Genomic DNA, 110,306 nt, shown 5'->3' with positions numbered 1-110,306 from the left:
GTCAGTGTCAGACTCAGCCCCCAGCGGCACCGGCACTGGCACCGCAGGCGTGGGGTTGATTCAGACATCGTGCGGGCTGGCTGTCACACGCCAGCAGCCTTGCTCTTGCTGGCTTCACACCGAATGCCGAGTGGGGATGGTGGAGTCAGCTGAGCTGACTTGTTGTGGAGCTCAGGTTGAGGGAAAGCTCCTCAGAAGCCTGGACACAGACACCTCAAGCTGTCTGCCTCTCTTTTGGGGCCACCCTACGTTGAGGCTGGTCCATAGCTTGGTAGTGGACATGGGCCAACCTCCCACTGCAGGCGAGCTTCACTCAGAGTTTCATCCAGTGTATGGAGGGGCTGCACTGTTTCTAGAGCTGGGTTTCAGCTCTGCCTGAGGGCAGCTGTGTCTCCTCCTTGGTGTCCAGGAGCCCCTTTGGTAATCCTGCATGTGCCATAGGTTACGTACTCTCTAAAAATCAATCTGTCATCGGTAAACAGGCAAACAGATTGTCTGCTGAAACACAGCCGTGAAATAATCCTAGGCCACCGATGCTGCACTGGCTTTCCCCAACAGCTGGCCTTTAATGATTGTTTCCAAAAGGTCAGGAAAGCCATCAGTAGCTCCAATTAGCTGTGATTGGCCTGGGGGACAGAGTGACACAGATGCTTTTTGAATAGGACAAAGGACTGAGCAAGGAGAAACCATTTCTCCCAGTCACTTCTCCTCTATTAATGCCACCTCACTGCCATTCGGCTTTGCCCTTCTCCTGAAGTCTGTCAGGCACCAAGAGCTGAGTTTCAGCTGGGTCACCATGCTGTGGAGAATCAGGCCTCTTCTCCTCCCCCTCAATAGTGGCCCACCATCACAGCACCTTCCTTTGGGGGCAGGGAACTTCGCAGAGAAAGGACTCACATCTGCCTATCACCCATCCCATCTCCTTCCATACCCACCCTTCTTCGGACCAGGCTCCATTTTTCTATAGCCTTTGCCTTTGTCATCCATACACCAGTGCCTCTCAGGAAATACAACTTCCCTGCCCTTGGTGCCCTTCGTCCTCCTGCTTTGTGCCAGAGGATGTCCTGCCACTGCCATCTCCACCCTTCCCTGACTTTCATTCTGAAACAGTTACTCTCTCCTCAGACCTGCTTCAAGTGCATTTGAAGAAGCCTTTGCTGACATATTTGCTGCAGTACAGCATGAAACATTTTGCCATCCATCCATCCGCCTCATGCTTCTTTTAGGTGTCCTGCAGTCTCTAACCACCCAGCCCTGTTATGTCCCATTACCCCCAGTAAGGATCAGCATGGGTCTGCATGCCCTGGGAAATGCTCACCAAGCCTGGGACCGCTTGTCGAACTCAGAACTCAAGGGGCAAACTCTTTCCTAGTGTCTTCTCTGCCTCTTTTAGACTGATGGGGCTGGGGAGGGAACGATTAGGACTCTCAGGCAATAACTATACACATGGGATCCTGATGGCTGAGAACACCGGTCTTGAGGTTGGGGCAGAAAACAGCAAATGGGAAACTTTTGTCTGGGAAAGCTCTGCAGAGCTAATAGGACTGGGCATCCTGCCTTCTGCTCCAGGCTGGTTCTTTTAGCTCATATCTGCTTAGTTTCAGTGTGGTCTGAATAGGTCTGATCCGTCTCATCAGTTAATGGATGTTTGGAAGGAGTTCATCAAGACAGTAATTGAGAAAAGCAGAAAAAAAAAAAAAACAAACAAATACACTTATTGTGTATTCATCTGTAAAGCATCTGCCTTTAAAGAGTCATAAAAACAGGCTTACTGGATCAAACCAGGGGATGGTCTGTCTGATGCTTGGAGAAGAGTAGAAAAAACAATGCTAATATGTGTGTTTCTTTCCTCCAGCACTCTCTCTGCCTCCAGCTGTGTTCAACTCGCACTGATCCAGATATGGTTTCTGTGCATTGAATCATTCTCAAGGGTTTTCTCTTCCATGGACTTGCCCTGGAACCTGCACAGACTCTCAGCATCCACAACATCCCATGGCAAGGAATTATCCAGTTCAACTGCAGACTGTATGAAGAACCATTGTCTTCCTTCACTTTAAACCCAGCTCCAGCCAGCTCCACCTATTTCTTTTATTGGAAAAGACAGCAAACAATCAATTCCTGTCCATCCTCTTCAACAGCACTCAGAATTAACACCACGTCATTATCTGTTTATCACTCGTGGCACCTAGAGACCTCTTTGTACGGGGCAGTGTATAAAAATAAGGCTGAGTAATAGTTGTTTTGCTGCAGTGCCTCCAGTCCAAGCAGAGGAGGAAAGCAAAGGGCAGGGGCCGAGTGCATTACACGAGAGCAGCATAAGCAGACCATTCTTGTCACTGGCCACTTTCTAAAGTTACCTTTTTCTTTTGCAGGCAGCCCAGGCAGAAAATATGGTGGTGACTCTCAAGCAATTTTCCTCTTGCTTCTCCTGAAGGAGAAGTGGGTCCGGAGCAGGATGCAGCAGCCAGCGGCTGGTGACAGGAGCCCAGCCATTCCCTTGCTGTACCCGCCCCAGGCCAGCCTTGCTGCTAACGCGTACCATCCGCACCGCATCATTGAGGATCCCGAGTGGTCCCTCGCCACTGTCCCCCACCTCACTGAGCTCTGCCTCCAGCACATCCTTCACAATTTCGAAAGTAAGTGGGAGCGCGTTTCGCCTGGGACACGTGGAGAGAGAGTGTCAGTCTCGGGGAGCAGAGGGTCAAGAAGGCAGGCAGATGCCTCTGAAAGGCAGAGTGTGGTACCCAGCCATGCCAAAAGAACAGATGGGGAGAAACATCTCCTCAGGCAGCTAGTTAAACAAACTGTTTAGTTGCTAGGTATGTACTTGCACACTGCGGGGATGGCTGTAGTCCTCTGGGCTGCTATCCAGGATGTGACTCTGCCCTAACCTTGTCCTGTAGTTTCTTCTTTCTGTGCTCTGCTGGACTCACTCACCTCAACCATGGCCGGGCTGTGGAGTCACCGTTTCCTTCTCTTGATTTACACACATGTTACAGTAGCAATCAAGCATGGAGCCCCGTTGTGCCATGCGGTATGAAGAGATGGAGAATCGCTCCCTGCTCAGAGAAGCTACCATCTCAGAATACATGTTGTACTCACAGTCTCAGGCCTTCTCCACGACTTTTGGTGGTGATGTGACAAGTTTTATCCTCAGGCAGGGAACGTGCTTTTGAAGCAGGTGGACTGATGAAACAGCAAAACAGAAAACACGTCTCACCTGGGAACTGACTGGGAAGGGAAAAGAAAGAGCCTCCATGTGTTTTTGGCTGACTCAGTGGAGTGGCAGCAAAGACCAAAGATAGGTCTAAGGCTATGTCCACACTGGGACTGTAAAATAGTACAGAGGACCTCAGTGCTGCCTTAGGCCAGGAGCTGATGGTACTTGGGAGTCTGAGCTGGGAGACCCTCACAGTCCTGTCAGGCTGGTCAGCTGGTCCGATGCCAAAGAGATTGGACCTACGTTGGGTGCACATAAAAGCAGTGTTCTTGGTGTCTTGGGGACCCTCGTGTCAATACCTGAGCTGTGCAGCTGCATCTTGCCCACTGGTGCTGCCTGAGTGAGCGGGAGTGAAGCTAGCCCAGTTCTGCCTATACACGTCCCACTGCTGGTTGTGCTGTGGGACTTTGCAGAGGTCACTGCAGCACCAGCTGCAGGACACTGGAGAAGAGACTCCAGAAAGAGGCTGTGGTAAAACTCTGGGTGTCCTTAGGAAGGAAATGCCACAGAGACAGAGGAAATATAAAGCTAACTCCGCTTTGTGTCTCAAAATCTGATTTCCCATGTGCAGATAGGCCTCCCCACTGACAATTTTTGTTACTCTTGTGCATGCGCCACCAAGCATTCACAGTGTAAGTACACATGGTTTTTCTCTGGCATCTTTTACCACAAAGAACTTCCACCAGACAGAAGCCAGCTGAGACTCAGGGCAAACATTGGAAAAGAGATGGAGGGGAGAAAGGTCCTGGGAAAAGAGAACTCTTATTTAAACAAGTGTGTCTTAGTGGAAAGGAACAGGAACCAGCTTGGTGTGAGAGAGCCACCTGAGTTAAGATAAAAAGGCACGAGGACTTCCATGAAGAGTACACAGACAGTTGTTCTCAAATATCATCTTTCAATATGCTTTGAAGCCAAAGGGAGAAAGTTCAGCAAATGACCAGCCAAGCTCTCTCATTGCTGTAAGGCTGAATTAGCTTTCCTGGGAGCAGAAGTCTTGCTCTGAATATAAACTGCATTCAAATGAGATTTAAACTGGGAGCTAAGTTTCTGATGTAGTTCCCAAATATTATGGGAGTAAACTCAATTACGCTGATGTTTTATTGTAAAAGTTAGAAATCCTACACAAACATGTAGGAGATGAATATTATGGGAGTAAACTCAATTACACTGATGTTTTATTGTGAAAGTTAGAAATCCTACACAAACATGTAGGAGATGAATCCTACACATTTTCTGCCAGCTTAGCTCCCTGCACCAGCCACTGGCAACTGAGAAGAGAGCTGGTATGAGCAGAGAGGGCTTGGACACACAGTTGGGGGTCCGAGCAGAACCACAGTGCCAGTCGTGATTCCTACAGCCCAGAACAACCTCTCTTTCTCTTCATCCCCTCCAGAGAATCCTATTTTGGACCGTCTTCTGCCTGAGCACCGAAGGAAAGTGCTGGACAGGCTCTCCACTGGCCTTCCGCTCTCTGTGACTGCCAACCTAATAAGCGATGAGGACTACTGGAAGAGGTGCTGCACTGAGCGCTGGCAAGTGTGTGACATCTCCAACTATGGAGACAGCTGGAAACGGATGTTCTTTGAACGTCACCTGGAGAACATCCTGAAATGTTTCATCCCTAACACCACAGACCCCAACCAGGTCCTAGAAGTCATCCCACTTTGCAAAGACTACGTGCGGAAACTGGAGGTTGATCAGTTCCTGCCACCAGTGCAGGTGGATCAAAAAGAGGAGAGGGATGACCTCTCTGATACAGGGAGTGATTTTGGATTCGGTGAGGTCTCCGTGCATCACTATGACCTGGGAGTCCTCATTACTGCTCTCCCTCACCTCGAAGAGCTTCATCTCACTTATGGTGTGAAGGATTGTGGCATGAACTTTGAGTGGAACCTCTTTAACTTCACCCACCAGGACTGCTGCAACCTGGCTGTCGCTGTGAAGATGTGCCACAGCTTGAAAGTAACGTATCCCAAATTGAACCTTCCTTCCTCAGCTGCATCTTCAAATTGCCTGGGGATGGAAACTCAGGGAGCAGTTTTGCTTGCTGGCAGCACTCTTCCTTTTGCAAGTTGCAGTCTGGCAGAGTGCAGAGATGTTAACTTGCTGGCCTAGCGCTGAGTATCTTGTTCTACATATGTTCCTGTTAGAACAGGTTGTCAGAGAGTCGGTGAGAAAACTACTTGCTCCCTCAAAACATATGCCCTGTAGCCCAAGAGAAAGCGTTTAACTCCTTACACAATTCTGGAAGGGAGGAGAGGAGAAGCCCAGGGAGTTTTTCATAAGCAGTGTTTAGTGGTTATGCTCAGTAAATACATCTCAACATGCCCCAGAGCAGCAGAGACCCCCAAGAAGAGCATGGGAAAATACTCACTTTTGCCTTAGAGTGATAATGCTTTTCTTTTCTGGCCAATGATGCAATCTTCAGTTCTGTGGCAACTGCAGTGCAGATGCTCAGCTCCTCCAAAACATCAGCGGGCATTGCTATCCAGAGCACAGCCAGAGCAAACTGGCTGAATGCTCTCCCCACAGATTGGCATGCTTTGGGAGATATTTGTCTGCTTGGCTTCCAGAAGATAAATTACCTCTCCTGTGGCAATTGAGGTGCCCTGGGCACATAGGTCATTGACCTTCACAGAGAGCACTGTGGTTACCACCGGTGTATATGCTCAGGCAGACAGTGTTCAACTGTGATCTGGGGTGAGTTCTGCTGTTACTCTGCAGAGTTTGGGGCAGCTTTATCTCTGTTTAATTTAGCCCTCTGTGTCAGAGATCCCATGGAGTCAGAGGAGAGGAACAGGGGTTTCCAGGAGATGAACCGTTTCTCCCTAGAATAGGCCAGGGACATTAGTGGCATGTCCTACCTGCTGGAAGTACCTACCCACTATAAAAGCAACTACTTCACCCTTCTGGCTAAAGGTGTCTGAAGTGAAAGGAGATGACTCCTGTCTGATGGGCCATGGGTTTAACTCACTGGAGGTCTTGCACAAAGCTCAATTCAAAGCACTGGCCACTTCAGTGTCTCTGTCCTTTATCCTCACAGGTTTTCAAGCTGACACGCAGCAACGTGGATGATGACAAGACCAGGCTGCTGGTCCGTAACTTGCTGGATCATCCCTGCTTGGTGGAGCTGAACTTGTCCCACAATCTCATCAGGGACAAGGGGGCACAAGCTGTTGGCAAATTGATCAACCGCAGCAAATTAGAAATCCTTGATCTCTGCAACAACCAGATCCATCACCTGGGGGCTCAGGCTCTTGCCCAAGCCCTGGCTGAGAGCTCCACTCTGACCTCCCTGAATCTGCGCCTCAACTGCGTGGAGGACAAAGGCGGGGAGGCGATCGGCCGTGCCCTGCTGACCAACACCACCCTGAAGTCCATCCATCTGGGAAGTAATAACCTATCAGAGCCAACCGCTACGCTTTTCTCACAGGTCCTGGCTCAGAACACCACCCTGACGAGTATCAACTTCTCATGCAACCACCTGGGGCTGGTAAGAGAAACCCCTTCTCCCTGCGGTTTGTGAGCCTGCGTGGTGGCCTTGCAAGGCAGATGCTGAGCCTGCCCTGTCTCGCAGCCGCAGAGGCAAATGCATCCCTCATTTTGCAGTCTTGCTGTGATAACCATCAGTTGCGGGTAGGGAAGAGAGTCCAGCAGGCAGCAGGAGGGAGAAGGACATCTTCTGTGCACGCACACATGTTTACCTCACTCATTATATCTAGCTTTGTTCACAGGGCTCTCGATCTGAAACTGGCTTCCAGGCTTTGGGCTTCTGGGCAGAGAGGGATTTTCCCCCCAGGAAACTGAAAACCAGAGAGTATATCTGGGAAAAAATGACAGCCGCTTCACACACGTGGGAGTAGATAATAATGATAGGCGGCATGAGACGAGGGCCTTGTGCATATCCTCTGTGCTTCAGATCTGCTGTGCCATCTGTCACTCAGCAGCACATAGATAGTGTCACCCTTCCCAGAACCTCTCCTGTCCATCAAGCCCTCCAAGGAGACTGTTAGAAAATTGGCTCAGTTGTTGAGGTCCTTTAACTCACCCTGCAGCTCTGGTGCGGTGCAGTAGGTCAAAAGTGTCACATCTGGTTGCTTACAAGTGGCTCCTAAACCACCAGCTTACGTCTTCTAGACAGAGGAGCATCCACAGATCTTACTACATCCCTAAGAGCTGCAGTACACAACATGGCCACAAACCGGATCGCTTCTCTTCTGCTGATTAAAAAGAGCTTTAGAAATCTGAAACTAGACAGCCAAATGCAATCATGCTGGTTTTTAAACTTTCTGCGCTGCCTCAATTTTTTTCACTGTTGCAATGAAGAGACAGCAAGACCAGCTGTCCCTGCTGGCAGGAATATTGACATCAATGTGTTTGACAATGGTTTTAAGAGGATCTGATGGCAGAAAACCTTTTGTGAGTTCTGAGGTTTATTATCCTAGATGTGGAAAACCATTTGAGTGTAATGATACAAGGGGGCAAAGGTTGGAAAGGAGAGAAAAGGATTTCTGCTTAGTAAATAATAATCTCTGTGCTCAGCATCTTCCTTCTAATGAGCTCTCCTGGTACCTGTTTGTGAAGCTCCACAGCAGCCCAACAAGGGGGCTGGGAGTAATATCTTTGGGGAAATGGAGGTCTTTGCTAGAGATGCATCAAATTCTGACCTCTGTACCCCATTAAAAAAGAGATTGAAGAGGCAGGGTGCTGGGATGAGGAGACCACCTGGATGGAGGAGATGGGGGCAGGAGGTGTATGTGGTACCTGAAAGAGAATAGCTGTTGGGGGGAAAAAAATCCAAATTGTCACATCTCTAAAGACAATACTTCAGGTAAGGGAGGGAAATGCCTTAAGTGAGTTGCATCCCTAAGGCTATCTACATTGAATTTTCTGTCCCATTCAGGCTGGATTTCAGTTGCCTGAGATGTTCCCCCCCACACCCCGCCAGGAAAGCCAACCCAGCCTGGGAAATGGCATCCAGGCAGAAGACTGCCAGCACTGGGGCTCTTGCCACTGCCGAGATGAGGAGCAGTGCACTGATCACACTGCCCCTGGTCCCCAGCCAGCAGTGAGCTGGGGACCTGGGGACAGGGGAGGGCAGAGACGCCACTCAGGTTATCATCGCCAGCCGTGTTATTAACGAGTCTGAGCTTGAGGACTCCTGACACGGTACCCAGAGGGAGTCATTAGCATGTGTCTTATCACTGAGTGCCGCATAAGGTTACTCTCCTTCCTTGTGTACTTCTGTGAGCAACATTTCGGGCTGGGGCGAAGGCCTTTGTCACTTTTGGCACCATCCCACGGGCTCCCCACCAGCATCAGCAGGGAAGTGCAGGAGAAGTGACCCTGGGGAGCAGGGAGCTGAGCAATACACTTCACTTCTGGATCTCCTCCTTTAACCCCTTCTTCTCACCCATTTGCAGGATGGTGGGAAGCAGCTGCTTGATGGGCTGGCGGATAACAAGGCTTTGACCGAGTTTGACCTCCGCCTGGCAGAGGTGGGCCAGGAGACCGAGTATCTCATTCACCAAATTGTGTGGGCCAACAGGGAAGCAGCAAGGCTGGGGGCTCGGCAGCACCCCCCTGCCAAACCCCTCTGAAGAAAACGCTCCAGAGAGCAATGAGCTTTGTAGGTACCATGTTGGAGATTCTTTACTTCAGAGGCTTGTTTTTATTTGTATTTTTAAGAAAAATCAACTTGTGGCTACCACTGCGGCCTCTCCCAGATTCCCATCACTCAACCTGTGACTTAATATGAGACAGCCATTAGACCTCATGGGACTGTAGTGGCATCACAGAAGCAATCTGCCTCTTGAGCCCTCTCTCCCACTGCACCTGGGACTAAATCCCTCGTCCTGTGGTGTTTCTTACGTGCTCTGGCAGCGAGCTTAGTTTAGGCAACTGGATGTTCCACCTGTAACGCAGCTGAGGTGAAATCTCCACCATCTAAATGGACTAGTACAGACCAGGACATCAGGGCTGGCAGTTCTTTTAGGCTTTTTGCTGAGGAGGACGTGAGATGCATAAAGGATAGAGGGAATGTTGTTTCTAGTTCCTTGGCAGCTTTTTCCAGCTATTGCTCTGCTCAAGGATTTATTTGGTTTTATAGCAAGATCTGTCTGGAGTCTCAGTTATGAGTGGTGAAAAGTAAAAAAAATAAATTCAATAGACAATAGGTCTCTCCACCATGGTTTCCTGCTTTGGGTTGCTGTGCCTTGGACTAGTGCTAGCCTGCTTTGCAAATAAGTAAATTCTTTACAACCAGACGCTTACCTTAACTAGTAACCCTACTCTGTGCAGACCTGTCAAAAAAAAAAATCTGTGTTTCACATAACTTCAAGCTAGAGGGGTCCCTGCAGGACCGCTGGCTCACAGCCTGCAGGGTTAAAAATGGAGCTGCTTCCTTGGGCTTGGAGGAAAATAGAGCAGCTTTCCTCTGTCTCACAGGTTGTGGCCACTTGAGGACAGGACAGGGCACGTATGCAATTGCCTCTGTCCTTTGACCACCCTGCTCAGGGCTGACCTCCATCCCCTCCTGTCCTCTGAGCAACGTGGGGGCTTCATGCATCTCCCAGCCCTCCCAGCACCAGTGCTCACAGACCCACCACTGGCAGCCACCTCAGTGAATCATCTGAAACTTTTATTACACCGATTTGGTTTACAATCTTTGTACTTTGATATTTCCAACAAAAAAGGCAACATTGTGATATACTGTTTGTACATATATAGAGAGACAGACAGAGCTAGATCATTATTGACAGAGTTGAGAAGTAAAAACCGTTTCCCAGTGTTCACAAAAGAATTTGTTTGTCACGTACCCGCTTCTGCCTTGCTCTGCCTGATGGATACAGGCGCCCACGGTGCCGCCGGCCCCCGGCCGACAGGACCTTTACCTGTGCCGTGTCACACCCTTACAGAGCAGAAAGGATGGAGTGCGAGGCTGTCCCCAGTAGCGGCGGCCACGCGAGGGGTGCCGACAGGGCTCAGCCCCAACCCTTCGCAGGTCTGTGTAGCTCCTTTCCCAACTATTCACGGATGCTCCAGAGGCTATGTCCACAAGAAATCCTAACCAGCGGCAGCAGCTGTGAAACCTCCCCACCCGGGCATCTCCCACTACTCGTTTCCCATCCTCGAGATCGAGGTATTGAATAGATTTATTTATTTTTATTTGCATTTACAAAATATTTCCACTGAATGACACACCTGAATGAGATGAGAACTCGTGTTCAGAAACAGCAGAAAAGACCCAGATCAGCATCAGGCTGATGAAGGAACAGCTCCAGCAGCAAGGGGGGGAGCAGGGAAGGCTTAATGGGGGTGGCCTGATTCTGGGCAAGCCTGCCTGTAGCTCCAAGTACAGGGCTGTGTCTGGTCAGCCAGTTGTGCAATGAAAGCTCGTGCTGGGAGAGCAGCGATGAGATCCCTCAGACATGCTAGCAGACACATGAGGAGAAATTGGCTGCCAGAGCCAGTGAGGAACAGGAAGGAAAAGGGCTTGGGAAAATGTATCATCACCAGGACAACTGTTGACTTGCTTCCAGGAGACTCATGGCTCCTCTTCCTGCAAATGGCTGGCACTGTTACCACCACCTGAGCACCCTCCAAACCCACACCTGCGCTGCCACATGCAGGAACGCCCAGACAGGTAGCTGCTGCGTGGAGAACCCTTTGCCTTCCCTCCCATCAATCTCTCGGCCAAAGAGCAAAGCCCAAACCAAGCAGTGTGCAACCGCTCGCCCACACCCAAGACCAACAATCTGTTGGTCAAATCTGTTGGTTTGCAAGGGTTGAAACCATTTCAAACGCCATGCACATTGGTAAAAATGAAAGCCCTGACAGCACGAGCAGATTGTCTGAGTGTGAACACTCCTGTTGCTGGTGGGTCACTTGTCAGCTTCAGGTCTGGTTACCACCGTATGAGACTGCCTTGTGGAGCGGTAACTAGCCGGTCAGTCTGTGCTGGAAAGGCGATATGCCAGCACAGGGCCAGCACAGACCCCCTGGCTCTCCAGTGAGATCCATCCTCAAGGAGTACTGCGGGGCTTTCAGGAGAGGGGGCTCAGCTGTGGATCTCCATCTGGAGGAGTGAACGACCTCCAGCACCTTGCCTGGGAGCTGGTCTTCCCTCCCATCACCATCCACAGACTCAGTGTGAATGTCACTCGGCAGCAGAGGGACCTCAGCCAAGCTGGGAGCATCCCCTCGCCCGAGAGATGGGGGGAGACGGGGCATGGCCGGGAAGTAAAAGAGGGGGAACGACACGAGGTCTTGCAGGTGGACTACGCCAGCGGGTGCCCCACGGGGCTGGAGCAGGGCCGCCCGGCTGGCTTCCTTCCGCAGCAGATGGCAAGCCCTGCTTCCACTGCTCTGAGCACAGCGCGTGCAGTGGCGGGAGCCGGTGGCCAGCTTCCCAAGCCTGGCGGCTTCTGCTCACAGCGACCCAGGCATCGATTTGCAAGGTGTCACACTGACATATGTCGTAAACAGGACAGCAGGTTGATTTCGAGCACTGACTGGGGGTAGAGGAGCAGGCTGCCGTGGGGACAGGCAGAGGCCGTGCATGGGTATGGCTGCTGCATTCAGCCTCTCTCTGCTCCCACGGAGCTGGATTTGTCCACACTGAGCTTCTGTCCCTGCCTGTCGGGTACCTGCTGGCCCTCTGCACAGGTGGGGTTCAAACAGCAGCAGGGAAAATGGAGGGGCCTGTGTGCTATCCCCAGGACAGCATAGTAGAGCTGTATCCAGACTGGGTGAGGGCTTGGCTGGGGCAAGCTTGGAGCGTTTCCAGGTCGCCTCTTATAGGGGCAAATTATGAAACCGAATCGAGGAGTAAATGGCACATTTGTAAAACACGGCGTCAAGCACTGCTGGCCTGAAACACGCACGGTGCGGGCCACGGCCCTGCACCCCACACAACTGATGCAAGCTCTCCTGATCACTGGGGACCCACCACACTACCCCATCATCACCTATGGCACCCGTGCCCCATGTGCAGCAGCATCCTCCCAAACTCCCTCACCAGCTAGCCCTGGCTGGGGGCAAAGCACCGCCCTGCTGACAGGGCACTTTTTGCTAACCTCAACCCTCTCCTGCTTCTTCCTTCGGTCGCAGCAAAGAGGGATGACTTCCTTCGGTCGCAGTGAAGAGGGATGAAGCCTGAGCTCATGTGGCTGGGAAGCCAGGGAGCAGCGCAGAGCCGAGTCCTGTGTCGGCTTCCCTAGGCGGAGGGGACAGCTCAGAAACAAAGCGTTCCTCCTCCCTACAGGCTATGCCTGAAATAGCCAAGCCTGTCAGATCCCCCATCCCCGGCCGTGATGGATTAGCCTCTCCAAGGCACAAGGCAATTTATTCATTAGTGACATTTACACCTTGTGGCTGCATTACCCGTTGCGGTTTGGTGACACGTGCTCGAGCTGTCAGTGCTGGGCTTGGAGGCAACATCGCTGCTCTGATGATGCAGCGAGGCTTGGCCCAGGCACCTCAGCTTGGAAATACCCTCTGCCTGCCTCCTCGGCTGGAGCATGCACAGCCTGCTCTGAAAGCCCGCTTTATTCCTTGGCTTCTCCATCAAACACCTCTGCTCCCTGTGTCCCTCCCACCGCTGCTCCAGCACGGCAGCCTCCTGCCCTGCCTCACCTCGCATCTCCCGCAAAACCCACCTCCTCTGCAAAGCTTCTTACAGCTGTTCCCATACAGCCTCTCCTCTCCACGTGTCTTGCTGAGCATTTACCCACTACTCTGCCCTCCTCAGCTGGCTTCTCCATCAGCTGCGCCTTGTTCAGCCCACAGCAAAGCTGCCTTCGGTCCCAGTGGAGAAGCACGGAGTCCACATTTGGAACACGCTGCTTTCACTGCGACACCGTCCCCTGGTCCCACACCAGCACAACAGCCAACCTGCCTCTCGTCCCTAAGGACAGCACTGGGACACTGGAGATCAGGACCACCAAAACGTCAAGGGCTTCTGTTTTCTGACTTTGGTCTGTCGAACGTACCCTGTCTGCAAAGCCTCAGAGAAAGGCTGTGAAATTCTGTGGGAAAGCATAAAGTGATGTAAAAGCGAGGGCAGGCTGTGCTGCAATGCTCTGCAGCTCTGCTGTCTCTCCACCAAGCGAGCACGAAGCGCGCCAGAACAGGGAGCGTAGCTGGAAGGCCAGGCACAGGCAAACCAGCAGGTTATGGTGAGATCTGGCCACCAGTGTGCCTGAGGTCATCACACGTTCACTGGTGTTTCGAAGTCGGCCCACAGCGCCTAGCAGAGAAAGGACCAAAGTGATGCAAATGCACAGCCTCGGAGGAGCTCACGGGAGGGAGGTGCTTTGGCTAGCTCAGAGAAATGACGGTTTGCATATCGGATTTGGGGAGGGTGAGGAGAGCTGGAGAGCGTTGGCCAAGGAGCAGATCCAGCAGCTCTCCCATTTCAGGCAGCAGCAAGGGATGAGCTTGTTCTCAAACTCAGCTTGCTCCATGCTTTTATCCCTGCTCCCTGCAGCAAATGTGACACTTCACACCATCTCCTCCCAAAAAACAGGTCAGGATTTTCCTCTTGGGAGAAACAAGAAACGCTCTGTCACCTTGCAAAGCCCTCACCGCAAGGACGAATGGGTGACACCAGACCAAAGCCACAAGCACACCGACCCTCTGCAGAGCCGTGGGTCCCAGTCATGCACACAAGCACACAGAAGCACACCCTGCCACTCACACACGCATGCTTGGGTGGGTGGCCAGGTCACACTTCCAGGTGCAGAGGAAGACTTTGAACTCCAGCCTCCGCTCCTGATCAGCCTTCCCCACTGCAAAGCCACAGGGACACCATCCCCATCCTCCTTGAGCACTTTTTTCCCACCAGCGCTGTGCATTTCTAACAGATTTGGCTGAAGTGGAGCATTTAAACCCACCTCATTGTCAAAAATACAAACTTTTTAAGGAAGGAACAGCGACCTGAAACACTCCTCACAACTTAAGGGCTTTTAGTCTCGTTTCAGTTCGAAAAAGCAGTTGGCATTTCCAAAGTGAAATCCTGTTATTTTGGGTCTACTTTTCACCGCTTTATTCCCAACCAGCTGAACAGTGCTGTGCACGCCGCTTCGTCAGACGCTCCGTTACTTTCCTTGACCTCCGCTCGGTCCCTGGGGACAGGCTCTGGCTGGGAGGGCAGGTACAGGACAAACAGAGCCCACCAGCTTCTGGCTGGGTTGAGCAGAAAGCAACGTCTGCTTTCGGCTGATCCTCTCTCCGCATCTGCTTCTGGAGACGTGTACAGAAGCTTGGGCTTGGGTTTTTCCCAACCTTTTCACCCTGACTGGTTTGTGGGCTGCCATCCAAAGTCCAAATTCATGGCACGGCAGCTGACAGTGCTGCTAATGGACATTGGGACCATGGGACTGATACAAAATACTAAGTCATCTCACCACATTCTAGCTAGGCTTTTTCTTTCACTAATGTGAGTAGCTAAGATTGCAGAAGCAGCTTGCGCTGATGGAGAGTGAAAAAACATCGTGTGTCTCTGTGTGAAGTTACTTTGCTCTACAAAGTCCACTAAATTATAATCACAGTAGGTGATCCATCCATTCCCGAAGTTTGAAGGACTGGGGAGGGTTCAGGATGGGCACCAGTTTCTCACAAGCTTAATTTCCCCAAATAAATTTTCCTGAAAACCAAACGAACAAACAAAAAGTCCCAACAAAAACAGTCTTCCTCGGGAGGAGGGGAGGAATAAAACCCACTTAGCTTTCCAGCAGCCGCTGTGCTTATTCTCAGTGCTGAATGGCCACGCCGCACACTGTACTGGGCTCCTGAAAACTCGGCAGCTTCTGGAAGTGTTGCATAGGTGGATGATGTACCTGTTAGTAGAGCCTGGCTATGAGCTGCAGGAAGAGGAGCTTGCTGAACTCCACAAAGAAACTGTCCCTCCCCCAAGACAGACAGACAAGGTGAGGAAGGAAGGAGAGGCCATGAAGCCATGGGTCTTGCAGGTTCACTTCTGTCCTTGAGATCTCTTTTCCCTCGTGTGCAGAAAGGCTACGGTCCTTTGGGAGAAGGCCCTTCTCCCAGTGCAGTGGAGGTCAATTTGCTTCTTAGCTTGCTTTTGAGGGAGTTGACAAGATTGCATCCATGAGCATCACGTTTCCATTGGCGGAGCAGCTGTGATGGAGGCAGTAGAGCAGAATAATTCAACCCACTGCTTCCAGAGACAGTAAATATTCAACACTCACTCATGTTGGCCAAGTCCCAACACGAACTCTATGCATCAAAGCAACACTGTGACAGATCAATTTGTCTGGACTCAAGGACAGACCACTCTGAGGAGTTGCTAAGCCAAGCTCGCATTTGTATAGTCCCACTGGCTTCAATAAAACTACACTTGAAATGAACATAGCCCATTAATTTCTACCTGAAATGTGACTAAGCCCCTTTCCCCTTTTTCCAGAATGCCCATGGGGAAAAGAGCCCTGGGTGGGCTCAGCCCCAAGTTCCCACTGGGATTCCCGTCCTATGAACCAGCCTTCGGTCTCCATGCGTACCTGGCTCAGTGGAGAACCTAAGCCCACGAGCATCACAGGAGGCAGCATTACCACATAGAGCTAATACTTAAACCATGTCCCGTTTCCGACATGATCTGGATGCAGATCATGTTCATACAGACCTTAGCCTAATCACCAAATATGAATGAAACATGATTAGAAGCACGTATCACAAATTGAGACTTAGAACTCTTTGGTAACACAACTTCTTGGTAGTGGTGTAGTATTGCAGACCCACGCCCTACAGCTACTGCAGCAGAGCAGGAGCACACTGCAGCAAGGTTGTACCCTGCTAAAAGTAAGGCAGCATCCTGGTGATATTAGACAGCAGTACCGAAGCCATGGTTGGTATCCTGGCTTCAGCTGGGACAACAGTTGGAACGACTGGAAGAACTTAAAAGGCATTATTCTTCCCACAGCCTAATCAGGAGGCACTGTTTTACCAACATCAGATGCCACCTAACTTTCTTAAACTTCAAATTAATAAACCACTTCCTGCAGTCCTGTCCCCATGGGCATCCATCAGAGTTACTAAATAGCTCTGCAGCCTCTTGAGCATGAGTGGAGAGACGAGAAAGAGGGCAGCGATGGGCTGGGTCTCTGACGTGCATATTATAGAGAGCAGAAATGGAGGGGAGTGTACTTGTTCGAAATCAGGAAAGCAGCAGCTTCCCCAGCACTAATCCTGAGTATTTGCCTGGTGTGTGACTCTGGACGGCTTGGCATTTGCCATAAACTGAGATTCCCTCTCCTTGTTCCAACAAATGCTGCTACAGTTGCTCAACCCAAAAGCCCTCTCTGAAGTCTCCCTCCTTGATGTGGTCTGCAAGACATGCAGTGGCTCAAGAAGTACCACCAGGCTGGCTGGTGTCACCGCCTGGCTCTGCACGAGCCAAGTGCTAGCGGAAGCACTTGGGAAGTGGGAAGCTTTCAGTGTGTGCTGAAAGATGGATAAATGGGTGGTGATGTGTCTTGAAGATCAGCTAATCCAGAGCTTCTCACACACTCATTCTCTCTCTTCTTCTAGTTCAGGAAAGCTGGAGAGCTTTTAAGTACCCGGCAAGTCTACTGGTAGCAATGGGAAACACCAAATAGCCCAAACTTATTGTCCCACCTTGCAGCAGTGAGGACTAGTCCTCTTCTAGGGATGCATTAGCACCAAGAAGGGCCAGGAAGAGGAGCTGGCAGCGTTCCCACTTCACTTGTCCCAGCATGCGAGGAAAGCCTGCTGCTCAGCCTGACTCGGCCCATGGAAAGTTGCCACAGGTGAACGATGTATGGAAAAAAACAAAGCCATGTGACTGCCGAGATCCTCTAGTTATTGCCCCCTCACACTGACAAGCACCTGCCTTTCACCTTCCCAGAGGGTGATGCCGGCTGTCCTGCTTTCCTCGCGTAAGGGGCCAGCAGCTCTGTGTCCTTTCATAGAATATCAGAATCATAGAATAGTTTAGGTTGGCAATGACCTTTAAAAGTCATCTAGTCCAATCCCTCTGCAGTGAGCAGGGGTATCTTCAACTAGATCAGGTTGCTTAGAGCCCCCTCCAACCTGACCTTGAACGTTTCCAGGGATGGGGCATCTACTACCTCTCTGGGCAACTTTGCTCACTTTGAAGAGATCTTCTGCACCAGAAACGAGGACGCAGCCATCCTGACAGACCAAGGCATTGCTTGTACCTGTGGCCCTCCCCTCTTGCCCAGGCTCACAGCAGGAAGGATATACTCACTACACGTGGAAAACTGCACCATCACACAAACTGGGGTTTACCCAGTGAGATCCTGCAGGAGAGCAGACCCTGGAAGGCTGCAGAGACCAGATAACACCTGCTTCTGTTGGGAAGGCCATGGGGAAAAGGAACAGAGCCAATCAGACTCACCAGTCAATGGAGGAGAAGTAATGGGATTAAGATTCAGCGGGAGAATTCAGGTTAAATACAAGGGAGCAGGCTATCATGAGAGGAGCAGACTGGGCCATCGAATAAGCTGCCAAAGGAATCGTCGTCACCGACACAGACATGGCAGAGAACAGACACAAGTCTGTGGGAAGAGCGGGTGCCTGATGGCTGCTCAGCCTGGAGCTGTGGTGGGTGGATGTCTGTGTGCCGGAGGGAGACGGGACCACTCCACCATGGAGAGGCTGTGCGCCAGGACAGGGACAGACCGTCTCTGGATGTCTGTGCTGATAACATGAGCCACTGGGAGAATTAAATCAGCTTCCCTTTAGGCCAGCGCGCTGGGGTCCCTCGCCAACGGTAAGGGGGAAATCTATACACACAGCCTTTCTGCTGGCTGCATCCCATGCTGGAGGTGGGAAAGGAGAGCCCCATTGTCTGCCATGAACTTCTCGCCTGGCTAGACATGCTGTCTTGCCATTGCAGACAAGCAGAAGGAGAAGGAACACAACGCCAGTTGCAGTCTGTCCTCTTCAGCTCCACCAAGCTGTTGGGCAGCTCCTGTCCCTCCTGCCCAGTCCTGCTCTCCTCCCATGCCCAAGTGTGCCATCCCCCTTCCTGAGCCTAAGACAGAGCAGGAATGTCTCCAGCCTGGTGAGAACGGAGTAGGCTGGACCAGGGGGGCAGCTCTAACAGGTGCATTGGGGTAGCAGGGCCAAGAATATAAGGAAGGGATCTCTAAGAAATCCTGGCGTGCAGTGGGCAGCACCAATTAGACAGGTCTCACTTCTCCTCAGGGTGCTGTGAGTCTGGCACAGCCACAGACTGTGGCACTGGGACCGCATCTGGGACCCGGCTGCAGCTGGCACTATCTGTGTGGGGAAGGGTGTTCAGCAGTGGGAAGACTCTGCATGGATCCTGCAGGCCAGAGGATCCAGCAGCTGTGCCCCAGAGAGACATGTCGACCTGGACAGACCACCTCCAGAATAAGATTTCATGGGTGAAAATGGGGCCAGAGGAACGAGTTGAAGCAATCCTATAAAAAGGCTCAGAAAGAGCCAAGGACAAGGTGCCTGAAAGCATAAGTCTGCTGCAGGTGCTAAGGACAGGGGGCATCGAGATCCTACTAACCTGTCCCTGTTCTGAGGACTGTCTTTGCCCCAAGGAGCTAAAAGGCCTGCCAAATCTTGGATAAATCCATCTGTCCAAGGCACCCTGGAGGCTGGAGATAGAAAGACGAGCCATCGAAACCTAATTTAAGCAATGTGTAGGAGATTTCAAAGAGAATCATAGATTCATAGAATGGTTAGAGTTGGAAGGGACCTCAAAGATCCAGACTTGAGGTCCAGAGGGACAAGCTGACTTGAAGGTCAAGTGACACTGACCAGGACACACAAGGCACAAAGATCGGAAGAACAGACCGCTCTGGGGGCAAAGCCAATCGGAGCCTTACAACACCTGCAGGCGCTGACCGCTCCAGGCTTGCCAGCAAGAGACAATTTTCAAAAGAGGACTGATGTGGTGGGAGGGTGCATTTGCAGCCTCCCCAAGACCTGGGAGGTGAAGCGGTATAGCAGCATAACTAGAGAAACAGAACCTTCATTAATAAGTTGGCAGAAGGAAGACCAGCTGGACTAAATACAATGCCTTACTGTCTGCTGTTACACCTTGCCCTTCTGAGATGGATGTGGAGGCAGACACCAGGCTCAAACGCCCAAGTGCTAATGGACTCACTCTTGTCACCCCAAGACCTTCAGCTCTCAGCTGTTGCTTGCCCCAGCAGATGAGGGAAGCATGATGAGGCTGAGGAGCAGTGCTACCTGGAGAAATCACTGGCTGATTTGGCCTGGGCTCCCCCAAAGAGCTGACTGAAGAGGAGACAGCTTTTCTGAGAACAGGGACACAAGAAATCCAGGGATATGCTGATGGAGAAGGAAAAGCTGGGTGTCTGCATTCTGCAGCCACAGATGCAGCTTCAGTGACATGAAGGCTCCTTGCCCATTGTCACCCAGATCCTTTCCAGCAGGACAGAAGGGGCAGCACAGAGCTCAGAGCCAGCCCACCTGCCCTGACAAGAGCAAGGCAGAGGAACCCAGGGGCTAATGGGCTCCAAAAACCTCCATAGTGCAAATCGCTCTGTTTTAAGCAGGTTCTCCTCCGACGTATCCCCAGCCTCTGTTCTGCAGAGCATCCCTCACAGCAGACGCCTCCCTGTCTCCCAGCTGCGGGTCCTGCATCCACGGCGGGGTCTCACAGAAAGGGAATCCCTTTGTTCCTTATTTCCCCAGTCCAGGTTTCTGATGCTCCAACATGCTTTTGCATTTCTCCCTCCCAGCCCCTCCAAGCTCTCTGCCAAAAACCTGGCTGCCAGGAGCCTGCAGCCAGAGCCCAGCCTGATCTCATGCAAAATTCACTCCTGCAGACATGCACCAACCCACTGCTCTATTATCAATAGGAGAACTGCAGCTGAACCTACCAGAGCCTTCCTTGATGCTTGCCTGAACCGATGAGGACACACTTCAAAGCCAAGAAGGGACCCCCGCCACTTGATGTGCTGCCGGTTACCACAATGCCTGTCCCAGTGCCATCCTCTCCCCCTTCCCAGGCCTCCCGTTTTCTCTTTCCAGCTGAGCCCTCCTCTGGCGAGCGGATCAGTAGCGCCGCAGATCTCTGCTCCATCTGGGATTGCGCATTCACCCCTTCCCTGGTGCTGCCTGCCTGCTGTCATCCCAAACCGACAGCCCTTTACCTAGGGGATGCTGGCTCTCAGAGCTGGCGTGCCGAAGCTTCCCAAGGAGCCGAGCCTGGGATCCTCTGGAGGTGGGCCATTCCCAGCAGTGAGAACAGAGTAACAGTCGAAGCATGGTCTAGAAAAAAATAGTGGGGAGAGTGGGGAATGGTCAGGGGGAAAGGGAAGAGCTGGGTTGGTAGCTTTTGGCCTTTGCTCTAACCTGCTGCTCAGCTCCACATGCCTGGATGCCCCAGACTTTTAGGCACAGGCAGTTACACGCTGCTTCCAAAGGGCTCGTTCCCCTCCACCCTGCGAGGAGTCTCGCTCCAGCATGGGCAGCCGGGTGGGCAGAGGTGCAGCAGGGCGCTTTCTGGTGGCTGCTGGTTCCTCGGAGCACAAGCCAGCCTGGAGCCAGGGCTGGGAGCCAAAGCACTCCCCTCCCTGCATCAGGCCTGTCTTTTTATTCCCCTCTTTGGATCTTGATGCCATGAATTACGGTTTTGGGGTTGGTTTAGTTGGGTGTTGGGTTTTTTTTGCATGTGGTGGTCGGTCTAGAGTTCTGTGCCATGTCAGGGGGAGCATCAGCACTCACCCCTCCGAGAGGTCAAAGCCACGGTGGGGGGAAGCTTTCACCAGCTGTCAGAGTGAGATGCCGTGTCCGCTCCATCCTAATGTCCTCCTGGGCCATCTCCCTCCCCTGCGCTCCTCTCCCCAAATCCTGCACTGGCTTGGGCCAGGCGATGGACGACGAGATCTCACCGCCCTCTGCTTTCACAGTGAGGTCTCCACACAGGACCCATTGCGGTGGAGGTGACGGTGGTCATGGTTCAGGCAGCCTTCATTGCGGTGCACGATGAGGATGGGGAAGTAGAGGGCATCCTGGTAAGGAGGGGGGTCTTCCTCCTCCACAGTCACTTGGCTGGAGAGGCGAGTCTGCTCGGTGGGGCAGCTCTGCTCGTTCAGGCTCCCGCTTCGGCTCTGCCAGAGGCAGCTGCGTCGTGAGCCATACAGGCGGCCCAGGGAGAAGCGGCTGCTGCTGAAGGGGATCCTGGGGCTGCCATTGCAGATGCTCAGGGCACTGCGGGAGAAGATGGAGGAGCTGCTTATAGTCCTGTGGCACCGCTCACAGTTCTGCCGGTAGCCCCCATATCGGCAAGCAGAGTAGCTGGTGCAGCTGGAGAGCCCCACCAAGTCCATCAGGACCGCTTCCGAGTAGCTGGGCACCAGCTGCTGGTTGGATCGGATGTGCCACTCCAGCTCGGTGCTGTCCACTGTGTTGACGCGGGGCATCCTCCGGCAGAAGGAGCGCTCCTCGGCCGGCGTCACCGCCACGTAGTCGAACCCAAAGAGTTTCTCCACGTGGTAATGGACGTAGGAAGTGCGGTACTCATTTAGCACCCGCAGGGGCCAGGATAGGGTCAGCAGAGCTGCCACCCAGAAGACATAGTGGGATACGTACCAAGGCAGGTTGTCTGGGTCAGAAAAGGCCACCATGTATTCCTTGAAGTCCACGTTTTTGAGGTGCATCCCCTCCCTGGCCTCCATGTAGTCATCTAGGCCCTCATTCTCTGTGAAGAAGCGGGCCCGCTGGGTCAGGTAGGAGTTCTCCGACTCCACGTTGGCAAAGCTGAAACACTTGGTGAAACGGAGCCGCGTGGCTGGGTAGCTCTCCAAGTCAATGAGGTCCTTGGAGATGTCCTTAACTCCACAGTTGGAATAATCAAACTCGGCCTCTGCCACATGGGTGTTGACCCGCTCGTGATACACTTGGGTGGTGGTGTAGGCATCCCCGTTGCGGTAGCGGGTAACCTGCCGGGTCCTGCGGACGTAGTGGTAGCTGATGGCCTTCCACCAGATGCAGGGGGTTGCCTGCTGCATCCGCTGGACGCGCTCGTGCACGCTCTCCACGTCCACTTTGTACTGCAGCTCGTTGCGGGTGTAGCAGTGCCAGCACTCCACCAGGTACACCACATAGAGCATCACCAGAAAGGCCAAGGGGATGTAGACATAGCCGTTGGAGCAGGGGCTGTCGTGGTACATCATGGACTTGCCCTTGTAAGCGCTGTCAAAGGTCAGCCGGGTCACCTTGGTGACGTGGCACCAGGTCATGGCCCCCACACAGCCGTACATGAGGAGAGACAGCAGCAGGCATTTCCAGTGGGACTCTCGGCACAGGGACTTGCTGAGAGACTGCTTCACCGGACGCTGCTGCTCCGGGGGAGTGGGGAGAAGGAGAGAGAAAACAAGAGAGGAGTCAGTAGGCTGTAGCGGCAGGGGGAAGGGCAGAGGGGCGCTGCGGTGGCACCTGTAGCTCCACCAAGGGGGACAAACAGCAGAAGCCACGGGGCTCCCAGCCTCAGCAGGCAGGCTGGAGGCTGGGATCTCTCCCAGGATGACAGTCCCACAGAGTGGACAACCGTCACCCCCCTTCCCTTCATGGTGCTCAGCTGGATGTGGAGGAAAGCAGCAGACGGCAACTCTGCCAGCCCGCACCCTGAGCATCCTCCTTCTTCAATGGGAAGTAACCCCCACCACTGCCACATCCCTGGGAGGGGTACTGAAGCACACCAAGATGGAGGCTGAGGGATCACCTCCACATACCTCAACTTCTGCATCCATCCCATCAGCACAGGTAGCTCTAACTGATGGGTCAGCCTACCCAAACATCTCACCGCAGCTCATCCCACCGCAGCTCTCACCAGTCTCTCCCCCTTTCCTGGTAACAAGACCAACAGCAACATTTGGATGTCTCCTAGCAGGGCAGCACAAGCAGCCTGAGGTGCCTGTAAGATGCAGAAATGGACCTTCTGCAGCTGGGAACGGTAATGGCGGTTCCCACCACAACACTTGGCAGCCCAACAGGCTCTGAAGTGCTTCTCGAGTGCTTTATAAACCACACAAACGGGAAAGTACTTTTCCATGACTGAAACGCAGCCACCTCTGGTGGGAGAGAAAGTGAATATGGAATAACGTCCTAGAAGGTGGTCAGGCTGGAAGAGAAGGGTACTCTACCAATCTGGAGTAGCAGAGAGGGTAAGCGGTGGGTCATGGCTGCCAGCAGACATCCCTGCCTGCACTGGAATTCAGCTGTGACAGCCCACACCTTTGGGAAGACCGCTCTCAGGTCTTCCATGGCGAGGGAAGGGCAGGACTTCAGCCACAGGACTTTGAAAAGAGATTGCACTAGTGCCTTCACCATAGGAACTGTGCACACTTTCACTCTTGCATGAAAAGGAAAACTAAAGCAAGAACCAGAGGTTGCAACGCCACTGGCAGGTCTAGAGACAGAGCTGAGTCTCCTCCTTCCTCTAAGAAATCCCCCTTGCTCTCTCTGAAGAGCTCTTCAGCCCTGCCTTGGTCCCCTAGATTCCCATGTGCTGACCTTTCCTCCATACACCTTGCCAAAGCCTGGCCCACCCCATGCCAGTGGGACTTTTGCCACTGCGATTAGTGGGCCTGGATCCAGCCCAAATCTCCAACAGAGGTTCTCTCCTGGAGGCGGAAAGAAGGAGAGAGAAGAGGGAGCTCCCTTTCCTGCCCGCCTGCCCAGCAGCCAGCCCACAATGAGCGGTGCACGGGACACATCCAGAGGGACGGCTGGCAGCGAGAGGAACAGTGGCACGTCCTGCTGGGGGTCCCAAGCATCAGTAGCGCTGAGCACTCAGCTTCAGGGCAACCAGCTAAGAGTGCGAGCCGGCGACAGAGACACAGAGCCCAGGGAAAGCAGGTGGGGTAGTGCTGGTCTGCAGGCAACAGCAAGGGGCACGAGGTGGCTCTGCCCAGCAGCTCCGGCACGGACACATGTGCACCCCAGTCTTCCCAGCTCGATGCTCCACTGCAGCAGCCTCACAATCATGAGGCAAGAAGGGAACCCCGGGTAAGAGAAAAGGGAGAGAGGGGAAGAAGAGGCGGCACCCAGTAGGCAGAGCCGCCTAAGCTGTGCCCTCCCTGCTCAGGTCCACACTGTGGTTACAAGAGCCTGTCCGGATCCTTCTGCCTTTGCCAGGCTGCAGCACGGCTCTCCCACGCTGGATGGCTGAAAGTTCCTCTCCCACAGCTGCCTTCTGTCTTCCAAACCCTCCCCAGCAGCAGCAGCCCTGGCTGTGAGGCTTTAAGGGGCCTGCTCGACCAAAAGAGGAGCACGGGAGTCTGAGTGGGGGCCTTGGGGAGATGCAAGGCACACGCTAACCGCGGGGTGTCTGTGGGATGAGAGGGCTTGCATAGAAACAGAGCCTTGTTTGAGGGGAGGCATCTGCAAATGGAGCACAAGGAATAATGCAAAGCATTCAGCTCTCTCATCTGCCAAGCTGGGGAAAGGGCACCAGGGAGACAGGTCTTCAGCCAAGTCCATCTCCAAAAAGCAAATTCCACCTTCCAGTGGCTCCCTGGCCCCTCTCACATCCCACACCGCCTGCGTTGTCCTGCTCAGAAGGGTGATGCTGGCTGTCGCCCTGCAGAGATGCGGACGAGCCCCACTGCGGTTACCCCCGCGGGGCAGGGACGCAGCCCCGGCTCAGTTCCAGGAACTGTGTTAGCAGGGCTCTAGTCCACGCATCAGTCTCCTCCTAGGACTACGCAGCATTTAGATACTGCAGCGCTTTTACAGGGTCACGCTAACCCCTGCTGTAAACTGTTTACAACCCAGTTTTGTCCTAGGCTTTTGAGGTAACACACATACACATCGGTCGCGTCGGTGGGGTTTCTGAAAGCTGATCAAGTGCCAATGACAGGGGATACAATCACAGCAGAGACGGAGGAGGAGCCAGCTGCAGAGTCTAATCCCAGTAGGAACTGCAGCATCTCTGCTTCTCTCCCGGGCTGCAAAGGGCTCACAGGAGCAAACAACTGGTTCCGTGGCTTCCTCCTGCAAAAGCAGCTGAATAAGGTAGCCTCCTCGAGCTCTCAACCAGCCTTGGAGAAGGCCAGCACAGCAAACGTGCAGATGAGAAAGCTGGGGAAAGGGAAATCCTCTCTGTCCCAGAACAGTGTCACTGGGAGGAGAGAAGGCTCTAATATAAATGCCATCGTCATCTGCCCGCTGCAGTCTGATGGAACGAGGTGAAAGGCTTGCCCTACTTCATTGCAAACAGGGTTTTCCTCCATCACTCAGAGCCTCCCCCATTGCTCAGGCTCAAGCACTGGTGGGTGGTGAGAAAATCTGCTATTGCAGGTGCACCTTAACGTCCCTGCAGTGCTAGAGGGCAAAAATGGTCCAGCCATGGCTCAGCCAACCCCTTTGTGGGACTCCACTCAACGCACTTCTCTGTGCTTCAGTTCACCAGATAGAACACATGAGACAACCCTTACCAGTCACCCGGGTGCTGTGACACACATTGAGAAGGGCAAGGGGTAGAGTGTTGCTACAGCCTCCCCTCCCTCATGCATAGCATTTGCCTCTGATGTTGCCCCTGAGGTGAAAGGAGATGGAGTCCCACACCTGCAGATGCTGCTCTGGGATGGACCAGAAGGGATGGAGGAGATGACTTACAGCAGCAGTGAAGCAAATGGAGATGCTCACAATGCACAGGGCAGAGGCAGTAGAAGAGAGGGCCCCCATCACTGCCCGCATTACACCCCTTTGAGATCTGGGGAATCCTCTTCTCAAAAAGCCTCAAGGGGACAATCCTGCCCAGCACCCCAGTGGCCAAGCACATGGGTCAAAATACCTTCATCACCCCTACAACCTTGACCCTGCAACTTTGAACACTAAACAACTCCTGAAGTTCTTCAAGCTCTACAAAGCTCCTCTCTGAAACAGCCTGTCCCTGGACCCATCTACCGTCCCTCCGTCTAACAAGTGTTCCCATGGTCTCACCTCCTGCACTTCTCACCTGCCTCTCCCTGCATAGACCAGCCTGAAATCTCCAATTCACTGCCAGAACGATAAGCTCTCACTTTATAAGATGCAGTGGCGTTCACAGGGCTAGGTGTCCTACAGACAGCCCTCTATGGGGCTGAAAAAACAATTCAAAAGTCCCCGAGCAGCAACGTGAAGGCCCAGGTAGCTCCTGAGTGCCAGGCTGTGGCAGCAGCTCACAGGGGACTCCAGTGGGACTTCTGAGCATCAGTTTCCATGGCTCTGCCCTGCCGATTTGCTTACATCATGCAACAGATGAATAAGCCCTGTCCCCATTGACCTCAAATCCCCAGAACAAGGCAGGTGGGGAGGATTCAGTAATTTCTAGGAACTGTCACTGTCTTCCAAGGCCCCAGACAGACATCGGCAACTCCCGGTCAGGATGGCCCCAGCAAATCCCCACATCACACCCCACATGCCCACAGCCCAAACTCAGGAACTACCTGCCTAGAAGAAAGAGCTGGCTCAGCCCCAGGCTGCCAGCATTGCCAACTGCAGACGAAAGGGGAAGGCTGAGCATCTAGGAGCCAGGGAACCCTGCCAGCAGCCAGCTTCTCCAACAGTACCAGGGTCTCCATTTTACACAGCAAACTGGGAGGAGGACTGGTTCTCTCCATCAGATCCCATCTGAGCGCAGGACAAGGAGATTTTTTAGCCTGTTCCCAGGCTGAAGAGCTTGTCCCTTGGCATTTCCTGCCCTCCAAGATGGAAATGGGTTGCTGAGTGAGATTCAGCTCACTGTCATTAAATGTAGGTGTGTGCATGTGATGTCAACAGAGAACAAGGGCTCAGGCAGCCATCTACAGCCAGCTCTGGCCAGCAGCTCTTGTTACTTGCCTTGCTGGGACAAACTGAGTAGCACCTGAAGCCCTGCATGACTCCCAGGTACGGTGATCTGAGACATGCCAAGATGAGGCACCTTGAAACAGGACAGACTTCATTTCCCAGGCCCCAGACATCTCCTCCGATTCCCTGCCAGCCCTAGCCAACGGGCCCTTACAGGTGGGATTCAGCCACACTCTCAGGATGCTCAGCAACGCTGGCACCAGCAGTTGGTCCTGATGGAAACGAGGACATCACGCAGCCAGTACAGCCTTACACAGACACTACAGGGGAGCAGGAACATCCCCCTCCTGATATTTCTGAAGACGAGAGGATTGCCCTAGGGCACTCCATAAATCCAAGCTCCCCACTAAGGTCCCTCCTCATTGCATCAGATAAGACATCAGCGAGCATGGCACTGTCAAGAGAGGCTGCAGCTTCCCTCTCCTCCACCAGCTGCTTCATGCAAGTCTGTGATAGCTTCTGGCCGCGGGAAGCACGCCCTTAGCCTAAACAGTGCAGGTCATGGACTGCAGCCCTTCTGCCTGCTCCCACGGGGTAAGATTATACTGACACCCTAGTTGGCACCCACCACGAAGCAATCAAAGCCCAGACGATCTTCTCGTAATCCCTGAGAGCCAGGGGACACCGTAGGCAAGGGAAACTCACCCGGGCACTGCCTCTGCTATGCTTCTTTCATCCAAACCGGCTCTCGCTCTGGCACCTCTCAAAAGCCACTGTGCTCTCTTGAACGTAGCACCAGCACTGCCAGAGCACTGGGGGCAAGAGATCACGTCCCAGCGTGGCACTGGCATGTCCTCATGCTAAAAAGGTGACTCACGGTTTAGCTACCCTGGTCACGATCTGTTTGGAGAGCCTGGGCTCAGGGCACCAGGGGTTGTTGAATGGAAGCAGGAAGAGAGGAACAGCCGCAGAGCAGAGTATACGGTATTTGTACAGCTTCCCAGTCCTTGAACTTCAGCATTCCTCTCCCGCAATTATTTATATCTAAATATAAGTCTTTATATATAGAATAACCGTGCATGGGCATGCATGTTCTTCCTAAGCCAAGGAGGCAGAGAACACCAGGATTATGCAGCACTTGCTAACCGCAGCTCCTCAACAGCAGAGGACGAGTGATGCACCAGCTTCTAAGCATCCTGCCCTTTGAGCTGTGGTCTCACCGGAGAGGACAACCCACAACACCAAGAGAATGTCGTCCTTCCTATGCTGCCTAGCTGCCCTCCGTGGGCCACCAGCCCCATGGCATAAGGCAGGTCTCGCTAGTCAGTGCGGTTGCTTCCTCTCCTCGTGGCAAGCCCAAGCTGCCAGCAGGATCTGTGGGGGCAGACAAAGGGGCTCGCACACCTGCCTCCCCGTGCTGCTCCCTATGCACGGAGAACCCTGCTCCTGACCCTTTTTGGCATCTGCTGCCTAGACTCCAGAAAAGTCATCAGCTGAGGAGGGGACTGCAGCATGCTTGGAGGCAGGGCTGTGCCAGTACCTGGCCTGCCCTAGTCAGCACCTTCTGCTCTCCCCAGCCAAACCTCAGCTGGGAGCAGGCACCAGCGACAACCCCAGGCTCCACCACATACCCAGACCCTCTCCCCTGCTGCCTGCCGCGTCTTCCCTCGCAGTGACCCAGGCACCTGTGCTACCGCCTGGCAGCCCCCCAAGCCAGAGCGCACGAAGCGGGGGGGGGGGGGGGGGGGTGTCTCCCTATCCCTTTCTCCCAGGCAGAACAACCTCTTCCCATTGCAGTAAGCTCAAGCTGCGCCCCGCGCTTCTCTTCGGTGATCTCCTCCCTTTCTCCTGCACCCCAGCCATCCCTGGCCCCGGCCCCATCTCCGGACGGCGCCGGCTGCTGCGCCCCTTCCAGCCCCGGAGGCACCGCGGCGAGCCCGAGGTGACAGCCGGGCGACGGAGACGGGCAGGCTGCCGGCAGCGGGCACCGACGGGCGGGTTTCCTCACCGCCCCCGCCGGCCCGCACCGCAGCCCCGGGGCCGAGGGAGGGGAGAGGGGCTCCCGGCGAGGGGGTCCGTACCTGTGCGGGGAAAGCCCGTCCCGGCCCGCGGCGGGGCGGTCAATGAGCGCGCCATGCAAAGCGGGCGGGGAGGGAGGGAGGGTGGTTGGGGGCAGCCCCGGGCGGGGGGGCGGCCGCTCTCCTCACCTCCTCTCGGGCCCCCTCCGCCTCCTCCTCCGGAGGCACCGGCGTGCTGCTGCCTCCCTCGCTGGCGGCGGCCGCCGAGGCTGGGGGGGACATGGCGGCGGCGGCGGCGGCGGGGGCGCCCCGCTGGCGGTGCCTGCGGGCTGGGCAGCCGCATTATCCCGCCCGCCGCCGGGCGCTGCCTCGCCGGTCGCCGGGCGGGCGGCGGGGCGGCGCGGCGGGCGGGCGGCTCGGCGGCATGGCCCCCAGCCGCGGCACGGCGGCACGGCGGCACGGCGGCAGCGCTCGCCGCCCCGCCGGCCCCCGGCCCCGCCGCAGCGCAGCGCTGCTCCCGCGCCCGCGCCCGGCGCGGCGGAGGGCGGGCAGAGCCGCGGTGGGAGGGCCGCGGCGGAGGCGGGGGGGACGGGATGGGGACGGGGTAGGATGGGGATGGGGATGGGGATGAGAGCGCGACGGGATCCGCGCCCGCCCCGAGTGGGGCGGCGGGTGACCTTGAAGCGCCGGCGGCCGGCAGGCAGGCGGGGAGCCCGGTGGGCACGGAGCCCGCTGCGGCCGCCCCTCGGGAGCCCCACCGGGAGCGGAGCTGCCGTCCGGGTGCTGCCGGGGAGGGATCCCACTCCCAGCCCCACCGAGCGGGTGTGAGGCTGCCCACGGCAGCCGGGCGGGCTTCGGGCCCGGCCGGGCTACTCGGTAGGGAGGCGAGGGGTCCCGTGGGTTTTCCTCTCCTCGCGATGAGGTGGGAGAGCTCAAAAGGCTCGGAGCGCTTTGCGTGAGCTCTGGCTATGTTTTCTAATCCGTGGGCAGCCCCAGTTAGTCTGGGGGTCAAGGCGGACCATCAGCCCTAATGCTGGCACTCAGGGGAAAACCTTAGGTCAGGCAGTGTCTTGGCTGCTGTGATCTCCACTAGGCCCAAAGATGCTCAGCTGGTTATCACAGAGCTGACTGCAGCATGTTTCATCCATAGACCTAACCTGCTTGGTTGCAGGGACAAGTGGGAAAGTCTCTTCGGACCCTCCATCTAAAGTCACAGTAGCATCATCAGGGGGCACACACAGAGAGCTCAGGAAGGGTCCAGACTCATCTAGGTCCAGATATTGCAGGTAGCACCCAGCTTCCTTGACAGTCTTGGGAAAGCAAGTGTCCCTGCAGGTACTTCCCCAGCTCCAAACTGGGGAAAAGCATAAGCTGCAGAATTTGCTGGAAGTTGCTTCAGTTTTTCTGAGCTCTGAGGCTCAACCTTGGGGCTGGGATGAGTGGTTTGCTCTTGCCCACTCTGTTGGCTGGGATGGGGAAGGAACAGTCCGTAGGCCTGGTGGTCTCAGTTAAGGAGACACATCCAGGGGTAAATGCCAGCCATCACTTCCTATGGGAATAGGTGTGGCAGTCAGGGGTGCTGCTGAAGGAGCTCATCTTCAAAAGAGGCTGGGGCTGCATTTCCTCTGCCTTTCCCCAGTTTCCATGGGAACAGCAGCAAGCAGGAGCAGCCTGCTCTGAATTTCGCTGCCTACCACTCAGGCAACCCCTGCCCAATCCTCTAGGCAGACTTTGGCTCTCAAGCGTTTCAGACCCATCCTCACGTGATGGATCCAATGCCTCCAAGGAGAGCTCACCAGTGTGCACATGTACCACAGCAGAGCAAGGCAAAGAGGCACAAGCCCAGAGCTGCCAGGATTTCTATAGCAGCACTGTATGCTATTGCATGCGCATTAGTAGACAGTTGCAAATAATTTGCATACATACACGCATTTCTGCTTTTTACAGTGCTAAGGTCCCCTGCAGGAAGTGACCTCAGCTAGACCAAAAGATGCTGGGATGATCACCCTCCAAGAACAGCTCTGGTGTTCTCTCAAAAGACGGGAACATCACCAAAAAACGAGCAAAGCAGAAGGGTGGAGGGGGAAAAAAGGTGATACGAGTTAATGTCTTGGCATTTAATAGCCCATGGTGGCTTTTTCTCCAGGGAATTTGTCCATTCACTTTTGAATTCATGTTAACTTTGGACTTGTAGATACTGTGTGCGTTCTGTGGCAAGGAGCCTCCACGGCACACCCGCAGACTCGAGGAGCAGCTTCCTTTGGTGTGCCCGTTTGGGGCTTATTATCCACTAGGACTAACCCTTGGGAAGTGGGCTGCTGCCACCCCTATGCAGCCACCCATGCAGAGCCCTGCGATGTGTCCTCCACCAGTGGATTCAGTAGCCTCTGGTGAGCCAGAAGTAGGGGGTTTTGTACCAGGCATCTTTGATACTGGTCCTAGCAGCATGTTTTCTGTCTCTTGGAGACAACACTGCCAAGGACATCACCAACTGTGCTATTTTTGAGCTGAGGTGTCGGAAGTCCTGAGCCATGCTCCATCTGAAATGAACTTGTACAATGGCTGAGAAGCCATTTTCTGTGAGAAGCAGGCTCGTGGCAGGTTGTGACCCAACCTCCTGGTTTTAGCTGGGACAGAGTCAGCTCTTCTTTTTAGCAGCTAGAAGAGCTCCATGTTTTGGTTTTACTCAGAGACTCGCTCTGAGAAGAACGCTGACAGCGCACTGATGTTTGTAGTTGGCACTGAGGTCTCAAGGACTTTTCAGCTGCCGTGTTCTTGCCAGTGTGCAGGAGCACAACAGGATAGGGGGGAACATGGCCGGGACGGGGAGTCCACAACTCTCCTTACGATTTGTACTTGGACTTAGGATTGAGGGCCAAACTGGCCAATTAGTATTCCATATCATGCAGTGTCATGCCCAGTATAAAAGCGAGGGTCAGCCGGAAAGAAGGGCTTTTTGACCTTCTGGGACTCTCACTTTCGGACTCTCAGAGTGCTTTCTCTCTCTCTCATTGTCTCTCTATTTCGGGCCTCTCGTTCATCCAGGATTGTGGTATCGGGATTTATGTGTTTCAGGATTGCAGCTTTGGGACAAGACGGGCCTCGGTCAATGGGTGGTGAGCAATTACACTGTACGTCACTTGTTTGTATATATTTATCCCTGTACATATCCATACATATATATATTGGTAGCGGTAGTAGTAAATTGTTCTTACCTCAACCCATGGGTCTCTTTTCTTTTTCTTCTTTGATTCTCTCCCTCATCCCTGGGGGTGGGGGAGGGTGAGTGAGCGACTGTGTAGGGTTTGGTTGCTGGAGCGGCCTGACCCACGACACCCAAGGATCGGATCCCGGGGCCATGGCTGACTATGTGTTACAAAGAGCACTGGACCCTCCTGAGAATGGGAGAAGTAAGGCTATAGGATGCATAGGTCTTTGGGAACCTGAAGCAAGACAGCCAATGTCCAAGACTGTGTTCTGTGTCACCATCAGAGGGAGAACCCAGCAGTCCTAATGATCACACACTGCCCTAACCACTCAACCCTCCTTCTTTTGAGGGCAAGAGACAAAACTATCTTTGCTTTAATATGTGAGAATCCCCCCAGTTATTCCTGTAGGTTTTGGGATGCTCTACTGGAAGATCAATTTGGAGAGTGAGACATTTCTGGTACGGGGGCACTTCTGATGTGACAAACCATCAGAACTTTCAACCATGAAAGAAGCAGGGAGACTTTTAAGAAGACGTGGCAACTGAAGTGGAGGTGGTGCCCTCACTGAGATATCAACAGGTTTGTTCTCCAGATACCCTGTGTCTGCCACCCTGCAGAGACATTCATATCTGTTCCAAGCAGAAATAAAGCACTAGGTCATATTGGCAGTATTTGTTCACTTTCAAACCAGAAAAGGTCTCACATGTCTGCCTCTGGTAGTTACAGAAAATAGCCTTTTCACTCCTGGTTAAATATGTTTTTAGTTGTTACCCATGCAGTAAATTTGCATTTAATTTCTGGGAAAATTTTTACAGAGGCTGCATTTTAAACTGGATGACCATAGATACCCATTCTTGTGCTTGTGTTTGTAGCCTAAATATAAAACTGGATTTTGCAACATCATATATATATATGTATATAAAAAACATTGAGGTTAGCTTTATCTTGTCCAATAGGCCAAGTGTGATCAAAACTTAGTCTTTTGTTCCAAAGTAATCAATGATTCCTAGCAGTCTGCTGGTTTTTGTCTCTTAAGAAGATGTGTAGCAGAGAATTCCCTCGTGTTAGGATACAGGATTTTCTAAACTCAGAAACTAATGCCTATTAAATTTAGAAATTTTAAGGATATTTTTTGCTAGCTGCCTGAGCCTTCCAGAATGCATCACTCCAATTAAATTACTCCTTATTAATGCAACAAGGAGAGTATGGGTGAAGGAACATGCCTCTTGCTCCAGTTAAACAACACTCTCTTGCCATTGTGGGTCAGTGGTGTTGACTGCGCGTGTGCCATCTACCTCTCGGATCATTGTCTTCAAGAAAATCTGTGCTATTAGTTATGTTTTTCTCTGCTACATTCAGACTTCATGTCTGCTGGGAGGAGATCCAGGTGTGCCCTTTTTTTTTATTGTGGGAAGGAAACCCATAGGGATGACTAATTTGTGACTGGGGAACTAGTTTCTGTTCAGCATCACTAGACAAGGGTCTGCCTCTCCACGGGCAAGATGCCAGCGATCCACAAATGCACAAAGTCTTAAACCTCGCGGAGTAAGTGGGTTTGTAGTTTCTGCTCTGGGGTATATTTCACAGATAGGAATTCCTGTCATTGGAATTTCTTTTATCCCTGCTCTGATCCTTCCCTTTCCAACAGGCTGCCTGTGTACAGTTTGCTTATTTTCTATCCAGCCCCATGACAGTCTATTTCTTCATCACCACAATTATTTGTGAGGCTCCGCAGAGGTTTCTGGCTCAGGTTAAATCACTTTCTCTCTGCAATAGCCCAGTAGGATACTCCGTCTCCTCCCTCACAGCCCCCCTCGAAATGAAAAGTGGATTCAGAGCTGCCCAGATGCTGTTTGACAGTCCTCAGGACATCTTGTCCGATATAACTCCAGAGCAGTGACAACCATCCCAAGTGCCTGGAAACTGAGCCACATCCTCCCCTGGCAAATGTTTTGTTCTGCTTGAGTTTTTTCGCTCATCCTCCCAGAAAGGAATAAGCCACAGAAAGTAATGGCTCAGAGAATTTAGCTTATCCCTGGTTATGGTCCTGGGAGTCATCTCCCAAAAAGCAGAAAATAAGTTTCTGTTGCAATTTGCCTTCCCCATGCTGAGCGGTTTGAGCTGACACATCCTAGTCTAGGGAGCATCCCTTCTCCACCCAGCTCTCCCTATGGACCTGGGCAGGTGGGGAAATGAGGCTGTTCTGGGGAAGAGGCTAAAAGCCCACTGTGTGACTGCATTACTTAGGGGCCATCACATGGGCTGGGGCCAGCAGCAAGGCCGACATCCCGGGGAACAGCTGCGATCCCACCTACGGTGTGCCAGGAGCGCCCATTACTTGGGCAACACAGACTTGTTCATCACTTATTCATGGAGCCGGAGTTCCTCCATCCCTGGGATGGCCACCTGCCCTCTGCGTGCCCTGTGCTCCTGCTCAGCACCTGAATATTTCAAACAGCTTGGTCACCTCCACCTCCCCTCCCTGCCACCCTGAGCCATCCGTCCTGCTAGCCCCTCTCTCCTAACCCCTGCCTGGGCTCCTTACTTGCTTACAGCAGTGTGGCTCCACCAGGCCTGTTCCCAAATCGCTCTGATGCAAGCGTGGAGAGACACAAGCTCTAATTCAGTCTGGCAGCTGGGACGTTTAACTCTCCTGCGAGCAGAGCTGAGCTTGCATGAGTAATACCTCTGGCAGCACTGCACAGCTTGGTAGGGACCAGCAGAGTAGCTTCTTGGAGCACTGTTAGGTGGCAAGAACTGGGCTAGTGGGGGGCTACAGGGCTGGGGTGAAGCGGGAAGCAACTCAAGCAGAAGCAACTCAAAAATGGGAGTTAACCCATCCTCCTTTCTAACAGCCATCAGGTCCAGCATGGTGATGCGGAAGCCCAGGATGTGGTGTCGGCAGCGTCCGTCCTGCGCTTTCTGGCAAGGTGAGCTGAGGGATGGTTGGGTGAACTGAGGTTTTTGTTCTATCTTGTATAGCCCCTGCCGGATAAACTGTGCTTAGAGAATCATGAATAAATTATAGCCCGGTGATGGAGCACTGCCTCCCACAGCTATTCCGTGGGGAGGGAAGAGCGTTAAAGCGGTGTGGCCAAACAGAGGTTATCAGAACCACTCTCTGGAATTGAGTCTGTTTCTCCACTAGCTATAAAGGGAGACCCAGGTGACGAGATTTCTCACCTAGGGCGCCGTTTCACCATCTATTTAAACATGGTTTTATTATCAGTCCTCCAAGACCATCTGCCACCCCCCCTCCCCATTCGTAACCACATCTGCCATCTCCTTTGGGAGAGCTCTGAGCACACACAGCTGCACACACACACACGCACATAAATGAATAAATACCGAGGCCTTACCAGCCATGGGTTTGCCCAGATGCGAGCAGAGAACATTGCTGCTGCAGCCACTGAGCTGACAGGAGCTACACAGAGAGGATCTAATTCGGAATGAAATTTTGTTAAAATATCTGAAGGTTTTGTTCATTCACTTTGTAAGCTCAAGGATTTTTAGTGCATCTTTACATTGATCGCATTCTGCTTGTGGAAGTGAATGCCGTGGCCGAGAGTGGGGTGAGTTAGGTGTGATCCCCATTCAAAGAATTGATTAATCCTCTTTGTCTGACTTCCTACACATCATACACACATATACACACAGCAAACAACAGAAGGAGCTCGAAACTGCCCTGTCCACCACGGGACTCTAGGCAACAATGGGAATTGTGTCTCTTTCTCAGAGAGGGCATTAACTGGGCAACTTGCCAACCACCTACCACACATAGACGAACCTGATCTACTCCAGGTTGCGTCACCGTATTGGCGTGATGGATCCCACAATGTTACAGGAGTGAACGGAGAAAGGACAAGAGGCATCCAACACGGTCTGCAAGAGGGAAAACTCCAACTGGAAATAATCCCTTACTGCAAAAGCAAGCAGGTGCCTGGAGCAGCATCCTTGAAGAGATTCAAAGTGACCCTGTGATTTCAGCCAGAATTATGGCAAGAGGGCAGCCAGCATTTTCTGGACTTATTACCCCAGAAAACAGGTACCTGAGGAGGATCTGCTTTGCAGTGGTCTGTTACAAAGCTTGGCTTCACTTCTGGGCATTCAATCTTTAAAAGTCATGTTCCAGCTCTACTCTGTTAGGCCAGGAAGTGAAGTGACCCAGTTTGGAGCCCTACAGAGCTGATTTACTGTCAGATATATGGAACAGCAGTGGGAGGAGAGAGCTTGCTGTCTGTCCCGTGGCTTTCCTCGCTCTCCTGGGCCCTCTGCTCCCAGTCAAGAGCCGGGCACACATGGCTTCTGGGCTGAGCAACCTGAATTGGAGCTCAGGGGTCCCAGGCAGAGGTCTGACTTACTGCTTGGGGCACCCAGAGACATTTCTGGTTTGGAAAATGCAGTGGGAGCTGTCTCAGATGAGGGTCTGACACCTTTCTGCTGGGTTCAGGACTCCTGCTGCTGGGGACGGAGCAGGAAGGGGCTGCATCCGCAAGGAACGGAGCAGCCCAGTGCTCGTGTGGGACCAAAGCTGTGCGGTGGACATGGGGGAACCCAGCACCAGTTACATTGCCTGGTGTGGATTACTATGGCAATAACTGCTTACAACAATTGCAGGTAACCTGTGTTGCCTGAACATGGTGGAGGACTGCAGCTGGCAATTGAAGTACCATTATTTTTTCCGCAGACTTAGGAAATCAGAGGGCTGTTCTCGGCGTCAGGACATTATCAGGGACAGTATGGGGGGTCACAGGTCGCCTGGGGAGACATTTCCATGCCCAGGCTCTGCCCTGATGCTCCTGTCAGCACAGTGTGGTGGCAGAGCCTTTCTGAGCCGTTTTTTGCCGAAGTTATTTTGAGTAGCTATAGTTGCCTTGAGTGGCGTGTGTTGACACTGACCTCTAGTGGGAATAGGTCCGTTTTCCCTGCGATTTTAACCGGTTGAAGTGACACATCTTAAAGGGGACTGGAGAGGGCCCAGAATTAGTTTCGGTTTTAAAATCCCCAAAAGCGAGTCAGAACATCAGGATTGACCTCCTATTATATTTAAACGTTTTTACTCCGTCCACTGCTACCTGCCTATACATTAAATATATATATAATATATATATGCATGTGCATGTGCACATGCATGTGCATATTACATATATATCTCTCTGTATTTAAAGCCTCTGAAAATAATCTAAGTCCAAAACCTGCATGGCCAGGCAGAAAAGCTCTCTGACAGGAAGACAGCACGAAACAGAGCCCAAGCCTTGCTTAAGGAGTGACAGAAGGCAAATAACGAGGCAGAGTGGCCAAGTTCATCTTTCAGACTTTCCACTCGAAGTGTCCAAAGGGATAGCAGAAGCACACCCAGCCAGAAGAGATATGGCAAGGAGATGGTGCCTGAGCTGGGTATTAGTGGGTGTATTCGGAAGCGCAGAGTGGCTGGACGTGGGTGGCAGAGCTGATTTTCATGGGGAGTGCCTGGTCTCTGCAGTTCGGCTGCAGCAGGACCACTGCAACACAGCTCTGGGAGAGCACTAGCCAGCTCAAGAAAGTCCAAGGGTCACCTCAAGGAAGCTGTAAGATCTCTAGCTCCAGCTAAGCGCACGTCAGCAGCAAAGGAAGGCCACCTCCAGGGACTGCTTGGCAGCCAGTGGTGTGGACAGCTTGCTGTGAACTGGACCGTAGAGTCTCGAGTGGTGGAGATCAAGTTGCCTCCCTGCAGAGAGAGTCCAAGGCTTATTAGCTCAGGCTCTGTGCTTTGGCTGAACCACTCCTGGACCTGTGCTAGCCCTGGAAGCAGACTCCACATCTATGCCATGACTGGAACAGGGAATCAACAGACAATCGAGGGTTGACTGACACTTGCTGCAAAGCCAAGCAGCAACTAGTTCACAGAAAAGTGAAGTCTTTGTGCGTCATCATACAGATTTGTGCTGATTTGACCAACATGGTCGCACTCAAAGAGTTACGGTCAACGGTTCAATGTCCAAGTGGAGATCAGTGATGAGTGGTGTTCCTCAGGGGTCAGTACTGGGGCCAGAGCTATTTAACACCTTTGTTCGCGACGTGGACAGTGGGATCGAGTGCACCCTCAGCAAGTTTGCTGAAAACGTCAAGCTGTGTGGTGTTGTGGACACACTGGAGGGAAGGGATACCATCCAGAGGGACCTTGACAGGCTGGAGAGGTGGGCCTGTGAGAACCTAATGAAGTTCAACAAGGCCAAGTGTAAGGTCCTGCAAGTGGATCAGGGCAATCCCAAGCACAAGTACAGGCTGGGCGGAGAATGAATTGAGAGCAGCCCAGAGGAAAAGGACTTGGGAGCTGGTGGATGAGAAGCTCAACATGAGCTGGCAATGTGTGCTTGCGGCCCACAAAGCCAACTGTATCCTGGGCTGTAGCAAAAGCAGCATGGCCAGCAGGTCAAGGGAGGTGATTCTGCCCCTCTACTCTGCTCTTGTGAGACCCCGCCTGGAATAGTGCGTTCAGCTCTGGAGTCCCCAACACAAGAAGGACACGGAGCTGCTGGAGCAAGTCCAGAGGAGGGCCATGAAGATGATCCGAGGGCTGGAGCACCTCTGCTATGAAGACAGGCTGAGAGAGTTGGGGCTGTTCAGCCTGGAGAAGAGAAGGCTCCGGGATGATCTTATTGCAGCCTTCCAGTACTGTTATAGGTAGGTTCAAGGATTCGGCAAGGAGACAGACGCATGTGGTAAAACTCAATACCATCACTATTTATTAGTCAACAAAATAACTCATTCACTCTTCTATTTCAATTGCTTTGTCTATCTCCGGCTGTTTCCCTCGCGGAAGAACAGAACCACAGATCAAGACTCCACACTCACTTCGTACTATAAGTATGTCTCAGTCACTCACACACAAACAGAACAGAATACGAGAGTTAAGAGGTATATTGATCACGTGTTTTATACATATATATATATGCTTACCTAAAAATCCTACAAGCAGTTTGCCTATATGCTGTTCTTACCCAAATCTACTTACAAACTTGCCAGCACTACCGCTCCTGATGGGATGACCATGGTCAGCCCTTGGATATTGTTGCGCTTCAGGGTGGAGGCTGACAGGCACTTCACGTAGCAGGCGGTCCCTATGGAGACTTCAATGACGGAGTGCATCTCAACCCACACCCCTGTGCAGGCTATGTTATACCCTTCATCCCTCCACGTAGGGCAGTACGTGGCAGGAGGAGCGGTACAACACTCCGCCTTTTTTGTTATATAAGATGCCCATTGTTGCGCCTGTGCACAGCAGTTGGGGAGTCACCCCAGTGGTCTGCCTTCCTCACTAAAGTCTTCCTCCTCTCATGTCTTGCACACTCACTTTCTCTTTGTCTGCCAAAAGTTCTGAGTTTCTGCTAACTCAGTTCTGAAAAGTTCCAGTCCTGCTCCATCAGTTCTGAAACATTGTATCCAGTTCATCTGCTGAGATATAGTCCCATCTTTGTTCTACCAGCTCTGAAACCCTGTGTCCCATCCAGCTACACAAAAGGTTTCCTCTCCTCACATTCAATATTGCAACTAGCAAATCACCAGTTGCATACTTGCTGAAAAAGCAAAACTCGAACAACCAGTCAGTACAGCATTACTTAATCAATGGAAAGTCATTCAAACAGTGGACCCAAATGACATTCGTGTGTCAACTTTTTTACGCTCCCCTACAAGTACTTAAAGGGGGCCTACAGGAAAGCTGGAGAGGGACTTTTTACAAGGGCATGTAGTGATAAGACAAGGGGCAATGGCTTTAAACTGAAAAAGGGTAGATTTAGACTAGATGTAAGGAAGAAATTCTTCACTCTGAGGGTGGTGAGGCACTGGAACAGGTTGCCCAGAGAAGTTGTGGATGCCCGATCCCTGGAAGTGTTCAAGGCCGGGTTGGATGAAGCTTTGAGCAACCTGATGTAGTGGAGGGTGTCCCTGACCATGGCAGGGGGTTGGAACGGGATGATCTTTGAGGTCCCTTCCAACCCTAACCATTCAATGATTCTACGATTCAATGATTCTCCCAATACTTGGTTTCATCCATGCAAATGTCTACAAGAAATCATTCCATGATGGAGCTGCATCTCTAGCAACATCTATTATGTTACTAGAGAAAATGGCAAAGGCCTTTTGGAAGGTATTTGATGGGTAACCTAGGAGCAGTTGGGTACAGAAAGCTGAAAGTGTAGAAATTCTGGGTGGGAGGTCAGGAACATCAGCTTGCAGTGCACATGGAGCTGGGATGCAGCCACCGCCAGGGTGCCAGAGGGAATGACATGAATATATGGCTTGGATCTCTGCCCTGTGTTGGACAGAGCTGATAAGATGTGGGAGAAGCTCCTTTCTCTTAGCAGTTGCAGCCTCGCAGCCAGACAGTGCCAGGGACACAACTGGAGATCCTGAAACAGATCCCAAGCATGGGAGAAAAACTTGTGACTGGAAGTTATTTATGCCAACAGAGACTTCCCCTGCCTGCCTCTTGCTGCCTCGCACCCCAAAACCTTTCTTCCTGCCTGGTGGGAAGAATTTTTCGTGGGTAGCTCACCTGTAGCAAGGCTGCGGTTAAAGGCCTGGTGGCCAGTGCTGAGGGAGCGAGGCAAACCCAAAGCTGCAGCTGCAGTGCAGGAGGGGGGAAGTCATTGACGCTTTGCATGTGGTTTGTGTGAACTTGGTCCTGTACCCTTCACCAAGCTCTTCCCAGCTCATTTGCAGGTGTGGCATGAGCGATCCTTCCCCTCCTGCTGGGCTGGAAAGATGGGCACCCTGCAGAGGCAGAGAGGCACGTCAAACAATACAAGCAACAAGCAAAACTGATTTTAATGTGTCACCTGCATCCAGAGCTATCCAGGATGTTTGCTGAGGAAAGCTCACTGCTTGGGACACTGAGGGATAACTAGATGAAGTCTACACAGATCCATGAGGAACACAACTGGGTAGTTTTGATGTTGGAAGGGAGAGCACTGGAACGCAGCCTGGTCAATCATTCACAGGCAGACAGCTTCTGTTTTCAGCTTTGATCTCTGTGTCCTGGCCGCTCTTGCGTGAGCCCCAGCAGCCACTCTGGGCTTTGGGCTTTTTATTTGCAGCACAGAAAGGCGCTGGACCAAGTGACTTGTCCAGCCAACTGTAGCGCCCGCCTGGCCTTTCCCATTGCCCGTGCAGGCAACACAAACAAGAAGGTGTCTCAGTGGGTGAAACCGTGTACATGGAAGAAGCAAACATCTCGTTCGCACCTATATCTGCCACCAGTAAGTGACATCCACCATATCGTTTCCCAAAGAGCCTGCGGCTTCAGTCAGCACCTGCGCATGCAGCAGCATCCTCACCCACACCCCGCCTGCTGTGACAAGGTCCCTCTCCCATCCCTGGCAAACCCGCATGCTGTTTAAAGAACCCAGACAAACAAACAGGGCAGGGGAGGAGGCAGGTCCAGGACACACCGGCACGTACTGGCCCGGTGTAGGGAAGCACAGGGTGGCCACCTGCCCTGCGCACCCCACGCTGCTGGCCCTCGCCCGCGAGTGCCGTGACCACGGGTGGGTTTTCTCCCTCCTAGTGCTCCTTCGGCTACCCGGACGAAGCGGGCGGGGAAAGGCAACTCCCCCCTTTAGGGGGTGCAGAGGGGTGCCGGGGCAGCTCGGCAGGGCGGCAGCGGCGGGGGAATCCCGGGCCAGGCGGCGCCGGGCGCGGCTGAGTCAGTGCGGGCAGGGGCAGGAGGAGGAGGAGGAAGAGGAGGAGGAGGAGGAGCCGCGGCGCCTTAGCCTCCGCGCCGGCCGCCGCTCGCTGGCTTTCCGGCCATGAGCCCCCCGACTCCGGGGCTGGGGTCCGGGCCGGGACTGGGGCTGGGGCGGGGGGGCGGCGGGCGCTGAGCGATGTCGCGGGCGGCGGGCGGCGAGTGCCGCAAGGAGGCGGCGGGCTGGGAGGGCGAGGACGGGCAGTGCGACTCGGGCATCGAGTCCCTCCGCTCGCTGCCGGGCGGGAGGGACATCCCCGCCGCCGCCGCCGAGATCCCTCCCGCCGCCGCCGAGAACCTCGCCGAGACCGCCGCCGCCATCGAGGAGCGACTCGACTCCAGCTACGGCTCCGGCGCCCTTCCCGAGCCTCTGCCCGAGCTACCGGCCGCCTGCCGCGCCGAGGAGCCGCCGCCGCCGCCCGAGGGGCTCAGCCGGCAGCAGCTGGAGGCCCTCACCTACCTTTCGGAGGACGGAGACACGTGAGTGACCGCGGACCCTCCCCGCCCTCCCCTCCTCCCCGGGGGCCGCTTGCGAGCGCCGCCACCCCCCCCAGCCCCGGGTCGGCCCCGCGCAGCCGGCCGGCGGCGGGAGCCGGTACCTAGAGATAAGTTGGGCTTTATCTGCAGTGGTCCCCAGCCCTCGCTCGAGGAGCACCCGGTCAGCCGGGCTGCGGAGGAGCCCCCGAGCCTCTGTCCTGGGAGCCTCCCGCCTTGCACTCAGTACGGATGCTTGGCACCCTGGCGTGGGTTTGGGTGGGGGACCAGTGGGCATCTGAGCCAAGCCCAGCGGGGCGAGCAGGGAGAGGCACTCCAGGCAACGTGGCACAGAACAGACCCGCTGTAGGAAGCCAACTTCCACTTGTTGTGGGGCTGCTACCAACTAGAAGGTGGTGTGAGGGCAAATCAAGCCCCCCTCCCCGCTGTCTCTTCCCCAGAGAATGCAGCATTTCCTCCGTGATGGGGAAGGCTTGGCTGCGTGAGGTGGCACGTAAGCAAGACCTGAAGCGAGATTGGCTATGCAGGGCAAGAACTTGAGATGGCTGTGTCAGCGCCACAGATGCTGCTCAACCGAGCAACCCAAGAACTATTTGTTCTCAGGTGGAAATTGCTTTGCTTTGCCAACCTGCCTGCACAGCCGCAGCTTTCAGCACAGTTGTGACGCATGCCCTGCTACGGGGCTGCCCTCCTGAGCCTCTGTGACGGAGATGAGTGTTTCTTTTAATGAGGGGGGGCTTCCCACATCCGTAATGCGCTCTCAAGGGCAGAGGCATCACGTTGGAGGTGTTTGGTTTGACTTCTGGTAACTGCCTTCAGCTAATCACGGCTCTTTCCTGTTGTACGTTCCCTCAATGGAAGGTTTTCATCATGAGTGCACACACAGAGCGTTAGCGAAGCGTGGTTGCAGCTGAGAAGGGCAAAGCTTTGCCCAAACCCAGGCTGGAGTTTAATACTGAGTAATGGAACAAGAGGAAGAGAAACTAAGAGACACTGACACGAGCAAGCGCGTTTCTTCAGTAGCGGGACCAGCAAGGAGGCTCTGGCCTGGCCTAGCAGAGCACATCTGGTTCTGAGGCTGAAGATGAGTCGGCAGCTAGCCCAAGTGTTTACTTCCTGGTTAGGAAGGAGCCTGTACATCTGCTAATTAGTTCATTAATGCTCACTGTGGGATCTGCTCAGAGGATTGGCTGGAAGACTTGCAGCAAGCAAGGTTAGACTAAACCCAGCCTCCCACGCTCTCCAGCCGGCACCTGAATGGCGCTTTCTAGTCCTGTCCTATCTACAAACTGGCTCTGGGGCTCCTTGGCATGGAGGAGCTTTACCACCTTTCTCAGCCATAACACTACAGCCGAGGTCCCCACGGAGAGAGCCAGGGATCTTTTAAACAGGACTGTGGAAGTAATGCTGCAGAAAAGCCCCCTGGGCTAGTCCGTCACCATATGCCCAGGGCTCCCTGCACGCTGTCCTTTAGTGAGCCTGGTAGATGCAGCTGCTTGGAGATGCTTCTGGTGCTCGGGGCTGTCTTGTGAGGTGGCTGAGCCCTTTGCTTGTCAGACTTGCTTGGCCAGAGCCTAACACAAGCGTCTCATTAACTAGGGAAACATTAATCGGTGGTGCCTTGGTTACTGCAGGCAGGAGAGGCTTTCGGAGAGCTCTCCACACGGTTGTAGTTGCTCTTCTGTTTTTTCTCACAGTGCAGTTCAGAACAGGAAATCTGTAAAGAGTGAGGGAGGGAGCAAAAAGTCTGCCGGCAGTGCAGCTTGTACAGCTTGGGGCCGGCCATGTCTGTGCAGGAGCCGGCTTTCCTGGGATCCACTCCCAGTGATGGAAAAAAAACACTATTCTTGTGGTTAGAGTGGTGAGGCTGTGGATTTCTGCCTCTGCTATTCCTGTCTCTCCTCCTGACCCTGCGGGAGAGGTAGGCGGCGTTTATATTTAGAAACGCTGAACGTAGACGACTCCGGTTGAGGCAAACGAGGATTGTGAGCGCACATCGACTCCCTGAACTGCCACGGGTTTGTATGCAAAAAACAAGTCAGGGCTGATAGTAATGCTAAAGTCTAAGGAGTAATTGCTCATCCTGGACAAAGGGTCCCCAGAGAAAAGGGATCAGATGGCCACAGGCTGCATCTCTTTCATCTAGCCAGAAAAATCCATCGACTTCTTTTCATCTCCTCAGTGGCGCATTTCCTTTTGTGCCTTGCTTGAATGTCTGCCACAAAACAGCTCCAGGCTGAGAATTAAAATCATACTATCATTACATTTCAGAAGACTTGGGCAACAATGCTTTCCTGTAATTGTAATTCTGAAAATACAAAAAAGTTCAGGGGTTTTGGCCAAGTAGTTCCTGTTTCCCCAGCTGCCCCGGCTGGTACCGAGCGGAGAGAAGCACCAGGCTCGGACAAAAGGGAGCTGGCAGAAATCTTGGCTGTCCCTCTGGAAGAAGTCTTGGCCGTCCATAGCTCCCCCAGGCTTGTCTACGGGTGCCACCTCGAGATGTGCCTGTGAGGCGGCTTGTGGAGGAAGTATAGGAGGTGGAGGCAGAGGCAAGGAGCATCTGCTTGGGCGGTTGGAGTGTCAGCAGGATCTTCCTTGGATACCTTCCTGCCCGCCTCCACCAGAGAGGAGCGTTAGCCCCATCAGAGTGAAGCAATGGGGCTAAAACTGGCTCATCCCGTGCTCAAAATTAGAAAGAGTCCCACTTCTGGAGGAAGGAAATGAGCCAAGAGCAGAGATGTGGGTATGATGGCCGGTGAAATGTGTGGGTGCCATCTTCCAAGAATCATTCGCAAAAGCCTCAGCCCCCCTCCCACACCTCCCCAGTGCTACTGGTGGTCCCCCTGCCTCAGGGAATTCGGAGCTGCAGTAGCTGGACTACAGCGCAAAGAGAGAGAGGCAGAGCTGGCGTGGTAGGAGAGGTCAAGGATGAAGAACAGGCAGAAGATGATGGGTGCACTTAGAGCAGTGATACGTATCTTGCTTATTCCGTGGCAGGGTATAGACTAAGCTCTCTACGCTCAAGCTCAAGCGGTCTCCTCCAAGCATTGGTCTTTTCCTTGAGAACCAAGCAGTCTCCTCCAGACATCCATCTCTTCCACGTGAACCGGCTCCTTTTCTGCTGAATTGAGTCCCGATGGGACTGCTCTGCGTGGAAGTGAAGAGAGGGGCTTTCCAGCTGCAGGCATGGCTAGTTCTGAGCAGGCTGCAGGCAGCTTTTATCGCTATGCCCCGGCCTCCGGACAAGCTCAACCTTTGTTAGAATTCACCGAGGAAACCCCCTCCTTCCCAGCCTCACCAGGAGTCCAGTGTCCTGGGAAAGGGGTGGGTGTGGGACCAGCTCCTTTGAGGTGGTATGGGGTGCGATGGGGTTGCCCGTTGCATTCCAGCGTAAGGGAAAACCTCCCCATTTGCTTGGGCTTACGGCAGCCTCTGCCAGCTTTGCGGAGGCAGAGTTGATTTATCACTGTGGGAAATTATGCCGAGCTTCCTCTCTCTAGGACTATATATTCTGTCTTAAACTTAAAAACATGTTTCTCTTTCTGTCCATGCTTGTCCTCGGGCCACACACCAGTTTATGCTGCTGGTACCTGAAGCCATGGTGATGGGCCTCTTGGGTAGCTGGGTACATCGGGTGCAGTCTTGCTCCAGGTCTCTGACCATGGCACGCTGTGCAAGGCTGGGGGCCACGCCTCCGCAGGAGCGTGGCTGTCTTCTGCACAGGGCTCCGTATGCAAAGCAGCGCAGCCCCTCTGCGGGGGCGAAGGTCGGGGGACCCCAGCTCAATCACAGGAGAGAGATCTCAGCCTCCTTCAGACGGAAAACGGGACCAAGCGGTTTTGGTTGGGTGCGTGTTTCGGGGAGAGAGGGGAGCGGAGGAAGCCTGACTTCCTCCTTCCACCAGAGACAAGTGCTGCCCCGTCTGCTGACAAGAAATCACGTGCCAGTGACTCGTGGGCTGAGGTGGTTCGACAAGGGCTCGGGGGACAGTTAATCGAGTAAAACTGGGGCCCCATGGGAGGTGATGTTCTGAGCTCTCCTCTGCGTGATGGTAGAGAAGGGGCCTTCCCTGCCGAGCCTTTGCCTGCCTGGGTCGAGCATGAAGGCTCATCTTGTGGGGCCAAGAGCCACTTATGACCATTAACCGGCGTGTGCTGGTCACAACCCTCCCATCTCGTGTGGCCCTGCTCTGGAGATCTTCCCCATGCCGGGAATAGAGGTTGTCCCCATTCAGGCTGCCTGCTCTTGTCCTGCCTAACCGGTGTTGCTGAACCCCCTGACTCCTGGTTCCCAGCGTGCATGCCTGGGGCAACGCTCGGCAAAGAGAAACTGCTGTGAAAGGAGAAAAGAAGCAGGGAGCTGCAGAGAGACAGTTTTAGAAGAAAGATTGAAAAAGCCTGATGCAGAGAGCAAACCCGGTCGCTGGTGGGGGTGGGAGTCCCCCTGCTTGACTGGGCTGGGCTGTTGCTGGCTGCCCGGCAGTGGGATGGCCATCATTACTGGGAAGCAGGGATGCTCTTGGTTTTTCCAGAGGGACTTTGGAAAGCTCCTTGCCTGATCGCCGGGGGAGTTTGAGTCCATCCCGAGTTGCTCATGACTGTTGTTGGGCAGAGAAGAAAATTAGTCCTAATGTGGGGCTGGCCAGAGGGAGAAGGGAACCTGCTGTGTCCAGGTCTTCGTGCCTGGACTCTCAGCTTTTCGTCTGTGCGTGCTCAGGAGTTTGGTGAGCAGGGGAGGGCTTGGTGCCCCTCCAAGCGAGGGTGGGCAGATCTGCACAGGCTCTTTTAGGATGCCCCAGAAGTTGCTGGCTGCCACAGGGGTCACCCCTCTACAGCCTTGGCACAAGGTGGGTAAGTCTTGGCAGCCCTCTGAGATCGTGCAGGCAAGAAGAGATTTTTTTTTTTTCCCCATTTTGGATGACTTCAGCCTGGCCTGGAGGAATTTTATTCAGACTTTCCGCCTGCATAGGTTTGCCTCAGAGCTGAGGAGAGGCACAGTGAAATTCAGTACAGAAGAAGAGAAAAAATGGCTGAAAATTTCCATGTTCTGGGATGCAGAAGCCTGATGTGTGGCTGTAACAGATTAGTCAAGGTGAGGAGGGCTTCAAGTCCTTGCACTCCGCAGGCGGGTTTGGCAGCTGCTGGGAAAGGTTCGAGCTCAGCTAAATTACAAAAGAAAGTTTTGATTTTTGTCGGTTTGGGTTTTTTTTTAATACAACGTGTATAAAAGAGGAGTCAGACGTGACTGCGTAGGAAGAGAGGCCGTGGGGTCTGAGCTGTGGGAGTGGTTACTGGGCGCCTCTCAGTGAGCTGCATGGGATGCTCTCAGCATCCCAGAGATGGGAAGCCCCTCTGTCTGGGGCACATGCGGGGCCGAAGGGGGGCCCTGAGACATCCCAGACCCACGGCTGGTGCCTTACTGAAAGAGGCAGCAAGGATATGTGTGCAGGGCTGTAAATGATTGTTAGGGTGTGTTGCACTGGCAAAGTCCAGGCACTGTCCTCTTGCACGAGGCTGTTCTGACCTAAAGATATCTGTGTACAGAAACTGTAGAATGTATTTTCCTCCTGATGAGCAAGAATGGGAATTTGCTGTATTTGAAATGGAGTTGCCATGGCCAAAGGACGTTTCAGGATGTTTGCTGCTTTTATTGCAATCATCATGTCTGTGAAACCATCTCCATCTTCCTGGGATGGGCTGACCTGCTTCCTGGCTTGGCTTATCCCTGCAGTGATGGTAGTGCAGGAGAGACCCCTCGTTTTGCAGGGGGCAGTCTGCACGCATGTGATGTTTAGTGCTTCTGCAATCCAGGACCCACCACCTGCTGAGAAACAGAGCAAAATGCTCAAACATGTGGGTGCAGAGACTAGAGGATGTAAGGACAGGGGTGCAGTATGAGGGTGAACAGGGGTACTTTCATCTCGCCCCCTCTTCCTCCCCCACCTCACTGAAAAATGAGGCACTCGCAGGTCTCTCACAACGCATCCCCTGCGAGTCACTCTCCAGCACCCCTCATCTGCCAGCACCCAGACCAGATCCTCTGCAGAGCACCACAGAAAGGCGGAGGCTGTCTCCTTTCCTCACCCATTGCTTCCCACTCCTCCCTTTGGTCCCAGGAGCAGCAGGCTGGGAAGCAGCTGTTGCCCAGGCTAGCGATCAAGGGGGCTGAACCCAATGGCTGAAAGGGCTTTGCCGGGCGAAGGGGAGAAGAAACTTGGAGAATAGAAGACCCACAGCTGGAGCAGAGGATGTAAAGATGAGCCTACAGCTGACTGGGATCTGCTGCTCCCCTGGAGCTGCCAGAGGGCAGCTAGCACAGTTCTATGGAGCCGGGCAGCATCATATTGGTATGCAGGAAGGAAGGGAGCCGAGCTGGGCTGGTGGAGGGCTGCAGGGCAGGACGGACCCGTGCTTGCTGAGCCTGCTGGCAGAGGTTCATGCTGATGGCTGAGGAAGCGGTTAGAAGCGCACGTTACAGGGCTGGAACAGGAGAGCAGAGTAAGTGTGGAATTCCCCTGCTGTTTTCCTCCTCCCTCGCTCTCCTCTATTGCTGCTGGGGCCATTTCCTCCCTTGAACAAGTTTCTCTTGTGTGAATTGTTTGCATGGTTTCCTACTGCTCCACTCAGCCAAAATAAGGAGCCAGGAGCAAACTACTCCCACTACAGATGGGACCTTATCTAGAGAGTGAGAAAAATTTGTGAAAGCAAATTCTACTGACTGCTGGAGCCCTTGTCCTAAGTGCTTCTGGGGTGAGATGGTGAAGGGAGAGGCTGCTTTGACAACAAGGTGTCTTGCTCCACAGATGGGGGGATCTGCATGGTCAGCCCTTTCTGTAGAGGGAGGGAAGAGGACAGCTGGAGAACTGGTGGGACTTCATCAGTTCTACTTGTGTGTCAGAGCAGGGTATCACCCTCACTCTTACTCCTTACCTCCAGTTGCAGGCATCCTCAGACATGGACACTTTTCCTACCAGGCGCTTGAGGTCACTCAGAAGCCGGGGAAATGGACAGCACTGTGGAAACAGGTGTTCTCCTGTTTCTAAACTAGGACCACCTTGGGCACAGCAGTGCTGTGTGTTCAGATCTGGGGACATCCCCAGGGACGGCCCTGACCCCTCTGCTCCAGGATAGTTATCTCTCTGGTAATAAGTAGATCACCTTGTGCCAGGGATGTCCTGTGCCCGTGGGATCTTTGTGATTCAGAGTGCTAACGAGTCCCCTTGTGCCAGGATGGAGCTTGTGAACAAGAGGAGAAGCTGAGAACAAGCTTGGCAGTCTGTCCTACTAGGTTGGGCACCTTTCCCCTACCCACAGCTCCTCCAGCCCCTGCCCTTTCCAAAATGCCCTGTTGCCCTTTCCAAAAGTCCCCGTGGCTGCAGGCAGGAGCATGGGGAGGGAAGGAGCAGGGAAGCAGCGGAAGGCAGGGGAGAGGCGTGCGGGCACCTAAGGGCAAGGGTCCAAGTGTGGTGGGGGTGGAGGGCTTCTTCTGGCAAAGGAATGGGGCTGTGGCTGGGTGGGGAGGGGTGTTCTGGCAGCAAGCAGCTATCTCTCCGTCGCCATGCCCCAGCTCTGCAGCTCAGCTGTGAGCGCTGAGTGCCAGCCTGCAGCAGCCCGTCAGCAGCTGGACCGCGTGGCTGCCATGGCAGAGGTGTGCTTGTGGCCTCAGCTGGAAGAAAGTGGAGGTTGGCACGATGCCTGCGCTGCAGGTCTCCTGGGTGTAGGAGGTTTTCTGGGTTAGCAGGAGAAGATCCCGATTCCCGGTTGGCATTGCTGCCCATGGCGCAGAGTGCCTCAGTGCACGTGTGCTTTCGGTGGGCTCATCCCAGCCCGGTGGCCTTGCTGCGATTCCCCCGAGTAGTTCATGGCTCTCACAGCCGTTTCAGGAAGTTGAGGGCTGGCAATGAGGAAAGGGGGGAAACAAATGCAGAAATGAAAGTGCAGGAGGAGACTGCACCCTGGGGTGGAGGAGGAAAAGGGAGAGGGGGAAAGCCATCCATCCTTCAAAGCAGGCGTGTCCCAGCTTCAAGGCGAAAGCCTGAGCTCTGGCTGGGTGGGGATGGTCACCCCTATCTCCTCCGTGGCACAGATGATGCCCAAACTTGTCATCAGCTGAGCCCTGAGCAGCTTCACTGCCTCGTTGAGCTGCAAAGCCACCCAAGCCAGGAAGAGCAAGGTGCCGGTGGTGGCGGAGGGCTGCCTGGGGTTTCCACCTCCCCTGGGTGACTGCCCCACTTGTTCCCACATGATGGCGCGGTGTGGCGTGGGTTGTGGCCGGGGGGATTCCTAGGGGCGCGGGGGCTGGCTGTGGGGGGTTGCGACCCCAGGCACTGCTCTCTCCCCCGGGAGCCCAGCACAGCTCCGGAAAGCGAAAGCAGCAGAGGTTTAAAGTTCAAGCCGAATTGCCTTGGAAAGTCCCCTGTCTGAGCGGTCTTATCTCTGCCATACCTGAAAAAGGCAGATCCCACGGCCTCCTCCTGCACGTGGTGCCTGGGAGCAGGTTTGGAGAAACAGGGGCTCTCCCTGCAAGCGGGCAAAGGACGCTTCGGTGCAGGTGCCATCACAGGGAGCAGGGGCCTGATGCAAAACCCAGCAGGGAATCTCCCTGCCCAGATCATACCCGGGCCGGGGCCAGTGAGAGCCCGCCAAAGGGAGGGGTATCCTTGCAGCTGGTCTCCCAGCTCTGCCCCTCGCTCCTGCCCTAGCCAGCCTGGCCTGGGCCCTTCAGCTGTATCCCTGTCCCGTGGCCTACTGAGGGCAGACAGGCCCTGCCTGTGCGGCTGCTCTGCCCTGGCTTGCAGCCCCTTCCCCTGCCCCAAAAAGTGCCGGCGGCGAGGGGGGCACCCCATGGTGGTATGGAGGCAAACGTGGGTGGCCTCTCCTTCCAGCGGGAAATTCCCTGCCACGGCGTGACCTGGGGCTTCCCCAGGGACGCAGTCTCTCCTGGCAGCCTCTCTCCTGGCAGCAGGGTGAAGAGGAACCGGCTGCCTTTTGCCACCAAAGATGGGGTTCAGCTGAGCGTGCCTGGGGTCTCAGGTGCTGCCTCGACCCTTGAGCAGCGCTTGGCAGGTGGTGGATAAAGGACCTTTTGGGGATTGGCCTCTGAGGTCCTCAGCGCATCCATGTCCCCCCTGCAGCTGACGAGAAGTCCGTCCCGGCCCCATTTCTTTGCTGCAACACTTTAGGGACAGATCTTGCATTCTTGCCTGCAGAGGGATGCTGTCCATCCCCCACGTTGCTGGTGGCATCCCAAAGCTGGACTGTCCAGTGAGTGGCTTGTCCTTCCAGAGCTGTCACAGCTCTCACCCTCCGTCCCTTGTCCTTGCCAGCCTCCGCCAAGCAGCGTGGGTGGCAGGAGGCCGCTTAGAGCTTGGCCTTTGGTTCGGAGCTGATCCCTGCTGGAGATAAAAGCCACCCAGGGGCTCCAGTGCAGGCAGAGAAGAGGGAGCAGGAGGCTCAGCTCATGCCTGCCATGCTCTTTGGAGTGGGAGCTGCTGCCCATTCCTCGCTGCTGCCCATTCCTCGCTGCTGCCCGCCATGGCCAGGGCTGACCCAGGGGAGCTGCCCTGCAGCAAGGGGCCAGTCCCTCTGCATAGGGAGGCCTGGGAGTGCAGCAGGTCGGTGAACGGGACTGGAAATTCCCTCTCGGCTCTGCCTCCGTCACGTTCTCACTTCTGTTCTGACTGTGCCAGGGGCCAGCATCAGACTCGTCTGGAAATAAAACCTCTCCTTGGGCTGGGGAACCGTGGGTTGCCTGGCCACCCCGTGGCTGTGGAGGCCATGGTCCTGAGGATGTGGGCTCCCCGCTGGCCACTGAGCTCTGATGGCCGCACCTCTAGTGTCCCTCTGTGCCATCGGGCTTTGTGCCAGCCCGCCCACGGCAGTGCCAAAAGGGAAGGATGTGGGGGAGAGAAGAGGAAATTGGGGTGGGCCAGCAGATTGGCTGGCATGGGGACTGTGCCAGGCAGGTGATCTTGGACCAGTGCCGGGCTCCTGCCCAGCTGTGGCTGCCTGCCTTTGCAGCGCGGAAAGCAGAAGTGCGGTGCGCAGCCGGCAGTGGGGAACTGGAATTCCCCGGGCAGCTGCCAGAACCCAGATCTCCTTCAACAGCGGCCAAACACGGTCCTTGGGCTCTGTGAAATGCATCCCAGGCTCTTCGGACCTGCCTCGGTTGGAGGCCTGGCTTTGGGCAGTGCTGGGTACAAGCCCTGTGCATGCCGTGAGGTCCAAGGGGGGACCCTGTGGTGCTTTGTGGGGGCAGGAGGGTCTGTTCTCTGTGGGGACTGGAGTGAAGGATTGCCCTGGGGAGCCTCAGGCCTTGCTCCTGCCTTGCCCTGCTGCTAAGCTTCCCCAGGGAGAGGGCAGGATGGAGGACCTCTGAGCTGGCAGGAAGCAAAAGGGACTGGAAGAGGCAGGGATGTTATTTCTCCATGCAGCAGTGGAGCATCTCTACTCCTCAGCATAGCTCTCAGGACTCATTTTTCCTTTTTTTTCCCTCTCCCATTCCCTTTATCCCCTCTGTAGGTTGGTTCACCTGGCCATTATTCACTGTGTCCCAGCTGTGGCACTCTGCTGCATTGCTCAGCTGCCCAGAGAGGTGCTGGAGATCCAAAATGATCTTTTCCAGGTATGTGGGTGTGATAGGCAGAAAATGGGAAGAAGGCAGGCGCCGCAGGCTGCTCCCTGGATAGACACCAAATCCATCTGCCTTTTCCCCTGGACCCTCACCCACTTCCTCCAGAGCATGGTGAAGGTGCCATGTGAGCAGCCCCTTTTCAGGGAGAGGAAGAAGGATTTGGGAGATACCCTGAAAGAGTTGCAACAGCTCCCAGCCCCGGAGGGTGGAGCAGGCATGGCTTGCATGTGGCAGGGAAGATAACCTGGGAGAGTGAGATCTACCCCCACAAGTGATCCTTGAGCTGAGGCCAAGCAGGGTGGCAGGCCGTTTGCACCCCCCTGGTGTCAGCCACACTTAACCCTGGGACAGGGATGGGCTCCCTCATGGCAGCCTGCCCATGCCACCAGGCTGGCTCCTGTAGGCTGGTGTGGCTCGTCACACTTGGTGTCCTGTGGGGCATCCCTCACTTTCCTAATTTCTGTCCCCACCTCCTCTCTAGACCCCTCTCCACCTCGCTGTGTACCTGGAGCAGCCCAGCGTGATCCAGGCACTGATCCACAAGGGAGTCAACCCCGGGCTGCAGGACCGCAATGGGAACACTCCGCTGCACCTGGCCTGTGAGCAGCAGCGGCTGCAGAGCGCCCAGCAGCTGCTGCGGGGCACAGCCCTGACGGAGGGCACGGCCCAGCCCCATGGGCACCACCAGGACCTGCAGCTCCAGAACTGGCAAGGTGAGACCTGGAGGTAGCCCGGTGCAGAATCTGCGACCGGGTTGGGGCAGAGACTGTGCATTCCGTATGCAGGGATGCGGGAGCACAGCAGAGCAGGCGCAGGGCTGGGGTTGGCGTGCCTCAGGGTGGTCCGGGCTGACTGTGGCTCTCCCTCCTGCCTCCCCATCCCAGGCTTGGCCTGTCTGCACATCAGCACCTTGAAGGGGAACATCCCAATGATGTCTCTGCTGCTGGAGAGCGGAGCCAACATTGATGTTCGGGTAAGGCTAGGGGCATGGTGACATGTTCGAGTGAGGTTGGGCACAGCACACGGCTCCCTTGGGAATTCCCTCCGGCCTCGAGGCAGGCACTACTAGGCTGTGGCAGGACTGCCGTGAGGCTTGGAGGCACAGAATTTTGAAGGAGCAGAAAGAAAAGGTCTTTGAGGGGCTGTTGGGTGCCATGACTGCAGTCAAGGTGGGGACCACCTCCTTTACACCTTGTCAAGGAGGTGTGGGTGGGTGCTGCGGGGCCCATCTGAGAGGACCCTGCACCCATGCCATGTGGTTTGTGGGTTGCAGGAGGGCACGAGTGGGAAGACCCCATTGCACCTGGCCGTGGAGTGCCACAACCGCAAGGCTGTCCAGTTCCTGCTGCACAACGGCGCATACGTGGATGCCCAGATGTACAACGGGTGCACCCCGCTCCACCTGGCTGTGGGCCGCAAGGATGCTGCCATTGCTGCCATCCTCTCACATTCCGGGGCTGACACCTTGCTGAGGAACATGGAGAATGAGACAGCCCAGGACCTGGCTGATGGCAACGACGATGTGAGTTTGCAAGGCGGGAGGCCTGTGGCTCTGCAAGCGTGTCAGGGGTGCAGGAGTTGGCTGGTTTGGGGGGAGCTTCCAGTAGGAGTTTCCAGCTGTGTCCATCCTCCCCCACAGGGCGCAGGTGTTGGCTCTGGGGGTGCATGTTGCCTTGAGCCCTAGGGAAAGCCCAGCCAGGGTTTCTTGGCACTTCCCCAGGGAGGTGGGTGGCTGCAGGACTTGGGGCGGGGGGGGGAAAGGTCTGGGCCCCTACCTCAGCCCGAGTGGTGACACAACCCTGGGTCCTTACACGTGCACACTCTTGGCCTTTGCAGCTCCTCGCCTTGCTGCCCTTTGATGACCTGAAGATCTCGGGAAAGCCTGTTGTGTGCTCTGAATGAGCGGCTGGACTCCTTTGGCCCGTTGGGCTGCCTCCTCACTCTGCGCTGCTGTCCTGCTGCCCTCTGGGACCTTGCCTGCCTGCAGTTCAGTGGGAGCGGAGCCACTTTGGGAGACTTATTCTCCCCCCCTCTTTGGAAAAGTTTTGTTGGCCTCAGGCTGCCTTCCCGGAGGGAAGAAGGTGGCACAATGAGCACTACACAGGGGAGGCTTTTCTTTTAGTGTTTTTGCCCCACAGCAGGACTGAGTTTCCCCTCCCTGCCATGGATCTGACTTGTGGGAGCCTCCACCTTACCCAGGGAAGGAGCAGGAGAGGACTCCTTTACACACTGTATGGTGGATGGAGCATCCTCTGGCCACGCCCAAACGACATCAGAATAAGTGTGGGGTGAGGAGAGTTGATGCTCACTCTAATAAATGTTTGTTCTTGCTGCGGGCGCCTGAGGTCTCATGTGATCCAACCCACCTCACTCCGCCGCTGCATCAGGAGGCCGAGCATTACCCGAGCGCCTGGGCACGTGAGGGCTGCAGGGGCTTCCCCAGCCTGCTCTCTCGCTCAGGTCTGTCGCACGGCAGAAGGTGAGTGGGAGCGCAGGGCCTTCCCCTGTTGCAGAGCCTTTCCAGTGCTCAAGGCTGACGCTGAGGGATCCCGGCCTGGCGCTCCATTCCCTTGCTGTCCTGCCAAGTGTCTAGCATCAGGGCTGGAGACAGAGCATAGGAGGTGCTGGAAGACCAGGCTGTGGATCCCTACTTCTGCTGTTGTGCCTGACATCTTGCTGCCTTACTGTGCCATGGGTTTCCTCTTCTACAAAGAAGATGGAAAGATCCTGCCCCATCTCCTGGCTTGCAAGAGTGTTTAAGAACTTAGGGCACGGGTCTTCCCTGAGTTTTAGATTTCCCCAGGCTGAAAGCAGAGGAGATGGCAGGGTGATCTCCGCATCCCTTCTGTTGTTCAGCTAACCACCCTTCCCTGTCCCCTCTCCAAGCCAGAGGAGCACGTGCGATGCATTAGGGAACCAGTAGCCAAAGATGCTGTGGGAATGGAGACACCGAGTGCGCCTGACCGCCCCCCCCCCCCGCCCGCCTCAGCCAGGGAAATTCCCCACTTGCTGCCTGGGAGCAGCTGCTATTGTTTGGGGCAAATCCTGGATTGCGCAATCACCCAAGATGCTCTGCAGTGAGCCATTATCTGCCTTCTCCCTTCTTGCAAAGAAAGACGGCAACGGAATGCTGCCAGGAAAGCAGCAGGGGCAGCCCCCAGACCTCTCTGGAGCTTACCTGGTCTCTTCAGCAGCTCTGGGCTGGATTTCTCCATTTCTTTGTGAATCTTTGCCTCTCACCTTTTGCCAGGGCCTCAACCCTGCTGCAAATAAGCCATATTCTGCTCATGGGCCCCGGCCAGCACCTGCCAGGAGCGGATGTCTCATGGGGCTGCTCCAGTGCCACCTTCACAGGGAACACTGGGTAGCCCAGAGCAGGAGCGACGGGTGCTGCAGGGCAGAGCAGCATGGTGGGGCCAGGGCTTCAGCTGGGTAGGAAGGGGAGGAAAAACGCAGAAGCAAGTGATCTGCACCATTTTTTCTTTTCTGTTTTTAAATAAATATTTTTTTTTTAAAGATGTCTTGTAAAATATTCCTGGGTGGCCACCTGGTGGCTGCAGCTGGCCCGGCAGCCTTGCCCGGGCCGGGATTGAGGTCCAGGGCTGCCGGGCCGGCGGAGCGTGGGACGGAGGAGGCCTCATCCTGCCCCGGAGCCCCCAGTCCTGGGAGCGGCTGTGGCGTGTGCCCGGGGGGAGGGCTGGGAGCTCGGCGGCAGCTGCCCCGAGCCCCGCGGCAGGGAGAGGGGGAGAGCAGGGACGAGTTTCAAGGGCTTCTGCACCGCAAGCGGGTTTTTTCCCTGCGTCAGGCTTGGCTGGAGCCAAGCGGCAAGCGCGGGCTCAGCGTGCCCGGGGCCGAGGCGGTGGGGGCGGCGAGGGACGGGCCTGGCTCTCGGGCCTGGAAACCTCTTCTGGTGCTCGGCCTGGAACCGGCGGGTCCGCGGCCCGCTGACTTCCCCTCCCCGACTCAGTATTTTCCACTCCGACGCGCGGGGGAAGCGGTACCGGTCCCTTCCCGGGGCAGGGGGCCGCGGGAGGCCGGCAGGGCCGCCCACCCTGGCAGCACAGCCCGCTCAGCCGCCCCGGCCCGCGCCCGCTCCCCGCCTCCGCCGCTGAGCCCGGCGTGCGCCCGGCGGGGCCCCTCCGGAGCGGCAGGGGGCGCTGTGGGGCTCAGCCGCGCGTCCGCCAGGCGGGGGTTCCGCCGCCGCTGCCGCCGGGAGCGCAGCCGAGGGGAGCCGGCCGGGAGCGGGACCGAGACCAGGGCCAGGGCCGGGGCCGGGGCCGGGCCGCAGGTGGGTAGTGAGGCCGGGGTGGGCGCGGAGGACGGGTCGGGCGGCTGGCGGCGGCCGCTCCGCTCGGTAAGGGTGGGCGAGGACCGACGCCGCGCTGCCGGCCCGCTCCCTGCGGACGTGGCCGTCGGGCGGGGCGGGGGAGGGAGGTGTCCCCAGGGCCCCGCACCCGGCCGGGCGCTGACTCTCGCCATGCTTGGGCTCGCGGGGCCGGTCCCCGGGCAGAGGCCGCTGGCGCTCGGAGCGTCGGGGCAGAGAAGCCCTCGAGCGGGACGCGGGCTCCGCGCACTCCTTTCCCCTTTCCCCAGCCCGGGGCCCTGCCGGCGGCGCGGTGGGTGCCGCTGTGGCCGGCCGGGGGGATGCAGGAGCCCGGCTGCCCCTGCTCGCAGCCCCTGGGCAGAGGTGGCGGCTGGCTGTAGGGGGACAATCGCAGGCTGTCCCTGCGATTTGAGCCGGCTGCGGGGCAGGGGCAGGGAGGAGACATGAGGTCCCGAGCTGTTAAGTGGGGGCCGATGGGCTTCCAAGCTCCAGGGTCGCGCTTGACCTCAGCCCTTCGAGGTGCTGGAGATGCGCTCGGGAGTAGCAGCGCTGCAGGCAGGATTTTTTTTTTTTTTTTTTTTTTTCACACCTCTGGCCCGGGACCCAAATTTTGCATCCGAGGCAGAGGACTGTGGCCCAGCCCGACTCCCGAGCGGTGCGTCTGAGAACTGCCCCTCCTGTGCCGAGGGGAACAGCAGCCGAGTCTGTCGTCTCGGCTCCCTGGCTGTCCTGCAGGCCCCGGACTGAGGCTCCTTTCATGGCTCGGCGTGCCGCCTGCCTGCCTCGCGCAGCCCCCCTCTTTCTACCTGTAACACTGGCGTCCCTGTTCCTCCCCAGCCTCGGCGGGGAGGGCAGGCCCGCTGCACTGAGTCAGCTCTCGGGGCCTGGGAATTGCTAGCATTGCAGGCATAGAGAGAGCCATTGTCCCTCCATAGCCTCCTCTTCACCGTCGCTGTGGGAGAGCGGAGCTGGTTCCCCGCCTGTGGCGGTGCTGACGGGGGCCGGCGAGGGTAACAGCAGGCGCAGTCACGCTGAACGGAGCCGGCTGGCTTTCGGTCTCTGTCAAGTTGAAAGGAGACGTGGCCCATGAGTGTAGCAACTGACCCTGCCGTTTATATCTTGCTTCTGCAAAAGCAAGCGGCCTTTCTGCACCCTCTCCCCAGCAAGAGGGCTGCTGCCATCAACCAGGGGTACTTAACAAACTGGGCAACTTAACTGGGCAAACCCAGATATGTAGGAGCAGCTTCAGCCCCAGGTACCTCCACCAAGCCATTCTTGCATCTTGCAGCACCCGTACAGCCTGCAATGGTGCCCTGCAGCAGGAGAGATGACAGGGGTGAAGGTGTCAAACTACCTTTTCTGTGGGGCAGAGCGGGGAGAGGGGGGAATGGAAATAGGAAGCAGGCACAGAAACCCACTCCCAGCTGTTTGCACTTCTCCCTGGGCTGGGAATTTCTGGGCCCTTTAAGTCACAGAAGGGAGATTTCAGGGTGAAGCGCAGCCTCGGCTTAGGTCAGGTTGTTGGACTCCAGGAGCCTGGCCACAGCAAGCAAGGATAAGAAAAGCCCCTCAGGCCTTTCCCAAGGGGACAGCAGGTTGGTGGGGAGGGCTTGTTCATGAAACGGCAGGGGACTTTCTTGCAAGTCTCCGAGTTTCATGTGAGGGCTATCAGAGGTCACAGCTGTATTATATTTGGACCAGGTGCATGCCTAAACAGGGCCTAAATTCCTTTGACTCTCTTGTTTTTTGGGGGAAGGGAGGATTAACATTTCTGTCCTTTTCAGTCACAGGACGCCAGAGCTGCTTCTGGTGTGTGTTTATGTAGCCAGCCACACAGCCTCCTCACCTAGCCTCCAAGGCAATTGGGAGGCCTTCTCTACCAAGGAAGGTGGGGCGGGGAATGGAGCATGGACCAAGGAAACCTCCTACTTTGATGCAGGAAGCTGCAGTTTGCTGTGCAAGGGGAGGATGCAGGTGGCCTTGGGTGTAGGAAGTCCTTGCCAGCTTGCTCATTCTGTTGTGTACCTGGTCCTCTTGTGCATTGCATGGCCTCTGAATATCGCAGGTTTGCCTCCATGAGGGAGGGGACAACGGAGGGAGGAAGAACTTCAGAGAGTATTAAAGCTGTTTTAAAGCTGGCTAGGTGACCACCTTAGGGCTATAGCTGAAGAACATCAGCCATACCTTATCGGATAGTCCTAGTAAAATCCCAACCAGCCAGCTGGTAGGAAAGTTTTTTCCCAGCCTTGCTCTCTGGCTGCATCTTGCCAAGCGGGTAAGCCCTGGTAATTTCCTGTGAGCTGTGGGGAATGCCTTGGTATGCTCCCTTCCAGGGCTGCATGGGGAGGTGGGGGGAGCTGGCAGCCTCGGCCCTCCCCAGCTCTCCTCCACTCAGCCGGTGCAGCCGGAGGGGGGAAGCTCCAAACCATTTGCTCTCAGAGGAGGGCCGCTCTGGCCACAGGCTTGAAACACAAGCTGCTACATAGGAGTCACTTTTTCCCATTCAATGACCTTTTCTTTTTCCTTGGAGCTGCATTAAAGTTTAACCTAGGAAGGTGAGGTGCGGGTGCTCCTTGTGTTTGAAGTAAGGGCGTTGTCAAAACTAGACACTTAAAACCATGTTCAAACGTTCTCTCCGACCCTGGAAATCCAAGTTTCGAAATCCACTTGTTCCTAAGCCAGAGCAAACACCCTTAACAGAAGCAAACATAAATGTCCGGCATGTGCTCTTGAACTCCAGAGGGCTTTTCCTACTATGCATGCTGCCACCATAACTGTCGTGGGACCTGGGTGCTGCCTGCCAGTGGGGAGCAGGCTGGGTGGCACAGGCAAGCGGAGCGGAGCTGGCTGTGTGCCAGCTGCCCACCGCCTGCCTCTTCATCTCTCCGCAGATTTTGCCTTTCCCCTTGTGCTGGCTTCCCTCCCTACCATGGCTACTGGTGAAGAGATCCCCCCTGCCCTGCAGGACTCGTGGGGAGACTTTTGGCTCTTCCGTTTCTTTGTTAATGCTGCTGGCTACGCAAGTATTGTGGTGCCGGGATTCCTCCTCATCCAGTACTTCAAGAGAAGGAATTACCTGGAGACAGGTAAGGGCAGGAGCTTCCCTTCCACATCCTGCCTCCCTGTGAGCTCTCTGCACCCCATTGGGCACTGACAGGTCGTTTCCCTGACCTGCTTTGTCAAACCGGGAGCGAGCTGCCCGCAGAGCTGCACCCCAAAACTGTCTAGGTGCTACCTCGAAACAAATTTATTTGAGGCCCCTGCGCAGATGCAGAAGCTAGTAAGGAGGGAGGCTTCTCCTCAAGCTGGTGCGGCTTGTGGTTCCGAGGCTGTAGTTAATTCTGTCTCTGTGTTCTCTGACCCCCTTCAGGCCGAGGCATTTGCTTCCCTGTCATTAAATCATGCGTGTTCGGCTCTGAGGTGAAGTCTGTACACCAGGACGATGGCTCCCTGCCACCCCGAGCGGAGCCCACAGAGTCCTCTACAGCCCGACAGGTCTTCAAGCTGCTCTTCTGCGCTGCTGGTCTACAGGTAGGGGCCCTGTGTGTGTGGCCATCCCACTCTGGGAGGAGGAGGAGGTGGGCAGCGGGTTTGTGGCCGTCAGTTCCTTGAAGACTAAGGATGCAGTGATGTCCTTGATCAGGGTTAGGGTTGGAGTCTGGGACACAGACTCTCAACCAGGATAGTCTACCAGAGCTGCTGTGTCACCTCTAAGGGCTGTGGAGGTCTGTTTAGCTGGTGTCATCTGGGTTGGGACCTCCTGTCCATCTGATCACAGTCCTCTGCAGCCATGGATAGGGAAAATTCTGTGATTCAGCAGATTGTTCGGGCTGTTCTTGTTCTGGCCCTTGTGTCAGAGCAGCAGATAGTTTGAGCCCTTTTATCTCCCAGGCCTTCCTCTGGGTCACTTTCTGGGGCTGATGCGTCCTGCCTTGATGGATTGGATTCAAATACTGGAGATAAATACTGAATTCAGCTGCAGATAAACAGGAATTTTTAATCTTAGTTTCCATTAAATCTCAGCTACAGCCTGAGCATTGTTAGGAAGGGCAGCTTTTCAGGCCTAAAAATAGGACTAAAGAGAACTAAAAATACAAATGTGGGCATTGTGATAGAAAAACCCGCACATCCTGCAGCCAGCAGAAGACACCCACTCTCTGGCCTACTATCCCAGCTCATTCAGACTTGCTGCAGGTCACCAACAAGTCCTTCCATCCCTCTGTGCCTCAGTTTCTCAGGAGGGGATGTGTGATAAGAGGAAGTCTGTTACTTCTGTGAGAGGCTTGGTACTGTTGCACCTGAAGTAGTGGAGGTGACAGCCAGATTATCCCTAGTGGACAATTTCATCTGCTGGGTTTGAAACTAGAACTGATTTGGATGGAAGAACCAGGCCTAGGGAGCTGGAAGTGAAAACCAATGCAGAGGCCCCTGGGAAAACTGCCAGGACCTGCCGCAGGGAGCTGGCACCAAAACCGCAGCTGTGCATCGGTAACGTTCCCTGATCCCATCGGTCTGGTCGAACAGGCAGCTTGAAGCATAACCGCTGGCTGTATGCCAGGATGGTTGCTTTGAGTGCTTCTCTCTCCTTGAAGAGGCTGTAAACCGCACAGGTTTTGTTTGGGACGGGATGTTCCTGGTTTTAACCACATGGGACAATGGGTTCCCTCAGGCGGGTGGCGTGGGGGGTGGCCTCATCTCCCAGCACCTCAGGGAAGCATTGCCGTGCAGAGGATGAGGCAACGCTGGGGCAAGCAAGGATCTTCTGCAGTCTGTTCTTCCCGTGGTTGCTTGCAGCTACCGTTGTGGGTCCTGATTTTCCCTGTGCTTCTCCCGCTTCGCAGGCCTCCTACCTTACGTGGGGCGTCCTCCAGGAGCGTGTGATGACGAGAACGTATGGTGCCACTGAAACGGACCCTGGTGAGAAGTTCAAGGACTCCCAGTTCCTGGTGTTCATGAACCGCATCCTGGCCTTCACAGTGGCTGGTCTGTACTGTGCCCTGACCAAGCAGCCACGTCACGGGGCTCCTATGTACAAATACTCCTTTGCCTCCCTCTCCAACATCCTCAGCAGCTGGTGTCAGTATGAGGCACTCAAATACATCAGCTTCCCCACTCAAGTGCTGGCCAAGGCCTCCAAAGTGATCCCAGTGATGATGATGGGCAAGCTGGTGTCACGTAAGAGTTATGAGTACTGGGAGTACCTGACTGCTGCCCTCATCTCCGTGGGAGTCAGCATGTTCCTGCTCTCCAGTGCTCCCAACAGGCATGTGTCCACCGTCACCACTTTCTCAGGTGTGGTCCTCCTGGCTGGCTACATAATCTTCGACAGTTTCACCTCCAACTGGCAGGATGCCCTCTTCACGTACAAGATGTCTCCCGTGCAGATGATGTTTGGCGTCAACGTCTTCTCCTGCCTTTTCACGGTGGGCTCGCTCTTGGAGCAGGGCGCCTTGCTGGAGTCGGTACGCTTTATGACCCGCCACTCAGAGTTCATGGCCCACGCTGTGCTGCTCTCGGTGTGCTCTGCCTGTGGCCAGCTCTTCATCTTCTACACCATCAACCAGTTCGGGGCAGCTGTCTTCACCATCATCATGACGCTCCGCCAGGCCTTTGCCATCCTTCTTTCCTGCCTCATCTACGGGCACACTGTCACTGTTGTGGGTGGGCTGGGCGTAGCTGTTGTCTTCATGGCCCTCTTCCTCCGTGTCTACGCCCGCAGCCGCATGAAGAAGCGCAGTAAGAAGCTCCCACCAGGCGAGACCCCTGTACAAAAGGTCTGAGGAGCCAGGGGCATGGCATTCAAGCTGTGGCTGCTGTCCTGCCTCTGCTTGGGGGCACTTGCTTGATTTCTCAGTACCCACTGAGGAGCAGGGTGAGGTATGGATAGGCTGGACCAGTGACTCACTTTTCCACCTGCTTTTCCTGAGGAAGGGGCTGTAACAAGCCCAGGGATGCTCTGGGCTGCCACAGCTCCACACCTTTCCACTTGCCTTAATTGGTCAAAGACTTCCAGCCAGGGCATGGGCCTGGGAGCTCGCATGCTGAGGGGAAAACCAGCATGGGGCTGCTGGTGCTCCTGACCCACCTCTGTCTTGTGACTTCTCTCCAAAGTCACTGATGAACAAGGGAGCTCTTTTCCCTGGCACTGTCTTGCCTCTGGATAATGCTCCTCCATTTCTGTCACTACTATAGAGCTCAGCAGGAGGAAAGGGCAAGCAAAACACTAGCTTTTTTTTTTTTGAAACACCTCCATGTGAGGCAAGTCCTAAGCTGAGCCTGCCCCCAAGGTGGGGGAGCTCTCAGCCCCACTCCCAGAAGGTGCTTCAGGTAGGACAGGCAAAGCTAAGGGAAGGACTTCCAGCCTGTCCTACCCCAGGCCTGGGAACTGCTCTAGGAGAGCATTCTGCAGTGAAAGCTGGGACCTCCCGGTTTGGTTTTATCAGTTCTTTGACCCTGCTCTGGGACACTTCTCTTCACTCCCCTGGGCCCAGGTTGATTTTTATGCAGAGACTGAGCCTGGTCAGTATGGTTCCCAAGGCTTGCTGAGTTGTTCTAGGTTGCTTTTTGGTTACATCCGCTGCTGTCACAGGCCAAAGGCTGTGCTGCCCAGGAGCCCCAGCGCAGCCTCGGGGTGTCTCAGTGCCATGGTTTCTGGGCTTTGTAGTTGCCATTCAGAGAAGCACAAATAGCCCCTCTTCTTCCTGCCAACTGGAAGCATCAGCCTTGGCTTTCTTGGGACTGAGCCAGAGCCCCACTGTGCCTGGAAGGCTGAGAGAGGCAGGGGCAGAGCCTGCTTTCCGTGCCTTGTTCCTGCTCCCCAGGCAGCAGGGGATGGAGCAAGCGGGCACCTGGTGCCCAGGAAAAAAGGGACAGAGCAGTGGAAGCTGCTCTTCCCCAGAAGCCTGGGGTTTACTGGTTAACTCTTTTCTCCTCAACACAACCTGACTGTCAAGCCAGCAGGTTTTGGTACTTTTGAAAGGCAACTTTTTTTTTATTTTATTAAATTAAAAATATGCTGCATATAGTGCCCTGAGGGTGAATGTTTTTGTTTTTTATCATGTACCTGGAAGGATAGAAGAGACTCCCCAACCTTTTCTGTGCCGCTGGTCTCTCTAGGATAGCAAAGCTATGTCTTTCCTTTCCAAACACAGGTGCTTCCACCTTTGCCCAGGCAGGTACCAGCCAGGGTTGGTCCCACAGCTACAAGGCATGACACAAGATCCGTACACACATGACTGGGCAGCATAGCTAGGTTTGGACCTCTGTGTGTGCTGTTGGGGAGGTGGGAGAGCTGCTAGCCTGCTTCTGGTTTGGCTCCTGGGTTCCCCTGCATGGTGCGGCTTGGGCAGCCCCAGTGGGTGTAGCTGCAGCCTGCATGGCTGGCTAGAGATGGCACAGAGGCCTGCTGAGCAGTCACCAGCCACGGCCACCAGTGCTGTAGCAAGGCCCTGAAGGAAGCCCATCCTTTATGGGGCATCTGCACACCAACACCAGCTCCGCAGGCCCCACACCAGAGCCAGAGGAGGCTTAGGGTGTGAATGGTAGATTCCACTGGTACATATGGGAGGCCTGGTGAAAAACCTTGGCTGTAGGCCTCTGCGATCTGGTCATGGTGAGGTCTGGGGTCAGAGACAGGACCATGGACTAACAGAGCTAGGAGAAAGCAGAGACTCAGGTGAAGGCTACAAGAGAAACAGAGGAGGAAACTAGGCACAGGAGCCACTTATCACAGTGCTGAGTTAGCTGAACCAGCAGGGATAACAGAGCTGCTGCTGAGCACAGCCCAGGCTTCATAGCACTTGGCTCTCCAGCAGTTTGACCTGTGCTCCTTTCCTAGCCCTGAGCTCTTGAAGGGCTGTGAGGCTGCACAGGCACTTTCCTCCTGCCCCTACAAATTCCCCCAAATATCTGGCCCCACCATCTGCTGACAGACTGAAAATGGAATGGATTTTTTTTTTTTCTTTACTCAAAAAATAGCTTGTCTGCCAGGTTGGGAATGGGATTCCTTTTCTAATTTAAATGTAGATTTAAAGAAAAAAAAGTGGAAAAAAAAACCCCAAAACATTCTAAGTTTAAAAGAAGAATTTACTTCACTGATTTGTTACCTGGCAAAAGCCTTCCTATCCAGAGAGACATCTTAAACTATTTTTTTCTCCCATCTCAGGGAAAGAAAACCACCCTGAAGGCATTTGCTAGCTCAGCTCCAGCAGTGCCCTAGCAGCCTGCACCCAAACAGCTGCCACACTGGCAGCACAGTGCCTCAGTGCCTTGTCGTGCAGCAAAGGGACTCCAGCAGACTCATGCCTCCTCCCTCCCTGTTGCAGATGGATGCTGGCTAAAGCCCAGGTTTTTTGCCTGTGCTTGCTGGCAAGCAGCCAGCTTGAGACAACTTGACATCAGTGTCACTTTCTCCTGCCAAACCCCAGGGGCCATTGTGGCCCAGCGTGACAAACCTCACTCATGGGGTGTGCACTAGGTGCAAGGGGCAGATGAATCAAGGGTGATGCCCCAGGCTTCTCCATCATCTGGGACACAGGCAAAAGCCAGGAGGTGGCCAGATACTGCCAAACCCTCCCAGGGCTGCAAGTGCCCAGAAAAGACAGGCTGGAGGTGTGAGGGAAGGTGGAGTCTACAGCACAGAGCAAGAGCACTTTGGCCAAAGAGAGGCAGCTCGAGTACAGTCCTGACCTGTCACTCTGTCCCCCAACGCTGCAAGGGAACAGGCAGATGGCTCCTGCCACATCTCCTACCCAGAGGGACGCTCAGATCAGACCAGCCAGCAGCAGTGCAGGCTCAGGTCCTGGCACAGCTTGCCCAGCTGACACAGGCAGATTGAGAAGGTTTGTTCTCAAGCTGTGGGGTATGCAGCACCCTGCGTGGAGAACTACAGCCCTGTTGGAGATGACTCCACCCGCACCAGCAGGTCCTGTGTTTCTCCTACCCACTTCATGGTGGCTGGGCAAGGAATGGGTAGAGATCAGCTACAGCAGAGCTCTGGAAACCAGTCAGGGCAGGGAAGAGACCAGCTGCCCAATACCCTCAGGCACAGACTGAGACCCCTTCCTCCGTATGGTATGCATAAAACACAAGGGACCTCTCCATGTAAACCACATTCTTTGATACTTTTAATTGCAGTAGAACAAAACAACAGAAAAATAATCAAACAAAAATAACCAAGCCAACCAAAATACAGTATCCTACCCTGGGAGTTTGGGGAGGCAGCAGCTCAGAGGAAGGGCTCTCCCACCCCAATGGAACAAGGACAGTGTTTGATGCCTACTGGGAATGTGGGAGATCCCATGGCAGGGGAGAGAGGGGAAGCCTGATGCCTCCTCACCTCCACTCCCCATCAGCTGTTCCTACACAAGTAGAAAGACACAAAACAAACAGGCCTCGGGCTGCCTGAATCACTCACTACTGACAAACAGGGAATCATGCCCTCCTGCACCCTGCTGAAAACAACCCCAACCAAATAAATCAAAAAACAATAAAAAGACACCACCAAGGAGTCAGTAGCAGCTAGTGAGAGCAGACCCCCTCCTAAGCAGACATGATGTGGGGCAGAGGCCTGGCAGGTGAGGGAAGAGGTTTCTTCCTACTTTAGTCTACCTCTTCCATGCGGGATGCATCTTCATCTCCCTCCAGAGGGGGGATTTCATCAGAGGCAGCTGCACTGGGCTCCTCTGCAGTCACCTCATCTTCATCAATGCCTGGGAGAGGGGAGAAAAGGAAAAGATGAGGCCTCCAAGTGACACCAAGTGGCGATCCCAGAGGTACAGCCTCTCCCAGAGCAAAGGCTGGCTCCTGCCCACAGCCTGAAGAACAAAGCTGTTGGCATCCAGTAGTTATGCCAAACCACAGCACCTCCCGATATACATTTTTAAAGAAAAAGTTGGGTGCAAGCACCAGCTTGTTTCAACAGCTGGGTCGCATCTCTCATGACAGGCTTCTGACACTCACTCTGAAGAAATGAAAAGCCTCAGCTTGTCATCTGAGCAGCCTGGCAGGGGCTCCCGGCCTCGTGGAGGACAGGACAGTCCACTCAGAGCACTGAGCCCTCCTAAAATACCTTGTTCCAGTTTTCCACTTGCCCCTAAGCCACCTTGTATACACATCACACCAGCAGGGCTTCCTTAACTGGCCTCCCCCCTGCCCCAAGGCAGTTACGCACCAGCCTGCCCAGCTAACCCCTGCTTCAGGACCTGCTCCAGGCCTGAGAAGGTGCATAGACACCTACCGAGCCCCAGTTTGATCATTCTGTAGATGCGGTTGGAGTGGGTCTGGGGATCTTCCAGGGAGAAACCAGACGACAGCAGAGCTGTCTCAAAGAGTAGCACCACCAGGTCTTTGACAGCTTTGTCATTCTTGTCAGCATCAGCCTTCTGGCGGAGGGTTTCCACAATCGGGTGGTCAGGGTTGATCTCCAGGTGCTTCTTGGCCATCATATAGCCCATGGTGGAGTTGTCCCGCAGCGCCTGAGCCTTCATGATGCGCTCCATGTTGGCCGTCCAACCATAGGTGCTGGTGACGATGCAGCAGGGAGATGAGACCAACCGGTTTGAGACAGTTACCTGCCAATGTAGCCAAAAGTTAGCTGAGCAAAATCCTCACATGCCCCGGACTGGGCCCAGCCATAGCACACATGATACCGCAGGTCTTTGCTCCAGGTTCACCTGGGGAACTACCCGAAGCAAGCAGAGATCCTCCAAGCAGCCCCAGGACTGCCGCACACACTAGTTTGGAGAGCTCAGCCAGCACCTTCAGTACCCACTGCATGTTTCCCACACTTACCCTCTTCCCATCAATGCACGTATTTGGGTCAGTGCCCCTCACCTGCAGCCTGGCTGCTTAGAGCAAGATGGCGCAGTGCATGCTGGGACCTCCAGTCTCCTTTAGCGGCTCCTCTGCAGGAGATGAGAGGCATGCATTGAGCTGGGGCCCTTGCCTGCATCACAGCGGGCCCAGCCCTCCTCCCTCCAGCCCAGGACACAGCCTGGGGCTGAGCTCCCTGCCCATCTCACCTTCTCCACTTTCTTGTCCAGGATCTCCTTCATGAGTTTGCAGAGGGTCTCAAACTTGGCCTTGCTCTCCTCCATCTTCTTTTTCTCCTCCTCATCCTCAGGCAGCTCCAGCCCCTCTTTGGTGACTGATACCAGGGTCTTGCCATCAAACTCCTTGAGCTGCTGCACGCAATACTCATCAATGGGCTCTGTCATGTACACCACCTCAAAGCCACGCTTCCTCACACGCTCCACAAAGGCTGAGTTAGCAACCTGCTCCTTACTCTCCCCTGGATGTAGAAATCAGAATGGTTTGGGTTGGAAAGGACCTCAGAGATCATCTAGTTCCAACCCTCCCGGCCATGGCCAGGCAAACCCACCACTAGAGGTCAGGTTGCTCAAAGCCTCATCCAACCTGGTCTTGAACACTTCCAGGGATGGGGCACATCCACAACTTCCCTGGGCAATCTGTTCCAGTGCCTCACCTCCCTCAGTAAAAAATTTCTTCCTTAGATCTAATGAAAATCTCCCCTCTTTCAGTTTAAAGCCATTGCCCCATGTCTTATCACTACATGCCCTTGTAAAAGGTCCCTCTCCAGCTTTCTTGTAGGCCCCCTTTAAGTACTGGAAGGCTGCAATAAGATCACCCCGGAGCCTTCTCTTCTCCAGGCTGAACAGCCCTAACCCTCTGAGCCTGTCTTCATAGCAGAGGTGCTCCAGCCCTCGGATCATCTTTGTGACCCTCCTCCAGACCCACTTCAGCAGCTCCATGTCCTTCTTGTGTTGGGGACTCCAGAGCTGAACATATTATTCCAGGTGGGGTCTCACCAAAATGTAGGAGTTGGTTACAGCATGACAAACTGTATGGATCACTTGGAGCCCCTAGCATAAAACTGGCTGCAGTCAGGGCTCCAGGCCTGGTGATCTTTCCCCAGCCCCCAGGGATGGGCTGTGATTCAGCAGAGAGCTTTAAGTTAGGGCTGGTAGGCAGGTAACATGCTTTCTATCTCACTGGGGCATGGAGAAGCTCTGGCTCACCTGTGATGTAGTAAATGCTCTTCTGGGTCTCCTTCATACGGGACACATACTCCGAAAGCGAAGTCACCTCATCGCCTGACTGGGATGTGTGGTAACGCAGGAGCTCTGAAAGGCGCTTTCGGTTGGTTGAGTCCTCATGGATGCCCAGCTGGGGGCAGAAGAGATGCATGAAGCCTCCAGGATGGGACTTGCATGCACTTGGCCACCCCCAAAGCACAGACATCTCTGCCCACCCCGACCATTGGAGTCCTGGGCCAAGGGCCACTGGAGGGGCCAGCTGCCCACAAAGACTCTCTGGGGCACCTGCGAGACCCTTCCTCTACACTAACACCTACACAGAGAAAACACGGCACAAGGACAAGATTGCTGCTCAGAGGCAGATGGGTCATGGGCCTCTCCCTCCTCCAAGTGCAGGGTGCCCAGATCTCACCTTCAGATTCTTGGAAAAGGCCTCATAAAATTTCTTGTAGTTCTCTTTGTCCTCTGCCAGCTCAGAGAACAGCTCCAAGCATTTCTTTACAATGTTTTTGCGGATCACCTTGAGGATCTTGCTCTGCTGGAGCATCTCACGAGAGATGTTCAGAGGCAGGTCCTCCGAGTCCACAACACCACGGATGAAGTCTGAGTAGGGGAAATGAAAACAGGAGTCAGGTTAAGAGCTCTGAGCTTCATCACGGGAGGAGAAGTGCTAAGACACTGACTGCTGTGCACCCACACCAGCTAGTGCCTCAGCCAGCTGCATTATACTGGGAGCAGTACCACAGGCTGTGGGGGTCCCACCTCCACACTGGGAGGCTGAGGAAGGGGGGTGCTCTTACTTAGGTACTCAGGGATGAGCTCATCACAGCTGTCCATGATGAAGACACGCCTCACATACAGCTTAATGTTATTCTTCTTCTTCTTGTTCTCAAAGAGATCAAAAGGGGCACGGCGTGGGATGAAGAGCAAGGCCCTGAATTCCAGCTGCCCTTCTACGGAGAAGTGCTGCAGAGTCAGGAAGAAAAAACAGCTGCCATGGTGTCTCCTTTCTACCCCTTCCCCCAGGATCCACAGCAGGCAGGCTGAACTGCTGCTCCTCAGCGCTGGGGCTAGCAAGGGGGCACAGCAGGGTCTCTAACATGCAAGCAGCCTACACTTCCACTCCTCAGGCCCACTGCCCCCTACATGCCAGGGTTCATGGGCATCCAGCAGGCCTAGATGGAGAAGTCATGCTTCTCTGAGGCTCAGTGTCCTCCTGTCCTGCTTCTAGACTGGAACTGACAACCCTTCCACCTGCACAGGAGTCGCAGTGCAGGCTGAGGGACCACTGAGTGGCCCGGGAACCCTCAGTCCCATACTGAGGCACAACCATGTGGTGGGGCTCTGAGTATGGGCTAGAAAGGAGAGCTCTATCTCTCCTAGAAGGCCAGGGTGGCCCAGCACCCACCTTGACAGCCAGGTGGTCCTCCCAGTCATTGGTAAGGCTTTTATAGAACTCGCCATACTCCTCCTGGGTGATGTCATCAGGGTTGCGGGTCCAAATAGGCTTGGTCTTGTTCAGCTCCTCTTGGTCAATATATTTCTCCTTGATTTTCTTGGTCTTTTTCTTCTTGCCTTTGTCTCCCTCCTCCTCCTCATCAGAGCCCACATCCTCGATCTTGGGTTTCTCCTCATCTTTGGGCACTGTCTCTTCCTCTTCCTTCTCGTCCTTCTCCTCTGCCTCATCATCACTGATCTCTTTCTCACGCTCCTTCTCCAGCTGTGGAGAAAGTGACAAGCAAGAGTCAGGGCCATGAGCTCAGGTTTAGCCCCAGGCAACCGTTACCAGGAATCCGTTTGCTCCAGATAAGAGAAAGGCATGTCCTCCTGATGTAGTACAAGGCTCAACAAATTCAACACCTGGAACCAGGGCTTCACCTGAAACCAGCCCTCAGAGTCCCTCCACAGCTCATACAACCAAAAGCTGTGTCTGAGAAGAGACAAGGGGCTCCTTTGTCCACAGCTTGTTTAGATAACCTTTAGCTGCATAGATCAAAGGCCAAAAGCCTGGCTGGACATCCACCACCTTTACCTCTCCAGTAAGCCCTCAGCCTCAAATCACCTCTGGCCACAGAAGCTGAGAGCACTGTTGCTCAGTATTCAGCAGCCAGGAGCCATGGAAGGGAACAGAAGAGACCATACTCTGCCCTCTTCTGGGCTCTTGGTCCCAACATCACCTAGCCCTGTCTCCAGCCTTCCAGTAAGTCCCCACAGTCCTTCCCTTACGTACATATAGCGTGATGGGGTAGCCAATAAACTGGGAGTGCTTCTTCACCACCTCTTTGACACGCCGCTCCTCCAAGTACTCTGTCTGGTCTTCCTTCAAATACAGGATCACTTTGGTGCCTCGTCCAATGGGCTCACCTACAGTGGGGTGAGAGAAATATTAGTGTTAAATGACATAGTATTAAAGGGCAGACGGCAAGTGGGACCAGCTCCTCAAACCTAAATGCTACTTGATACCTAACATTAACAGGCATGACTGACCATGCACCACAGCTCCAGGGAGCACCAGAAAAAGGGGTGCTTCTAGCAGAGAAAGACACTTGGTGTTTTGTACAACACATACCATGGTCAGTTCGGACAGTGAAGGAGCCCCCAGCTGACGACTCCCAAGCATACTGCTCGTCATCGTTGTGCTTAGTAATGACAACAACCTTCTCGGCCACTAGATAGGCAGAATAGAAACCCACACCAAACTGCCCGATCATGGAGATATCTGCACCAGCCTGTGGAAACAGAGAAAGACTAATAAGTAGCAAAGAGACAGGAGATGCAAGTGATTCGCAGCAACAAAGAACTAGGTCAGCATGCAGACAAAAAGGGGCAAGTGCCAACAGGCAGCCAGCCCTACCCTCAGCTCCTCCCTGCTGTTAGAGAAGTAGGGAAACACTCAGATAGGACAACAGCTGCTACTACAAAAAAGGCAGCAGGGCTGGGGTTATACACTAATGAAAGCCTGTGGCCCAGACCCTAGGGAACTCACACAGCCAAAGGCAACCCACCTGCAGGGCTTCCATGAAGGCTTTGGTACCAGATTTAGCAATAGTGCCCAGATTGTTGATGAGGTCTGCTTTTGTCATCCCAATGCCGCTGTCCACCAAGGTGAGCGTGCGGTCTCGGGGGTTGGGGATTATGTCGATCTTGAGGTCCTTACCACTGTCTAGCTTTGAGGGATCAGTCAGGCTCTCATAGCGGATCTTATCCAGCGCCTAGAGAAAAGGATAATGCTGACCACAACCTCCCTACCCAACAGCCACCTCCCTCCCCCAGCAAAAGCCTCGCGGGCTGCCCAGGCAACAGCCTCGCCCAGGGCACCCCTAGAAGGACATCAGCCTCCCCCCGACCCCCCAGCACAACAAGGAGGCCGCCCCACAAGGGCACAAGGAGCCCGAGCTCACATCGGAGGCGTTGGAGATGAGCTCCCGCAGGAAGATCTCCTTGTTGGAGTAGAAGGTGTTAATGATGAGCGACATGAGCTGGGCGATCTCCGCCTGGAAGGCGAAGGTCTCTGCATCCTCCTCCCCACATTGCACTTCCTCAGGCATCTACAAGGCAAGCGCGGGCCGTTAGCACCGGATGGAGCAAGGGGAGCACAAGGCCAGGCCAGACCCCGCCCGGCCCGGCTCAACCCAGCAGAAGACCCTCACCGTGTCTGGCGAGAGCGACCAGCAAAAGACCCACCACCCCTTCCGGCCGCCTTTTATATGCAAGGGAGGGGCGCAGCGCCCACCGTCTCCTTCCGCCTTAAAACGGCCTTGGTTCCTGCTCCAGCCTCCCGGCGCCCACTCCTCTCATAAACACGCTTCCCCGCTGGCCTCGCCCACCCCGCCCGTCTCTATCTATTCCATTAGACGCGGTAGAGGCTGGTCTTGCCGCCGCTCCCCGCCCCGGACGTAGCGGTAAAACGCTGCGTGGGGACCGCTCGAGTTGCCGTTTAGCGGCGGCGGCCATGGTGGAGGCGGGCGCGCAGCTCTCAGCCCCATGCCGCTGCCGGGCTGGATTCCTACCGGGACACCCCGCCGCCCGTCGCCGCGGCGCTCCGAGGGCCGCGGGTTCCCGCGGCCCTCGGAGCGCCGCGGCGACGGGCGGCGGGGAGTCCCGGCGGGGGACTATTTCCCGCTGGCGGCGGCGGAGGAGCACCGTCGCGGGTGGTTAGCGATGTAAGGGATTCTGGTTGAGGTTCCCATAGGGGTCACGGGCGGCGCCCCCGGTGGTGCTTCCTCGGTCGCAGGCTCCGGGTTTGGGCGCGGAACCGGCAGTTCTCGGAGCCCCTGGAGGGTGCCCGTTGTCCCAGCTCCATGTAGCTCTGCCGTCTTGAGGCTGGGTGTGACCGGGGCCCCTGGAGATGAGGAGGGGACAAGATGGAGGGGCTCTGGTCGGGGGAGGGCAGGTTGTAGCGATCGCGTCGGGGTCTGAGAGTAAAACAGGCCCGTTTTCCTCATTGGAAACCCGTGTTTGGATACGCTATTTTTAGTGTTTAAGGGCAATAAGATAGAATCATAGAATGGTTTGGGTTGGAAGGGACCTCAAAGATCATCTAGTTCCAACCCCCCACCATGGGCAGGGAAACCCTCCACTACACCAGGTTGCCCAAAGCCTCATCCAGCCTGGCCTTGAACACTTCCAGGGATGGGGTATCCACAACTTCTCTGGGCAACATGTTCCCAGTGCCTCACCACCTTTAGAGTGAAGAATTTCTTCCTTATATCCAATCTAAATCTGCCCTCTTTCAGTTTAAATCCATTGCCCCTTGTCCTATCACTACACGCTCTTGTAAAAAGTCCCTCTCCAGCTTTCCTGTAGGCCCCCTTTAAGTACTGGAAGGCTGCAATAAGATCACCCTGGAGCCTTCTCTTCTCTAGGCTGAACAGCCCCAACTCTCTGAGCCTGTCTTCATAGCAGAGGTGTTCCAGCCCTCGGATCAGCTTCGTGGCCCTCCTCTGGACCCACTCCAGCAGCCCCACGTCCTTCCTGTGTTGGGTACTCCAGAGCTGAACGCAGATAAACCTCATGCCTTATCCTCCCTGTTGGGGCTGTGGCCACGGGGGTCCGAACCCCTCGCAGTGCAGAGCTGGAGCGATGCCTGACTGGAAAAGGGATGAGAGGACCGGAGCCCTACAGCTTTTGGCAGGGGAGGCCGAGGAGGCCATGGCCCTGAAGGGTGTTTTGTGGGGTGGAGGCCCGCGGGCAGGGTGCTGCAGTTTCCCCCCAGGAGCAGCAGGTGGCACTCCCAGCTGTTCCCAGGCACTAGGAAAGCTCTCGGGTACGTGTGCCGCAGGTCACTGCACCCCAAATCGTGCAGGTGCATCCCCTCATCGGAGTGCCGAGGGCAGGACCGCCTTCCCATGCTGGCCCTGTCCGTGCAAGGAATGCGCACACTGTGTCATGGCTTCAGGGGATCCCAGTGATGCCCATTCAACACCAGTTCCAGCTCCCTTCAGCCCTTGCACCTCTGCAGCCCTCTCCCCTGTGGTGATGGAGACACACACACACACATACATACCCAAAGGGGCGTTTAAATCTTTTTATAGAAAATGGCAACTGTACAGACACTTTTACACAGACAAGGGATGGGAAAGCCAAGGAAGAGGTCAAGCCTTCCCCTGCAGCACAGGCAGGGAGGGAAGGCAGCCTGGGTGGGAATGGAGATGCCTCCTCTCCTCTTGCAGCCCACAGCCAGACCTCCTGTCACACAACCAGGAGGCAAAAAGAAAACTGGCAGAATCACTCGGAAAAAAAAGAAAAAAAAAAGTAGGGAACAAAAGCAAGGAGGAGAGAAGGTAAGGTGTGGAGACCTTCTCCTCCCTTAGGTGTTGACTCTTTCTGTGGGTAGGACACAGATGTCTATGTCCCTGGGATGTTGCTGGGCAGAGGGATGTGTGCCTAGCAGAGAGCTGGCTGGGACTCTACTCCCCATCTGCAAGTCTCACCAGCAGGAGAAGTGGTATGGGATGTTTCCAGGCCCCCTGGAAGGAGAGGAATTTCCTAGGTGCCTTGGGGACAAGGGCAAGAGCAGGAGTAACACTGGTTACCAGCCTTCAACTCTGTTGGAGAGAAGGAGGCTGAGAATGGCTTTTGGCCTTGAGCTGGGGCAATTATGCAGCGTGGGAGGCAGCTGGACCTCTGTGAGATCCTGGGGGTCTTAGACACACACAGCATGGGGAAGGAGAAGGCACGTAGGCCTGAAGGCATCACACAGCCGAGCGTGGCAGGAGCCAGGCCAACCCTGCAGGAGTGGAACCATCCCTGGGTGTAACATCTGCCATGGCAGTGCAATTTGGCAGGGGTAGGCGTGAGGTGTCGTCTCTCCACGGCACCCAGGTGTCCAGGGCCTTGGAGGATGCGGATCCGTCTCGGTGTCCCTGCACCCTCCAGGTGCCTTTGCTAGATGAGCATTCGGAACAGGAAGGAGATGGCAGCTCCTAGGGCCAAGCCCAGTGACAGGAAAAAGGTCATAACGGCTCCAGCTGTCTCTGCTTCGTGGGCAAGCACTTTCCTAGGGGAGAAATAGGTGTCAGATCTCTCCTTGGCGAGGCGTGCCCCGTGCTCTGCCATCAGTTCAATGGAGAGGTGGGAGGAGGCCACAGAGGAGCCAAAAGCTGTGCTCCTCTGCAGTAGAGGAATGGCAAGAGCAAATCCACCTTGGCTTCAAGAGTCTGGTTCCATGTTACGGGCTCGCAAAGAAAGTGCATCAGGCAGGCTGTTCTGAAGCTCCCGGTGCCAGAAACAACCCCCCTGACTCCTGCCCTGATGCACTGCAGCCCACCTGGCTGAGCCCCACCTGGGCTCCTCGTGCTGCCTGTGCTCTGGTGCTGGGCACAGCTGCCCACCCTGCTGTGGGTGCTGCACCACGCTTCACTCCCCTCCAAATCCCCACTGCATCCGGCCCCTTCCCCAGCATGGTGGGTGGGGGAAATGGAGAGCCCAAACGATAGCTTCCTCATCTATAGGACATGGAGGCACAAGGCTGGAGGCAGGACACTGGGGTTGTCTTCCCCGAGGTGGTGTGGCAATTCCCCTCTGTGCCTGCGTCCTCTTGGGGAGTCCAGACACCAGAGCTGGGCAGAGCCAGACCTCAAGTCGTGCTGGGGCTGGCCTCTGGGGGTGTAACCAACCTTTCCCCTGTTCCCAGCTCTTACTCACTTGGGCCCAAAGCACATGCAAAGGCTGGCCAGGTAGCCGTTGGAGAGAGAGAAGAAGATCATGAAGATGATGTACCAGGCGTCATGATAGAATACAACAGGCAGGTAGTCACGGGGCTGCACATTGCACAGCATGAAAAGAGGGATAAAGATGACACGGAGGGCCACCATCACTGGCAGGAGGCAGCTGTCCTTCCCCGGCTGGAAGAAAAACACAGGTCACTGAGCAGCTGAGAAGTGGACATTTGTCATCCCATGGCATGCTGGCAGAGGCTACAGAGGCTGTCCCTGCTGCACTGGGGCTGTGGAGTAGCCATGGAGAGGGCAAAGTTGCTGAGAGACTTTCTCTGCTGGAACAAATCTCAGCATCACCGCTCACTGTGGAAAGGAGGTCCTATGAGGTCTCACTACTGCCCTGTAAGTCCTATCCCAGCCAACTTAGAGTGCAGCAGCGCTGAAGCCAAAATACTGATCTGGGCTTGTGAGCGACTGCTAAGCCCTTGCTGGAAACAACAGGCAGGCAGGAGAGCCTCGTGCACGCTCACGCAGTCTTCTCCCACAGTGAACCACTCCGCAGGACAAGGCTGGCTGAGGTCAATCCCCTCTGGCACCTCCGGGCCTGCAAACTGGGCTCTAACCAGCTCTTCAGCCTCCCACGCCATACCCCAGCCAAGCAGGGCGAGATCCAGAAATCTGGGAAAGGGATTACACTGGAGATGTTTCGGACAGTGCTGGGAAAGGCACGGACCGAATTAAAGTCTCCTCGGATTCTAAAGGAATCCCTGAATGCCTGAGGCTGGGACAAAGAAGGAGGCACCGTCTATCTCTGCAGCCGGGACTGAAGCAGCCCTTGTACGAGATGTGCCTGGGTCCGTCCGGGATCCCCTCGGTGGGGTTCCAGGGTGGCAGATGACAAGGCTGACTGGTCTGGGGTCAGGAGAGACCCACAGCTGCCTTGGGAACTGCCTGGGCTGGTGTAGCCACGGGACATTTCATGAGAACGAGGGGAAGCTGAGGTCAGGCCAGCTGCCGTGCCTGTGGGCAAACCAGCAAGAGCAGCAGCCTCTCTGGCCCGAGGAGGAGAAAAAGAGCGAGCGGGGCCCCAACCAGGGAAATGAGGCCCAAACCACATGCAGTCAGACTTTCCACACAGCCTTGTTTTGGAAACATCTCCTGCTGGGTCATCCCATCAAGAAGGCTGCGGCCTGGACACCCGGCAACACGGCTCATGGCCAAGGCTGAGAGCAGCCAGCGGCAATGGCCAGCGGAGAAGCGGCTCCAGGCCGTGGGGAAGCCAGGCCCGGACAGACTCCATGGCGCGTGGTGCTGAGGAGCTTCTCTAAACAAACAGCCTGAACAATACAGGGGAAAAGGGCTCTTGGGGGTGGGCGAAGGGGCAAGAAGAGACACAGACAAGACAGCCCCCTTCCTCGCCCACCTCCATCACGGCTGCCATCACTCAGCCCCGGCAGCTCTGAGCCAGGCAGGGGAGATGAGAGCGAGGAAACGCAGCAGGGGACAGCTCTGAGACCCATGCAGCATGGCTCTGCCCTGCTCCCAGGACAAGGCTCTTTAAAGCAGCTGTGTCCTATGCAGAGGCCAGAGGTTTTATTTTGGGCTGCCCTGTCTTTCACCCTCTTTCCCTGCCACCATCCTGCCTGGCTATTTGCATAGCTGGAGTGAAGGTTTGTTTACAAAGAGGCTGAAATGGAGAAGGCAGCTTCATCTAAGCCATGCGGAAAGACGGGTGGGAGGAGGACAGGACAACACTGCGGTTCTCGGCTCTGACTTATAAATCTCTGCTTAGGACTTAAAGCCAGGGCAGGAGTCAGCTCTGCATCTCCCTCCTCTGAGCCATGGATGGCACCCTCAGTGACAGCCATGGCTCAGGGGCCTGGGCATGCAAAGTGCCTGGGCATTTGCTCCCTGCCCCATGCTTACCCATGTGAAGAGGGCAGTGAGACTCCGTCCCGTCCAGTCAAAGACATTAAAGAGCAGGAAGCAGGAGACAGGGATGAAGTAGAGACCTGCAGAAGGGGGAGAAGGTCACTGACGAGCCCAGGGTGCCCCAGGCCCTCCTGCCAATTGCACAGAGACTGTCTTTCAAGCCCGCTCCTCCTGGCTTCCTGCTAAGGGCTGGAATGCTCTCCGAGCCAAGCTGGTGCTTGCATACAAACCATCACGCACAATGATCTCCTCTTCTCCTCAGGCACCCCTACTACTTCAAGCCTTGCTTTCTTTCCTCCCATTTACCTTGTTCCCAGTTTCCTCCTACCCCACTCGTTCCCTGGCCACACTTACTCCATCTGTTTCCCTCTCCGAGGTCAGTGGACACCTTGGCTGTGATGGAAGGAAAGACGCCAATGGTGACAGTGAAGACAAAGCAGACGGACACAGCCATGACCCAGAGCTAGGCAGATGAAAGAAAGAGGCTGGTATCAAACACAAGGCAAGAGACCAGTGCAGGGCTTGTCTCCCCTCCCCATGCTCTCCTACACCTATGCCCATCAGGGGCAAGGGCAGGGGTTGCTGGAAGCTCACAGACCTTCTTAAAAATAGCAATGACTGAGGGCTTCTCGTCAGGGTTGAGGACAGGGATGATCTTTGAGTTATTCTGCTCCACCCCATTGGGCTCGTCTGCAGGGAGAGACACAAGTAGGGCATAGCAGACCCCAGAAAGCTGAGATCTAATTTAATCCTTCTCATTCTTCCTCAGAAAGTTGAGATCTAATTTAATCCTTCTCATTCTTCCTCTCAGCTCTTCCTCTGTTTCCTTCCTCTTCCTCCTCTCAGCCCCTCACCTTTCTTAATCAGATCTCTCTTGGTCTCCAGCTCTGCATTGTACACACGGTACTCTGTCTTGTCCTTCATGGAGTAGTATCGGAAGAAATCCTGCAGAGAGACAGCCACAGAAAATTCATTCATGCATGAGGAATGAAGGCTGCCAGGGGCTGTGAGGTAATAACAGATATGGGCAATATGAGCAAATGCAATATGGGCAATATGAGCAAATGCAATATGTGCAAAGTATTCCTTCCACTTACATCCTATAGTTATGCTTTCCTTCTCGCCCAGGGGCTCATTTCCACAGTACCCCAAGGACACTGGAGTATCTGAGGTGGGAAGTATCCCTGAGAGCTCCGTCAGGACGCGGGAGAGCTTGCCCTGATCCAGGAGGTGGAGGCTGGTAGGAGCCAAGGCTGGGGTGCTAGTAGGCCACAGTCCTTGTGCTGTGATGCGCAAAGGTCCCAAGTCCCCACACCCTTCCCCACCAGGACAACAATGTCTCACCATGCGAGGCAGAAGGATGTAGGAGAAGATTGCCAGCACGATCGCCACACAGGCCGTGGTGAAGTAACCGATGAAACTCTCAGGTTGCCGGGCACCAACTGGGAGCACAGGAAAGGAGGGGAAAAAGGAAGATGACGAGGGCTGAGAGGAGCGAGGTCCTGCTGCCATCTCCCACTCAACCCTACAGCAAGACCTCAGCAGATCCTGTTGACAGCAGTGCTCTGGGAAAGCCCTGTCACTCGCAGGGCAGGGATTACTTACTGGCAATACTGAAGATCATTGCCAAAGCAGCAAAGGTGCCCGCCAAGCCCTGCCCACTCATGATGGGAGCTGTGTAGCTGGCAGGCAGGAGCCCTGCCAGCCCAAAGAGGCTGCTCTGGAGGATGGCACCAAAGGCTGCAAAGAGGAAAGATGAGCAGAAATAAGAAAACAAAGGCAAGGATGGACTGCACCTCTGTGGGGAGCCAAGGCCCCTGCCCTGCGAGGCAAGGCACGTCTCGCTCTTCCTTGGCTCTCCCGCAGTAAGGTTCAGCTCTTCTCCCAGAGAGATCAGTCCTAGCCATGGGGCTGTGCCCCATTCCTTCCCCCTGCTGCCTCACGCACAGTTGATGAAGACGATGCTGATCATGGTAAAGATGAAGAAGGGACGAGGCTCCATGGCAACCTTCACCATGATGGCGGTGACTAAGAACACCAGCCCGATGGCCACTAAGCTGCCCGAGATGCGGATCTGCTGGGGAATCCTGCAAGAAAAGGTATCAGTGAGGAAAACCCACCTCCCAAAAGCCTGTGAGGCTGGAGTCAAGCTCTCCCATGGGAAGCGCTCCCTGGACAAGCGCCAGCCCAGAAGACCAGTGTTTTGCCTTTGACCTGACTGAATGGGCTGTGGCTTGGCTCAGTGCTGGGGCAGGAGGACGGGCCAGGGCTGGGCAGCCCTATGGGGGCTGACAGGGGCAAGGATGGGGCATGGCTCACCGCTGGTGGATGAAGGAGTTGAGGCAGGTGAAGACAAGGAGGGGCACCATGGCGCAGAGAGTCATGAAGTTGTCAAACATAGACTGCAGGTAGGAGGGGGACAAGGCAGCCTCTCCGGTCTGGTTCTGGGAGCAGTTCATATTCTCTCGGTCCGCAAGGCGGCTGATGAAATACTGCGAGAGGAGGAGCCTGGTGGGGCCGAGGTGCTGCGAGGCTTTCCGCCAGCACACTCAGGCCACCCTTGTCCCCACTCCAGCCCCATGCCCAGCCCTCCTGCCGCCTCAGCGCCACTCATCCCATCCAGATCACCCACGCTTCTGTCTCCTGCATGCAAATGCGGGGGCTCTATGCTGTGCTGTGCTGCCACATCTTCCTGTGTGTGGAAGGACATCTAGCATGTCCTAGATGTGACAGGGGACGATTAGTGTCATGGGCACCAGCAGAAGGGAAGCCCTCACCTCCCTGGCGGTCATGAAGAAATTCCATGGCAGCAGTGTTCCCAGGCCAAGGATGAAGAAGATCAGCCAGACAGCCTTGTACCTGCAGAGGGGACAGAACGGAGCGTGATGCTGGGCAGGGCAGGGGACAGGCATTGCTTCTGACTGTCCCTGACCCCGCAGCTGGAGGCACCAGGAGGAAGAGGGAGGACAAGATTTATTGCCCTGTCCCTGCTCCACAGCCCTGCTAGCCTGGGCTGCCCGAGGAGATGTGGCACAGCAGAGGGGCTGTAGGATGCCCTCCCGGGGTGGTATGAAGGTAGGGGGAGGCTGTCTGCTCCTCGGCACATGGCACCCAGAAGCACAGCAGCCGTTGCCAGAGCTGGGAGGCAGTTGCGCTCCCCAGGCGTGTCCCAGTGCCAGGGAATGTTTACAGCCTGTTTGCTATGAAAAAGCTGATGGAGAGAGTATCTCAGGGAAGGCACAGCTCAGCAGCCCAGTGAGCATGCAGGAGAGGGGCTCCTCCAGATGCTGGGTGCCCCTGTCCTCCCTGACCTCCCAGTATCCTGGATGTGCCCCCACACCCACCCTGGAGCCCAGCATTACCTATCTTGGGGCCCGTCTCTTGCTGTCATCTTGTGCGGCAAGGGTCACCACAGGTCCCAGCAAGTCTCGTGGCTGCTCTCCGTCTGGAAAGCAGAGGATTTTATGGCGGAGTGAGGGACGCAGGCCAAGCAGGGGCAGTGCTGGTTTTAAAGCCCCTGGCCATGCTGCTGGTTAAGTGCTCCACAGTACCATGAGCCAAACAGAGCCAGCAAATAACGAGAGCACAGCACAGCAGCTTTGGAAACCTGCGGCTCAGAGTCCTTCAGCTGAGGGATCGTGACACACAGCCTTACACCGCTGGCTGGGAGACACTAAGCCTTCCTTCCCAAAGGGAAATCGCTTTCCTGCGATGCCCAGGCTGCTCGGCACTGGCTGCCCGGTTGCTCTGCAGCAGGCTCTTAAGGGATTTGTGAGCCTGTGGCTCTCTGCCCCCAATCCTCAAACTGTGAGCAAAGCATACGCACAGCGGGCTGCATCCACCCCCCCTGCCCTCCCCACCTCCCTCCAGTGCCTGGGGCACGGCGGCACAAAAGCCTCATTTAATTCAGCAGCCTCTCCGGTCACAACCACACAAACTCCCCCATTTCCAATTCCCTCTTCCCTGGGGTTCTCGCAGCCCTTTCCTGGGTCACCTTGAAAAGCCAAGGGCGTCCCTGGCACTACTGTCCCCTCCCCGCCGCCCACTGCTCCTTTTTCCCCATCACCTGCCCGGCCACTGCCCTGGCGTTGCTCTCCCCGCAGACAACCTCACAGACGCAGCCCCGGGAGCCCCGGGAATGGACCTCCCTTCCCCAGTCCCCGTTCCCTCCCCCGCACTCTTCCTGGGGCAGAGCAGGATTAGCCGCCCCGCAGAAGACGCAGGCCTGCCTTGTCCTTTTCCAGTCCGGGCGACGCAGCATGGGATGCTCCGGCACCTCTGCCAGGGCTTCATCTGGAGCGGGGCTCCCGGCGCTGAGCCCCCGGCCCCGCCGGGGCATAGCCCTCCGCTGCCTGCACCGCACTGCTGCTGCTTACAGCATTGCTGCCTGCACCCTGCCAGGTAGGCGTGGGAGGAAGCAGGCGGGAAGCAGCATGCTGGGATCCGTAGTCCTTGCCAGCCCCGGCGGCCTTAAAGGCAGCGGAGCCCGGATCCCCTGTCGCGGTGCCCGCCTGGCGCTGGGCGCTGCTCGCCTCCTCCCCCGGTGTGGTGCCCGGCAGGTTGGGGAGCCTCCAGCTGTGATGAAGCCGAAACATAGCCGGCAGGATGCGGAGAGGGATTTGGGAAGCCTGTTAGCTGCTCGGAAAAGCCAGGGCAGGATGACAGGTATGTCTGCATGGGACCGAGAGCCACTCCATACCGCCAGAGCCGTCTGCAGCACGGCTTCCCTGCCTTCCCACGCAGACGGTTCAGGGCATGACAGCTCCTGCCTTGCCCTTGGGAGCCACCTGGGTTTCCAGAGAAAACATCCCAAAATCCCCTCCGGGCAGCCTGCCAGTGCCTCTGTAGGCAGGAGACACCCTGAGCCCTGAGCCTGGATTACAGGGGGACCTGCAAGCATCACTGCCAACCCTTTGCACACAGAAACCCCGCTGGAGCCACTGCTTGTCCCCAGACAAACTTACCTTACCCCCAAACAGGCAGAAGAACCCCAGCTCCTGCTGCAGGTTACCAGCAATCCCTCAACATGCTACCCTCTGCCCAGCCAAGCCCCCAGCCTCCTTCCCAGCCCCCCACCAGGTCACATCAGTGTCCCGAGAAACAGGGGCAGGGAGCGACCCCACAGACATACCTGGGGAGGACAGAACGAGGGCAAGCTCCGTTCTCAGCGTATTTGAAGGTGGCGTGTGTCCCCCTTCCACACCCCCCTGCTCTTGAGGGTTAGTGTCAGGCCCCGGCTCAAGTCACGGGGGCTGGAGCCATGTGGGTCTAGCGGCATCCGCGGAGGAGGAGAAGAGGTGTCGGGTACCACAGCTGGCACACAGCCCGGCTCCCACTGCCCAGGCGGCCAGGGAAGGCAGGAAGGGAAGGGTGTCGTGGAAGAGCTGGCAGGAGCCAGGGGCATTGGGGAGGAGGCAGGGGGGTCGGGAGCGGGGTTCAGGGGGTGCTGAGGCAGGGCATTGCGTGCTGCTCCGCAACGCTGCTTTCCCAGCTGCCTCCTGCTTCCGTCTGGAGAGCGCCCACATCCCTGCGTCAGGAGCCCGACCTCCTCGGCGGGTGCTGCCCGACAGCAGCCTCTTGCCTGCTCTGTTTGTTTTCTGTCTCACTTCGCTAAGTGCCTCCTAATTTTTTCCACAAAGAGCCAGTGCCTGCCAAGGGGCGCACGGGTCAGCACTCATTATGGCACAAAACGCGTCCGGCCGCCGGCTCTTACAAACAACCCTGCCACAAACAGAAAAGGTTACACGAACCAACACCAGCAACAGGTGGCAACCCTACTCCTGCCCGGCAAGAATAGCCCTACCATAAGGGACTGGGGAACGGAGGCCACCTTCCAGCCATGCCACCCTCCAGCCACCGGGCTGGCGCAGCACAGCTCTAACCAGCTCCCAGTGGAGTCTCCTGATGTTCAGCTTGGCAGCCACCTTGGTGGCTGCACAGCCTGGGGGACAGGGAAAAGGAGGAGCAATGCGTTGGCATAAGGACATGCATTTTGTTCCTGGGCGTAGAGCAGTCTGTCTTAATCCCTCGGAAGCGACGTGTAAGCGACGTGTAAGCGGAAGGAGCAAGATAACAAGGAGTGGGCTTAACAAACCACAGGCTAGCACCTCTGAGCAAGTACAAGAGATGGCACAATTTTAATTGCCCATTCATGCTGCACAAAGGCCTTGACAGACGCTAAGGGACACCTGCGGTATTGGGCCACGCGCACTCCCATTGCCAGACAAGTCCTGGGAGCCCACGGCAGGGCCAGCCGTCACCAAAACCACCTAATCTCTGTAGAAAAACTGGCACTTCAGGACAGCCACACGTACAGGCAGCTGTTTGTCACCAGGCTTCGCAGAATTCCCTACCTCTCCCTTCTTACACATCGCCTTTTCTCCTCCGTCTGCTGCTTCCACCAAAGGTGAGCACAGCACGTGCTTGGCTTTCCACTCAAGAGCAGTTTCACAGTGCCAGGTAGGCATGCTATGAGTTTATACTCAGAAACATCAGCTCTTTAAAGAAGAGCCCTTTACGCCACACCAAGCAGAGCACTGTCCTTGCAGTCCCTAGACGAGGGTCTGCCAGCAGGTCCGATGGCAAGCACCCCATGTCCTCCTGCCACCACTCGTAGGGGATCACTTTGCAGGGATAAGGTCAGCACTTCTTCCAAGCGCAGCCAGGACAGGGCAGGGCCAGGTGCCTCCCCAGGCTTCACCCCATTCCCTACGTCCACATGCCCCCCTGGGTGACATCAGAGCCCTCCCAGCAGGAAGGCTGATCTGGGGGCCCGTCGAGGTTTACCTGCAGGAAGGGAGCAAGCCCAGCACGGGTGTGCGAGTCAGGTGAAGCCTTGGTGGCCGCGACTCAGCTGGAGGATGGGAAACGCTCTGAGACCACCCGTTTCATAAGATTTGATGTGCGTACCTGAGCTCTAACCACGCCGCTCTCGGTTCCTCCTACCTTGTGTCAGGGAACCACTCTCCCGGGGAGTGTCCTGCTTGCCTCCCCTCCACCTTCAGCCGCCATCTGCGAGGACACGTGCTCATATTTCACAAGACGTATGAGTGTGCGTGATTATGTGCCATTACCGTGGCACTGGGACAAACGCAAGCCCTCCCAAAATAAGGGCAGGTACCCTGAGTCAAATCAGAGGCCAGTCTGGCTCAAAAGCTTGTCTCCATCAGAGGGCAAAAGCAGATGCCAAGACAGGGTAAGAGCGGCACAAGCACAGACTAACTCCCCGACTGCTCGTCCAGCCCCCGAGCATGTGTTTTGTAGCCCGCAGCAGGTTTTGCTTCTGTGAAATCCCTGCCTCCCCCTCTAACTCGGGAGCCTCTGAGCGAGGGCAGCATCTCTCACAGCGTGCAGGGCCTCGGCCGGGGCCACCTCGGCATCAAAGGGTGGATGAACATTGGAGTGGCTCTCCATGGCTTTACAGGCCTGGATCGTATCCACCCTACAGCACATTTTCCAAACAGAGAAATTCTAGCTCACTTAGTCATCCAAGCATAGCTCCACGCCTTCGGTCCTCCTTGTTGCTTTCCTCGCAGCCTTCCCCAGCTCCCCTCGACCCTTCCAGAGACCCTAGGGCTGGGGGCACACAGGGACTGAGAGGGGGCGAGATGCCAATTCGAAGAGCAGCAGGAGGCTTTCCTGCCTTGTTTCTGCTGTAACTCACAAAGATGATCCAATGTGTTTTTACGCACATTGAGCTACCCGAAACAGCCCCAGGCCTTGTTGCCAGTGGCCGGCTCAGTGCATAATCTTGTTTGTGGATTTGGGGCTTTTTTCCCCCCCTCCTCTATCACTTGATACTTATCTAAACTGAATTTCATCTGCCTACTGCCTGGTGTTGTAATGGTCTGCTGTACTCTTCCTAGCTGGCACTTGTCCCCATGAACCTGAGTAATCCAATCGTCTCAGCAAGCCCTGTCATCTTATCACTCATTCCCTTTTCCAGGTCACTCACGCACGCGTTGAGAAAACATGAGTCCCAATGCAGCAATCTCTCTCCACTGCAAAAACTGACTGCTGACTCCTACACCCTCCTTCCTGTTTTCGTACCAATTACAGAGCCATGTGGAGACCTTCCCTCTTGACCAGCCAGTTCCCTTAAAAACTGGGCTGAAAGCCCCGGTTGAATGTTTTTTGGGAAGCGGTGTGGGCACCACGAGCCCACAGTTCATACAAAGCACTGCCCCAGCTCAGGGGCCCCTCAGCAGGAGCCTCCCCACTTGCCCACGGACCTCGTCCCTGCCCAGACACCCGGGACATGCAGCAGATTCACCACTCAGCTTTTCCCTGAAGTTCCCTCCAGCCCTTCTTAGAAATGAACGTCACATCTTTCCCCCCTCCCAGTTCCCGGAGGCTTGGCAGTCGTGAATGAACGACTAGAGGCCACATGTGACAACCAGGAGGTTCACCCTCCCTTTCGTCCTGCTGAACATCGCCTTGCCCTAGCCACTTCTTGCTCTTTAGCTTTGTTTTCTAACCTTTCCTCTGTGGATGGTCTCAGGAGTCCCCCAGCAGAAGGTGGAAAAACTTCTCAGGCTCTTCTGCAGCGGACAGAGAGGCAAATGCTTCATCTGGCTTTTCTGCTATGGTCTCTCTTCCTCCGATCCCCCATCCCTCCAACGGACTGCCGCAGGCCTCTTACTCCTGGTGTGCTTTGCAAGCAGTTTCCATCACAGAGCTGATAGCACTTCCTATTATTCTTATTCTTCTCCTTTCTGAGCCCTGCCTCTCCGCGAACAGGCTTGCTTCACCATCTGCTCCCCACCAGCACTGCTCGTGCCTGCATCCTGAGGAGGGAGCTGAGTGGGGGAGCGAGATGGGGATGTTTCTGCCTCCTCTCTTGCCTTGCTGCCTGCAGACAAACCCCTCTGCAAAAAAGCACAAAAAACCTCCTACAAGGCAGCCCGTGCAGCACCTTCACCCCACAGAGGTTTCCGCATGGCAAGCGGCAGCTGTGCCTCCTCAGCACCTCCCGGGGAAGCATCCCAGCCCTGGGCAACGCTTCTGACTTCTTCACCTTGCTCCCTCCACTCCTCCATGGGCAAAAGGAGAGGCAGCTCTATACCCTCTCTGTGTTCAGGCTTCCAGCACTCACACCCACCACACAAACTCCCTGCACAGCTGAAGCTACGGAGGCCGTCCCCGCTCCCAGCACCCACCATCGGACATTATCTTGGCTGCCGGGTGGTGCAGGGGGAGCATTCAGCCCTGCGGTGTGTATTGAATCACGCACACCAGCCAGCTTCAAAGTCCCTTATCTGGAGAGTTCAAGGAGCTCCGAGAGGCTCCCTGGGGGCCCTCGCTCCTGTCAGGTAAAGCAACCTGGTTGGGCGGCAAATTCCCCAGGGCCCAGCAGGACTCCAGTGCCGTCCATGAAAGGCTTCCCAGCAGGGAGAGAGGAGCAGGCAGTGACGGGGCAGAGCCAGCCATAAAACTCCTCTAGGCAGCACAGCTGGGACTCTTCCACCCATCACCAAGTCCTGCAAGGCTGTGGGCATCCACCTCCCCACTGGGGCTGTTGAGTGGGTTTCCAGCCCTGCCATATCACCAGCCAAATACCAACAAGGGGGTTCTAGTGATGGCAGCCCCATGATGAACACACACAGCTCTCTCCCCAGCATTAGTGAGAGCCCAAGCCCAGGCACGCCTGGTCCCCAGCCAGAGAAAACCCCTCCACGCACCCACACAACTCCCCTGGAGCAGAGATGCTCAGCACCCTATCAAAGGCTGAGTCCCCCAACTGGCTCATTGCCCATGGTGGGGGGACATTTTAATGTCACAGCAAGAAGCTTACCAGAGGTTGGTCCGAAACCCTCGCTCCTGGTCAGTTCAGGCCACAGGACTACAGGGATGGCACAGCCTTGGGAGAGGCAGCAAAACCCCTGCAAATATCAGAGCAGTTGCGTGCTCCAAGGCTGGCAGTTTGGGTGTGTGAGAGCAAATACAGCACCCGGGACAGGCAGGAGCCAAGGAGGGGACGTCATTTCAGAGGAGGCATCAGAGGGGGAGAGATAAGCTGCTCTCAGGGGCCTGTTTGCAGAGACAGGGATTCATAAGGGCTCTTCCAAGATGAGCAGAAACCACCTCCAGGATGTGGACGGTGCCTCCAGGCAGCTCTCAGCACCTCCAGGCGCTGCCTGGAGGTGGGAAGGGGAGGGGAGATGACCCACTATGGGCAGGCACAGAGGCTCACACCAAGCTCATGCCACCAGGCCATGGCTTCCTGTGGGACCACCATGGGTTTGGGGAGAGCCCAGGGATGCCTCGCCCCAACACCTTCATCCTCACCCAGCATTCTCTGCAGCCGGCAGCCCTCCACAGCCCATGACCTCAGGGCTGGTCCAAGCCCCCCAGGGGTGCCGGCATGGCCGGCAGAGGTGCTGCCTGGCTCTGCCCAGGGGCTGCAGGGAGAAGAGGTGCTGTGGGAAGGGGTGCTCTCCCAGGGTCAGCTGGGGGGCTGCGGCGGGAAGAGGCACAATGGGAGGAAGCCACGTTTCCGCTTCCCAATGGAGAAAATCCTACAGGACCCCTGGGGAAACAACTGGACACCGTTAATGTAAAAATCAGCTGGGAACACAAGCAGCGCCAGATGCAGCCCTGAGTTGGGAGCGGATCCTCCTTGCATGGAGGAGTCCGGGGCTTGGTGCACTGGTGGCACACGCCATCACGTACTGGGACAGCCAAGCATGGAGGGCAGAGGCAATCCTAACCATGGCACAGCACAAGGCACCGTGCCGGCTCCTGCCTGCCCACAGCCCAGGTCTCCCACAGGCAGATGACGCTCCTCCTTTGCACCCCAGACAGGTGGGAAGAGGCATGCTCCCTCATGGGCTGGGGCAGTGCTTAGGTAAGACCCCTTGGGGCATGGCTGCCAGATGCATCTCTTCTGCTTTAGTAGCTTCCGCCCCACATCACGCTTGGGCTTGCTCAAGAGGCATCGCCGTCTCTACAGATGATATCTCGGTCAGCCGCACCTTGGGCAGCAGCAGAAGCACACTGGAGGGATGGGCTGAGCCTACAGGACCATATCCCCATTTCCCCCCTCATATCTGCAGCTGAAAGGAGCGAAGGTGAGATCCGTAAAGAGGAAGCACACAGCAAGACTAGACGAGACCAAAACAGCCCGTGGCCAGACAAGTCTGAAGATAAGGGCTCAATGTGCGCATGAGGAGAAACCCAGGCAGGCCAGGCTGGGAGAGAGTCTCACGGATGGGGAAAGAAAGAGAGGGGCATGATGAGTTTCTCCATACTCTGCCATATCTGCCAGCAACACATGGCTACCCTGAGATCACTGCTCAGGGAGCAGTGGCAGAGGGGAAGAGCAGGACTGCAGGAGGCCACCTGCCCATCAGTGGTCCCCAGGGTGCTAGGATGGAAAGAGGAGAGGATTCCTCCTTCATTGCTTCATGTTCCTGACCCGGGGACTGAGCTCAGGAGCTGGCAGACCTGGGAATGAGTCAGGCCAGGAACAATACAAGGGAGCTGAGCATGGAGCAACCTGCAGTGAGGGACTGGGGGAGAAGGATGGGGACAGCTTACTTTGCAGCCAGGAGGTCCTCAAATCAGTCCTGTAGTGAGAGGCAAAGTCGGGAGGGCTGCGAAATCATTGGAAAGCTCAAAAGCCTCTCTAAATCATTCCCCAAGTTATGCATGGAGCCCCCGCTATGCACAGAATCCCTGGCAGAGGAGGCTTGGAGGGCTTAGCTCAACCCCAAACACGCTCCCTTACCCCAAATGCCACTCTGCACTTTATGGGGGCTCCTATCCCCCAGGAGAGCCCGAACCCAGGGGTTGCTCGCTCATCCCCAAAACAGGGCTGCTTCTGGAAGGGCAGGAAAAGATGGCAGTCAGCCAGCAGCAGGAGCACCAGCCCACAGCAGCCCCGTGCCCGCTGCCACTCAGCTCCCTCCTGCACCCTGGGGCACATTCGCTTCCTGGGGTAGAGGCTCTGCCCTTCCAGCTCTGGTTCCTTCCCATATGGAGACGGTGCCAGATGCAAACGCACAGAGCTGGCAGCAGAAGGGACCCTCAGCTGGCAAGAGCTGCCCTCGAGCCCGAGCCACCCCGAGTAGGTGGGAGAGCATCCCCAGGGCCGGACAGAGCGAGTCTTGCCCCTGCACCCAGAGGATTTGGTGGAGGAGCTGCAGCAGGCTGTCAGCCCTGCCAGGGGGCTGGCACAGGGGCCAGCATTTTGCCCCACTCAGCAGTTTTTCGGAAGCTGGTCCGGGCTGCACAGCTGCTTCCAATTTAGTAGGGGGTGGAGGACTGAAACCAGAGCCAGAACAACACAATCTTGCCCCGCTGTCACCATCTCCCCAGCACCCAAAATTCAGAGGGGCAATTCCTCCCTGCTGACCAGCAGCCTCCTGGCAGAAGCCGGATGGATGTGTGGAGGCCAACTACCGCTGGGCCTGTGGTGGGTCGAGGTTGGCTCCGTCCTCCACGTGTCAGCTGTGCCCGGTGGCCAGGACAGAAATACAAGGGCTATTTTGGGTCCCTGCAGACCAAGCAGCTTTTCCCCTGTAGGCCAGCTCAGGAACAGGGGCCCTGGCTGACTGCTGCTTCTGGCGTGAAATGTCCACAGACCTACTGGAAAAGGGGATGGCAAGTGGGGAAGCGGGTTTTGGCACCCACTGCGGTCCCACACGGTTCCTCTGCCAGCCACCTGTCCTGCCAAGATCCTGCTCGCTGCTCAGACAGCCACAGCATCTTGCAAACCCTGAACTGGCTTCTGCTGCTAAATGCAGCCATTTCACGATGGACAGGGGCATGGCAGCTCTCCTTCAGGAGACGAGGCACATCTGCCATCCTCCCACCCCCTTTGTTCCAGCCAAGGGTCACCCTACAATCCCCAGAAACAAAAGGAGGGAGAAGGGATGGATGCCCTGGCTGGGTCTGAGTTGGGGCAATCCAGGAGCCGCACACACCTGCACATTTCCCTGATGACTTTAAATTAGGTTGAGGGGGAGACGCTGCCTACTGATATCCGGGCTTGCCATGCCCCTGCTCTGCGGCAGCTCCAGCAGAGCCGTGTGGGCAGCACATCATCTGTGGACAGAGGAATGGAATGCCAAGGTGGCAGCACGCCATCAGTGGCGTGGAACAAGCAAAGGACTTGCAGTAAACATCCAGGGCGGAAACCCCACCTCTGGCACCCTCTTCCCTCCTCCCTGAATAACTCAGCTTCCCCAAACAGCCTGGCAGGACTAAGGTCTCACATGTGGAGCCAGAGCAAGGCTCGAGGAGGACACCTCCTTTTGAGGGAGTAAGTCAGAGCCCAAACCTCCCGCTCTTGGCACTGGCCTCGTCTAACCCATGGCAAACAGGAAACCCTTTATGTGAGTAGGATCAAGCAGGGAGAGCCAACAGGAGGTGGGGAGCTCATCCTCATGTCTGCCCAAACCCCGGCAAAATAGACTCTCCCACACGACCGACAATAATAAGCCCGGCCGCAAGTCGGGAAAGGAGAAGTCACATCCTCTCCAAATCCCGATATGCAGGCGCTGCTGCATCTGTGCAACCAGCCACCACCTGGAGTGCCACAACCACGAGGTCCTGGGCTGCCAGGGACCAGGAGCATCATCGAGGATGCCTCAAGGAAGCGTGGAGACCCCGTGAGAGAGGCCCTGAGCACTCTGCTCCTGCCAAAACGGTGCTTTGGAGAGGTTGGTGTTGGCTTGCAGGCTCTGCTGGCATCCCAGCCTCTCCCATGTTAATCTGGGGAGCAGAGGAGACAAGGGCAGGTCTGAGACTGCCTGCTGGGAGACCCGAGGATACCGTAGCCCCTGTGGAAGTGGGCTGGCCATCCAGCAAGGCATCCTGCCAGAGCTTGTCCGGGTGCCTGAACACACTGGGACACTGATGCGCTGCCACGGTGATGCTGGGCGATAGGGTGCCCAGAGGCTGACCCTTGCTGAAGTCCCTTTCTAGCACACTGTGTCCCCCTCATAACCATGGGAAGGAAGGGAGGGACAGCTGGTGGCGGATGATTTGAGTTTGTTTATTGTTGGCCAGACTATTTACTGCTGTTGGGTTTTGTTTCTGGTCAAAGGCTCCTCTTTTGGAGCAAGCCCAGCTGCAGAGCTCCCTTGACCCGCTGCGAGGCACGGCTCCTGCCCGCCACTGCCCCGGCACCCCGTTCCCGCTGCCTGCGGGGTAAGAGCCCTGGCCAGGAACGTGCCGGCAGATCAATTCCCTGATGTGGTTCGCCAAGTGTTCACACCAGCCTTGTATTGCCATTAGAAGAGGCTGTGAAGACAGGAGGGAGAAGCTGCAAGGGAGGGTTGGTCACTTCTTAATAGCTTGATTGTGTTGCCATTGCTCTGCCTCCTCCTGTGGTTAATGGGTAATGCTCCTGCTCTCATCGGGACGGCGCAGAGACCTACCCAACCCAACCCAACCCAACCCAACCCAACCCAACCATCCTCAGCCGCAGCCCAACACCTACAAACCCTGGAGGGCAGAAAGCATTGTGCTCCCCACATGTACCCCACAGCAGCAGGCTGCCCAAGGGGGCAGAGGTCCCATCTGGAGCAAATACCATCGAGATCATTCACGGCACTGAGGGAGGATTTCCCAGGCAAAAAAAAATGACATCGCCTCCAACTTTTCTGAGGCCAGGAAAAAAAAGAGGCCTGCTGAAGGCAGGGCAGGCAGCTCCTTCAACCCTGAGCCTCTGGCCAGGACCAAGAAGGGAGCTGTGCCACCAGTCCCTCCTGCCTCCCTGAGCCATTCTCCAGGGGTAATGCCTAAGCCTAAAAGGAGGGAGCTCCTCTCACAAGGGTTTCCCATGAGCAAACCTGCAGCAAAACTCAAACGGGGCTGTCCACCCCAAAGCCCTCATTGTCTTTGAGCTCCTGCAGGTGAGCTGGCCCTCAGCCACAGGTGTAAATTGGCTCCCTGTCCCTGTGTGGTGTTGGTGGGTGCACTAGGTGCATGGACCAGGAAGGGGTGAGGACCACACTCAGAGCTGCACCATGGGCAGCAGCAGAAGAAGCCAAGTGAGGTGGCCCAGGCGGGACACCCCTCTCCCCAGCAGCCTTGCAGGAGGCTGGGGCCATTTCAGTGGCAGTCCAGAGGCACTGGTACGCGTTCAGGTTGATGGCTCACTCTTGGCACAGCATGGCTGATGACCCCGTTCTGCTGCTGTGACTCAGCCTCAGTACGTGGCCACATCAGGCTGCTTGCTGGGCAGGAGACTGACCGCCTCTGATCCTGACCCAGCTGCATCCCTCCCAGCTTTGCTCTTCTCCCCCTCCAACCCCTGCCTGCCTTCTCCCTCTGCAGCCTCCCAGTCCGCTCACTCCATGAATTTCCAGCTGGAAATGTCACAGCGAGGTGCTTTCCCACCAGACAAGTCCTAAAGAAAATGAACTAAAGCGGATTCCACTGGCAGGGGTGTGGTGGGAAGAAGGCAAGAAAGCGCTGCGGAAATCTGCCTGATTTCCTGCTGGCTTCGTCTGGGCGAGCCAGCAGGCAGGCAATAGGTCTCTGCTCCCCTTTGCCCTGAAAAAAAGCCAGTCTCCTGCAGGCAAAGCCTGACTATGCTCACCCACAGCTTAACTAAGAGGCTGAAAGAGAGCCTCGAGCACTGCACCCAGAATGCCAGGCTCACCGATTTGTGTCATGGATGGTGCATGACAGCCACACATGATAGCCAGGGCTTTGAGCGTCCTCTTTCTCAGGGATCAGTGAGACCAGGGAAAATCCTGCTCCAAGCCAGAGTGGGACTAAAACGTCACAACAGTGATGGTCTTCATACCCCCAGCATCAGCAATGATGTTATAAAGGGCTAGTGCTATCCCTACACAACCGCTTCCCTTGTCTCATGGGAGCAACAACCCTCGTACACGTTCCTCACACAGTAGCATGGCTCCTCTCCCACACAGGGACCCCAGAGCCCACGTACAGCCAATCCCTGCCCCCTCGACCACATCTGTGGGGTCCAGAGTGGGAGATGGGGTGCAGTGCTGCACTGCAACCTCAGCTGGAGGCAGTGCAGTCCCTCCGGACCACACATCCTGATGTAACCAAACCCACCCAGGGTCTATCCCACACCGCATGCTTCTTTCCCCATCCCACGTCTTGCACGCTGTTAACCTAGAAAGCACTTAAGTCTTTATCGAGCTGCTTCATCAAATCCTAATAGCTGTGTGGCTGTTAAAACCCTGACTCCTGCCCATCTGCAAATGCTTGTAGCTCACTCCGTGCAGTGCTTTGCACCTGAGCTTGCTGGCAGCTGAGTACGAGATAGCATGGAGATGTGACCCCAAGAGCTCGTGGTCCTGCAGCCCCAGCAGCATCTGTCACAGGTGTCCTGGTTTTGACTGGGACAGAGTTAGTTTATCTTTTTAGCAGATAGAAGAGCTCTGTGTTTTGGATTTACTATGGGATTTGTTATGAGAAGAATGTTGATAGCACACTGATGTTTATAGTTGGTGCTGAGACATCAAGGACCTTTCCGCTTCCCATGTTTTTGCCAGCATGCAGGAGCACAACAGGCTGGGGGGAAGCACAGCCAGGACAAAGGACCCACAACCCTTCTTATGATTTGAACTTAGACTTAGGATTGAGGCCTAAATTGGCCAATGGAATATTTCATATCATGCAATGTCATGCCCAGTATATAGATGAGGGTTGACCAGGAAGAAGGTCTTGCTCTTCTGAGGGCTCTTTCTCTCCGAAGGGACTCTCATTCTCTCACAGTTCTCTCTCTCTCTCTCTTTTCAGGCCTGTCACTTGTCCGGGATTGTAGTGTCAGGACTTATCTGTTTTGGAATCGTTTGCTGGGATGGGACAGGTGTTGGTCACCAAGTGGTGAGCGATTACACTGTGCATCACTTGTTTGTACATATTATTATCATTTTATATATACACACTCATATTATCATCATTTCATCATTATTCCTTTCGATTTTATATTATTATTATTAAATTGTTCTTATCTCAACCCACGAGTTTCCTTCCCTTTTCCTCTTTAATTCTCTTCCCCATTCCCCATGGGTGGAGGAGAGTAAACGAGCAACTGCCTGGTGTTTACTTGTCAACTGGGTTAAACCACAACAACAAGGCAGAGCCAGGTGCTGAGGGGTGCTCAGGAAGGCACAGGGAGTGGAGTTTGCACTGTGGGTCTTGTGCAGAGCTGGCAAGGACCACAGGCAAACAGTGCTCCACTGGTAAGAGCGGCTGTTGCAGCTTCCTTAACACTTGCCAAGGACCTGGATGTTATGCTGGATGAAAATAACTGAGATCTACATCTGTCTTAGAAAAAACACCAGAGGCCACTTGTTGGCTTCCCAAAGCCTATGCCCAGTGCTTTCCCGTCTGGACAGGGCAGGCAGGTGCTCCGGGTCTCCCGATGGAGGCAGCCCTGCCTCTGCCAGAGGAGCTGGGAGTGGAGCCGGGCAGAGAGAGGAAGGTGCAGTGTGAGAGTGGGTGAATGGGTGCCCTGTCGTCCGTGCCCTGGCTTCCCCCCAGACCACAACAGGGAGGGAGACAGGTCAGGCAAGGGCAAGAACAAAGCCCATGGCTCATCTTCAAAGAGGAAGAAGCTCATTAATACCTCTCAGCCCAAGACAATGAGAGCATGGATGCCATGATGGGGAAATGATGCCAGTAGTTAATTACGCAGAAGAGAAGAAAGAAACGGGACAATTGCAGGACGGAGGTGCCTCAGTGCCCTATGGCTGACGCTACATTTGCTGGTTCAGGCTGGAGTGAATTTCTTCATCCTCTTCACTCCACATACCTGGTACAGCATAGGCCCTCACCTCCCATCTGTGCTAGCTGGCAGGAAAGACCCACTCTGTGAACCATCTTCTCGGGCCTATGTGACAGCCCACGGTGCCATAAGGAACGTGCCCCTGCTCTGTGAAGACCTTCTCGATAAGCCAAGAGCAAGCCTACCTGTCTTCCCCAACAGCAAAAGACAACAGCAGGAACAGGAGTGCTCCAGAGGGCACACATGTGATGTTCACACTGCACTGATGCTGTACCAATGGCCCATGAGCTGCAGGAGGACAACCAGCGAGCCCGAGAGAAAAGCATCCCTCCCTAGTCACGTCCTGAGATAGCTTTGTAATGCAGGCAGGCTCAAGGGAGCTGGAGGCTGTCCGGCCGCTCACAGGGCTGGCAAGAGGAAACAATGCCGCCAAGCCGGGATGCGGTACAGGAGGGGAGTGGGATTTCCCGTGTCGGCATTCACAGAAGTCTCTCAATTGTGCCGGCTCACAACAGGCAACTGAGGGGCCGTCGGGCCGCTTCCTGCTTCAGAGCAGCCGGGAAGCACATCCAGCTGTGGCCAACAGCTGCATGAATTCCTCCTGCAGCCCCTAACCCTGGGGAATCTACTGGGCTCAAGGATACAGGCTCATTTGTCTGCGATCCCACAGCCCCAAGGCTTGGCCACTGCTGCCTTCCCACACAGCTCACAGCTCCACAGCCTGTTCCCAAGAGGCAGATGGGAACGCTGGCGAGCACAGGCAGGGACTGTGTCAGCCTGGCAGTATTAGCACCTAGCAGGGGTGTGAGGCTCAGATTTAACTAGAGGCTCAGATTTAGCTACAGGGGTGTGGAGGACAGCACAAAAGGGCTTCACATGGAGCTCTGGGCACTCCTGCCTGGACCAATCTCTCCGTTGACGCAGTTGCTTTTCTCAGGATCGGAAAAAAAAAACGCTTTACTGAACCCTTCCACAGCATCCCACAGCCAATTCAGAACATTTTCTCCGCCAGCACCTGGAGCAACCCCAGCCCAGCGGCTTCACTACTAGCCAAGGGGGCTCAGCCCCTCTCCTTGCACAAGCCGCACATGGCGCCCAGCACCGCCCCCACCCCCCCGGGCGTTCCTAGAAGCGTTTCAAAGCTGCCGGGGAAACCCACGCATTCGGCAGCTTTGAAACGCTTCTAGAAACCCCGGGGGAGATGTGCAAGCTCAACGACCTTAAATATGGGCTCCCACCACTGCCCCCCCTTTTCCTTGCCGGCTCCTTCTCGTCCCCCGATGCGGCCGGGAAACCTCCTCCACTCTCCCCGCTTTACAAGCTCCTCTTCTTTTTTCCCGCCTTCAACGCTACGCGGTTCTAGCGTGGAGGAGGCGGGTTTTCCCCTCCTCCCCCCTCCCGCCTTCCCCCTTCTCCCCTAACCCGGGGAGAGAACGGGTAAGAGGCGCCGCGACCCTCCGCGGGCACCGGTACCCGACCCCAGGGGTGAACCCACCTGCTGGTGCGCTCCGCCGCGTCGCGCCGTTTACTGCTCCCAGCCCTCCCTTTGGGTTTACCCGCCCCTGGCTCCCGCCTATTTTTGCACATTTTAGGTTTCCCGCCCCTCCCAGCCCTGGATTCGGCTGCTTTAGCAAAGCACAGTCGCGGTGGAAGGAAAGCAGCACCCCTCCTCCCCCACCCCCTCCAACGCTCCTGAGCTGCACGCAGCTCCGGTTTGGCATTAATAGCCATACATTAGTAAATATCGTAGCTCTAAAGGGAGCTATACGTTATATCAGGGCTCTAAATGGAATGTGAACTGGCCCTGTTCGCTAGGTCCGTCACTTGTCTCCAGTGCTGCATCCTAATCTGGACAGGAACCCTCTCTGCTGGTAGTCACCATTTATGGGTGTAAATATATATATATATGTAATATTTCATATTATATTTATATATTTATATGTATATATTTGTGTATATATCTTTTTTATATATAGAACCATATATATATATATAGGGCTACAGAGAGGATTGAAGACTTCTTGTTTCACTACGCATTCATGGTGGCGCTACCTGGGACAGTAGATGATGCGCAGACCCCTCTGAAATTTAGCAATTCCCCTGTGTCGAGAGGATATAAGTATCACGTGTACCCTACTATTCAAAGGGCAGGTATGGACTCTAAGCTGCACTTTTTTTTTTTGTTTCCAGGCTGCTATCTCTCCAGAATAAATATCTATTCTGCCGTGATAAAAACCTGCTGTTTTGCTTAAGTGCCAGGGCGCAGCAGGACTCGGGGTACTTTGTCCCTCAGCAAAGGGGAGTGCCCCCGAATTCAACCTCATATCTGGGCAGTTAAACAGTCTGTAGAAACCTTTTTTTTATGTAGCTGGTTGTTTCAAGGTGCTTCCGCCGGGCGCACATGGCGCTTCTCGGCTCTCTGCGCCATCTCCATCTACACCATGTGGCCACAGGCAGCGGTACCAGGAAGTCCCTGCAGCAGGTTTGACTGCAAAAGCTCCGTTAATAAACAGCGTCCGAAAATTCTCTGCAGGCAGCGATCAGTTAGGGTTAGAAATTAAAATCGGAAGTTAAACCGCCCCCAAATGCTCTGGCAGATTCCCATCCTCACTCTTTCTCAGGGAGATGATCTCTTACGCACATCTCCCTGCAGAATCCAAGCGCCAAGCTCGTATTTTAAGACAGACCTGCAAAACATTGCCATGTAAGCAAAAAGTCCCCAAAGCCTGAGAAAAAGGCAGTGGGGACACGGATGGGACAGCTACCAGTGCTTTCTGAGAAGTAATGATGACGCTGTGGAGTGTCACCTCCAGGAAGCCACTTCGCTGTCCTGATTGGTAGCAGCCTCTGCCGCTGGATCTTTCTGTGCTGGTGGTAGATATCTGTTGTGGGTACAGGTTTCTGGGGTCAGATAGCAGGATGCACTGACAACATTAAGTGAGCAGCAGGCAACGTTGTCAGATAATAAGACAGGAGACTCTTTGCTTAAATGTAAGATTCGTATCAGATCAAATTAAATTTAAAAGCTCCCATCTCCAATTAAGCTCCTGCATCTCCCAGGCAATGATGGATCCAGGCCCTGGACCTGCCCTTCTTCAGCCTACTTTCCCTGAGCCTTTCTGGAAAATCTTCTTCTGGGTGAACTGCAACACGGGCAAAACCTCTCTCCTCTCCCTCTCCCCTCTTCTCCCTTTCCCTTCCCTACTTCTACCTCAGTATAAAAGGAAAAACATGAACCAAGATCACTTCAAAATAGGGGAAAAGAAAGCAAAATAAAAGAGCAAGGTCACCTGCTTTGGGATGTCTCATGTCACCTCTTCTCTAGCTTTGAGATGTGCCATGCTGTCACTTTTGAAGCCCTAGGAGGCCCCATGGAAGTTCCCGAACATTGATGACGCAGCACCTCAGGCCCTGTGTTTCCCCTCGACATATCCACACTCGCCGCTCAGCAGCATTAAGCTAAAATTTGAGCATTGCTACAATTTTATTTTTCTATATAAGCTCCAAATTTAGCACAGGCTAAAAGCTGTGGGAACCGATCCCCCAGGGACTCCCAAGCACAGGGTCCAGACTGGCAGTGCCCAGCCAAACCACCACCACAGGTAGGACAGGCGAAGCCAGGACGAGGCTCTCAGCATCATTAAGAGCCTCAGACCCTGTTGGGAGGAGAAACACCACAAAATTTACCTTAGACTTGATATTCTGGGAAGTCTCCGCTTCAAGAAGGGGTGGGTGTAGCCACTGCCTCACCCCAAGCTTTCAGCAGCGGGGTGTGTAGCACTTACCATCCCCAAAGTGTGGGATTAAATGTTCTCTAATTCACAGCTCTGGTCCTCTCTGCACAGCTGCTCCCCAGCACTGGAGTCAACATCTCCCAGTAGAGCTGCCTCTCAGTGGAGACGTGGGCTTTGAAATCCATTAGCGCTGAATGGCGTCACAGCCACCAGCAACCGCAGGCAGACAGGAGGCCAGGAGCATACCCAAGGGTAGGCAAGGAGAAAGGCAGCTTCCAGCTCCAGAGAAGAGCATAAGCCTCTGGCTGCTTCTCTATACACAGACCTGTGCTCCCACCCACCCCAGACTTGCGGGATGGGCTCTAACGATGCCTTCTTTCCGGCAAGCAGGAGACCCGGAGCAAGTAAGACACTGTGGAGTGAGAAAAGCTAAGGCAGGGAGAGAGTGTCCTTGAAAATCCAGCCCTGGCCAGTGCAGGACAGAGGAGATTTCACTGAAGGGTCTCATCTTAGGAGGGGCACTTCAGTCCCCTGGGGAGCACATCCACCTTCAAGAGCGATGCATGGTCCTTGGGCTGCGTGACACCAACACCAGCATGTGGTCTCAGGGAGATGACACCTCTTCTATGAGGGAAGGTGATAAATCCCATGGCCGGTGACGGCTCACTTATCACCCCCCAAACACGAGCCCTCGCCGAAGGGCCAAACTGCCTTGCTTCATCTTGACAGGATGCATCGCCTTTGTAGAGCCCTCTGCTCCCAACTGACTCTCACATTATCGTGTTGGCTTTTCCAAGTAGAATAACAAGCTTCTCAAAAGAAGCAAACAGCTACGGAAACGACTTCAGCTCCAAACTGGAAACAGCTGGTGCTTTGCCCAGTGCTGGTTTGGAGCCCACCACTGCACAACACCAGTACGAGACACAGAGCTAGATCTTTATCCCCTATGTAATTTGGGCAAGGAGAAAAGGCAGTCTCAAGCAGGGCCTGGGGACTTGTTGCTCTTCCACCCTCTCCAGCCCCAAAGCAGCAGTGTGGTGCCAAAATACGCTGCTGCTGTTGGCATGTTGCTGTGCTCCCCAGAGCAAAGGTAGAAGGCAGAGCCCTGCTTTCCCAGAGGACGGCCTCTCCCTTACGTAAGGCTGGGAGACCTACAGACATGCTCCCCACGACATGCCGAAGGGGCTCAGGCCGCCCAGCCCTTTGAGTTTTCCTTCTGAAACCTCACACATGCTCCGCAGGCATTGCGACGCCATCACCCAGAGCCCAGTTTGTACACTCTGCTCAAAACTAGTGTGTAACAGGCAGCACAAACAGGCAAAGTGCTCTCCCTTCAGAGACACGCTGCCAAACCTTTCACAAACACCAGTTCCCCCCCCCACCCCCCTTCTGTAGCAATTCCCTGCTTCAGCTAAAGCGACAAAATCCAAAAGGGGAAAGCAAACAAACAGCTGGTTTGGAAAGCAAGAGCAAAAAGGGAGATTTATTCCAGGCTGTGGGTAATGCATCATATGAGCTGAAGGAATGTTTTCCATGCCTCTTGGGCAATATCTGAGCTTTAGGGCCCGAGGAGCCAGGCAGCATTTGCAGGCACTTAGCGTCTCCAGGATCCTCTACGCTTGGCACCCACATCAAATGCTTTCCTCGGAGATTTGCAGGCTCTTTGCAACCATAAATTAATTAACCTGCCAGCCCTCCTCCCCCACAATGACATTTCCCTTTCCCTCTAATTTGCCTGTTCCTGCGGAGGAAACTGAGGCACGGTGAGGCCATCAGCTTGCAGTAGGGCTGAAGACAGGGGGCTGCACGCAGTCCAGCTCCCCTTTCCGTTGCAGAACCACCCTTCCCTTTGCAAAACCACCCTTCCCTTTGCAAACACCGACCCACAGCCACAGCGTTTCCCTGTCCGGAGGGAGGCACGGGTGGCTCAGCTCAGGGCCCTCTCTGAACCACGGAGCAGAGAAACAGAGAGCCAGTGTGCTTAAAAGGCCGAGCAGGCAGGAGCAGGGCAGCAAGCAGATTAGCAGCCGTATCCGATTCTCTGCACGTGTGACAAGGCAGCGGAGCACAGCCGGGTTGGGAAAGGGTGAGAAGGAGCATTTTAATCAGTCACATGGAGGGAAACCCAGAAGATGCTGGACTGCTGTCAGTGCCAGCAGGTTATTAACCTACTAGCCAACTGAGGGGGGCAGAGGGGAAATCACTACAGGCTCCTGGGAATCCAGTTATAATGAGGCTGCAACAATCCTGGATGCTTTGATAATCAACAAACAAAATTTGCTGAGATCAACAAATGGCTCAGGGACCGTTTCAGTTTGGCTGTTCCCTCGCTGGCCCTAGCTGACCCTGGAGCAGAGTCCTGGCTGTAGAGCTGCTGGCAGACCCTTCTTAGGGTGAGAGTTCTCTGCTTGTCACTTGCAGGGCTCCTGATGGTGACCCTCCCAGGCCCTGCATTTTGGGGTGGGAGGTGGCAGGGTAGAGGTTATGCTCACCTGATGGCCTGAGCCTGGCTGGGACAAGGTGGGGAAGGAGCGAGCTGCGATCTCCTCCTGAGCTCTGCCCGTGGCTTGGAGATCCAGTCGGGCACGTCACCGCTCGTAGCGAGCCACACAGACCTCCAGCACCCCTTCGTCCCTCTGCTTCCTCGCACGACTCGACCTGCCGGGATAAAGTCAGGCAGCTGCCTGTGACTTCTTCATGAGTGGGCTGAGGGCAGCAGGAGCTGGCTGCCAGCCAAGAAGCAGACCCAGGGAAAAACCTGCAAGGAGAGGCAGGGGAGAGGCAGGCACTTGCTGCCCATGGGACCCACGGCCTCCCCGCACTCAGCATCCCCCTCTCTGGTAATGCCCAGGCGCAACGAGGTGACACTGCTGTGCCCAAAGTGCTTGTGGCCCCAGTGAGCAAACAGCCCAGAGACATGGCAGGGAAGAGCCTCCGTCCCAAGTGCCTCCATCCCCATGACAGGGCCTTGTTTTTTTTCCAGCTGGGCAAGCAGAAACAAACCCCATTGTCCACTGGGCAGGTACAGCTCAGCAAGGGGCCCCGGGGGCTGATGTGGGTGGTGGGGTGCAGCCAAGCTCCAGCCCCTCTCACACTGCCGGGGAGCGGCTAGTGCCTGCTGAGACTGCAGCATCTGTGAGACCTGTGGCATACCCCAGGCTGGAGGGGACACAAACTCGTCCGCCCAAGCCACTGCTGAGGGTCTCCCTTCCTTGCCACCTCCTGGGTGTGATCCTTCCTGCAGCCATCCCTCCCTCCCTCATCCCCATCCCACTGTCTTCCTCCCTGCACCAGCTGCACCGCTGCTGCCCTCTCCTCAGGCCCGGCTGCCCATTTGCTCTCTCTTACAAGCATTTACTTCCTAATGACACCAATTAGCCCCGGATTTGCTGGGTGGCTAGTTATTGAGTGACAGCCGCGCAGCCACAGGCCAAGGGTGACATGTTACCCCTGCAGCAGGCAGCTTCCACCTGCCAGGGGCTGAGCTGAGACCTGAGTAAACTCAAGACAAGCAGTGCAGGCTCCCAGTCATACTGGAGGAGCCAGGGTTAACCCCTGGCTCAGAGGCAGGAACGCCCTGGGGCATTCAGAAATGGCAGCCCTGGGGGCATGAATACTGAGCACCCTGTGTCACCCTGCCGTGGTCTCACGCCAGGTGTCCTTGGCGGAGGATGGAGCTGGCGTGGGTGGAGGGAGCCACACTATAGTCAAGGTCATCCGGCCCATTGAAGCAGTGCCGGGGGCACATCCCGCTCCTTGGCTGGCAGCACCAGCCTCCCGCGATGCGACAGAGCAGAGCCATTGAGGAAGAAGCCGGCTGGCGCCCAGCCACCCTCGTAAAACACCACCTGGGAGCTGCAGGCGCTGGAAACGAGGGAGCCTGGCAGGGGGAAGAGTGGGCAACGGCTGCTGTGTGGTCCTGCTCTCCCCTCCTAACAAAGCCCATTCACACCTCGGTGGAGCCAGGTGCCCAGCAGCTCCCAAGATTTCCATGCACTAACTAAAAGGCAGAATAAGACTTTCTGGAGGATGGCTGAATGCCAGCACCAAGGGCTAGCCTGAAGCCTGGCTTCCCATCAGCCTTCCTGAGGCACCTTGGCAGCAGCAGGCAGAGCCGTGCTCCGGCTTTCCGGGAGTTGCTGCCATGGCTGAAGGCTGTCCACCCTGCACGGCAAGGGCAAGGTGCCCACCTGCTCTCCCAGCCGGCTCACTCCCTAAGCAGGCTCTGTGGCCCCCGACACCATGGGGCCCATGGCACATGGTCATCTGCAGAGACAAGGGCTCCAAACACAGCCCTGGGGGTTCTCATGGCCATGCCGGTCCTGGCCTGTGCCTGGCCCAACAGCCGCCGGCTGGCGTGGAGGAATTCAGCTCTGTGCAAACGTCTGGCACGGCTGACTAAATCCTGTTTGGAGACTAAGCCCGTCCCGTCATGCTTTCCCCCTTGGGCAATCTGCGGTGGAGTTGTGGCTGAATGCTCCCAAACATCCCCCAGGCAGATTTCCAGGAGGGCTCTTTCCCACAGCTTCCAACAGCACCAGCCGTTCATTACTTCCCCTCCTTGCCAGTCACGCTTCCATGGGTTCCCAAGCCAAAACGCGGACCCCAGGCCTCAGGCAACCATGAGACACCAAAAGAAGGGCAGGCTGAACCCATGACCGGCAGCCGGACTGTCGGGGTATCGCCCGGGTATGGCTTGGGCCAGCCTCCCTCCCTCAGCTCCTCTGCAAAGCTGAGCGTCCACCCATGGGCAGAGGATGCACTAACACGGCCCGGGGAGAAGGAAACCCCCGGGGGCTCCTGCGCCTCTCGTCTGTGGGGCTGGGGGACACCGCCAGAAGCCTGCAGCACCCTGCGCTCATGCTGCCGGGGTTGGGGGGGGCTGGCAGCGTTTGGCTGCCCCCAGAGGGGAGGCACCCGCTTCTGGCCCCTGCCCGCCCTCGCTGCAAAGCTGCCCGACCCCGAGAGGGGCTCCGCTGGGGACCCTCCCCACCGCAGCGGCAGAGCACCCACAAATTCATCGCCGGGAGGCGCGCGAGCCGGTGCTGCCCCCTGCCGGCCGCAGCCGGCGCAGCTCCCTTGGGATGCGGCGGGCACGGGATGCGGCGGCGGCCCCCGGGTGGGCGGCCGGTAGCTGTGGGCCCCCTCCCGTGACCGGGGAGCACGAGGAACCCACGGGGAAGGGCTTAGCCGGCCTATACGCTTAAGCGGCTCCGCGGCAAGCGGGATAGAGGGTGGGACAGCAGAGAGGGGGAGCGCAGCAGTGGTGCGCTCCCCAAAGCGGGGAGCTGAGGGCTGGTGGGAGAGGATTTGGCCTTTCTGAGCCGGGGAGCATCCCAAGCTGCACCTCTCCCGGGCAGGGGAGTAGGCAAAGGCAGGCAAGGGCCCGAACACTGGGACCCCAGTGGCTCCCGGGGCTGGTTTGAGGATGAGGAGGCAGCGGGCTGGAGCAGGGAGGTGGGGGCATCACCAGTGTTGGGAGCTGTGTGCACAAAGTGGGACCAGGCACCCCAAAGTGTGGGCAGTGATTTGGAGGGCTTGGCATGTCTGCTGTGCTCACCTACAGCAGTGCCACAGAGGTAGGGCTGGGGATGAGCAAGAGCCAGGAAATATGGGGGGTAAGCGAGGAAGTCCAAGGGCAGAAACTCCAGCTCTTGGATTGAAGGCAGGGAAAAGCAGCAGGACAGCATTTGCCTGTAGGTAACGTACCATGCAGAAGGGCAGGGCTGGTGTTGGGAAGCAGATTTCAGGGTCTTGCTGTCACCCGGGATGGATGACATGAGGACACAACACAGTGACACAGTCACCCTGAGCACTATACATGTCCCGTGGGGCTGCACTTGCAGATCAACTGCAGGCCACAGAGAAAGGGGTCGTGGCTGGTTCTCTGAGACCACCGAGTCTCACAGGGATGGGACAGAATGGGATGGGATGGGATGGGATGGGATGGGATGGGATGGGATGGGATGGGATGGGATGGGACGGGATGGGACGGGATGGGACGGGACAAGGAAAAGCATGAGGCATTCCTGCCCAGGCACACCTCCCTGGTGTAGCTCACTTCTCAGAAGACAGATTGCTTGCTTCTGCTCGCAGCTCCGGGCTGTGAGACAGCCAGGAGCATCCTTGTGCCACTGCCAAGTGCCACAGGGACAAGCAGGGCTCCCGGTGCTACCTTCCCAGGGGTTCATGGCCTGAGGCTGACCCAACATATCCATCCTCTGATTTGGACTCTCAGTCAATCTCCGGGGAAACACAGCCTGCTCTGCTAACACTGCGACCCAGACCCAGTAAATCTCCTTTCTGGCAAGCCAGAAGGGGAAAGGCAGTGCTAACAACAGCGGGGCTGACTTCCCACAAAAATCCCCCCTCTGAGGAGGAGCTGCAGGCATCACATACTCCCTGCCTTCTTCACTCTCCCTGCAGGACCTACCATCTCCAGTGTGTGCAGGTGGGTAGAAAAGCCTCACCTGGCTTCCACTACTACTGCATCCAGGGATGGCAGAGCTGGGAAGCTTCACATGCGATGCCCGGCAGTGTTGCTACTGTACTACTGCCCTGTAGCCGCAGTTATGGAAGTGCTGGGATCCTCACAAAAAGTCAGGCAGATTGCTTCTCAAGAAGTAAATTAGCTCCACGAAAGCCTGGCTCCTTGGTAAGCCCCAGAGTGGCTTGTTGCAGCTGGCGGCTTGGATCAGAGCTGCCCGTTCTGAGGCAGGACAGGCTGCTCTGCCGCTGCTGCCTGCATCCCCCATCCCACTGCTCCCAGTGCTGCCCAGCTCTCCTCCAGAGACGCTCTGGCTGCTCCTGGCAGGGTGTGGGGCTCCTTGTATGTCTGCACACAAGACAGTCAGCGCAACGCAAGCAGGCCAGCAGCAGCACGTGGCCATGCTCCTCCACCATGTCCTCCATCATCTTTCCCGCACGGGGACCATGGCAGAGGAGTTTCACCATCTCCTACCACCTAGCTGAGCCAGCTCCCCTCGCTCCCTACCTTTCCCTGTACATCACAGCCCCTACAGCACCCACTCCCTCCCTGACGCAGCACCAGGGCGCAGGAGGTGATAGTGACAGGGACCTTCTTTTCTTGCTTCTCGCACGAGACCTTTATTGGGGCGGCAAAGCAGCACTGCGACCTTGAGAGGCACCGCAGATGCGGGGGCGAGGACCATGCTGTGAACCCTGTGCAGCGTGTACCTTCGTATCTCTCTCCCCTGCACACGGGGTCAGGCTCCTGCAAACAAGCTGAGGGCTAAGCCTTGGGGCCCAGGGACAGCCGGGACCTCTGCACCAGGCCAAATCACAACGAGGGCAGCCAGGGAACGGCGCCTGGGGAGGAAGGAGCTGGATGAGGAACAGTGCAAGGGTGGAGCGTGGGCTCCTGGCTCCCAGCAGTCAGCCTACAAATAGAAAGGGTCATGGGAGAGTGCCCGGCTATGGGGACAAAGGGTCTGTGAGAGGCACATGGGGCTGCAGAAGGCGACCTGTCAGGGAGGTGAGAGGTGGCTCAGCCACAGGGCCTCCAGGAACAGGGAGGGCTCCCCAGCAATGTCCCCTTGTCGTGCAGGCACACCCAGGGCCACAAAGGAACACATAGGACTGGCGAGGCAGGGAGGGAGACAGCACTCAGGGAAGGGTGGGGCTGGCACAAGAAGGTGACAGGGGCCCGTAAAGGTGGCCATGCCAGTCCTGGGGTGACATCCCCACAGGCAGGATAGCCAAACACTGTACCCAACTGGCTGGTGCTGGGGAGCGGTGGGAGGGGAGCACTTGTTGCCCTGTGGCACTGTCCTGGTGCCAGCCATATCTTCCGGAACAGGTCCCCTGCTCAGCCCCGTGGGGGATCCCAGAGAAGGGAGGGGAAGGCAGCAGCATCCAGTACACGCAGGAGTGTGGGGGCAAGCATGTTGGGGTCACAGCACCCGTCAGACAGCCTGTCACCCCCCAGCAGCCCAACCCCGGCTGCCCTGCACTGCCACGGGACGGCCGTCAGGACTTCCCTACAGTGCTGCCACCACCGCTGCCGGGGTCCCCGCTCTGCCCCAGCACCCACCCGCTCCCGTGGCAACCGGCACCGGCCCTTAGCCCCGTGCCCCCTTTACAGCCCGCGGCAGCGGTCCCCAACCCTCCGGCCACTGTGGCCCTGCCCGTGGGACGCAGCGCAGGGGGTCCCGCCCGGGGCGGGGTGCCCCGGGACCCAGCCACGCTCGCTTACATGTTTTCCCCGGCGCTGACGGGCTCCGTCCCGCCGTGCCGCCGGCTGACAAGGCGGGACCCGGCCCGGTTCAGGCTGCCGGCACTGCCCGCCTGGGGCTCGCCAGGTCCTAGCGCGCTGCCTGCCACGTCAAGGACACAGCGCAGACGGGCGCAGGACAGCCCTCGGCCCCAGCCCAGGGCCGGCCCCGGTGCTGCTGGCACCGCCGCTCGCCGTTCCCACCCCTGCCTAACCCTGCCTCGCACCCCACTCCGCGCCGGACCCTCCAGCTGCAGCACCGGCAGCTGGCAGAGGGATGCTGCTAGGGGTCACCTCACCCGGCTGCTGCAGCCCCGGCACAGGGATGCCCTGTACTCTGGCTCTTCCCAGTGCCTCCCCTCCGCCTGGCTCTCCTGCCCCTGCGTCTTCCTGGGGCCACTGCCCGGGGGGAGGGGGGGACGACATCACTGTGCTGCGACTTTGCCACTGCAAGGAGGGCAGGGTGCTGCCAGCCCGCCTCGCCACCGCCGCTCCCCCTAGCCCGCAGCCGGACCAGGCTCCGAACCCTCCCCGCAGCCACGGGACCGGAAAGCCCGGGGTCCTGGTTGGGTTCCCAGACCCTGTCCCTCCGGGATGGGGAAGCGAGGCGGTGGCTGATGGCTCCGCGAGCTCAGCGCAGGCCCCCAGCTGCAGGGTGACCTTGTAGCAGGACTACCGTGCCGCCAAAATAGGGGGCAAGTCCCTGGCTCAGCGCGGGGGGCTTGGAGCCGGCCCCCCTCCCTGGTACCCGGGAGAACCAGGTACAGCAGGGACAGCGCTTGCTCCTCCCACCCCCCCGCCCGCTCCCTGCCCTTACCTTGAGAGCCCAGCTCTCCTGGTGCCAGCCGATGCCGCCTGCAGCCTCCCGGCCGCCCGGTGCCAAGCGGGGTCAGGGTTGCCTGCAGTGCTGCGACTGGGGTGCAGAACCCCCGCTGTCCTGAAGGCTCTGCAGCCCGAGTGGGTTTCGGAGCCCTGGCGCTGGCTGGGACTGGCTGAGCACGGCTCCCGCTGGCTCAGCAGGTGGAGGGAGGCTGCATGCACGGGCGGATTAGCAGGGGAGGGGAGGGGGGGAAGCGGCTTCTGCCATAGGAACTGGAAGCAGGATTCGTCAGCGGGTTGCAACGGGGCTGAGCGCCAGCGCACGGAAGGAGAGAGGGGAGGCTGCGGGCAGGCAGCCCACCCCAGAGGACAAAGTAGCCCGTGCAAGGGGGACAGCCCTGGGCACCGAGAGTGGTGCTGCAGGTGCCAGCACCATCCCTGGGACAAGGACACCTCTCTGGTGGCACGTCACCCCATACTGCTCTGCTGGACTTGGGCCATGGCCAGAAGCTGGCTGAGCCCCCACCCCACCGTGGGTCGGCATTGGTCCCCTGGGGCTTGTGGGGGTCCATCAGCAGAGCACCCTGCACCCTCTGTCCCCTCCGCCGGGCCCCTCGGCTGCTCAGGAATGAACTGGCGCCTGCCCACCCACTGCTCTCCTGGTATGTGCAGCCAGAGCCATGAACGCCGGGCCTCGGCCTCCTCCCCGGCCTGGCCCGGCCTGGCTCCCTCCCAGGGCATCACCCCCCACTCCGGTCATCCCTCTCGCCTCTTCCCATTAAGGCAGCACAGGCATCTGTGCTTCGGTGCCAGAGGAAAACAGGTGCTGGAGCCAAGAGTGATGGAGCCAAGTGGAGGGTGGGAAGGCACAGAGGGAGCACAAAAAGCACACCCTCACCCACACAGCAGCAACCCCTCACAGGCATTTCCTCTCACTCCTCACTGGGAGCACAGAGAAAGCCCCTCTGCCAGTGACACTGGTGTGCCCACCTCCACCTCACTGCCTGTCCCCAGCCCCAGGACACTGCGGGAAGGAGATGGGGTGCCGGGAGCATTTCTCCTCTCCCAGCCCTTGCTGCAGAGCTGGGCTGCAGCCAGCACTTCTATTTTAAGCCCCACAATGTGTACGAGAAGGCGAGGGGTGTGCATGGCCAAGCTTCACAACCTGTCGGGGAGAGGCCCTGCTATGCATGGCCTCAGAAACTTCCCCTTCTCCTGCCGGGCTGGTGCACTCAGGTCGGGTT

General features: G+C 55.9%; 6 protein-coding genes across 8 annotated transcripts; 3 read left to right on the top strand and 3 right to left on the bottom strand.

Annotated features, from left to right (window-relative positions):
* Nucleotides 1-2,380: 2,380 nt before the first annotated feature.
* DRC5 (dynein regulatory complex subunit 5) lies at nucleotides 2,381-8,820 on the top strand. Its single transcript, XM_009979894.2, has 4 exons — nucleotides 2,381-2,636; nucleotides 4,614-5,182; nucleotides 6,264-6,713; nucleotides 8,644-8,820. The coding sequence occupies exons 1-4, from the start codon at nucleotides 2,456-2,458 to the stop codon at nucleotides 8,818-8,820; spliced, it is 1,377 nt and encodes a 458-aa protein (XP_009978196.1). The 5' UTR covers nucleotides 2,381-2,455.
* Nucleotides 8,821-21,135: 12,315 nt separating this feature from the next.
* On the bottom strand, nucleotides 21,136-29,307 carry TMEM151B (transmembrane protein 151B). Its single transcript, XM_086628418.1, has 2 exons — nucleotides 29,215-29,307; nucleotides 21,136-22,572 (listed from the first exon to the last, which is right to left on the bottom strand). The coding sequence occupies exons 1-2, from the start codon at nucleotides 29,305-29,307 to the stop codon at nucleotides 21,136-21,138; spliced, it is 1,530 nt and encodes a 509-aa protein (XP_086484544.1).
* Nucleotides 29,308-42,097: 12,790 nt separating this feature from the next.
* Nucleotides 42,098-55,418, top strand: NFKBIE (NFKB inhibitor epsilon). Its single transcript, XM_086628406.1, has 6 exons — nucleotides 42,098-42,438; nucleotides 52,974-53,076; nucleotides 53,567-53,798; nucleotides 53,970-54,058; nucleotides 54,359-54,607; nucleotides 54,922-55,418. Exons 1-6 carry the CDS (start codon nucleotides 42,098-42,100, stop codon nucleotides 54,985-54,987), a joined length of 1,080 nt encoding a protein of 359 aa, XP_086484532.1. The 3' UTR covers nucleotides 54,988-55,418.
* Nucleotides 55,419-60,301: 4,883 nt separating this feature from the next.
* Nucleotides 60,302-64,412, top strand: SLC35B2 (solute carrier family 35 member B2). Its single transcript, XM_009987057.2, has 3 exons — nucleotides 60,302-60,495; nucleotides 60,780-60,940; nucleotides 62,251-64,412. Exons 1-3 carry the CDS (start codon nucleotides 60,339-60,341, stop codon nucleotides 63,187-63,189), a joined length of 1,257 nt encoding a protein of 418 aa, XP_009985359.2. The 5' UTR covers nucleotides 60,302-60,338; the 3' UTR covers nucleotides 63,190-64,412.
* A 2,335-nt stretch (nucleotides 64,413-66,747) lies between these two features.
* HSP90AB1 (heat shock protein 90 alpha family class B member 1) lies at nucleotides 66,748-73,013 on the bottom strand. 3 transcript variants are annotated; one of them, XM_009987054.2, is made up of 11 exons: nucleotides 72,867-73,013; nucleotides 72,471-72,677; nucleotides 72,035-72,194; nucleotides 71,696-71,829; nucleotides 70,874-71,185; nucleotides 70,266-70,431; nucleotides 69,878-70,068; nucleotides 69,448-69,595; nucleotides 68,431-68,699; nucleotides 67,647-67,980; nucleotides 66,748-67,119 (listed from the first exon to the last, which is right to left on the bottom strand). In XM_009987054.2, exons 1-11 carry the CDS (start codon nucleotides 73,011-73,013, stop codon nucleotides 67,010-67,012), a joined length of 2,178 nt encoding a protein of 725 aa, XP_009985356.2. In that variant the 3' UTR covers nucleotides 66,748-67,009. The 3 variants fall into 3 exon arrangements, with proteins under 3 accessions (XP_009985356.2, XP_009985357.2, XP_009985358.2); XM_009987055.2 differs by having other exon boundaries at nucleotides 72,035-72,164; XM_009987056.2 differs by having other exon boundaries at nucleotides 72,035-72,186; nucleotides 72,607-72,677.
* A 2,839-nt stretch (nucleotides 73,014-75,852) lies between these two features.
* Nucleotides 75,853-81,948, bottom strand: SLC29A1 (solute carrier family 29 member 1 (Augustine blood group)). The gene is made up of 12 exons (XM_009980906.2): nucleotides 81,920-81,948; nucleotides 81,335-81,416; nucleotides 80,877-81,049; nucleotides 80,505-80,644; nucleotides 80,163-80,297; nucleotides 79,902-79,999; nucleotides 79,412-79,502; nucleotides 79,156-79,247; nucleotides 78,912-79,020; nucleotides 78,552-78,637; nucleotides 76,612-76,811; nucleotides 75,853-75,964 (listed from the first exon to the last, which is right to left on the bottom strand). The coding sequence occupies exons 1-12, from the start codon at nucleotides 81,946-81,948 to the stop codon at nucleotides 75,853-75,855; spliced, it is 1,347 nt and encodes a 448-aa protein (XP_009979208.2).
* Nucleotides 81,949-110,306: the final 28,358 nt, after the last annotated feature.

Source organism: Tauraco erythrolophus, chromosome 2 (assembly GCF_009769465.1).
Source record: "Tauraco erythrolophus isolate bTauEry1 chromosome 2, bTauEry1.pri, whole genome shotgun sequence".
Taxonomy (NCBI): Eukaryota; Metazoa; Chordata; class Aves; order Musophagiformes; family Musophagidae; genus Tauraco; species Tauraco erythrolophus.
Note: the sequence above shows the minus strand (reverse complement) of the source record. Positions and strands in the feature narration are given on the sequence as shown.

Excerpts from the sequence above, each read along its gene's own strand:
- DRC5 (XM_009979894.2), top strand. The coding sequence starts at position 2,456 with ATGCAGCAGCCAGCGGCTGGTGACAGGAGCCCAGCCATTCCCTTGCTG. Across the intron at positions 5,183-6,263 it reads AGATGTGCCACAGCTTGAAA|GTTTTCAAGCTGACACGCAG; the intron begins GTAACGTATCCC and ends TTATCCTCACAG. Across the intron at positions 6,714-8,643 it reads CATGCAACCACCTGGGGCTG|GATGGTGGGAAGCAGCTGCT; the intron begins GTAAGAGAAACC and ends ACCCATTTGCAG.
- TMEM151B (XM_086628418.1), bottom strand. The coding sequence starts at position 29,307 with ATGTCCCCCCCAGCCTCGGCGGCCGCCGCCAGCGAGGGAGGCAGCAGC. Across the intron at positions 22,573-29,214 it reads CGGAGGGGGCCCGAGAGGAG|CAGCGTCCGGTGAAGCAGTC; the intron begins GTGAGGAGAGCG and ends CCCCCGGAGCAG.
- NFKBIE (XM_086628406.1), top strand. The coding sequence starts at position 42,098 with ATGTCGCGGGCGGCGGGCGGCGAGTGCCGCAAGGAGGCGGCGGGCTGG. Across the intron at positions 54,059-54,358 it reads GAGCCAACATTGATGTTCGG|GAGGGCACGAGTGGGAAGAC; the intron begins GTAAGGCTAGGG and ends TGTGGGTTGCAG. Across the intron at positions 54,608-54,921 it reads TGGCTGATGGCAACGACGAT|CTCCTCGCCTTGCTGCCCTT; the intron begins GTGAGTTTGCAA and ends TGGCCTTTGCAG.
- SLC35B2 (XM_009987057.2), top strand. The coding sequence starts at position 60,339 with ATGGCTACTGGTGAAGAGATCCCCCCTGCCCTGCAGGACTCGTGGGGA. Across the intron at positions 60,496-60,779 it reads AAGGAATTACCTGGAGACAG|GCCGAGGCATTTGCTTCCCT; the intron begins GTAAGGGCAGGA and ends GACCCCCTTCAG. Across the intron at positions 60,941-62,250 it reads TCTGCGCTGCTGGTCTACAG|GCCTCCTACCTTACGTGGGG; the intron begins GTAGGGGCCCTG and ends CCCGCTTCGCAG.
- HSP90AB1 (XM_009987054.2), bottom strand. The coding sequence starts at position 73,013 with ATGCCTGAGGAAGTGCAATGTGGGGAGGAGGATGCAGAGACCTTCGCC. Across the intron at positions 72,678-72,866 it reads TCATCTCCAACGCCTCCGAT|GCGCTGGATAAGATCCGCTA; the intron begins GTGAGCTCGGGC and ends CCTTTTCTCTAG. Across the intron at positions 67,981-68,430 it reads TGGACAAGAAAGTGGAGAAG|GTAACTGTCTCAAACCGGTT; the intron begins GTGAGATGGGCA and ends CTACATTGGCAG.
- SLC29A1 (XM_009980906.2), bottom strand. The coding sequence starts at position 81,948 with ATGACAGCAAGAGACGGGCCCCAAGATAG. Across the intron at positions 80,645-80,876 it reads AACTCCTTCATCCACCAGCG|GATTCCCCAGCAGATCCGCA; the intron begins GTGAGCCATGCC and ends CTTTTCTTGCAG. Across the intron at positions 79,021-79,155 it reads TCATTGCTATTTTTAAGAAG|CTCTGGGTCATGGCTGTGTC; the intron begins GTCTGTGAGCTT and ends TCATCTGCCTAG.